Source organism: Pinus tabuliformis, chromosome 1_2 (genome assembly GCF_031772625.1).
Source record: "Pinus tabuliformis cultivar Carrire ecotype Pingquan chromosome 1_2, CPIR1, whole genome shotgun sequence".
In the NCBI taxonomy this organism is placed as follows: Eukaryota; Viridiplantae; Streptophyta; class Pinopsida; order Pinales; family Pinaceae; genus Pinus; species Pinus tabuliformis.
In genome coordinates this window covers 1250042003-1250186181 of record NC_142298.1, presented here as the reverse complement: position 1 = coordinate 1250186181, position 144179 = coordinate 1250042003, and the positions used below count along the sequence as shown (strand labels likewise).

The following is a 144179-nucleotide window of genomic DNA, read 5'->3' as shown; positions in this document are numbered from 1 at the left end:
GAAGGTATGAATTCTTTGTTTGCTTTCTATTGTCATGTTGATGATTCCGTTCATTTCGAAGAAGCAATTAAGGATAGGAAATGGATAGAAGCTATGGATGAGGAGATCAATGTCATAGAAAGAAACAAGACATGGGATTTAGTTGAACTACCAAAAGGAAAAGAAGTCATTGGAGTTAAATGGGTCTACAAGACCAAGGGTAATGTTGAAGGCAAAATAGAAAGACACAAGGCAAGACCGGTTGTCAAAGGATATAAGTAGCAGTATGGGAGAGACTATGAGGAAACTTTTGCACTACTTGCTAGAATGGAAACCGTGAGAGCAGTGCTGTCCATAGCAACACAAAACAAGTGGAAAGTTTATCAAATGGACGTGAAGTCAGCATTCCCAAATGGAGTGTTAATGGAAGAGGTTTACATTGAACAACCTCCAGGCTATGAAAAGAAAGGCAAAGAGCACAAAGTGTGTAGATTGAAGAAAGCTCTTTATGGGCTGAAACAAGCACCAAAAGGGTGGTATAGTAGGATAGATTTGAAAAATGGATTTGAAAAATGTGAGGGAGAACCCACCCTTTACATCAAAGAAAAAGATCGTAAAATACTAATTGTTGTGTTATATGTTGATGATGTTATTTTCACAGGCAACAATGATTATCTTATGAAAAATTTCAAAACAGTCATGAAAGAAGAATTTGAAATGACTGACATGGGTTTGCTGAGATACTTCTTAGGAATAGAAGTATAACAAAATGAAAATGGGATTTTTATCTCACAAGCAAAATATGTTAATGAAGTGTTGAAAAGATTTAATATGCAGGAGAGAAAAGCAGCAATCACTCCCACAATGATGGGATTAAAACTCAGCAAAGAGGACAACAACAAGGATTTTGATCCTAGTTTGTACAAGAGCATAGTTGGCAGCCTCATGTATTTGACTGAAACTAGGCCGGATATCATGTATGATGTTAGTTTAATTTCTAGATTCATGGAAAGGCCAAAAGAAGCACATTGGCAGGCAACAAAAAGGATTCTGAGGTATGTTAAATGTACTAAAAGGTTTGGCATTTCATATACTATTTTAGAATATTCAGATTTAATTGGATACACTGATAGTGATTGGGCTAGAAGTGTAGATCATCGGAAAAGCACATCTGGTTATGTTTTTCACATGGGTTTACGAGCCATTTCAGGTGCTTCTAAAAAACAACCTATTGTAGCATTGTCTACAGCAGAAGCAGAATATGTGGCAGCTACAGTAGCAGCATGTCAAGCAATTTGGATGAGAAGGATGTTAAGGAGTTTATGCCAAGAGCAAACAAATGCAACTGTGATCTTTTGTGACAATAGCTCAGATATTGCACTATCCAAGAATACTGTGTTTCATAAGAGAACGAAACACATTGACCCAGAGTTTCATTACATCAGGGAATTGGTAAACAACAGTGAAATTGTCTTATGAAACTGCAGAACTCAGGAGCAACTCGCAGACATTTTGACCAAACCATTGGGGCAGAAAAGTTTTGAATTTTTGACGAAATGTCTAGGTATGACTGATAACCAAGCAGTTGAAATTAAAGGGGAGTGTTGAAATTATAATTCCAACTGCCGCATTTATTTTAGAAAATCGCCTGTTTTTTACCTTGCGATGCAATCTAATCGCAGATCGCAAATCGCATCCATGCCCTCTGCCTCAGTCTGTTCCCTTGAATTCTTCCAATGTGATGTTGTGATGCGATTCGATTGCCATATCGCAGATCGCACCCATATGTGTCAAGCCTCCCCCCTGTTTTGCGCTGAATGCGATTTCGCGATGCAATCAAATCGCAAATCGCAAATCGCATAATTCAACGGTTGATGTAAAGGCATGCACCATGGACTTGACGTCAAGTGAAAGCTTTTAATTGACGGACAATTTTTTTTTGGTAAAGTAATTAATGTAATTTACCACGGTTGGTAAACGTTGGTAAAATTTTTAATTTTTTTTTATTTTTTTTTTCACAGGTGTAGTTTTGTTTTAATGTAACCCATTGACTATGTAATAGGTGGTGATGATGGTGATGAGAAAAATAAATTCGCCGCAACAAATGTAAGAAAATTTTTACAGCAGTGGGAATATGTAATGCAATAGGTCAAGACGTAGCAGCGTGAAAGAATGAAGAAAATTTTACACACAGCAGTGTAAATCTTTGCAGTAAAAGACAGTGTTAATTTTTTTAAGCAAAGACAAAGTATTTTTTTTACACAGCAGTGTAAGAAATTTGCAAGGAGAGACAGAGTGAAATTTCTTTTTGAAACTGAAGCGTTCTTGTGTAATCCCTCTGGAATAGGAAGACATCTTTGTAACAACAATATTTTTAATGAATACAAGTCTTTTTATGTGTGTTCTAAAACTCTATCTTCAGCAAACAAATTTTTAGTTTTCCTGGGTTAAAACAGAGCACTACTCTCTGTTCTATTCTGTTTCATCTTTGTTTGGAATCAGCAGTAAATTCCCAACAAATCATATCAAATAATTTTTCAAAAGAGTGGAGATTTACTTCATGATCATTATTTTTCATAATGCCTCTACACTTAGCTTCCATTGTGAGTTGTGTAGAGAAAGCTCTCATTATATTTTCTCTGCAATCCACACAATGAGAGCCTTTACAAAAAAAATCACCTCACCTCCCACTTTGCACAATAAGTGGCAATACAATAGCCTCCCCATCTCTGCACTCTAGACCATAAATGAAAATAAAATTGATTAATTATTACATATAAGTTATTCAGGTATTAGATAAGTTTGATTGACTTATAAGTCAATCAAGTTTGAATAACTTGTGACGATTGAGTAAAAGAGAAATCAGAGCTTCAAGATGCACTTACTTTTAGAAGATGTTTTCTACCCAAAATGTAAACAGACTTACAGGAAAATGCGATTTTCACACTCCCCACTTTTAATAAAATGCCACTTTCACACTCTCATTGATTATCTGACTGGATCCAATACAATTTTAAAGTGTGCGACCAATTATTGTTGTTGGCAGCCTTTTCATTCTCAGACAGACATGTAAGTCAAAATGTGAATTTAATACATATGGAGTTTATAAGATGCACTTAAAACTTGCCATTTAAATCTCCCAAATTGTTCTTCTTAGGTGCCATAGGGCTCCAGGAAACTAAAACCTACCGGGAACTTCTTTGTTAAATATAAATTTCTTGCGCCCATTCAGGCAAGGAGAATTGTTGCAGAGTTCGGTATGTTGCAAAGGTAGCTTGAGGCATTTGAACAGTGCATAAATGTTAACAATGTTACGTTTAGCAGAGACTCAATCATTAACGAGGAGAGAAATGTTGCCAGAAAAGAGTCTGAGATCAAGGATCAAAATACTAAGAAGTTGCAAGCTTTTCTAACGGATTATTGCAGTAGCCTTATGTGACAGAACTTTTACTCTGCACACATCATTTCTTTTATACACTCATCATTGCTTTTATACACCTTTTTTTCCAAGAAACTATTAATATTTTATTTGTTAAGCACCCATCATACAATAACAATATCACGCATAACAATATCAATTTATATTAGAATATTCAATGATAAAATAACCAGTTAGAAAATGCATCACCCTCCACCATAAGCACCCATCATACAATAACAATATCTCGCATAACAATATCAATTTATATTAGAATATTCAATGATAAAATAACCACTTAGAAAATGCATCACCCTCCACCAAAAAATTATATCACATAAAAACTTGCTAAGCCAATAGAAAATCAAAACCTAAAAAAAACTAAATAAACTAACCCTAATAGTCCCTATGGAACGGGGACTCATAATAAACACAAAAGACTTATAAAATAAAAGAGATAACATACATTGATCAAAGACATATTTTAATTATTATTAAAATCCACAATACAGTTATCTCAAATAAGAATAATCACCTAAATGATTATATGGGTTCTTTTAAGGCCACCACAGATTGGTAGTTTCGAACGCTGATCCAGATCCTCGAATGGGTCGTTGAGCTGTACGAAGCCCTGGCAATTTCATTTTAGGGACAATCAATTTCCCCTTGAAATTAAATATTGAGAGATTTAATTCTGAATCAACTATCGCTATCAGCTCACTGCTATTTAATGACACTGAAGGAAGTGATGGAATGATATCTCTTGTCAAAGGACTTGTACAAATCTCACACCATATTTCGTAATTTCCTGCTTCATTCAATTTCCACATCCGAACACGGTCAATTTCAGTGTGCTCCACTAAAACAAGTTGCCCACAGTATTCACCTAAATTTTCACTAAAAATTCTTCTACATTCCCCTCGTATCCTTCTACATCCCTCTGGGTGTGGGATTTGTGTCCAAACTCTGTCAACAAGATTAAAGGCTGTGATCAGATTGCAAAAATCAGAAGCAAGTGATCCCCAGTAAAATTTTCCTTTAGAATAAACCGCGTTTCCAAAAGGCCGAATATGGTAAGAAGTTGTCATTGAAAGTAAAGTCCAGGAGTTGGAGTCTGAATCATAAATAGACATCACAATTCTCTTATTATCACCACCTTGTTGCACCCTCCGATCGATATAATAGAAACCAAGCAGAAGGATGCAACGCCTCGTGGAAGAATCAAAAGCCAATCCATTGAAAAAGAAGGAATGTATAGGGGGACGTGGCAGCTGTATCCAATTACTGGTGCCAGGAATGCCAATGGAAAGATCCAACATGTCCCCTTTTCTATGACAACAGAAGATGCCCTTGCAGGTATTCACAACCACGTGATTCGGCAAAGGAAGTTTGTAGATTTCTGAACCGCGTCCTTCTATGACCCAAGATTCCACGTCATCTTTCGGATCCCAATGGATCTGAATCAGAAACGCAGGGGTAGAATGCAACGACCAATTTGGAGCAATGCTTTGGAGGGTATCGCGGGAAGAGAGATAATACCTCCACTGTTTACAGACACTCCTCATTTTGCCAAGGACCCTCATCGGTAGCTTTGCTAAAATCATAAACAACAAATCTTCTGGGAGTCTTTGCCAGATTTCTGTATCCATTACCAAAATATTTCTTTCGGATGCAAAATATATGAAATATCACTGCTGTCTTTAGTCTGCCGTTCCGCCTCCTCTGTTATCAAATTGCAGTCACTCTCTTTGAGGCGCTCGGCTCTCAGGCTCGAGCCTTCGCGAGTTACTTGAGATAAGAGCGTCTTAACAGAACCACGTTTTTAACAATGAAGGTACGCTTCGATGTCTCGCAGCTTATTTATAGTTTAACTGTAAAAACCAACTAATTCAACTTCCTTTGCCACATAGAAAAGTATCTCCATTATTTATGCCATAAAGTTAGGAAACGTATCTTTTTTATTTTAAATGATAATAATAATATAAGATTTTTTTTTTTTTTTTTTTAAATGATAATAATAATATAAGTTTTTTTTGTTTTTGTTTTTTAAATGATAATAATAATATAAGATTTTTTTGTTTATGTGATAAGGGATGGCAACGATTTGACTACTAAAGTCTATGAAGACATACATACTCTACTTTCTTGTATTGAACATGTAATTTTTTAGGAGGAAATACATGGTCTTAATAATTAGGCCCATTCAAGATACCCAACATAAATCCATCTTTACTCCGGATCTAACAAGCCCCTAAAGGGATCAAAACTTTCTTTGCTTTATGTTGGTTTAATTTCACCATTTAAATAGGCTACATTTCACTTGAATATCATTGGTTCTCAATACCACGGGTCAATATCATGTGCCATCTTTATTTTTATTAATATTAATATTAGGGTTGGTAATTTTTTTTGCATGGTATTAATAATAATTTAACCCATGGTATCCTCTTTTTTGAGTGTTAGTAAATATAAAATGAATTATAGAGTAAATAATAATAAAAAAAATTATTACCGTACCTCTAGTTTATTTATATATTTTTTTAATTTACCATAGCTCTTTTATAAATATGGTATTTGGCCCATAGGCATCACCTAAATAAAACCTTTTCTTAGTAGTTTTAAATAAAAAGAGGTTTATGGAGTAAATATAAAAAGAGGTTCCTCTAGTTTATTTATATTTTTATTTATTTACCATACCTCCAATTTATTTATATTTTTATTTATTTACCATACCTATTTTTTGAGCATTTATAAACCTCTTTATATTTTAAATATATATTGTAAACATAAACATTTAACATGTAATGTTTAACATTTAACATTTTTACATTATGGTTCTTCAAACTTCCCCAAGTAAACATTTAACATGTAATGTTTAACAAACAATAATGTAAACATAAACATTTAACATGTCATGTTTAACATTTAACATTTTTAGTCTAATGTCCACCCTATTTAGAAATCAATCTAGTTTTTATTATGTATAAACATTAGATTAAAAATGTTCAGGGCATTAAAATTCCAAATGATAATTTATCAAGAATTTGGTCCATGGTAATTAGATTATTATGTATAGGGCCGACATTAGATTAAAAATGTTAAATGTTAAACATTACATGTTAAATGTTTACGTTTGCATTTACAATTTAAGTTTTACTTGAGATCTACCCCCTCTCCGAGCAATTAATAATAATTATTAATATTTAGCAAAATTAGATGTGGTAATTCAAACTTTAGAAAGAAAAATATTTCTTGGAATTCTTTATAGGTTTATTTTTATGCTAAAAAAATATTAATTGTTCCAAAATCACCATGATTTTGTTAAGCTAAAGGTTAAGAAGGGTGGTACTCTTGAAACTTAGAGTTAATAAAATTTAAGAGAAGCTTCTTTTCATCTTCAACCCTCTCTTAGTGTCACCAATGTAAGACTTTCAATGGATTTTGGGAATTGACCAATGCCAAATTTCACTATGGATCTCATAAGAATTTGTTCTTACCTTAACAATGTAGACAGATATACTTTCAATTTTTTTATATTTGGGTTAGTCACCTCCTTATAATATCTTAATTTTCCTTTTCCCTCTAACTCCATATCGTACCACAATTTCTCCTTAGGATGTGAGGTGACGATATTTTTAATGTTATCCTTATTCCACAAAATAGTCTTTTCCTTTATCCCCCTTATGGTCTATCCAAGGCCAAGCATCTCAAAGACACCTATGTTTGAGTTGAACGTGGTTTTCATTACAGTTTGAAGCAATTTCAGGAAGCTTATTTTCTTCCATATTGTTTAACCTCTTCATATGCATTACATACCTAGTCATAGTGATGTTGTCAATTGGAAAAAGACTTACTTCAACTAGAAGGATAGAATATGGTGCATGTCCTTTAATTTTGAGATTCTAGATTCTAGATTGTTTTTATCGTTGTATTGCATTTCCCCACAACTCTTTGTAGATAATACATGCTCAAACCCCACCAATGTGTAAAATAGCATGAGCAATGTTAGGTCCCTATACTACTAGTGTAACCCCTTATTATTATTAGTACAACCCCCTTATTATATTGTTGTGCCCATGTCATCCCCATATTGTTATTATTGTGCCCTATAGAAGCTCACTATTGTTATTATTGTGCCTTTACATTATTATTGTTATGTCGGCTTTGATTATATTATGACCCCTTAGACTCCTATATATAGAAATGAGGTTTTGTCATTTGTATCATCGAAGAATTATTCATTTGTGTAATATAAAGGAGGTTGCCCCCTCGAAGAGGCTTATTTTTAAGGTGTTTATCTATAATTTCTATCTTTTTGTGAGCTGGTTTCATAACATCTGGTATCAGAGCTTTGGATTCTAGGGTTTCACTGCTCTAAACAGGCCATCGTGGAATTTTGGCTATCACTTTTTTTTGTTGCGATGCTTTAGAAGCTAACAAAAAAACCTATTTGAGAAGAAATCTCGTTGAACCTTGAGTTCAAATTTCAGATCTTGTCTCACTATATTTTCAGAGATATGATCTAAGTAAGTTAGGGTTTTTCCAAGCTCCATAATTTCATCTAAAACAGGTCATCGTGGAAGTCTTGCTATAACTTGTTCGCTACGAAGTTTCAGAAGCTAAAAAAAACCCATTTGAGAAGAAAGTGGTCTGAACCTCGGTTCCAAATTTTAGATCTTGTCTCATTATATTTTCAGATATATGATCTGAGGAATTTAGGGTAGTTGCAGAGTCCCGAATTACATCTTAAACAGGTGACCGTGGGAAAATCGTCATAACTTTCTCTCTGAGCATCAGATTGAAATTTCATAAAAAGTTATAGAAAGCAGATGGATTGTAGTATTTTGTGTATATTTTTTAGATCTGAAGTTCAAAACAGTGACACGTGGCACTTCATACAATTTCACTCTTTTGAAAGTGTATATAATCAGGTCATCTTGGGAGATTGTGCATAACTCTTTCTTGGAGAATCCAATTTCAATCAGACTAGTGGTATTGGAAAGAGGAGGTATAGGGCTACTACAGGTCATGATTTTAGAATTGGAAAATCTGAAAGTGCAGAGTTACATTTGTTTCAATATTGAGCTCTTAAAATCAAGAAAAGGAAATATGAGGAAGTTTGATGGCAAGGATCCGGTAAATTGGATACTATAGATGGAACAATATTTTTATCTACATGAGGTGCAACTGTTACAAAAGGTACGTATTGCATCTTCATATTTAGAACCAGATCAATTTTTATGGTATAACGGGCTTTGTTCTCGCAAACCACTTGTTACGTGGTCAATTTTCACGGAGGAAATGATAGGACATTATGAGGATACAAAGAGAAACACCTTCTTTAGCCAATTGATAAATCTCAAACAAAAGTGTTCAATGGTAGAGCACATTGAGGACTTTCAAAAATCAAATATAAGGGAAAATGATATTCCATAGAAGTAGAGGATTGATGTCTCCATGGGGACTTTAAAGGATAACATTCAACATGAAGTTCATCTTTGGGAACCTGATCAATTGGAGAAGGCATTCAAGTTGGCAAGCAACGTGGAAAGAAAAATTATGCCAACAAGGAAGTCTACCCTTCACAACTATAAATATGGAAGTGTTGTTTCTCCTAGCCTTCCACAACCTACAAGGTTGACACCACAACAATTGGAAGAAAAAAGAGCAAATTGAATTTGTTACAATTGTGATAACAAATACATTAAAGGTCATAAGTGTGCTGAGAAGAAATTATTTTACATTGATTGTAAAGAGGAGGAAGAAAATGATCAAGAAACATCAAAAGGAGAGGATATACACTAGGAACCAACCCCAGAGAAAGAAGAAATGAATCCAACCATATCTTGTAAACCATTGGCAAGAATTACCAGTCCTCAAGCTCTCAAGATAGAAGGAAATATCAAGAAGAAAAAGGTTCAAGTAGTGAAAGATCACATTGAGAAAGAAGAAATGAATCTGACAATATCTTGTAATGCATTGGCCAGAATTACCACTCCTCAAACTATCAAGATAGAAGGACATATCAAGAAGAAAAATGTTCAAGAAGTGAAAGATCACATCGAACATCAAGAAATGAATCCGACCATATCTTGTAACACATTGGAAGAAATTAACACTCCTCAAACTCTCAAGATAGAAGGACATATCAAGAAGAAAAAGATTCAAGAAGTGAAAGATGACATCGAGTATCAACAACAAGTTCTCCAACTTTTAAAGGATAACGAAACTTTGGTGCAGAATCGAATGAAACAACAGGCATATCAACATCATAGTGAAATAAGTTTTGATGTAGGCAATTAGGTATTTTTACGACTACATCTCAAGCAAGCTATATATGAGAAGGAAATGTTGGCAATACTACATGCACTTAAGAAATGGCGACCTTACCTCATGGGAAGACACTTCAAGGTAAAAATGGATCATGATAGTTTAAAATACTTTTTAGAACAAATATTATCTTTAGAAGAATAGAAAAAATGGGTCACAAATATTTTGGGTTATGACTTTGAAATCATCTACAAAAAAAGGAAAAATATGTTGTTGCAGATGCACTCTCAAGAAAGGATGAGGATGTGGAAGCATTGTTTTGTGCCATTTCTATTATCCAGCCAGATTAGATAAACGAAGAAAGGGATGAATGGAAGAAGGACGAAGAAGTGTGGCCACTCATTCAAAAGTTGCAGAAGATCCGAGTTCAAACAATATTGCCATAACTTGACAAGGAAGGAAAATTCATATTGGAACCTGGAGCAGTCACAAAAAAAAGAACCTGAAAGCTATGAAATCGATCAATTTCAGAGTATCTTATCAAGTGGAAGAACTTACCTGTTGAAGATTCACATGGGAGGACAAGAACTTTATACAGAAGCATTAAGAAGTACTCAAGCGTTGAGGACAACACTTTTTTAAGGAGAGGGGCATGTTAGGTCCCTATACTACTAGTGTAACCCCTTATTGTTATTAGTACAACCCCCTTATTATATTGTTGTGCTCATGTGGTCACCATATTGTTATTATTGTGCCCCATAGAAGCCCACTATTGTTATTATTGTGCCCTTACATTATTATTGTTATGTCGGCTTTGATTGTATTATGACCCCTTAGACTCCTATATATAGAAAGGAGGTCTTGTCATTTGTATTATTGAAGAATTGTTCATTTGTGTAATGTAAAGGAGGTTTTCCCCTCGAAGAGGCTTATTTTGAAGGCGTATATCTATATTTTCTATCTTTTTGTGAGTTGGTTTCATAACAAGCAACAAGAGTGTCAAAGACTAGGTCTTTCTTTTGTTTTTCTCATGTCCAAAGATATGTTAATATATAATTGTTTTCAATTTCATAATAAGCATCCCACCCTCCATTAATCCTTTTGTAATGCTTCAATTCAAATTGATCTTGTCATGGATATTGATTCCAAGACATTCATATGAAGGAACTTTCTCTAAGTTAATGTTTTAATATACAAAAGCATCATATATGAAATTTTTGTGTATAATTATCATGACTTTCATTTCTTGAATATTGATAGTCATATCCATATTGGAATGGAAATATTGGAGGATTATTAGTTACCTACTAAGATTAAAAGGACTAGTTGTCAAAAGAACAATATAATCAACATAAAGAAGGGTCATGACTATACTAATGAGGATTGGGCGAATACAACCTGCTTCCTCCAAACACCTTTCTAGCTTAGCAAAATATATGTCAAAAACATAGGAGTCAAAGGACATCATTGCTTGACTCCGATATCACATTTAATTTCTTCAGACTAGCCCAAAGTGGTCCTAAACTTGGTAATAAAATTCTCATACAGCCTTGTCATAATAAGCTTGAACTCGAAAGAAACAAAACTTTATTTTATAACTATTTGTTTTATTTATATTTACATATGTCACAATTAAACTCTGGCTATTCTTCATTTTAAGGAAATATACATTAAAGAAATAAGCATCTCATTTTTAAAAGGGAATATACTATATTGTTACAAATGTGAGTAGGTTTAGAAACACCTAAACTAATATAAATTTATGAAAATTCTAAACATTGTATAATTTTTATGTTTTCGAAGTTGTTATCATCACAATCTAGCTATGGTATGTTTTGTTGTTGCTTTGACCTATTGATAATTTGAAGCTTCAATTTCATGGTTTACAAAATATTTCATAATATGATGATCACTAATTGAGTTTTCCCTCTTGGATGGTATCTTGATTGAAAATGGAATTTTAGATTTGAAAAAGGATTTTTAAACATAATTAGATCCAACACCATTAAATACCTTTACTACAATTATATTATACAATGTAATAATTCAGATAAAAAATTAACTAGTCAATTTTTTTTTTTCAACGTTTGGAACCTAAAATTATCACTTTTTCTTTAAGTTATTTGTGCATCGAAAAAAGACCCATTTCATAATGTTTAGACTATTACACAATAAAAAATTTCATGTCTAAAACTAAATATTATACCCATCTTCTCAATATGTATTGAACCCTAAACTTAAACCATGAGCCAAGGAGAGAAAGTATTTTCTTTCCATCTTAATCTTGAATAATGACAAACTAGAGAAAATATTATATATTATCAGTCTCAAACACCATATCTACCCATGTTAGTATTGTTCCACATGTCGGTGAAGATGTGTTCAGTAAATGTATAGAAAAAGTAACTTTCGTGGGGTAGGATTTGAACAAGCCAACAATAAGGTATTTATCAATGTATATTTTTCTAATCTTTGTAAGAAAGTTTGAGAACACACTCGTAGGATCATAATGTGAGGTTACATATCCACTACAACATTTTCAAAATTATATATAAGAAACAATAAACAAGATCAAAGGGCGTGGTTAGTCACTTTATTTCCACCATGTTGTCATCAAAAATTGAACAGAAAGGTTTTATAAGTGAAATGTATAACCCAATGTGAATTGTAAGATGAGTTTAATAGGTTCTATAACAAAACCGGAGAAGCCACCACAAAGTATTTATAATTTCATCTTGAAAAATGCGAGAGGAGGAGAAATACCAACTTCTTCCAGAGAAAATATGTAATGTTCTATTTCTCATTTTAATATGGTAAACAAAAAAGTGATTTGGCCTTGGTCGTTAAAGGAGTGTTTTAACCATAAAATATTATGAAAATTTGAATTAGAGATAAAGGGAGGATTAAACATTACGAAAATGTGCATGAACACCTTGATATGTATTAATTTAAAAGGAGTGTTTAAACCATAGAAAAAGGATGAGCCAAAACGACCCTAGTTTTACACTCGCAAATAAGCCTCAAGTGTTGCAATCAGAAATAAATATTTTATATCAAATATTAAATTTAGCAAGGGATTTTCACCCATGATATAATGGGATGAGATTCGTGAGTAATACGAAAACATTAAGAGGATCCAACATAAATATGGCATTGTAAATTAAAGAGAAATATAAACTAGCACTAAGGTAATGGAGAGCTTAAGAGAAATCAACAAAGATAAACGTAAACCATACCAAAACAAAATCCAAGGACAAATGTGTTAGACCAAGAAATAAAATTTTAGGTTGCGGGTAAAAGGTATATCGTGGATAAAAGTAAAACTTGTGAAATCTAAAAATATAATTATGATACATAATTCAAGACGAAATGTGAAACACACACCATTTTCAACTGTTTTTTTGTTTTTTTTCTCATTATGCTAACTCACATCTCCTCATCAACATAACAATAAGATTTTATCATTTTGATATATTTAATAATAAATTTTATTAGTTATGATGGTTAATATTATGAAAGTGAAGTAAAAACAACATAGCTAAGCATAGTTATTTATATTAAGAAAATGTAATCATAACCAATAAGATTTTATCATTTTGATATATTTAATAATAAATTTTATTAGTTACGATTGTTAATATTATGAAAGTGAATTAAAAACAACATAGTTAAGAATAGTTATTTATATTAAGAAAATGTAATCATAACCAAACACTAAATACATATTTGAGACATATCTCATGAATCTACAATACGTTTATTTAAACTAACTAATTAGTAAGCTTTGTCTATAAGAAAAAATATAGTTAAGCCAATCTTCTGTTCATTCAATTAGTAAACTATTATTACTTTAATGTACTCTTTAACCCTGATTATAACCCTAGGGAGGATCTCACCATTACATCTCCCTTGGACGTGTATAACCATAAACTAGAGCCATATGTATAGGTGTTTACCATGATATTGAGGTAGTTCAAGAAAATGAGGTGTAAAGTATAAATATCATCCTTAATGCTAAAGTATTCTAAGAAGCTCATCTAGAAATCCAAATTGATGTTCTTGATTTACACGTTGAAACTTATAACTCCCTAGGTTTTAATCCCCGGGTTAGTGATGCATATGGTAAATATTATGCATAGCCATGGACAAAGCAATGTAATATATAAATTGTGTGAACTGAAATAATAATAAAAAATACATCTCTAGATATAAGTTTATAGGGGCAAAAATATGGAGACTAAGTTGCCACAAGAGAGGTGTATAAAAAAGTGTTAAGCCAAATGACACATTCCTATTAATTCAAGCCAAATTTCTAAATTGATTTGGTAAGAACCTTCTATGTTCGTTTTTAAATATCACAAAAATGTAATTATTTAATGTGTGTGGAAGGTTTGGCGAGAAATGTCACCTCACATAATTATTGAGATCATGGGTTTTGAGTATAATCAACTTTGGGATTAATGAGAGTTGCACTTGCTTGAGACAAGGGGGAATTCAAATGATGTTAGGGGAAAACATTTACAACTTGAGGAAATAAGATAAAGAAATTTCTAACTCGTTTTGAAAGCATCGATGCTAGAGAAAGAAGATAGCTTGTTGAAGATTTAATTTCATGGAGAGTTGGGCTCTAGACCTATGAAAATATTTATGTGTATGAATTTCCCAAGTGAGTAGTGATATTTCTTGTGATAATTCCTATTGTAGTTATAAATTCCGAGAGCCCCTAGAAAAGAAATTTCCTCACCAACTTGTTCCACACTAGCATTACATGGAAGTGGGATAACTTGAAGGAATGTGCCATGGAGAAGGAGACCCAATTCATGTGGTTGTGGAGGCTAAGACAAAAGTGAGTTGGTGCATTGGGAGGAATATAAGATTTAAATTCATTTTGGGTAATAGAAAACACCATTAGTGTAGACCTTTACTTTTGGGTCCATAGCTCTAACTTCTGGTTATCTAGTACTAAGAGAAATGGAGAAACATGTATAAAGTTGGGTGGAACACTCTATGTGTAATAGACCCAATTAACCAAAATATAATATTTTAAATTATAACCAAATATATTACAAGAAATGGTAATATAAAGTTACTTGATATTTAATTCATTGTTATGGTATCATTTTTTTATTTAATTCTCCACCATTTCATTGTTCTTAAGAAGATCTAGTTATCAAACTTTCACTTCACTCAATCACCTTAAATTCAAATTTTGAGATCACCAACATCTTGTAATCATCAAAGAGCTTTCAAATTATATAAATCTCATCCAAAATTGAGTTCTAGATATAGAGTGATGGCCCTTTAAAGTTTAATTATCTTATGCCATGTCAATAGATGAAATGTGGTTGACATTTCGTAGTCTATCCATTGTGCCAACTAGATCTAGATCAAGAAAAATTATTAAAAGGTCTATGTCCAAAAAGTATGGATTTCTAGATTAATAGATTTTGGATCAAATTATTACATAATGGGAATAATTTGATAAACCCATTATTTAAGAGATCCAAATAGGATAAAAACCTAAATTCTAGTGTGAACTCATAGGTTCTGATTGATTATGGTGTGAACTCTTAGGTTCTGTAACAGGTTGCAGATAGAGTCCTATAAAAGGCGCAGGGAGAGCAGAGTGACTCAGAGGAATCATAAAAGCATCTTAGAATCCAATTGAGGAGGCAGAGTGAAACTCTGGATAGAGAGAACGAAGTGGGAATTCGCTGAAGAGCTTAATCTCAGAGATAGTGCACAGCAAAAGAAGGAAGACTAGAACCTTTTGAAGAATCGACCCACAAAGGAAAATTGAAGAAAACACATAAAAACCCAAGTAAGAAGAGTCGAGCGAAGAAGTAAAGGATGGTTGCTCAACAATCGTTGGATCATTAAGATCAGCAACCAAGATCCAATCCCCGAGGAGATGGAGTATATCGATGACCATCGCATGTGAAAGAGTGCAGGAGTTAAATAAGTGAAAGGGTGGTTTAACAAGCCTTAGGTGGTATTTTGGGCGGCGAAGAAACGGTAAGTGGTATTGAGGTTTGAGCTCTAATCCCATTGAGAGGAGGACACATAGCACAGGGGAGGAAGGGAAAACCGCCTATTGAGTGGTTAAATCCCATGTGTGTTATCAATCCGAAAATAATGTAAATCGTTGGATCAGGTAAGGAAATAGACGACGGTGATTGATTTAATCAGAGATTGACGGAAGGAAGGAAGAGCACTTCTGCAATCGTTGAAGTCACAGACCCGATAGGTTATAGAGGCAGACTCAATATTATTTGAGTTTTGGTCTTAAGCTTTGGGAGCAGAGTTTCATGTATTTCCTTTGTAAAGCGGAATTCAAAGGAAATGCGATAACATGGACCCGATAAAGTATTGAGGCACAACTATATAAATATTTGAGTTCAGGAAGGTTATCGCATATCGGGAATGTGGGAAGATGTGTGATAATGTGACCACAGGAAGCTCCGATTGTGATCAGCGATAAAGAGAACACCTCGAGAACTATGCAGAAGATTTAAAAAGGCGGAAAAGGGTAAGTTTATATGTGTTTGGGTATATTTATATGAACAATGGAAATAAAGCACCTATAAAGGGTTTCAAGTGTTAATTCGGTATAACCAAGGTTTATAAAGTGAAGGTTTAATGTGCAGGTTACGAGTCAATGAAGGTTTTATAAAGGTTAGGAAAGGGTTTAAAGTCCCGATAGGAAGGATTTAACAAATTACTTTAATAGAGTCATAAACAAAGGTTTGAGGGTTGTTGAAAAGTACCGATAGGAGGTTTTGGTGGGGTGATTGAGTTCTAATAAAAGTAACTATTGCTAAAAGAGGGCCTTAACCATTAGAGGTTGTAGATTTGACTCCTTTGTGAGTCAAATACCTGGGACTAATAAGTGGATGCATTTTTATATGCTTACTGTGGGTGTAAGGGGGGGTAACCCTGCATCATTAGTGGTATCAAAGCAGATTTGTAATCAGAGCAGAATTGAAGTTGAAATAATTGGTTAAAACAAAACAAAGAAATTCTATGAGAAAGAATTGAGAGCAGAATATGTGTTAAGGTGTTTATGTAGGCAAGGAAGGATAAGATTCTAATCTGATAGAAGAAGGCATGCAGAGTTGATGTGTAGCAGAACTTGCAGATGCAACAAATAGATGACAATCCATACAAAGTACAGGTGGAATGGTGAAACAAGATCATGCTAAGATCTTGAAGGTGAGGTAATATGTTCTATTTTAAATTAAGAATGTGTGTTTATATACTAATGCATAGGTGACAGAAAGAGAAGCTGTGAGAGGAGAACCAGATGTGTTCTTGAAGACAGAGTAAGGAAAACACTCTAATGCAGAATTGGAAGTGAACCTGAAGAATCCAACAAGGAAGTAGACAGAGAGGACAACTCAAGTGTTCTCAAGAGAGAGTGAGAGATTGCAGAAGCCTAGAAGGAGAAAAGGTGTTGCTTGGGAGGAGGTTCCAGATAGAGGACCAATGCTTACCAAAAGACTGAGTGAGGGAGAGCTTAGTGAGGTAAGATTGCAGCGAGGAGGACTAGCTGTTGTAGAGGCTTGTTGCAAATGAGTGAGGAGCTCATGAAGAAAGAGGAGAAAAAGATGACTACTAATAGTCATAGCATAGGTTCAGAGAGAAGCCACAACAGAAGAAAAATGAAGAAATAGGATGCCAAGGCAAATGGCAAGGGGATGAGTCAAGAGGAAATTGACCAAGAGATTATAGAGTTAAAAGAACAACTTGATGTATTAAGGAGGATATTAGAGGAAAGCCAAAGACTAGGTTGGGTCCTAAGGAAGAAGCCAGTGGAGTGGCATGAGATACTGAGAAGGCTATAACAAAATTAATTAAAGTGGCTGAGGGGAAAACTCAAGGAAGCTGAGTTGGAAATGGAAGAGTACATTTGTGAACCAGAACAGGGAGAAATTCTGGGAGAAAGTTAAGATGAAGACTTGAAGACTGAAATTTCAAGTGAGGCCAAAGGGTCACATGGTTTTAAATCTGAAAATTTGTATATGTTTGCAGGTGAAACATGTGAAGGAAAATTTGTTGATATTGTCATAAAGGAGAAAGAAGACATCTAAATTTTGTTTTGGAAGAAGATGAGATAGATAGGTCTCATATGCTGTTGGAGAAATATATCAAGCAACCAAGTGAAGGGCCGGAGGAGATTGAAGAGGAGACCATCGAAGAATTTCTGAATCATATGAAGGATTTAGAACAAGAAGGAGATATGATGGCTGAACCGTCAAGTGAGACCACAAAGACTTATATTTTTAAAATTGATAGTTTGTGTATGATGGTAGATATTGCAGGAGAAAAGAAACCTTTTGAAGATATCTTCAAAGTATATGAAGATCTAGAAGTAAAAGGTGACAAAGAAAACTTCTCAGAAGAAGAAGAATTTGATTGCATACAAAAGAAAAAGTCTATGGATGAGTCTAAAGAAGCTGTCATAGAGATGAAGAATCAGGATTTTATTCTGATGAAGAATGAAGGAATATTGTCTCAAAAAGGTAATCAAATGAGTTTGATTAATGTTATTGATGAAAATCAAATGCAGGAGAATGTTAATGCAGATGGCGAGACAAGGATAACCCTGGGATAAGAGTTACAGAGGGACAAAAAGGCAATACGTACCGAAGAAGAAGAGACTATGTTAGTTGAAAACATAGTAAATGATCGCCACTTCACTATGATGATAAGCACAGTGGAAATAGCCATGGAAGCTGTTGAGACAGTCAAGGAAATAGAAGGACATTTACTGAAAGATGTTAAGAAGGAAGAAGTTTATGCAAAAGGCTTAGTAAAGGGAAAAATGACATCTGAAGATTTATTAGTAACAAAGGAAGGTATGGAAAATTGTGTGAAATTTACAAAATCTACTCCAAGTGAAATTATTGAGTTATATAGAAAATTAGATTTTCAAAGAAGGGAGTTGGAAAGATAGATGATAGATGTTCAAGATAGATTGCTGAAAAGGGAAGACAAAAACATTGTCATGAATGACAATCATAAGAAAAAGGAGATGAATATGAAAGTTCAGCATATTGACACTGCAAAGGAAGGAATTCACTACGGTGGACAAGAGCAAGAAGACATCATTAGAGCAGATGACGTAGAAGAGGGACCAGTTGACAATCTCAAGAGTTCTTATGAGAATTCAAATAAGTATATTGATGTGTTGACAAAGGATAAAGAAATAGAGCAACAAACTGAATTGTTTCCAAAGGAAGATAGGGCACAAAAGCCTTATGTTTTAATTTTAACAAGTGTTTTGTGAGTGCAGGTTTTGTTGCAGATGCTGAAGGATATTTGGCACAACTGAACAACCAAATAAAAATGGAAGAAGAATATTCTATCGAAGAATTCAATCCATGGAACAAAGATATTAAATTGCTAGAGAGAGTGCTGGATAGTCATGATTCAATACAGAAAGAGGTAATCATGAAAGAGGGTAAGGATGATAGGGAGGTAGTCACCATAGGAGTCACAACAAAAGTTGAAATCAGCATAGCAAGAAACACAAAATTTGGGGTAAACAAAGCAAAAGTTGGAGAAAGAATAAAAGAACAAGAAGAAGAACAATAGATTGAAGAACTAGTGGATAGAAGTAGCAACCTGAAACAAAGAAAAGGAGATAGAAATATGAAACAGAACATGGACCAGTCCAAAGATGTACTGGAGACAGAGATTGAAGAAATGTGGCAATTGATGATGAAGCAGTCCAAATGGAAGTAAATGGTAGTAGTAGGTAGAAAGATCAACCAGAACTTGAACCTGATTGACAAGAAGAAGAAGATGGAGCAAATGATAGTAGAAGTCCAACAACAGCAAAGGTACAAGGCATTTGGGAAATTACAAAACAAAGTATTGGATCCAGAAAGACAAAGACCAGAATACACATGATCAGGAGATCATGAATATTTTCTACTTTGGGAGTCTAATGCAAGAGCATTCAACCCAAGAGAAAATCATTGTAATTAAGTAGACGTAGGGGGTCATGCATTTTTAGGAAGTTGGATTCCTAAGTAATGAATAAATGTAATATTAGGCTTTTGAGTGCATAGAATAGGAATAAATTAGATGTGTGAGATATCTTGTAAATACTCTCGAATAAGAGGGACATGAGTGGACAATAATGAAAAAAGAGTCTAAAGTCAATTAGGACTCTTTAAGCATTCCATGATTCGAGGAACTAAGGAGAGCTTTTAGGAATTAATTGAAGTAGAAGTGGACAAAGGATTTAGGAGTCAGTTCAATAGATTTAGGAGTCGAACCAAGAAGAGTTCAACAAAACTCACTGGCATATATGTAAGTCTATGGGCAGAGCTAGAGGGAGGAGGCCACTGATAGTAGAAGATCAGGCCTATGCGAGACAGAGAAGTCTCGAATGTAATCTTTGTTTTTACATATATATATATATATATATATATATATATATATATATATATACACACACAAAGTTTTATTCCTTATTGTGTCAGAGTGTGTGAATCGAGTGTTTTATGATTGATTATGGTGTGAACTCATAGGTTCTGTAACAGGTTCTAGAAAGAGTCCTATAAAAGGCACAGGGAGAGAAGAATGATTCAGAGGAATCGTAAAAGGATCTTAGAATCCAATTGGGGAGGCAGAGTGAAAGTTTGGCTATAGAGAATGAAGTGGGAATTCGCTAAAGAGCTTAACTCAAAGATAGTGCGCAATGGAAGAAGGAAGACCATAACCTTTTGAAGAATAGACCTACAGAGGAAAATTGAAGATGTGTGTTAAGATGTGGGAAGATGTGTGTCAATGTGATTGCAAGAAGCTCCGATTATGAACGACGATAAAGAGAACGTCTCGAGAATTGTGCAAAAGCATTAATAAAGTGGAAAAGGGTAAGTTTATACATGTTTAGGTATATTTCTATGAACAATTGAAATAAATCGTCGATAAAGGGTTTCAAGTGTTAAGCCAATATAACCAAGGTTTATAAAGTGAAGGCTTAATGTGCGGGTTACGAGTCAATAAAGGTTTTATAAAGGTTAGCAAAGGGTTTAAAGTCCCGATAGGAAGGATTTAATGAATGACTTTAATAGAGTCATAAACAAAGGCTTGAGGGTTGTTGAAAAGTCCTGATAGGAGGTTTTGGAGGGGTGATTGAGTTCTGATAAAAGGAACTGTTGCTAAAAGAGGGCCTTAACCATTAGAGGTTGTAGATTTGACTTCTTTGTGAGTCAAGTACCTGGGACTAATAAGCGGATGCATTTTTATATGCTTACTATGGGTGTAAGAGGGGGTAACCCTGCATCATTGGTGGTATCAGAGCAGAATTGAAGTTGAAACAATTAGTTAAACTACAACAAAGAAATTCTATGAGAAATAATTGAGAACAGAATATGTGTTAAGGTGTTTATGCAGGCAACGAAGGATCGAATTCTAATCTGACAAAAGAAGGCACGCAGAGGTGATGTGTAGTAGAACTTGAAAATGCAAGAGACAGAGGAAAATCCATACAAATTACAGGTGGAATGGTGTGTTAGGGCCTAAATCTATGTCAGGATGAGAAAGGTAGGATCTAGGGTAACATCAAACCACACTTAACCTAATAGCTAGCCCTACGAGGTCAGGAGAGGGCTCTCTCCTTGTCAATCTCAGAAAAAATGGCCAATGAAAGCTTGAGATGACTAATGTGATGATTGATTTTAGGCTAGGTATGTGTATAGAGGTGTTTGATTGAATTTAATGATGTTTTGTTGGTTCAAATGTGAAAGGAAAATTTAGGTCTTGGGAATGAGACTCAATTTTGCAGAGATCTTTATGGGGCAAGGTAGGCAAGTGATTTGGTACTTCAAATTCAGTGAGATGGAGAGCTTTTAGACAGGTGAGGAGTTGGAGAGGGCATGAAAAACTCAAGGATCCTCTTCAAACAACTGCAAACATAGATAACTAAACAAACCCTAGGTAGAGCACTACACTTTCAATGTATTCTACCTTTATCCTTGTTTGATTTAGCTAAGATGAAATAAAGAGAGATAATGGCATACACAAAACACATGTACACTTACAATTACATAAGAGAACACAATATTAAAGAAAGATGCCACATGAATCCCATAAAGTGATGCAAACCACTAGTCTATTCCTTAGCCAAACTGTTGAAATGAGTATACAATAAGCTCCAAGCTTTCCCAAAAGTCCAACCATGTTAATGACTGAAAAATTACAAGATATAGGCAACCAAAAAATCATCCTAGCCTCTAGGGGTCGAGATCATAAGATTAGGAGTTGTTCCAAAAAAATCTAAACTGAGAACTAAAAAGTAGGCAGTGGAACAACTTGCCTCTAAAAACTAGGAAACTGATTCATTCAGTTGCAAACTATCCTTTGATGGATGAATCTACCTCTGTGAGTGAAAATTTAGCATAATTACTTCAAAATCCATCATGTCACATTAAATTACATCATGAGTTGACAATTAGAAGGAAAAAATTCAAACTATGAAAAAACTAGGCGAAAAACATAATTTTGACCAAAAATGAACAAAATTCCTCCAATGCACCGCGCTGATTTCCCTATGTGTAGCGCCTCTTTGCAACTGATTTTGGAAGCCTTCTCGGTGTTCAAATTTGCTCCAAGTAGGCTTGTTGGAAAGGTCTACGTGTCTCCTTTCTAGAACAAGTGGAATGCTTTCATTTGGCCACCATTTTCCTCTCCAAAACTGAGTTTTCCCAAGACTGCTTCCTGTGCGTCAAAAAAGGGGTAGAAAGGTCATTTTTGATTTTCTTTTGACATTTTTGGAAGCTCAAAACCTATCAAAATTTCTTGGCCATTTGTGAGCATGCATATTTTTCCATTAAAAATCCAAAAATGCTAATTTTTCCTCAAAAGGAGGTCCCCATCAAAAGCGAGTGCCAGGTGGCACAACGCATTGGGCAGAAAACCCTGTCTTTTAAGCCAAAATTTTCAAAATTGCAAAAAGTGTCCCAAATTTCTTGAAATTTGGGCTGAGTGTCCTTCATTAAGTGTTATTTTGGGTCAAGGAAGCCTCAGCCAAGATCTAAAGTCTATCTTGCTCTTTTCGCTTCCTTGATGCCTTCTTCAAGTTGGCCTTCAAGTTCCTGATTCTTGCCTTGCACACTTTGTTTCTTGCCAAGTAGTGGTATGCCGTGTTCCTCAACATATTTTTCTCATTGTTGGCCTTCTCCAACTTTCTCTACAAGTGCAAGTTTGTCCTTTCAAGCTAAGATTCATGATCAACTTGAATTTCTTGTTCAAGTGTTGTCAACTTGGTTTTCCTCTTCTTGGCAGCGTACCGTTTTGTCTTCATGTTTTGGAGCTCCATGATGATTTGTTGATCTTCTAGTTGTTTGTTCCTCTACTCCAAAGAGTTAATTATCCACTTCGCTCTTTCCAGATTGAGAGACAAATGATGAATGCCATCTTGCTACTCTCGAATGACTTCTTTGAGCTTTGAGCTTTGTGAGCCCAAACCTGTGTCATCATCCTGAATGAGGATGGATGAAATTTGCCTCTTGACCTCCTGAAAATCCCTCATCATGCAAGGAATTCTTACCCTTGTCCTGTACCTGCTCTACTGATGGAAAAAACGAGACCCCTTCCACCCCCGGTGGAGATAGTACTCGTTTTGCTACTGCTGCAACTCGGCAAGTGAAGTGGGCTCCTCCCGGTTATGTTTTCCACTTTTGCGAGGCCTCCTTGTTGCATGCATTTATCTAGAAGAATCACTAACTATCTCCTCATCTCTATCATAGGAAGAATCTGACTCCATGTTTGCCAATTTTTGAGTTTTCTTAGATGAGTATGAAGAGATTTTATGGTGTCTTTATGTTTTTGTTGCCAAAGATATGAATGTATGAGGGATTGTGGAGGGAGTGTGTATGAGGGGTTTAGGAATGTTGCTGATAGGTTTTTGGGAAATAGAAGGGTTTAGGGGATGATATTTAGAGTTTGGGATTATAAATTAGGGTTTTGGGATATTTGACTAGGGTTTGGGATAACAATTAGGGTTTTAGGATTAGTAGTTTTGGGGATATGGGAAATGTGGAATGGGTAGATGAGAATGTAAAGAGAGGGAGAAAATGATTGAGGAAATGAAGGAGTGAGGGAGTGAGAAATGGCTAGGAGTGGAATTAGTAGCAAGAAATACAGCTCATAAACCCTATGCAATTATTTTTTGACAAAAAATGCAAGGAGGTAGGGTTTTAATTTTTATCCATTAAATCACCATAAGCACCAAGAGAAATTCATTCACTGGTCATGGAGGGATGTTAAATTACTTGGGAAATGAAGAATTTAGAAATTTGCGAGTCTGTGGAAGAAGATTTGAATGTATTTCAGGCTTTTTAGCCCAAAGCGCCACGCCATTTCAACGCGTAGCGCTAGTTATAAAATTACACTGCAGAATGCTGCCCAATGCACCCTGCCATATCAATTCATAGTTCCTTTTTGTAGACAAGCTTTGGAGGCCTTTCCAGTGTCAAAATTGGGCACGAGATAGCTCATTGGAAAGCTTATTGAGTCTACTTTTCAAGCCAACTTAAAATTTTCAATTTGGAGTTCATTTTCCCTATCAAAAGTCAAATCTTCCAAGACTTGTCAAAATGTGCAAAATGAGGCTGCCTAAAGGAGAGTGTTGTTGCAGTCAACATTTGAAGGTCTTCTTCAACTCCAAATTGAGCTTATGATAGCTCATTGGAAAGCTCTTAACATCTAGTTATAATTTGACTCGTCAAGCAAGTCATTTTGACAACCAATATGGAAGAAATATTGATATTCCCAAGGTCACTTCCGAGGTGCATCAATTCTCCTTAGGAAACTATATTTTTGACATTTCTCTAAAACCATGACACCTATGTAAAAAGTGAAGGTTTTTTATTCCTTGGCCTATTATGGACAAAAAATTCTCTCATTTTTCCAAAATTCATCTTTTCTTGCTTAGAAACATCATTGGAGTAAAACCTATCCTGATGTGTGGAACAAGGGATTTGTCGAAATGAATTGAAATGAAGGGGGTAAGGGGCTTCTAAATTCTTGAGAGAATTTTAGGAAGTAGGGAGGGATGTTAGGAAGCAAGGGAAAGTGGAATTTCAAATATTGAGTGAGGGGAAGGGGTCCAAAAGGGAAAAACACAGGCCTAGCCTAGAAAATTGTCAAATTGTAGCAAGAAACTAGGGTTTGTGTGAAAATGAGAAATTTGAGGGACATCAATGGTGGGAAGTGTTTAATAAGGTACATTAAGGATAGGGGAAGATGTGTGAACATCAAGATACAATTTTTGCTGATGATTTGACCATCCAAGAGAAATTACCTTCAAAACCCTAGAAGAGGGAAATGAACCTTACCTAGGCACACCTGAAGCGTGAACAAGGTGTAAAATGACCCATTGGAACCTAACATGATGATGAAAACCCTCTGAATGATGGTACACTCAGCTGAATAGTGACATGGACCAACATTTCGACAATTTTGACATGAGTAAAAGCAAATCCTAGACCTAATACCTAGTGACCAAATTTTTCTTGAAGACTCATTGAAATGACAAAATTTGACCTCGACACCTTAAAATCACTTTGTAAGAGCATGTTTGATCACTGGAGGAAGGCTGCAAGATTGACACTAACATTGGCTCCAATGGGGATGGTAGCTCCTTGGAGGTACTAAGAATGACAGATCTTTGGGAGAGCAAACCAATGCCTTATCCATTGGGCAATGGAGTCAAAAACTTAAGCTAAAATGCATGACTGAAAACTGATGAATTGATGACACAAATTGACTCTCACTCAACTAAAAACTAACTCGATACTTAAACACAACCGACAAACTGGAAATGATTCTCAAAGTAGAGCTTATTCATCAAAACCTACTCTAACAGTTTCATTCATCACCTAATCAAGTGAAATGAAACAACCAATGCAACCAAGTAAGTATTCCAACTACTGTTTGAATTCTCTGCAAGTGCTTGCTTATGAACAACAAGAGAGAACTACTGAAAGGAAACTCCCATGAAAACTTGTGAACAGATTTGTTGAATACTATGGATTTTCTATCTGCCTACAAAAACACTGCATAAGGATCTTGAAGTCCATGCACACTGGGACTTAGCTCATCCAATGGATTACTTTTCTTCTCCTCATACCATGGATGCAAACTTTCATCTGAGCTTTGTGACGAGACTCCTGCTGAAAATGAAAAAGAAACCGACTGCTGGATCAAGTTTATATCAGTACATGTTTCAAGTGCACATGTAGTCAATGAAGAAGGAATTTGACTGCAGACCTCATCCAAAACATTAGCTATTAGATCGTGAAAAATTTGAAAAGATTTATGCAACCCATTTTGTATTGGTTCCGATGAGATTGCATGACTTTCTACAGGCTTCTCATTTGAAGATATACTATGCAGTTTTCCCTTCAGAAACTGAAATGATTCAAAATAGAAAGGTATGGAATCATCCTGTATCATTTGATAATATGTGCCATCTTCCCAGTCTTCATCTGCAACTTGACAATCAATGGGATTCGGGGGCTGCAAATCTGGATATGAGAAGTCTTGAACAAGGTTTTCATTGCCCTCAAAAAGGTTCAGATCAAGACTTGTCGACAGTTGATTTCTGATTGCATGAATGTTGTCTCTAATGAACTGAAACGAAGCAAAACAAAAAGGCAAATATCCTTCACTTACTTCAAAATTTGTTTCACTTTCCTTATCATTTCCATAGCTGATATGTGATGGTTGAACATTGTATTCGAGCTGCTGAAAGTGAACTTCTTCCTCCCACAAACTAGCTGCTGGTTTGTCTGCAAGATTAGCTTCTGTTTGGAGAACATAATCATCATCATACTGATCAAACTAAGGCAAATCATCAGTATAAAAGACATCATCAAGCATAAATGTCATATCAACAGATCTCTCTTCTCCAAGATGATCTATAAAATGATCATTATCAGATCTATGACAACTGGGATAAGAAAGAAGATGTTTTGGATCAGCAACTTGTTCTTCTTCAATCAACGAGCCATGGGCTTGAACATTATACTCATTCCTTGTGGTGATCCTTTGCATCATCTCTTCTGCTGCACTTACCAAAATGTCAAGCTTTACCTTTAGAGATGTCGATTCCTCTGGATCTATGTCTTTCATCTCTTCTTCCTTCAACTTTGCCCTTCAGATAAGCAAATGAGCCTCTACATCTACTGCACTATTCTACATCTCTTCAAATTTTGCAAGATTCCTTTCTCTTAGCTGGAACTCCATCGTTGTAGAGGTAAATCCTCTCTGCGGACAGAGACGATCCCTACTAGCCTAGACCGGGTCTAGCAACAATCACACAATGCTATCACGCAAGTTCCTAATTGCAAATAAAAAGTAGATGGTGAGAACCTACTTGGATTCCAACGCTAGCGTTCATCAAAGAAATGTCGCCTTCGTTCCTTTGCTTTGGCCGGTCACGATCCGCACGATCTCCATGATTAGACACCTGCACATGCAAAGAACAACACGAAAACAAGCGTAAAATCTAGTGGATGCAATTATATATCAGTTAGAAAAGATATAAATCAACATCAAACATGAAACAATGAGAGTGGAACCATAATGATAGTCATCTATTATTAATAAATAATAGAGAAGAGTACAACCAAAGTTCTGACGTCGAATCCTTCTCAAGAGGGTCCAGCCAGCAAGTCTCTTAAGCATTCACCCTTGGAGGTAGATCTCCCAAGACCAAAACTCTCTCTCACACAAGTTTACACAAGAAAGAGGCACTTAAAAACCTTCCTTAAGCTCTCTAGCAATCCCACACTTGTCACACCAACTACCTATCAAATTCACACACTAGTAGCAGCACTCTAAGCACTATCAATTCCAAACTATCCAAACTAGCTGCTCATGGCAATGGTAGAGGCATAAATAGGAGAAGGAGTCTCCATGAATGGTGGGAGGATGAGCTTATCTCCAAGGAAGGTGGCTCAAATGAAGAAACAGACATCCCAGAGAAGGGAGGGCGACATTTACAAGGCCAACAACCAGGTCTGGAGTCATCTGGAAGGCCGGTTGTTAGAACAAACTTGCCCAAACTGGATCAGCGCGGGTCCATAACTGCACTGGAGCGCTGACATCGCAGCTGAATAACAGGGAAGGTCACGTCAGTGCGATTATATATGAATAACAAACGCGTTGGCTCATGAAATTCGACCAGCGTGGAAAACACGTGTGCTTCCACGCTGGCAGTGCATTCCATCTGTTATGAAGCGTTCGTTAGCGCGGTTATTTTAACAACATTCGCGATGATAGTAAAACTTTGGCAAAGTGGGTCATTTGGCAACATTAGAGAGCATGAGCATGATTAATTTGAACTCATGACATAGTAAGAAGACTGACAGGGAGACAGTGATAAATTACTGTGTAACAGATGCCCCCTAAAGCATGAAGCCCGAGAGAGTGGGAGGGGTGAAATGCTTTAGAAAACTCGCTGAACTGGAACACCACCAGGAGGAATCTGCACGTATGTACAACTGATATCTCTGATAATCAATTACATGTAGTCCAGGCATGGGCGCAGCCATCCAAAAGACATACGAAGGAGGTCTGTGGTATGGACGCAGCCACCCAGCTAAAGAGGCCATGATAATAAAGGTATGGTCGCACCATCCATGAAGACTCAGGTACGGGTGCAGCCATCCATCAATGAGTCATGTAATGATCATAACAATCCACAAAATCGCAACTTGGATTGCAACAGACAAAATCCAGGGTCTTGCGCTCCATCCCGACCTGAACAAAGTACAAGTTCAAGCATGTGAATACATGAGCTGAAGTCGAACATGCAAGAACATCGTCTGATTACCAGTCAATGATGAAAACTGTTAACAGACGCGAGAGGAACCACCAATAATGACAATGGTCCTCAAGGTACTATAGGTACAATCCATGGCGTGTGAATCAATGAGCTGGCATCGAACACCCACAGAATCATTCGATCGGAGGCCAATGATGAAAACCTCGCGTCGAACACGAAGAACCTGCCATTGAGGCATGCAGGCTCTAAGGCACCTAAAGGGAGTCTCTAAGTCACCTGCCTGGACAATGAGTTGAAGTCGACAGGAAGTGACCGTGATCGAAGGTGGGCCATAATGCTTCCCACATCATCGACACGAGACAGAGAAGGATAAGATATTTTGTGTGATGTATCAGAGGGAGATTGTAATTCTGCAGAGGTCAACTTCTATTGAACATATCGACGACACGACAGTGGACTTGGCAGTATTTGACATCAAATGAGAAGAGTTCATGGTGACAAGGCAATGAGCAGATGAGAGGTCAAATAGGATAACCCAAACCCACTAGTGTGAAGCAAGATGAGAGGTCCCCACCCAGACATGAATGCAGACTAGTTCCATGCTCAAGAGCGACATACTGCCGACACGACAATAATTATGGATCCATTTTCCCCACCATTGCTGGCGAGTACCCCAGTTATTTTTAACAAGCTTGATAGGGATAGCATGTGCTTGTGATCGTCATTACAACAGAATCCGATGTCATTAAGTTTTAACGAGTCTGACAAAGGAGGAACTCGACATCTTTTCCTGTTTAGAGAGTCTAAAAAGACAACAAAAAAGAAAACTCCAGGGGGGTCCTTTTTCGTAAAGTTGTGTCTCTCGAGCCCGAAAAAGTATAAAACAATGCTTGAAAGAACCATCCGACCAATATGATCGAGGAGTACTTTTCGTAAGTAGTGACTTCGACCCGAAAAAGTAGAAAAGCGATCAGAAGTACGTCATTTTGGAGCCAATAACGAGTTCGAAATGACAAACACCCGGCAATCTTTTTAGTTTAAACGGTCGAAAAAAGAGCTTTAAAAGCAACCGCCTCTCATTCCTTTTAACGAGCTGAGAGGGGGACTCGGCTATCTTTTCTTATTTCACGTCGAAAAAGAGCCTAAAGACGACGTTCCGGGACCAAGTGTATATTGAACCGTCATAATTCCACCATCATGAGAATCTGCACAAGAAACACTGCACGCATAAACCTGTTCGAGATAATACGAGCCACATGCATAAGCACATGGTAAAAACATCACAAAAAACCATTTTTATGAAAAATAATACTTAATTATAAATTTTTACCATAAATAGGGGGGTAAAAAGGTTTTTTACCATTGTTACCATTTTGAGCCGTGGAGGACGTTGTGGAGCTGCGAGGTTGACGAACCAAATTCCACTCCGTGCGCACATCAACCATCCTGCAATCTGTTCCAGGTAGGTTCACCCTCCTCTGCGCTCCATTTTGAAGTATTTTAGCCGCATTTTCACGGTGGGAAGTGTTGGTTTGGGCGAATTTTTTGAATTCCAATTCACTCTCGGTCAGCGCGGATTTCCTTATCGGGTCCGCGCTGATCGAAAAATATTTACACAGACCACCCCCGGATCAGCGCGGAAGAGTGATGTACTTCCGCGCTGACCCAAGAAAAATATCAAAGGGCGCCATTATCAGCGCGACTGTTTTTAAAACAGTCGCGCTGACGCCGCGAAACAAGTTTTTTAACAAATTGAACGTATAAAATTTCATGGACAGGGCCCTAATGAATTTTTGTGACCATGCAGGATAAAATGGCATTCGTTTGGCAAGAGCGAGCTCATGATAATGAGGATATAGCGGCATTCGCCGATGCTGGGTGCCGTAATGCAATGCGGGCGTGCGGGTTGCTCAAATTCTTCCTAACTCCGCGCCTGCGAGCACAGCCTGACCTTCTCGAGTTCCTAATCAGAGCCTGGAATCCCGTTGATGGGAAGTTTCTGGTTTGAGGCCGAGATATTGAGTTTGACTATACAGATATCTATTTTTTGACCGGGTTATCACGTCGAGGTGAGATGCCCATTCTGGAGGGGTAGCGACCTAGTGGTGAAACTCTGGATATGCTGATGGCCCGGGTGTGCCCACAGGCATGCAAGACGCGGAGTGGGAAAGTCGCTATTCCTACGGTGGAGGACATCGTCCTTCGAACCATACTCTTCATGGTGACTCGGGCAGCGGGCTCCTTGGCCAATCACGAGGCTTCGAAGACCCATCTTCTATTGGCTCTCGAATGTTTAAATCCCACTATATTCAACTGGGCAGCAGCAGTAACAACCAGTATGAAGAGACAGCTGAGCAACTGCCGACGTGGTGAGTCGAAGCAGTTTGGCTATGGGTCGATTTTAGTCTCGCTCATGCTGGAGCGGGTACCGACATTACAGCTACAGGACATGGTCGTGGATCCATCCAGAGGTCCCTGAGAGACGAGGGCTAGTCGATGGGGCCATGTCATGCCACAAGGAGGTGGCGGCTGACCAGTGGCATGGGGAGTATACTTCCGAGAGTGGCTGGATCGAAAGACTATTTTTGTGGAGGATTGTCCATATGCTGGCATAGACTTCCGTGGAGACCCCGACATGCCATTGCCTGCCGGAGAGCATTGGGACGATGGTGGTAAGCCACTTGATCTCTTTTTAATTTTTTATTTTTGTAATGTTTTTTATTTTTCATGTACATGTCTTAACGATAAATACTATGGTATGCAGATGTAGGACCAGCGAGACCCCTTGGTTTGGCTCCAGAGGCACGGAGAGATGCACAGGGCATTGGAGCTCTGGCCCTGGCTCCTCCAGGAGTCGATACGATGGAGACTGTGATACAGAACCTCGAGGGCTTACTGGCAGGGATTCCAGATTACCAAGGGATAGAGGAGGTCCCCATAGCATCTCAGATCCATACAGTGGGGGTAGAACCCAGGATGCACCACCTTTTGAGGCGGGTGGCACGGGCGGCTGCAGATTATAGAGAGCATAACCCACCACAGTAGACATCTAGGTCTTTATTTCCTACTGATGGTTTTTTGAGAGACATGTGTCTCAGATGTACCAAGAACACAGGCCTTATCTAGACATATACACTTATTTTTTGAGCGCCTTGGTGCGCCACACGATATATATATATATATATATATATATATATATATATATATACATATTCCTATGGTTTACTATTGTGTTTTTATGTGCTTGCTTGTATAATATTTTGATTATAAATTACGCAAATGTCTATCTAATACACGATTAGCCAATGCATCAGATAATTTGTTTAATCGTCGTGGAATATGCTGATATGTGATAAAGTCAAAATTCCTTTCTAACAATTTAACACGTAAGTACAGCCTTAAAATGCGACGGTCTCTGACAGAATATCGCCCATTGAGCTGATGGACAACAAGCTGAGAGTCTAGGTTAACAACCAATGCATGAATATTGAGATTAATCGCCTCGGCTAATAATTCAATAACAACACTATATTCAGCAACATTGTTTGTAGTACAACCTAAACACACACCTTGAAGATCTATCAACTCACTGTGAGGATCGTAGATCACCCACGCCGCAAAGGACAAATTACGAGTGCTGCGGCAGGCACCATCAGTGAAACCAATATAAGGTGCACCTGACATCTGCACAAGAAGCAAAAACACAATAAGAAGAAATCACACTTTTCACACCAAGCCAAAAACATGAAAACATAGACACACACACACACTCGCTAAGACACACACATGTATGAATTGAAGTACATGAATCAGGCATAGTACTTTTTCAAGTACAACCTATTGTATGGCTTATCAAGAGGATTACCTTCGTAGTCAACTAGATCGTATGCCCCTTTTTGCAAAACCCTCTTTACAATATAAGGGCCTAGCCACATGGGCTCGAGTTTGCCTGCCCCCAGCTTGTCATTTGCTTGGTCGTATAGTAGGACAAGATCTCCCTCAACAAAGGAATGAGGATGAATGGTATGGTCAAAATGAGTTTTGACTCTCTTCTTTTGAGCTTCGATGGCTAGAGAGGCTAAGCGACGGGTCTCGTCTAACTGTTCTAGATAAAGAAGTCGTTCCTCTACCGGAGTAGTGTTGGGAAGCAACTCGACGGCTATTTTCAACGAAGGAATTTCACATTCTATGGGAAGGGTAGCCTCCAGTCCGTAAACTAGTTGAAATGGAGTGAAATCGGTGGCATCCTTCACAAAGGTTTGGTAGGCCCACAAGGCGGGAAACAACATCAGATGCCAATTAGACTTATGCATGTCAACAGTGCGCTGAAGCATCGTAACCAAAATCTTGTTAACGGCTTCAACCTGGCTGTTGGACTGAGGATAGTACGGGGTTGAACTATCGTGCCGTAAGCCTAGTTGGGTTGTCAACTCAGTCATCATGTGATTACGGAAATGTTTTCCGTGATCTGTGACGATGGCCTGTGGAACTCCGAACCGCGTAATAACATGATTGAACAGAAACTGCGCTGCTGTATGACCGTCTTCGTTTAATGTGGGCATCGCCTCGGCCCATTTTGTAAAGTAGTCGACGGCAACGATAATAAACCCATGCCCCCCGGCCGAGCGAGGCTTACAGGTTGTATAATCAATGCCCCATTTTGCAAAAGGACCTACGGTCACTACAGGGTGCAACAGGGCCAGTGGCGCACGCATCTTCCGCTGGTATATCTGGCATGCATGACATGAGCGGACAGCAAGAATGCAATCCTTGAAAATGGAGGGCCAGAAATAACTAGCGCGAAGGATTTTTTGAGCTGTGGCATATCCGGACATGTGACCACCACAGGCGCCGGAGTGGCAGTCATTCAAGACTCTCTCAGCTTCCTCGAGGGTAAGACATCGGTGGAGAATGGAGTCCACGCCGAGATGATACAGGGTGTCCCCTATGATACGATAGGGTTGAGATTGATGGCAGATCCACCGCCGAGCATCTTTGGATACAGCGGGGCGGAATGAGGACGTTTGCAAATAAACAATAATATCTCCATACCAGGGATCGAGGGTGCTGATCAGAAAAAGAGTTTCGGCCGGGATATGATCCTCTGAAAGAGAGGGTGCAGAAGGAGATGGCAAAGAACAGAGCAATTCAACAAAGACCAGAGACTTCTTAGACTTGGCAGCAGTAAATTCCAAGCCAAACTCTTGGAGGATTACGATCCACTTTGAGTATTTGCCCCCCACCAACTGATGTGACAAAATGTACGTCATCGGGTTGCAGTCAGAAATCACGGTCGTGGTGCGCAACAAGATATAGTGCCGGAAACGTTGGACGGCGCACACAGCGGCCAATGCCAACTTCTCAACGTAAGCGTAGCGAGTTTCCGTATCCAGGAGGTTGCGGCTGAGGTAATAGATAACGTGCTCATTTCCGTCATCATCATCCTGCACTAGAACCATGCCGATAGTGGTATCGGTGGTGGCCAGATAGAGAGTGTAATCACGATGGTAGTTCGGAGGTCTCAATAATGGAGCGGAAACAAGGAGACCCTTGAGACGCTCGAAAGACTCCTGAGCGGTAGCATCCCAATGAAAGGGTGTGTCTCGCTTCAATAATCATGTAAAACCCTTAGCCACCTCGGCATAATTCGGAATGAATCGTCTGAGGAAATTTGCTTTGCCCTGCAAGCTCTGCAACTGCTGCAAAGAAGCAGGGGGAGGAAGGTTCAAAATAGCTTCGACTTTGAGGGGGTCCAAACGGATGCCCTCTCGGGAGACGATAAACCCGAGCAGTTGGCCTGATTCCACGCAGAAGACACACTTATGAGGATTGAGCCTGATACGGTAGTGTCGACAATGGAGAAAAATTTTGCGAAGATGGGAGGGATGGTCATGACAGTTAGCTGAATGAGCTGGAAGGTCATCCAGATATGGCTGCACAATGTGCTGAATGTCATGAAAGGCATAGGACATTACACGTTGGAAGGTAGCGCCGACATTTTTTAAACCGAAAGGGAGCTTATTATAGGCAAAAGTGCCCCAAGGACAGATAAAAGTGGTCTTATGTTGATCAACGGGCGCGATATTGATCTGGTTATATCCAGAAAAACCGTCCATAAACGAGTAGATCTCGCTTCCCGCACACTCATCAATAAGTTGATCGATGAAAGGTGTGGGGAAGTTATCCTTAGGATAGGCACGGTTGATATCACGGTAATCAACATAGGCTCAAATAGTGCCCTGCTTTTTGTTCACAGGAACTATATTAGAAACCCAATCCGTCAGTGGAATGGGGTAAATGAAACCAGCCTTGAGAAGCTTTCCGACTTTTGCTTTGATGGCTGTGGCCTTTCGGGGGTGCACAGGGCGTAGGCGCTGACCAACAGGCTTAGCACCTGGATACGTAGGTATCTCATGCACCACTATATTAGGATCGATGCCAGGCATCTCTTCATAGGACCAAGCAAAGACATCACGAAATTCGCGGAATAAATCGGTGTAAAGTTGAAATTCCTCTGGAGTGCAAGTGACTCCAATATGAATATGCTCGACAATCCTTGGCGTCTCAGAGATGTCGATGGGTTGGGTTTGTGTGATGTTTCCCATATTTCCCTCAGAAGATACTTGGTAGATTTGAATAGGTGTTTGAAGGGGTGAGGATGGGATACACGAAGCAAACCGTTCGAGACATGCGATCATTTCCTGATGGGCAGGGAGAAACGAAGAGCGGTGGTGATGATCTGACCAAGGGGGCTCTTCAAGAGACATGGTCTCTATGATGGCTTCATCGGAAGGAAATATTTCCTTTAATGGATCCGAAGTAGCATCATCTCCAAGCCAAGGGAAATGAACATACGAATCAGGAACACCGCTTGAAAGAGCAGGTTCGGGGGAAGGAGCCGATACAGCAACGATTTCGATGTAGTTGAGCTCGGCAGGACTCAACGGCATCATATCGCCCCAGGATTCTTCCTGATTAGCGGGAGGAAGGACCCATGGATCAGAATGCATGGAAATCATATTAATAGGGGCGAGATTCGGAGGTGGAAGGGGAAAGACACCCATTAGAGCGGGATCCTTAAAGAGTCCGACTCCCACACTCTCGAATGATTTAGAGGTATGCTCCACGAATGGCACATTACCTTCGGAAGAGGAGGCGAAGAAGAAGAGCTGGTCCACCGTGACAGTCTTCCATTGATGAGGGAAACGAATGACACGAAAAAGGGAGGAAGCCACGGCTTGCATGGCGTATGTCCAACTATGTCCAAGGAGGAGGTTGTAGGTAAGATTAGCGTCGACAACTTCGACCTCCACTTCTACAGTCTTTCCTTCCAATGATATGGGCAAGCGTTGGAGGATACCGTAAGGACGAGACTCTCTTCCATCAAAGGCTTCTAACGTCGTAGGATACTGGCTTAATGTAGGAGAACCAATAGCTTTCTAGCAAGCAACAGACATGATGCAAGTTGAGGCACCTTTATCAATGACTGTACGATGAATTATTTTGCCATTGATGATGACCTGTATAAGGAAAGTGATTTGGTGGGGCAGTCTCGGCGTATAGCCCTCAAGATCAAAAGAAATTAGATCTGAGTCAGCCGGGTCTATGCCACCGATGGCCGATAGCAAGGACTTCCTCTAAGAGGGGCAGCTCTGGAGGACTTCTAGAGCGGACATAGCAGACAGAGCCTGAGCTAAGTCCTCAATGATGCTGTAGTGCTGGGCAGCAGGAGCATTAGGGTTGTAAGAAGACTTCCGTAGTACACCTTCCGGAGGGGGTTGGATAATCGTTAGTGCTAGGTCTTTCGATGTGGAGAGGACCAGAACTGGATGGAGGAGGGCTGGAGGGGACCTCCAGTGCTTTCCCGGTGGGATATGGATATTCTTTTGCTCGAGTAGTGACATGGATGGGAATTGTCCCAGCCATAAATACTTGAGAGCCAAATGAAGAAGAGGGTTGCGATGGATCCGCCACCATTTGAGTTTGCTGAGAAGGGAAAGGTTCTTTAAGCACAGCAGGAGTCCCAGGAGCACCTTTCAATAATCGACTAACTTCAGACCGCCTAGGGCAGTCTTTAGTGTAGTGATCCTCATCACAGATAAGACAAGGATACTTAGGTTTTCGCTTGACTCCTTCCTCGGGTGGATTTTTAGGGGAGTCCTGTTTGGGCTGTTTAGTCTTATTCTTAGATTTCCCTTTCTTTTTCCCTTTCGAGGATTTATCCACCGTGGTGGACTGAATGGCGTTAACCTCGGAGGTACTTCCAGGATTAGACTGACCCTGAGAAGTATTTCCATTAGAAGCATTCTATTTTTGCTTCCCAGGGTTCGCGGATGATTTCCTTGATGACGTGTTTACGGAGCCAATAACTCCGTCAACAGATGGTTTTGGCGGAGCTTTGGATGTTCTGGGTCTCGGGGCATCTGTAAAATAATCATATAAAGTACCTGACTGAGAGTATACTAAGTCGAGGTACTGAGCACGCGCGATAGCTTTCTCTTCAGTTACACAAGCTCCCATAGCGATGTCTCGCGCGATCGCAGGGACAAAGGAAGTCATGAACCAATCGGTCAGGAGCTGATCAGGAATCCAAAATTTGATCAAGCGACGACACCGTCTGCATTCATGTATATGATCGGATATATGCGTGGTCGTGTCCTATTTGAGATATGTAAGGAGATGTGTCCCTGTCTCATACCGAATGGGTAACTGAAAATGAGTTAGGAATGCCATAGCCAGCAAGTTGAAATCTTGAAATGTTCCGCGATTCAACTCAATATACCACTTAGCGGCTGAGCCGGTGAGAGTTCTTTGGAAGAGGCGAAGCCAGATGGAGTCATCAAGCCACGAATTGGATGAGCACCAAAGGTGATAGGTCATGACATGGGCTTGAGGGTCCTCACCAGCTTTGCCATCGAATTTTGGGCAATCACCGGGTATCTTAGTTGGAACTGGTGGCCAGTATGGATTATGAAGAATGGGATCATTCGTTAACTTGGACACATCTGGAAGTTCCAACGTCGCTAAGAAAGGCAACTGAGGATTAAAGGACATTTGTGGCTGTGGAAGAGAGGTAGTACCAGGGTTCCAACCAGGTGGTGGTTGCCCCCATGGACTTTGTCCGGATGGGCCCGGCCCGTAAGGGTTCTGCCCATAGGGATTTTTCCCATAGGGGTTCTGTCCATATGGATTCTTCCCATAAGGATTCTGTCCATAAGCAGACAGTTGACCCTGGGTCTGCCCCCCAGCACCCCATGGATTAGCAACTTGACCTGCAGGCGCAACGTACTGTTGCTGATAATTCTGGTAAGGAGTGGCCTGCATTTGTTGATAATTTTGATAAGGGGTAAATTGAGCTTGCCCCTGGGGTTGCTGGTAGCCATACGTTTGCTGAGCTCCATACTGAGCCTGGTAAGAAGGCTGCGCTTGGTAAGAAGGTTGGGGTCGTGGCCCACCTTGCATTTGATAACCAAGTTGAGTCTGGAGCCCAGAAGGATGTCCTTAAACAAGTTGAGCTTGGATCATCTGGCCAGAAGGTTGGCCTGGTTGGGTTTGGGACGGACCTGTTTGCCCAGAAGGATGTGTCTGCTGGGTACCCTGAAGCTGTGCAGGCATTGCTCGGCCCCAATGGAAAGAGGTGGTACCAGGGTTCCAAGCAATGGATAATGGTACTAAAACCTCAAAAACAGGTTGAGTAGGCAAGGGTTGAGAGAGTTGAAGGTATTGACTGGTAGAATCATAGTAAAAAAATGGACCATGCGCATTCGGATCCTGAACAGCTTGTCCAGAGGCATCATATGGCCCCCCTCCTGGAATGGGACCAGAAGAGGGTGGAGCACTTTGTGCAGGGTGGACAACTCTAGGCGAGAGTGTCAGCTGGCCACTACTCACTTGACCGTGAGGGGGACCAGCACCAGTGTTCAAGGCTAAGGACGCCGTTACGGCACTAACAACAGGAGTTGAATGTGCTACACAAACAGTTGGATTCATCGGAACTGAAGTGACAGGTGTAGTGTGGACTTGTGAAACAAAACATCCCGTGGTGGGAGTGATATGGGGATCCCACATGGTCGAAGTAGGGGTCCTGGCACTTACCCTATCCCTCAACGACTGATAGCGTGGGGGGAGCGGAGAAGTAGCTAGGATGGGAGTGTCGATATTCGACACCACAAGTGTCTCACTCACTCTAGGAGATGTCTCATCCATGTGAGAGGTAGACATTGGAGACGAAACACCAGGGGGGGTAACAGGAATATCGTCCTCGTCAGGCTCCCAAATGGGGTTCCAATCGACTTCGTAATCTTCGTCGCCCGGGGCACGGGAGTTGATCGGTTGGATACTCGGGATAACAGGAAGAGTATCACTTACAACCGGTACCTCAGGGGCAGCGGAAGACAGAGAGCCTTGATCACTTGGAACTGGAGTTGACGGTTCAGCCAGGATGACAAACTTCAAACAAACCTAAGGGAATCTAACGATAAAGGACCCTACTCAAACTAACACACAGAAGATCTAGCCAGGTAATGTTTATTGTGGCCAAATGAATTTTAATACGCAAAGACACAACTTGACCTTTTCATGTTTTAAGAGTCGAGAAAAGGACAAAAAGGTGACTCTAGTCGCCTTCAAATGTTTTATGAGCCTGAAGTGACAAACTGCTCAAGTGAGCCTTTTCTTTTAAGGAGTCTGAAAAGGATCAAAAGCGACTACTCTGGAGAGACTATGCAAAGGGTTTACCAAACAAATCTGTAAAACTGCATATACACCTTGGCAGTCATATGAAAACCAAGGACTTCCCGTACAACAGTCAATCTTCCTAAATGTTGTGTTCGGTGCGTTACGACTTGTAAGGTGGCAAACATGGCTTCCTGTGGATAAAGGATGATAACATAGTGGGGTCTCCCCTATATACGCGACGGTACGTGGGAGCTCAAATCCTTGCTAGACCACTATCGAGTCACAAAAGGAGGAATCACCCAACCGTAGTGTGAAACAATAGTGACTAGGTTTAACGACGCCGGAGCACGTCTCTAGCCTAGACCTCTAATCAGTGAGCGTTATGTTCCAATGCGTTTTTAAGTTCATTCGGTTCATTTTATGGTTGATCTTTGATTAAGTTTCAATTTCCAGGTCCTACCGTATGTAATCTCTCATAATTTCCTGAATGCAAACTATATGCCAAAGAATATCATTTCGTTCGATGAATACTAACTACGAGAGAGTTAAGGATTTTTCAAACAAAATGACCACAAACAAACAAGAACTACTCTAATGCAGCTAATGACAAATAAACGAAACTTTTTCTTTGTTTTAAATCGCTTAATCAATGAAAAGCTTCTAATTTCAATTAACTAATTCAACGCAAAAGAGATTGTTTGTTTTCTTTTCAATGGCAAAGTGCACTAAACAAACTTTTGAGAAATAATAACAAACAAATGTGAAAAGAACCGGTTAACCCCAAACAACCGTAATCCGTGTCCGGGTGGTGAGAAGTAATCGAAACAATGCAAAGACTGGTTCAATAACAATCACCTAAACAACCAGGCAAAAGCAAGCAAAGAGGAAGGTTTTCACAAAACCAAAAGCAAGCAGCAAACGAATCTTTGTAAGCGAGTAACCAAGCAAAGCCGATCCAACGAAATTGGAATGATAACACCAGGTCACAAGACACAAAAACAAGATCCGCCCAACAAGACTTCCCAAGAAAGTGCTTCAATCTTCAGACAATAGAAATCAAGTCATAAACCAAGTGAAAAGAGCAGGGGATAGCCAAACCAACAGGCTCAGGAGGCAGAATTGAAGAAATCCAATTCTACAGGTATCAACGCGGGTGATACACAGCAACAATGCACTGATCAGAAACCATGCGTAGCAACAAAGCGCTGTCAGCGTGGAAATACATGGCTTAACCGCGCTGGTTCGATTTTCAAAACCGTCGCGACTGTTCAGTGTATAAACGCGATGATCGCGAAGTCAAAGAAACAGCTATGCGATGTCAGCGCGACTGTTTTATTATAAACCGCGCTGAAGCTAAAAAACAGGCACAATCAAGCCAAAAGCTCCCAAACCAAGGTAATCACTCTTTAGACAATCAAGGCACCTCCCAGACTGAACCAAGAAATCCAAAAACAGAGAACTAATCCCCAATATTTGAAAAGAGAGAAAAAATCAAACTCAAGGACAAAAAATGAACACAAAAAGACAAAAGCCAGCTCCAAGTTGTTCAGTTTGTAAACCAAACCAGAGATGGACTGAAGTGGCTTTGATCTACTTCGCTAATGCAGAGCAATAACATTTCGAAGGCTACCTGGTCGTGCTTCAGGCTCCGTCCAAAGTTTACAAATCAAACAACAAGGTAAAGAATCTCCCCAGTGGAGTCACCAAATTGTTGTAGAGGTAAATCCTCTCTGCGAACAGAGACGATCCCTACTAGCCCAGACCGGGTCTAGCAACAATCACACAATGCTATCACGCAAGTTCCTAATTGCAAATAAAAAGTAGATGATGAGAACCTACTTGGATTCCAACGCTAACGTTCGTCGAAGAAATGTCGCCTTCGTTCCTTTGCTTTGGCCGGTCACGATCCCCACGATCTCCGTGATTGGACACCTGCACATGCAAAGAACAACACGAAAACAAGCGTAAAATCTAGTTGATGCAATTATATATCAGTCAGAAAAGATATAACTCAACATCAAACATGAAACAATGAGAGTGGAACCATAATGATAGTCATCTATTATTAATAAATAACAGAGAAGAGTACAACCAAAGTTCTGACGTCGAATCCTTCTCAAGAGGGTCCAACCAGTAAGTCTCTTAAGCATTCACCCTTGGAGGTAGATCTCCCAAGACCAAAACTCTCTCTCACACAAGTTTACACAAGAAAGAGGCACTTCACAACCTTCCTTAAGCTCTCTAGCAATCCCACACTTGTCACACCAACTACCTATCAAATTCACACACTAGCAGTAGCACTCTAAGCACTATCAATTCCAAACTATCCAAACTAGCTGCTCATGGCAATGGTAGAGGCATAAATAGGAGAAGGAGTCTCCATGAATGGTGGGAGGATGAGTTTATCTCCAAGGAAGGTGGCTCAAATGACAAAACAGACATGCCAGAGAAGGGAGGGCGACATTTACAAGGCCAACAACCAGGTCTGGAGTCATATGGAAGGCCGGCTGTTATAACAAACTCGCCCAAACTGGATCAGCGCGGGTCCATAACTGCACTGGAGTGCTGACATCACAGCAGAATAACAGGGAAGGTCACATTAGTGCAATCAGATATGAATAACAAACGCGCTGGCTCATGAAATTCGACCAGTGCAGAAAACACGCGTGCTTCCGCGCTGGCAACGCATTCCGTCTGTTATGAAGCGCCCGTCAGCGCGGTTATTTTAACAACAGTCGCGATGATAGTAAAACTTTGGCAAAGTGGGTCATTTGGCAACATTGGAGAGCATGAGCATGATTAATTTGAACTCATGACACAGTAGGAAGACTGACAGGGAGACAATGAAAAATTACTGTGTAACACCATTTCTGGATCAAGGGCACCCAGGTAGCGCAAGAGAGCGGATCCAAGAGGAGGTCTTATGTTAACTAGCATCGAAAAATAAACTTGGTTAAGTCTGGCAGAAAACTATTGTACTGTCTCCCCTGACAATCTTTTCAGTTGGTTATACTCTTCTATAATCAAGAAAGCGTTTTTTCTGATCATCCACCTGTCGAGGAAAACTTTCACAAACTGCTGGAAATCTGCGATTCTCACATCAGGCAGGGTTTTGAACCAACTCTTGACTTTTCCTTGCAAAGAAAGAGCAAAAAGCCTAATTCTGACATCCTCTTCATCAACTTCAAAAAGGTCGAGAAAAGATTCAAAATTCAATACATGTCTCTCAGTAGTGATGTTGTCGCATTCACCATCAAATCTTGGTAGATATAGGTCATGATTTTTAGGGAAAGCATGGGATATATGAGGTAAAATAAAAGGCTTGTATTAACCTAGAATTTTACAAGGTGTAGGAGTATGTACAGAAGGTGTAGAATTAATCTTGGTCTCTTGAGGCTCATCAGTTTGAAGACAGTCATCACAAGATTCAGAAAGAGGGTCTTGATCAAGCTCAAAGGCATGCAAATCTTTGGTATTAACAATCCTCAAAGGGAAGGAATCAAATTCAAGCTGAGGATCTTTTCTCAAATACAATATACTTTGCCAAGCCTTCTTGACATTCTCAGGAAAAGAGAAGAAATAATTTATGACAAAGAACAAAATTTCTTGGATGAAATTCCAACTTGAATACCTGATCTTTCCATATTGTCATTTCATGTTTCTGCTGGTCAAGTTTATCCTCCAGTGGAGTCCTTGGATCTGATCTCGAGATTGATTTAGAGTTGCCAGGTGAATGATTTCAGCCTTGCGGTGTCTGATCGTTGTCCACCATCAACAATTAGATCTAAACTTGATTATATTTTGCTGACGAAACCAGATGTTCAGTTCATAAACTTCATCTACTTTCGCTAATGCAAAGAAAGAGCATTTTGAAGGCTACCTGGCTAACTTCAAGCTCTGTCTATAGTCTACAAAGAAAAACAATGATAATAGTTTCTTCCCTGGTATGGTTGCCACTATGTTAAGGCCTAAATCTACCTCAGGTTAAGAAAGGTAGGATCTAGGGTAACATCAAACCATGCTTAACCTGGTAGCTAGCCCTACCAGGTCAGGAGAGGGATGTCTCCTTGTCAATCTTAGAAAAGATGGCCAATGAAAGCTTGATATAACTAATGTGATGATTGATTTTAGGCTAGGTATGTGTAAAAAGGTGTTTGATTGAATTTAATGATGTTTTGTTGGTTCAAATGTGAAAGGCAGATTTAGGTCCCGGGAATGAGACTCAGTTTTGCAGATATCTCTATGGGGGAAGGTAGGCAAGTGATTTGGTACTTAAAATTGAGTGAGATGGAGAGATTTTAGATAGGTGAGGAGTTGGAGAGGGCATGAAAAACTCAAGGATCCTCTTCAAACAACTGAAAATATAGATAACTAAACAAACCCTAGGTAGAGCATTACACTTTCAATGTATTTTACCTTTCTCCTTGTTTGATTTAGTTAAGATGAAATAAAAAGAGATAATGGCATACATAAAACACATGTAGACTTACAATTATAGAAGATAACACAATATCAAAGCAAGATTCCACATGAATCCCATAAAGTGCTGCAAACCACTGGTCTATTCCTTAGCCAAACTATTGAAATGAGTATACAATAAGCTCCAAGCTTTCCCAAAAGTCCAACCATGCTAATGACTGAAAAATTACAAGATATAGGCAACCAACAACTCATACTGGCCTCTGGGGGTTGAGCTCATAAGGTTAGGAGCTGTTCCAACAAAATATAAACTGAGAACTAAAAAGTAGGCAATGGAACAGCTTGCCTCTAAAAACTAGGAAACTGATTCATTCAGTTGCAAACTACCCTTTAATGGATGAATCTACCTCTATGAGTGAAAATTTAGCATAATTATATCAAAATCCATCATGTCATATTAAATTACATCATTAGCTTGACAATTAGGAGGAAAAAAGTCAAACTGTGAAAAAACTAGGTGAAAAATAGAGTTTTTGACCAAAAATGAGCAAAATTCCTCCAATGCACCATGTTGATTTCCCTATGCATATCACCTTTGTGCAGCTCATTTTGGAAGCCTTCCCTATGTCCAAATTTTCTCAAAGTGAGCTTGTTGGAAAGGGCTACCTGTCTACATTCCAACAAAAGTAGAATTTTTGAATTTGGCCTCCATTTTCCCCTCAAAACCCGAGTTCTCCCAAGACTGCTTCTTGTGTGTCAAAAAAGGGGCAGAAAGGTCATTTTTGAGGTGCTTTTGACCTTTTTGGAAGCTCAAAACCTGTCAAAATTTCTTGGCCATTTTGTTAGCATGCATATTTTTCCATGAAAAATCCAAAAATTCTGAGTTTTCCTCAAAAGGAGGTCCCCATCAAAAGCGAGCGCCAGGTGGCACGGCACATTGGGCAGAAAACCTGTTTTTTAAACCAAAAATTTCAAAATTGCAAAAAGTGTCCGAAATTTCTTGAAATTTGAGCTGAGTGTCCTTCATTAATTGTTGTATTGGGCCAAGGAAGCTTTAGCCAAGATTTGAAGTCCATCTTGCTCTTTTCGCTTCCTCGATGCCTTCTTCAAGTTGGCCTTCAAGTTCCTGATTCTTTCCTTGCACACTTTGTTTCTTGCCAAGTAGTGGTATGCCATGTTTATCAACATATTTTTCTCATTGTTAACCTTCTCCAGCATCCTCTCCAAGTGCAAGTTTGTCCTTTTAAGACAAGATTCACAATCATCTTGAATTTATTGTTCAAGTGTTGTCAACTTGGTTTTCCTCTTCTTGGCAGCTTATTGTTTTGCCTTCATGTTTTGGAGCTCCATGATGATTTTCTGATCTTCTAGTTGTTTGTTACTCTACTCCAAATAGTTAATTATCCACTTGGCTCTTTCCAGATTGAGAGACAAATGATGAATGTCATCTTGCTGCTCTCGAATGACTTCTTTGAGCTTTGAGCTTTGTGAGCCCAAATCTGTGTCATCATCTTGAATGGGTATGGATGAAATCTACCTCTTGACCTCCTAATGGTCCATCATCATGCAAGGAATTATACCCTTGTCATGTACCTGTTCTATTGATGGTGAAAACGAGAACCCTTCCACCCCGGGTGGAGATAGTACTCGTTTTGCTGTTGCTGCAACTCGGAAAGTGAAGTGGGCTCCTCCCAGTTATGTTTTCCACTTTTGTGAGGCCTCCTTGGTGCATGTATTTCTCTAGAAGAATCACTTATTGTCTCCTCATCTCTGTCATAGGAAGAATCTGACTCCATGTTTGCTAATGTTTGAGTTTTCTTAGATGAGTATGAAGAGATTATATGAGGGACTGTGGAGGGAGTGTGTATGAGGGGTTTAGGAATGTTGCTGATAGGTTTTTGGGAAATAGAAGGGTTTAGGGGATGATATTTAGAGTTTGGGAATAACAATTAGGGTTTTGGGATATTTGACTAGTGTTTGGGATAGCAATTAGGGTTTTAGGATTAGTAGTTTTAGGGATATGGGAAATGTGGAATGGGTAGATGAGAATGTAAAGAGAGGGAGAAAATGATTGAGGGAATGAAGGAGTGAGGGAGTGAGAAATGGCTAGGATTGGAATTAGTAGTAGGAAATACAACTCATAAACCCTATGCAATTATTTTTTGACAAAAAATGCAAGGAGGTAGGGTTTTAATTTTCATCCATTAAATCACCATAAGCACCAAGAGAAATTCATTCACTGGTCATGGAGGGATGTTAACTTACTTGGGAAATGAAGAATTTATCAATTTGAGAGTCTTTGGAATAATATTTGAATGGATTTCAGGCTTTTTAGCCCAATGCGCCGCGCCATTTCAATGCGTAGCGCCAGTTATAAAATTACACTGCAGAACGTTGCCCAATGCGCTGTGCCATCTCAATGCGTAGCGCATTTTTGCAGACAAGTTTTGTAGGCCTTTCTAGTGTCCAAATTGTGGGGGGTAGTTCATTGGAAATCTTATTGAGTCTAATTTCCAACCCAACTTGAATTTTTCAAATTTGGATTTCATTTGTCTTGTCAAAGGTCAAATCTTCCAAGACTGGTCAAAATGTGCAAAATGAGGCTGCCTAAAGGCAAAGTGCTATTGCAGTAAACTTTTGAAGGTCTTCCTCAACTCAAAATTGAGCTCATGATAGCTCATTGGAAATCTCTTTGTGTCTAAGTATCTTGTGACCCATCAAGAAAATCATTTGGCCAACCAAGCTAAAATAAATTTTGATTTTCCCAAGGTCACTTCAGAGGTGAATCAGTTCTCCTAAGGCAACTGTATTTTTGACATTTCTCTAAAACCATGAAACCTGTGTAAAAAGTGTAGGAAGTGTTTCTTCCTTGGCCTATTGTGGACAAAAACCTTTCTCGGTTTTCCCAAATTCATCTTTTCTTGCTCAGAAACATCATTGGAGTAAAACCTATCCTGATGTGTGGAATAGGGGATTTGTCGAAATGAAGTGAAATGAAGGGGATAAGGGGCTTCTAAATTCTTGAGAAACTTTTTGGAACTAGGGAGGGATGTTAGGAAGTAGGGGGAAGTGAAATTTCAAAGATTGAGTGAGGGAAAGGGGTCCAAAAGGGAAAAACACAGGCCTAGCCTAGAAAATTGTCAAATTGTAGCAAGAAACTAGGGTTTGTGTGAAAATGAGGAACTTGAGGGACATCAATGATGGGAAGTGTTTAATAAGGTGCATTAAGGATAGGGGAAGGTGTATGAACATCAGGATACAAGTTTTGTTGATGATTTTACCATCCAAGAGAAATTACCTTCAAAACCCTAGGAGAGGGAAATGAACCTTACCTAGGAACTACTGAAGAATGAACAAGGTGTAAAATGACCCATTGGAACCTAACATGATGACGAAAACCCTTTGAATGATGGTACACTCAGCTGAATAGTGACATGGACCAACATTTCAACAACTTTGATAGGAGTAAAGCAAACCCTAGACCTAATACCTAGTGACCAAATTTTGCTTGAAGACTCACTGAAATGACAAAATTTGACATCGACACCTTAAAATCACTTTGTAAGAGCATGTTTGATCAATGGAGGAAGGCTGCAAAGACTGACACTAACATGGTGAAACAAGATCATGCTGAGATCTTGAAGGTGAGGTAAGATGTTCTGTTTTAAATTAAGAATGTGTGTTTATATACTAATGCTCAGGTAACAGCAAGAGAAGCTGTGAGAGGAGAACCAGATTTGTTCTTGAAGAGAAAGTAACGAAAACACTCTGATGAGAACTGGCAGTAAACTTGAAGAATCCAACAAGGAGGAGGCCACTGATAGTAGAAGATTAGGCCTATGCGAGACAGAGAAGTCTCGAACGTAATTTTTGTTTTTACATATGTATACAGAGTTTTATTCCTGACTATGTCAGAGTGTGTGAATCGAGTGTTTTATGATTAATTATGGTGTGAAATCATAGGTTCTTTAACAGGTTGCAGACAGAGTCCTATACAAGGTGCAAGGAGAACAGAGTGATTCAGAGGAATCGTAAACTCATCTTAGAATCTAATTGAGGAGGAAGAGTGAAACTCTGGATAAGGAGAATGAAGTGGGAATTTGCTGAAGAGCTTAAGCTCAGAGATAGTGTGTAGCAGAAAAAGGAAGACTAGAACCTTTTGAAGAATCGAACTACAGAGGAAAATTGAATAAAACACATAAAAACCCAAGTAAAAAGAGTCGAGCGGAGAAGTAAAGGATGGTTGTTGAGCAGTCTTTGGATCATGAAGATCAACGGCCAGGCTCCAATCACCAAGGAGATGGAGTAGATCGACGACCATTGCATGTGAAAGAGCACATGAGTTAAGTAAGCGAAAGGGTGGTTTCACAAGCCTTAGGTGGTATTTCAGGTGGAAAAGAAACAGTAAGTGGTATTGAGGTTCGAGCTTCGATCCCATTCAGAGGAGAACACGTAGCACAAGGGAGGAAGGGAAAACCACCTGTCAGGCGGTTAAATCCCATGCGTGTTATCAATCCAAAAACAAGGTAAACCGTTGGGTCCGGTAAGGAAATAGATGACAGCGATTGATTTAATCAGAGATTGGCGGAAGGAAGGAGGAGCGCTTCGGCAGTGGTTGAAGTCACGTTCCTGATAGCTTATAGAGGCAGACTCAATACTATTTGAGTTCCGGTCTTAAGCTTTGGTAGCAGCGTTTCATGTATTTCCTTTGTAAAGCAGAATTCAGAGGAAATGCGATAAGGTGGGCCTGGTAAAGTATTGAGGTGCAACTATATAAATATTTGAGTTCCAGAAGGCTATCGTATATTGGGAATAGATTTGTGTTAATGTGACCGCAAGAAGCTCCAATTGCGATCAACGATAAAGAGAATGCCTCGAGAACTGTGCAAAAGCTTTAATAAAGCAGAAAAGGGTAATTTTATACATGTTTGGGTATATTTCTATGAATAATTGAAATAAAGTGCCGATAAACGGTTTCAAGTGTTAAGCATATATAAACAAGGTTTATAAAGTGAAATTTTAATGTGTGGGTTACGAGTCAATGAAGGTTTTATAAAGGTTAGGAAAGGGTTTAAAGTCCCGATAAGAAGGATTTAACGAATGACTTTAATAGAGTCATAAACAAAGGCTTGAGGGTTGTTGAAAAGTCCCAATAGGAGGTTTTGGTAGGGTGAGTGACTTCCGATAAAAGGAACTATTGCTAAAAGAGGGCCTTAACCATTAGAGGTTGTAGATTTGACTCCTTTGTGAGTCAAATACATAGGACTAATAAGTGGATGCATTTTTATATGCTTACTGTGGGCGTAAGTGGGGGTAACCCTGGATCAGGAAGAACCAAGAAACAAACTTTTTATGTTCAACTGGTCTAGTTGAAAAATGTCAACTGGAAGACACATGTCCATCAATTAACATTCTTTTAACTGGGCACATTAGATAACAACTCCAAAACATCATGCCTCTAAAATAAATAAGAAATGGTCCTTTTATATTTACCTTATTAATTGAAAATATTCAACTAATGGAAATGGAAAAAGATTGTATTAATTAATAGTTATTTTAGCCCTAAGAGTTAGCTAAATTTGTCAAGTTCTTGTGTTTAAGTAACCATGCTAATGGGAGGTCACGAGGTAAATTTGCATTGACGCACTTGGGGTTAGGCTCTACTAATGAGATGGTGGGAAGTGATCCCTTGGGATTAATATTCCTAGATAAGTTTTTTGGGCATACTTTCCACCAATCTTCGGTGTTTGTGAAACACACATTAAAAAATTAATTATGTTAACTAGCCAATGGAAAAAGTAGTGACTACCTTCGATGAATAAAGGATAGTATGGTTAAGGAACTCTAAACCTATCCCCTTTTATTATTAAGGTATTGGTTACAATACCCTCTAGCCAATGTGACCAGGGGCTCAAGCTAAGAACCTACAATCGACCAATTTTCTAAATCATTAAAAAAACTAATGTTAATTGAAGGTGTGAAAAGAAAAACTTATATGAATTGAAAAGTGTGAGGTCATATAATGCCCATATGCTACCCGTATTTATGTTGATAATGATTTTGGTTGTAATGCCAACATGGGAGGATCATGACTGGTTAGGCCTATGATTTAACATATTATTATTATTTAATTAACAACTAAAGGTTGGTCATCCTTACAGATCCTTGGCTTGAGGAGGAAACTTTCTTCCTCACCTATCTTTATCGAAAGCTTGTTTGGTTCCTAAATTCTGTCTATCATCTTGTCTTGTGTGAATAACCACAAACCATTCCAGGTGATAGAATGTTGAGGTTGCTTAAACACGTGAGGGTTAGCTATTTGATAGGTGATTATTGGATATCATTGGGAATAAGAAAGGGTTAGCATATCTCATCATTGACAATTACATAAGTGAACGAGTAGGTAAGATCTTGTGGTAACATGCCCCACCATCAAACAATTAAGAAGTGAAATGATGAGAAGAAGAGGCACAAAAATGTTCACTAATCATTCCACTATGTGGAGAGAAACATTAGACAATAGAAAAATAGAGTTGAGCAGGAGATGAGGAGAGGAGGAGAACTCAACGAGTAGAGGAGCACAAAAGTGTAGGAAAAGAAGAGAGCACAAGAGAAAATTACATCAAGAAGAATAGAATGTTGGATGTTGAGAGGTAGGAAATGGCTAACTTGGGCTAGGTCACATTCCCCTATTCCTAATTCATTGTCAATGACCTAGTACCTAGTTTCATGTGATATGGTGAATCATTTGTTTGATTGTGCCTTATATCCAATATCTTTCTTTGAGTATGTGAGGCGTGTGCATACTTCAGTGGGAAAATGAGCCATTGAGCATTTGATGTTGAGCTGGTAAAGCACTAGATGATGGACTCCATCTCCTATGTAATATTCTCTTTTCTTGATGTGGTCAAAATTGGCAGAAACTGCCCATGGTATTTTCCCATAGTATTTGCTTTCATTTTTCGAGGGAAAGTAATAAAATATGGTTTCTAGAGTCCCTTAATCGTATTGAAGGGGATAGCAATGAGGCATTTGGATCATCATGAGTTTGTCTATCTTATTGTGTGTTTGTTGATAACTTGTAGTGGCCAATTCTAGCTTGATCCCGGGACGAAAACCCTGCATTGTCATTTATGTGGTGGTTCCATCGAGGATTCACGAGTGGGCTTCAATGTCTTTGTTTTCTTGTGCATTGAGCAACCTTGAATGCCATTGGAAAGGGTTTCTATGTTAATCTCGCATATATTATTTGTAGTTATTAATTAAATAAAGTGGCTACATTTTTAGATCCCTTTATGTCATTGTTCCAGTTGAAAATTTAATTTTAATCAGAAAACTAAATGTGCTATATTTGTTAAAAAAATTAAGGTTTGAGATCTTACAATAGTATGAGAGTTGCACATCGATGGGAATTATTCTCACCCTAATGGCCATTTACATTTCTGAGTATCACGCTAGTTGGTTTTGTTTTTCAGCTCATTGAAAGGAAAAAGAAAATTAGTTTTGTTTTTCAGCTAATTGAAAGGAAAAAGAAAATTGCATTGGTTCGAGGGTTATTATTTTGTATCCAGTAGAAAGGGATAACATTTTTTTTTTTCCAAATTATTTATTGAAGTGTTTTAAGATTGGGTCTGGGTCTGTTGTACAAAATTTGTCCCTTCAAGTTTAAGAGGCCGAGATCTAAATCTTCATCATAAGTTGAGCCCTTAACAGCTCTAGGGTGATCTCATTTCATTAATATATTAATGAGCGCCAGTCTTGGTTGTCATGGGTATCAAATCAGAAGTCAGGATTCTCTGCTATTTGGTATCCTACATATCACTATTGTAGGGCATTATATAAGCATAAAATTTGGAAGTTGACCCCCTAATCGATATCACATTCTTGTTTCAAGGTGTGGTTCGCAACCATGGGACCAGTTAAGCGTCCATTGCCCAGTCTTGAGGAACAAGCAGATGGGAAGGATTGTGAAATCAAAAATAATAATTGTAAGTCGTGGGGAGACTTTGTGCAGGCATCAGAAATCAAGAAGTTGTGGGGGACTTCGTGTAGGCCTCAAAGGGCCAAGAAACCAGTCAGAACAAAATGCCAGGATCAGGGAGCTTCAGACAAAGGGAATGCACACCATATGCATGACGATACATTAGTTCAAGTGCATGGTCCGAGCAACCATACAACAATTAGGTTGAAGCTGAAAGGCGGTGAGACCAAACGACTAGAGGTGATTGAGGCCAAATTAAGGTTGATCCCTTTACTTGATGTAAGCGGACTAGATGCAGCATAGAACTGAGCCGTTCGATCTGGTGTGCTTGATAATTATATTGGTTGATTATAGTAGTGAGCCGTTGTAAGTCAAAGAAAGTGTATGCATTGGGTTATCTATATGTGCTCAAAGAATTTCTGAATCTTATCGAAGGTCGTGAAGCCATAGGAAATACAAAAGGCTGTGAAACTACAGATTACTCTGAGTCACGGTTGGAGGATCCTATGTTGGACAACCCATTATTTTGAGCACGCTCTGTCGGATATTCTATATCAAACATGTTTCCAATATGTGGGTTGGAAAATCGGTGTTGAGCAGTGAAAAATCGGTATTGAAGAAGTATGTCTGTGAACAAGCTACATGTAGAGGAGACTATCAGTGTGTATAGTTGCCTGGACCAACATGGAAAGGCGTGAGAGAATCATAAATTGACCTATCGATAGAACTTCAATCCATTTTAAATTCTCTCCTACAATCTCAACTCTTTGAGATGGTGATATCTTGTTGGAAACTTTTGTTATAGTTGTATTCGTTGAATTCAATTCTATCTGTCAAAATTATTCATTTCCATGTTTTATTTTTAGTCAGGAAATCAGATTCGTGGTTTTGGTTTTATCACTCAAACAAACATTATGTTGATCAGGTTAGATTAGTTTCTAATGTTTCTCACTTGCGTTCCATTTCTTTTATTAGTTCTATTGCTTTAATATTACAATGCAATGATGTGAGGAAAAGGTCATTCCAAACGTACAAATGATGGAAGGTTCATATTAGTTCATCTAGATTTCTCATCAAAATTGAATTTGAGGAGGAATCAAATGTGGAATGTGGAAGCAGTAGAGTGTGATGCAAAGAATTTTGTGCATGAATATGGAAGAGTACAAAGTAATTTGTTTTTTTCAACGTTTAGTGTGTTTGGGGTGGCGTTCTTTTGGAAACCTGGAATCCAATATGATGTTGTAATTTTGACTGAGCTGGTTGCACTAACAATTGATGGAAAATGCGACAGAGCTTGTTCCCAGTCTGTGATGGCTTCCAAAACAAAATCATGGAGAGTTTTGCTATGGCTGATATGAAATTTTATGGAGAGTTTTGCTAGGGTTGATATGAAATTTTTGGTCTCGAGTTTGAGGCTAGCAAGAAGGGAGTTTAAAGGTGGGAGTAATATGGTCTCGAGTCTGGGGCTAGCGAGAAGGCAATTTAAAGGTGGAAGTAATTTGGTTTCGAGTCTGGGGCTAGCCAAAAGGCGGTTTAAAGGTGGAAGTAATTTGGTCCATGTTGATGACATAGCTTAATAAGTCATGGCACTAGATTTTTGGAGCTATGATAATATGTGAACAAGATGGTGATAATTTTGTTGTCTTTGGAATCTTGTATGTATAGAGTCGTATATAGTATAACTAATTTAATATAGGTATAGTTATTTTGTAAAAAGATAAATACAAAAACATTTTTTTTTAATTTTTCGAGTGAAGATTTAGCAAGGCCGAAATTTGAGAAGGCAGAGTATATTCCTATATATTTCCTTGCCTTGCTATGTGAAGATGGGTCATCTTGAATAAACCTTGGAAACATCCAAAAACGTCTTGATGAACTAGTGAGAATATATGGTCCTTTACATAGAAATACCACGTTATACCAAAATAATGGTCAAATGAGCAAACCATTCTTGGAAAGAGTCCATGTCATTCTACAGTGAAAGCACTCATGGGAAGTGAAGGATGGGGAAGAGGAGCTAAGCTCTTCACTCTTGTTTCTGAATTGCAACGAGAAAATTCTGTCATAGACCTTCATAAACGAGAGGAATTATACACGTCTCTTCAAGGTAAGGCAACCCGAAGGGAAGAAACTTGGTGGGGCTCTCAAGCCGTCCATGCTTGTGTTGATAAAACCTAGACTTTTGGAACATCCTTTTGTGGAGGTAAGGCTCAAAGTTGCTTCTCGTCTCACCATGATCATAGCTTTAACATCACTACTATTACCTTACATAATGATATCATGAGGGAGATATTTCAGCTGATAGTAGAATCCCTTCAAGGGTTGAACAAAAACATGCTTCCTACTCTTCAAGAGAAGCGCATTATTAGAACTCATGGAAGAGTTTAGTTTTGGCACATTTGCGTTGAATCTGGAATCTGATGACTTAATATTTCAGGTATTTCAAAACTTTTACATTGACATTACATCACTTGATTTAGACTGTGTCAAAACAAGTATGCAAAAGATTGTGTCCTTGAGCTTAGAAGGAGATGTCGACTTCTGCGAGATACTAAGATCCAAACTTTTGAACATTTGGAGGAAGGAACTAATTGTATCATGAGATGCATATGATCTAGTGGAGAGGTTGGTCAGGAAAAACATAAAATTTCTCAAAACGATGTTGATGAAGAAGGATCTTAAAATGATGGATGGAGGAAGCAAGAACAAAGGTAGCAAAACCTCTAGCAAAAATGATCTAAGAAGGAGATGACTTTGTTTTATCTACAATGGACCTTGGGAACTTAACCATTCATGTCTAGGTGATAAGGAGGCAACAAGGGTAGAACAGTTGGAGACTCCTTCAGATCATGGGGATTCATCTATAGTTGGGTTCATAATTTTTCAGAAGAGCACTCATGAAGGATCTGAGTAGTCAAGTATAGATGGTGAGAAGCAACACAATGTTTTTCAAAGATACTTGTAGGACAAACGGATGATAATTAGTTAGCTTGAAAAACTACATTGGGAAGGAAGGAGGTAATTACTCGTAACGATGTGGTAAACTCTTACACAATTGAGTCCATAAATATCTAGGAGGAAATCCATAAAAATTATAGGGAATTAGTTGTAGATAACAATCTACCTATACATCCATGTTTGACAACCAAAGAGGGTGAACAACAGATTGTCCCCACAAGTGGAGAAGGATGGTGTCATTTCTGGAGAGTCGGTCAAAGGTTGAATTTGGATCTATGATAGTTGGGCATGTGGTGCAGACAGATACAGAGGAATTGAGCAGGACACCATAATTTCCAATAGACGACTTTCGGGAAAAGATCATGTATTTCAAGGCAGATTTTATCATGTTGAAGGAGAGTGTCTGGATAGTCTGAGACAATGTCTTATAGGAGAATAGGAAAATTGAGAAGCTCATAGGTGTAAGTGTCGAATAAATGGCCATGTTGTCTAGCATTGAGGAATGAATCAAGTCCCTCAAAAGGAAGCACAAGGAGTATGGTTGAGAGTTCCAGAGCAACCCTCTACAAGAGTACATATATAAGGCTTGCAGTACTACCAACCCGCCTTTATACATTGGGGAGAGTAGGGCATATTTCTCCAAATGGATCATGTTGGGTGACCGTGTGGAGCAACATGACTTGAGCATAAAGAAACATTAGCATAGTAGACTTATTCCATGTGCAGGAATTACTGCATTAGATCCTTCCCACAGGATGGATTGGTGAGAGATTATGAGTTGGAACTCTATCTATGGGACAATTCCTAGGAGGATACCCTTAGACAAGGGCATATTGTAGCTTGGGCCATTAGGTGCGAGTAGTGATGGAGGGATGAGATGGTATGATAACCCACAGGTCCCACGACTTAGGAGGCATTGGGATCTAGGTGAATCTATTGATGGAAAGATAGGCCGAAGGATTGTTTGGGATCCATGTATCAAAAGACCCAATCAGGTTCATTTAGCATGGAGGCATGGAATAACACACTAGTTTGTATGGGATCTAGGTATCATTATACAAATTCTTTTGTTGTCGATAGAAGTGGATTGCTTGAAGGTAAGCAATATTTGGGTGGGAGGACTTGTAATATTCCCTTTTGTTAGTGTGGTTAAAATGGATGGAATCTACCCATGGTATTTACCATGATATTTTCCCATGGGATATGCCCATAGTATTTTCTTTCATTTTTTGAGGGAAAATAATAAGATAAGGTTTCTAGAGAGTTCCTCAAGCCTATTAAAGGGGATAGGAGCTAGGTATTTGGATCATCCTGAGTTTGTCTATGTTATTGTGAGTTTGTTGAGAACTCATTGTAGCCACTTCTAGCTTGATCCCGAGACAAAAACCCTACAATGTCATTTGTGTGGTGGATCCATCTAGGATTCACATGTGGGCTTCAATGTCTTTATTTTCTTTTGCATTGAGGAGCCATGTATGCCATTAGCAAGGGTTTATATGTTAATCATTAAGGCATATATATATATATATATATATATATATATATATATATATATATATATATATATATATATATATATATATATATATATATATATATATATATATATACAGATATATGTTCAGTCAAAAACATAACTGTCAAAAAAATAACCACCACTACAAAAAAATACAGTGTCATGGGATTCAGAACTAGCACAAGCCTTGCTTTGAACAGTAAGAAGCTTGAAGAGAAGCAAAGATAGCTGGTGTCTTTGGTTATTGCTGGCAAAAAAAGAGAAAAATTACATGTCTCTGAATTACACATTAAGGAGGGGGATTGGGAGGAGACACAGGAGGTACAACAAAGAGAGAAACACGTTCATGCATATGGTAATCATTGTGTTCTACCCAAATCTGCAGGACATGAAGATGGTCATTTGTGCGTTGTTGCTAACTCCAAATACCTTCCACAGATTTTAGGGTCTTATTCTCCATATGTTGGAGGTCATTGATGCAAGCAAGCAAGTCATTTATATCCTCGTACCTCTGCTCCCTCAATGTATCAATGTTGAGTTGCATGTTATTTAGTTGGGTCGTGATGGACTACAAGGAGACTGAAGCTTCTATGTGTCCAAGGGAGCGGGCTTGAAATGAATCCATATTTGTAGCAGAGTGGTGGATCTCAACCAACCCAAAGTCTGAGCTAGGCTCTCCATGCTGCTGGTGTTCATCCATATGTGGGCTGTGTTATGAAACCAGCTCAAGAAAAGATAGAAAAGATAGATCAACGCCTTAGAATTCAGCCTCCTCAAGGGGGCAACCTCCTTTACATTACATAAATGAACAATTCTTGAATGATTCAAATGAGAAAACCTCCTTTCTATATATAGGAGTCTAAGGAGTCACAATATAACCCAGCCGACCTAAAAATAATAATATAAAGCCACAAAAATAACAATAGAGGGGTTCTATGGGGCATAATAATAAAAATATGGGGACAATAGGGGCACAACAATATTGATAAGGGATACAACTACAATAGTAATGGGGTAATCACTAGTATTATAGGGACCCAACATGCCCCTCTCCTTCAAAAAAGTGTTGGCCTCAATGCTTGAGTAGTTCTGGATGCTTCTATATAAAATTCTCATCCTCCCATGTGGAATCTTCAGCGGATAAGTTCTTCCACTTGATAAGATACTCTGAAATTGATCGATTTCATAACTGTCAAGTTCTTGTTTTTGTGACTGCTTCTGGTTTCAATATAATTTTTCCTTCCTCGTCAAGTTCTAGAAATATTGTTTGAACTGGGAGCTTATCGCCTATAACCTTCTATAAACATGAGACATGGAAAACTGGGTGCAATTGAGAAGCTGTAGGAAGCTCCAATTTGTATGCCATAGTACCAATCTTTTGCAACACCTTGTACGGACCATAATACTTTGGTGATAATTTATTATCCTTCTTAGCTTGCTTGAGGGACATTTGCTTATATGGTTATAGCCGTAGGAATACCTAATCACCTACATCAAAACTTCTTTCGTTGTGATGTTGATCTGCCTGTTGTTTCATTCTATTCTGTGCCAACACGAAGTTATCCTTTAAGAGTTGGAAGACTTGTTGTTGATGTTCGATGTGATGTTCCACTGCTTGAACCTTAGAATTTTCTCTTAAATATGATGTGATGGATGGTGGCTGATATCCATAAAGTGCCATAAATGGGGTCATTTTTGTTGCTGTATGGAAGGAATTTTTATACCACCATTCAGCCAGAGGCAACCATTTGACCCATTGTGTCTATTTATCAGATACAAATCAATGAAGATATCCTTCCAAACATTTGTTTACTATCTCAGTTTTCCCATCATATTGGGGATGATAAGATGAGCTATGAGCTAACTGAGTACCAAGACAAGAAAATAATTCTGTCCAAAAATTTCCATTGAAAATGGGATCTCTGTCACTTACAATAATCTTTGGGTTTCCAAGTAGCTTTTGAATTGTTTCCATAATTGCAGTAGAAATTGTACTAGCTTTAAATGGATGTGATAATGCACAAAAGTGTGCATTCTTGGTAAGTCTGTCAACTACCACCATGATGACACTCTTTCCCTCAGACTTTGGTAAACCTGTGATAAAATCCATTGAAACCTCCTCCCAACGTCGGCTTGGAATGGATAAAGGTTGTAATAGACCCGGTGTATTAACTATTTCATCTTTATTTTGTTGGCAAACCAAACATTCTGCCACAAACTTTTGAATATCTGATTTAAGGCCCTCCCAAAAAAATTCCTTCTTAACCCTGTGGTAAGTTTTTAAAAATCCTGAGTGCCCTCCTAAGGGAGAAGTGTGCAATTCCATAAGAATCTTTTGTTTTAGTTGGGAATTGTGAGGTATAAGCGATCTTTGTACCATAACGAATCATTTTTCTACCTAAATGTATCAAACGTACTGGAGTCTTGTTGTAACTTTCGAATAAGTGCCCACACTTCTTCGTCATTCTTCCATTCCTCCCTTGCTTCGTTTATCCAATCTGGTTGGTGTTGGGTCCCTATAATACTAGTGATTACCCCATTACTATTGTAGTTATACCCCTTAGTAATATTTTTGTGCCCCTATTTCCCCCATATTGTTATTACTGTGCCCCATAGAATCCCTCTATTGTTATTTTTGTGGCTTTATATTATTATTGTTAGGTCGGTTGGATTATATTGTGACTCCTTAGACTCCTATATATAGAAAGGAGGTTTTGTCATTTGAATCATCCAAGAATTATTCATTTATGTAATGTAAAGGAGGTTTCCCCCTTGGAAAGGCTGAATTCTAAGGCGTTGATCTATGTTTTCTATCTTTTCTTGAGCTAGTTTCATAACATTTGGTATCAGAGCTTTGGATTCTAGGGTTTCGCTGCTCCAAACAAGTCATCATGGAATTTTCACTATAAAAATTTTTCTGCGATGTTTCAGAAGCTACAAAAAAAAACCATTTGAGAAAAAATCTTGCTGAACCTCAGGTCCGAATTTTGGAGGTTTTCGCGCTATATTTGCGGAGATATGATCTGCGGAAGTCGATCTTTTTGCAGACTTCTGAATTACATTCCAAACAGGTGACCTGGGGAGAATCGTCATAACTTTCTCTCTAGGGATTGGATTGAAATTTCATAAGAAGGTGTAGAAAGAGGACGGAATGTAGTTTGTTGTATGAATTTTGCAGATCCAAAGGTCGAAACAGTGACTTGTGGCACGTCGTATAAGTTTGCTCTACTGAACTAGTCTATAATCAAGTCACTGTGGGAGATTTCGCATAACTCTTCCTTGGAGAATCCAATTTGGGTCAGACTTGTAGCATTGGAAAGAGGACACAGAAGGCTACTACAAGTCGCAATTTCAGAATTGGAGGATATGAAATTACATAGATACATCATATTCAATATCAGACTTCTACAAAGTGAAAAAAGGTGTGTAGTTTTTTTTAAATTTTTGCGTAAGATTGGTTTGAAGGAATTCAAAGGGCATAGTAAAGAATTATTATTGGTGACTGATGCCTCAAGGAAAGAAAATGAAAACATCTAGTAAGGAACCTGAAAGCTCTAGCATGACTCATGAAGAAGAGGAAGAAATGCTACATGATATATCAAAATTACAAGAACAAGTGCAACAAATGTCACGCTCACAGAAGCTAACAGAAGCTAAGATAAATGGCGTGGAATCTAAGATAAAGGGCATGGAAGCTAAGATGGATGATTCAAAGACAGATTTGATGAGAGACATGGTAGATTTGAGGACAGACATGACAGATTTGAAGACAAATTTGACACATTTTCTACAAGAAATACTTACTAATGGTGAAAAGGTTGTAAAGGAAACTCATGATGTGAACGAAAGAAATGCTAATCATGATTCCATACACTCTAATGTTTGATCGAAGACCCACCATATTCCAAAAATCGATATGAGGAAGTTTGATGGCAAGGATCCTGCCACATGGATATTACAGATGGAGCAATTCTTCGATCTCAATAATGTGAAAAACACACAAAAGGTACGTATGGCAACTTTATATTTGGAACCAAATCAGTTTGTATGGTATCAATGACTTTGATCTCATAAACAATTTATCACTTGGGTAATTTTTACGGAAGAATTGATAGCACATTATGAGGATACAAAAAGCAACACTTTTTTTAGCCAATTGATAAGTCTCAAACAAAAGGGTTCAATAATGGAGCACATTGAGGAATTCCAAAAATAGAACATAAGGGTAAAAGATATTCCAGAGGAGCATAGGATTGATGTGTTCATAGGGTCTTTAAAGGATAATATCCAACATGATGTTCGCCTTTGGGAACCTGATTTATTAGAGAAGGCATTCAGGTTAGCAAGAAAAATGGAAAGAAAAATTATTGCAACCAGGAAGCATACCACTCAAAACTATAAAGACAGAAGTGTTGTTGCCCCTAGTCTTCCACAACCTATAAGGTTGACACCACAAAAATTGGAAGAAAAAAGAGCAAAAGGGCTTTGTTACAGTTGTGATAGAAAATACACTAAAGGTCATAAGTGTGCTGAGAAGAAATTATTCTACATAGCTTGTGAAGAGGAAGAAGAAAAGGAGCAAGAAAGGTCAAAAGAAGAGGATATACTCCAGGAACAAAGCCTAGATGAAGAACAAATAAATCCGACCATATCTTGTAATACATTGGTGGGAATTACCACTCAAACCATCAAGATAAAAGGACAAATCAAGAAGAAAAAGGTAATAGTGTTGATTGATTCAGGAAGCACCCACAATTTTATTCATTGTAAGGTAGCAAAAGAATTGAATTGCTTCCTATATCCAGCACCAGAGTGTCAAGTGATGATTGCAAATGGAGGAACAATAAATTGCTTTGGAAAGTGCCATAATATCAAGCTATCCATGGGAGAATATGTATTTACTAGCCAAATGCTTTCCATTCCAATTGGAGGTGCTGATGTTGTACTAGGAGTCCAATGGCTACAATCCTTGGGTACAATAGCTTTTAATTTTCAAGAACTTTTCATCAAATTTTCTACGGAAGGAAAGGAAGTTGAATTAAGGGGTATTGCAGGGAAACCAAGAAAGATAATCATCTCTAATGGTATGACAAAGGTTCCAAAAAAGGAGCAAAGAGATGTAATTGCACAATTATGTTCACTAGATGTTTCCACATCGGAATCATCTATTTCTCTAGATCTCCAAAAAGTCCTGGAAAATCATTCCAATGTATTTGAGACTCCCAAATGTCTCCCACCTATGCGTGATCATGATCATGCTATTCATCTGATTCCAGGAAGTGTTCCTCCAAACATCAGGCCATACAGATATCCCTATGTCCAAAAGAGTGAAATTGAATGTATGGTTGCAGAAATGCTAGAGGCTGGTATAATTCAACCGAGTCAAAGTTCTTTCTGTGCTCCAGTATTATTGGGGCACAAGAAGGATGGATCATGGTGCATGTGTCTGGATTATAGGGAGCTCAACAAGCTCACTATTAAAGATAAGTTCCCCATTCCTGTCATTGATGAATTACTGGAGGAATTGCATGGATCAATTTACCTCACCAATTTGGATCTTTGTTCGGGATATCATAAAATCAGAATGAAGACTGAAGACATTCCGAAAACAACATTTAGAACTCATGAGGGTCATTATGAATTTTTGGTCATGCCTTTTGGCCTTACCAATGCACCTTCAACATTTCAAGGTTTGATGAATTCAATTTTCAAACCATTCCTTAGAAAATTTGTGTTAGTATTTTTTGATGATATACTAATCTACAGCAAGTCTTGGAAGGATCATGTTGAACATGTTGACAGGGTGCTACAACTATTGGAGGAGAAACAATTATATGCCAAAAGATCCAAATGTTTCTTTGGAGTCCAAGAGGTGGAATATCTAGGTCATATTGTATCTCATGAAGGAGTTAAGGTAGACCCTAGCAAAATTAAAGCCATTAAGGAATGGAAAATCCCCACATCCATAAAGCATCTGCGAGGATTTCTCAGGTTGACAGGGTATTATCGCAAGTTTGTTAAGAATTATGGGAGAATAGCAGCACCTCTAACAACATTATTGAAGAAAGATGCATTTTCATGGACTCTAGAAGCAACAAAGGTCTTTGAACATCTTAAAGAGGCAATGTGCCAAGCACCGGTCTTAACTACACCGCACTTCACAAAAACCTTTATTGTTGAATGTGATGCTTCAGGAAATGGAATTGGTGTTGTTATAATGCAAGATGAAAGACCCATTTCTTTTGAAATTCGTCCAATCAAGGGAAAGTTTTGAAGCAAAGCTATTTATGAGAAGGAAATGTTGGCAATACTCCATGCACTTAAGAAATGGCGACCCTACCTCATGGGAAGACACTTCAAGGTAAAAACAGATCATGATAGCCTTAAATACTTTTTAGAACAAATATTATCCTCTGAAGAGCAACAAAAGTGGGTCACAAATATGTTGGGTTATGACTTTGAAATCATCTACAAGAAAGGGAAGCAAAATGTGGTGGCAGATGCACTCTCAAGAAAGGATGAGGATGTGGAAGCATTGTTGTGCGCCATTTCTATGTAGGAATTTACAGGGTAAGTTCCTTAGACAGAACACCAAAGGACACCACTCACAAACAGATTACAGATCAATACACCAGTATTTTGACGTGGTTAAAACCCTCAAAGAGGGAAACAATCCACGGCCTGAGCCAACGCGGCCACTTCAGGAAATTTATTAATAAAAGAATGAAAATTTACATATGCTTCTCTCATAGACGGATTACCCTACAAATGACCCTCCATGCTCTTTAAATAGAGATCATGGACCAATCGGGTGTTAAGCCACGGATCAAGTGTCGGTAATACCAAGGAGAGAATAAACCGTCGGATCGCTACATATCGTGACCGTTGGATTGTAAGTTACAAAATGTACATAGTAAAGAAACACACTTTACTTAACTCTATACCTAACTCTATACTAGACCAAGTTGTACTTAACTATTTCCTATGTGTCGGAATATCCTAACATCCCCCCTTAAGAACAACTTGGGATAGGATTGAAGGATTTACAAATATGACACAATAGGAGAAGGAAGGAGGCACTAGAGCCTATCCCCCCTTAGTTACAACTTCCTGAACTCCAACCATAAATCGAAGTTTAGTGAACTTCGCCTCTGTGAGATCCTTTGTAAAGATGTCTGCAACTTGATCATCTATTGAACAATATTGCACTTCAAGTACATGGTCATGAATGAGATTTCTGATGAAGTGCATGTGCAGTTCAATGTGTTTGTTGCGCTGATGTTGGACTGGATCTTTGCATAGCTGAATGGCACTTTGATTATCACACCAAAGTGTAGTCGGATGTTGCTGTTGAAAGCCAAACTCTGATAGGATTTGATGAAGCCATAAGGCTTCCTTACTAGCTTCTACGGAACCACGATACTTTGCTTTTGCTGAAGAAAGAGAAATGGCACCTTGTTTCTTGCAAGCCCATGTAATAGGTCCTGAACCAAGAGTGAACACATAACCTGCAGTAGACTTCCGATCATCAGGGTCACCAGCCCAATCGGAATCAGTGAAACCAACCAATAGAGGAGATGCTTCGGCACTGTAATGAATCCCAAACTGAACTGTACCTCGAACATAACGAAGTATTCTTTTAGCAACTTTCCAATGACTTTCACGTGGGTTTTGCATAAACCGAGCAACAAGGCCAACAACAAAGGAAAGGTTAGGACGAGTATGGGTTAGATACAAAATTTTTTCCTACAAGTTGACGGTATAAGGTAGTATCAACTTCAGGAGAAGTACAAGTGACTGAAATTTTGACTCCAGACTGAAAGGGAGAAGGGGCTGGCTTACAGTCTTCCATGTGAAAATGGCGTAGAATATCACAAGCATACTTGGATTGGGAAAGAGAAATACCTTCCTTGGATTGCAAGACTTGAAGACCAAGAAAATAATGTAAGTGTCCTAAGTCTATTATTTCAAACTTCCTTTTAAGGCTAGACTTCACATGGTTTATAGGGTTGGGATCACTACCAGTCAGGATAAGATCATCAACACAAAGAACAAGAATGATAAGAGATTTGCCCACTTTCTTGGTGTAGACAGTATAATGACACCTAGAAAAGCCATTTTCTAAAAGAAAGTTATCCATTTTGGCATACCAAGATCGAGGAGCTTGCTTGAGACCATAAAGGGATTTCTTAAGCCGACATACAAGGCTAGAGTCTGTTTGTATAAAGCCAATAGGTTGTTCCATATAGATTTATTCATGCAAGTCCCCATGCAAGAAGGTGGATTTAACATCCATCTGATGGACTTCCCATTTGAAAGAGGCAACAAGGGAAAGAACAAGGTGGATAGAGTTAATTTTGGTAATAGGGGAGAAGGTCTCAGTGTATTCAATGCCTTCAACTTGTGAAAAACCCTTAGCAACAAGACGAGCTTTATGTTTATCAACTTTCCCATCTGGTCCATACTTGGTTCTGTAAACCCATTTGCATCTAACAAGTTTTCGTCCCTTTGGTAGAGGAACAAGATCCCATGTATCATTAGCCAATAATGAATGCTATTCTTCATTCATAGCTGCTTCCCAATCTCGATGGCCTGAAGCTTCTGCAAAGGTGTCAGGACCATAAATTCACTGAAGCTTGAGCCAGTAAAGAAGAGGCTCTCTCGAACTGAGAACGTGTACATCACTGATCTGTAGGATCACCGGTAAGATCACCTGTTGCATCTCGAGTAGCACGGACCCATTTTGGAAGCTGAGGAGCTGAAGGAGGATCCTGAGAAGGTGGGGGAGGAGTTTCATCCTCGCTTTCATCATTTGAAGAAGAAATATTTTCAAAATTACAAGAGATAGGGAGAGGTGGCACATCCGTCGAACTAGGCTCGTAGGCCGATATATTTTCAGCAAACTTTACATCTCTTCTAATGATAACATTTTTGGACTTAAGTGGAATAAATATATATCCTTTGACATCTTCAGAATATCCAACAAAAATACATTTTTCACTCTTAGGTTCTAAAGCTTTATGTTTCTCATCTGGAATATGTGCCCATGCTTCACTTCCAAAAACACGAAAGTGACTTACATCTGGTTTGATTGAGCTCCATGCTTCTTCTGGAGTGATATTATTTAAAACCTTAGTAGGAGTGCGATTTATTATGTAATTTGCACAGTTAATTGCTTATGCCCAATAATTAAGACTAAGTCCTTTAGGTTGAAGCATACAATTAGCCATTTCCTTTAAAGTGCGATTCTTCCTTTCAGCGACACCATTTTGTTGTGGAGTATATGGAACAGTATGTTTCATTTGAATTCCATTCTCAGTGAAAAAGTTGATGAAAGTGTTTTTAACATATTCTCCGCCATTATCAGATCTTAGCTTAAGAATTTGATGTCCAGATTGTTTTTCAAAAAAGGCCTTAAAGGCCAAGAACATGTTAAATACTTCACTCTTGAGTTTTAAGAAGTATACCCAAGTGCGTATGGAGAAATCATAAATGAAAGTTAAGAAATACTTGTAGCCAGAGAATGAAGCAATTGGAAGTGGACCACATAAATCACTATGCACGAGCTGCAAAGGGGCTTAGGCGTGCCAAGAGGCACGTTTTTCAAAACTGTCCCGATGATGTTTTCCGAGTACACATCCGGAACAAACACCATCTCTGCAAGATACCATTGGAAGACCTGTCATCATATTTTCTTTACATAGATTCTGAAGAGAGCGATAGTTTAAGTGACCAAATCGCTCATGCCAAAGTTTGCTCGCTTCATCATTATGAGCAACAAATACTGAGGGAAGATTTGATGACCCAAAGTTGTGAAACTTATACAACCTTGTAGAATCATCAGTAATGCCAGTAGCTAAAATCTGTCTAGGATCTCTTAGGTCCTTAATTACAACATCGTGAGGTGAAAATTCAATGATTTTACCTTCACCTGAATGGGTTATCTGATATACAGATAGAAGGTTATAAGATAAGGTTGGAATACATAATACATCATTAAACTGACCATTGTCTAGATGAACAGTTCCAATCCCTACAACACTAAGAGATCTATTATCACCAACATATATATTTTTGGTGTTACAATCATTTAAAGAAGAAAACATGGCTTTGTTTTTGGCCATGTGATAAGAAGCTCTAGAATCAATGAGCCACTGATGAGAATGAGAAGAAGAAGATACATTTAGTGCATAGCCAGACCGAGATTCTTGACAACCACATGCAGAAAGTGCCATTCCTGAAGATGAAGTTGAAGTTGAAGATTGCTCCAAATGGATGTTATGCTTCTTCATTGCTGCTTCCAAGGCTTCCATCTTCTTAAAGCATTTGGATTCTAAGTGGCCATCTCGATTACAAAAGTTGCAATGTTTATCAGTCTTCTTCCATTTGTGTTTATTTTTCTTATCATTTTGTTGAAATGATTTTTCATTTTGAGGCGGAAATTGCTTAGGACCCTTGTTTGGTTTAGGACCATTCCTTTTAGGATACGAATTCTTAGGATTATTTGAATTTGGTTTCTGCTGGGCGGCTAACGCTTTCTTAGAAGAGTTTCCAAGATGAAGAAGACCAAGGTGTAAGAGTTTTTCTTGTTCTCTTATTAAAGAATCACGAAAGGAACCAAAGGAAGGGGACTTGTAGGCTTGTCCTTGAAAAATGAAGGCTTCTCTTGTAGAATGGAAGGTGGAAACAAACACATAATAGGCTGGTCCCAACTTAGTAAGAATGGAGTAGATAAGGCTACTATCTTATTTCTTAACCTTAACACCTTCCAAGAGAAGTCTAAGGGTCTTGAACTTGGACAAAAAATCTTCAATGCAAGAAAAATTATTGGGGTCCAATGTAAGAAATTCATTTTCAAGTTGATGGGCTTTAAGTTCATTTTTAATTCCAAAGACTTTAGTAATCTGTTTCATTGCTTCATCAGGAGTATCAAGTTCTGCAATATGGAATCTAAGATCTGGAGAAATAGACATCCCTATCAACCCACGTTCTTGGTCTTGCCTATTTCCCCATTTAGGTGCATTGTCTTCATCTTTCGGTTTGGTCTCTTGGCCTGTGCCTATTCTGTAAATACCTTTACTTCTAAGTAAATCCACAATGTAGGACCACCATTGGAAGTAGTTGGTGCTGTCAAGAATAACTTGGCATGGACTTTCCATTTTTTTTTAAAAACTGAAGCTATAGATTTTGAAACTAAGTGTTTCAATGGAAAGATCTCGAAAAATTAGGCTGTTTAAAAAAAAACGGTTCCGAAAACAGCTTCCAGATGAAAAAGTTATGGCTTTTTGAAGAAAATTTGATGAAGTCGCCGACGAAGTGCAGGAATGTGCGAAAATGAAAAAATCTGCCCCCACAAAATGGAGACTTGAACCCAAGACCTCTACTCTCATAAATTAGCTTTGCACCAAGTGAGCTATACAAAAAGTTTGAGAGAGAGAGAGAGAGCGGGGGGTTGATGCTTTGGGTTGCGTGCTTGCTTTGAGAAAGCTCTTTTTCCCTACAAAACAAAAAACACAAAACCCAACATGGACACACAAAAAAAATGAACCTTGCGGCTCGAAGTTAGCTTTAGCCGGAAACTAAATATTTTCCTCAATGTTTCTGATTTTCCGAGATCACACTAAGGCGCAGTGGAAAAGAGCATACGCATGAGAAAAATCCTTCCTTTCTGTTTCTGATTTGCCCAGATCACACAGAGTCGTAGGGCAAAGAGCATAAGAAGAAATGAAAGGTATAGATCCGGTAATAAAAAAAGCTAAATAAACCAAAAACCAAAATAAACAGAGAGAAAATAACTGTAAAATGCAAATAAACACTGTATACCTCCAGATCTTAAAAATGATGCAGCTAGGGGTACCAGAAACCTTTTCGCATGAAACGCAAGGGGTTCCTCACTAGAACAGATGCTCTAAACACAATAGTGCAGTCCTCTCAGCCCGAAAGCAGTCAGAAATAGTAGATCTAGGAAATGGTAGTTGGATGCAGTTCTATCGGCTTCAGCTTTGGATCACCAACAGACGCGGCCCTCAAATAGCTTTGATACCATGTAGGAATTTACAGGGTAAGTTCCTCAAATAGAACACCAAAGGACACCGCTCACAAACAGATCACAGATCAATACACCAGTATTTTGACATGGTTAAAACCCTCAAAGAGGGAAACAGTCCACGGCTTGAGCCAACACGGCCACTTCAAGCAATTTATTAATAAAAGAATGAAAATTTACATATGCTTCTCTCATAGATGGGTTACCCTACAAATGACCCTCCATGCTCTTTAAATAGAGATCATGGACCAATCGGGTGTTAAGCCATGGATCAAGTGTTGGTAATACCGAGGAGAGAATAGACATTCGGATCACTACATATCGTGACTGTTGGATTGTAAGTTACAAAATGTACATAGCAAAGAAACACACTTTACCTAACTCTATACCTAACTCTATACTAGACCAAGTTGTACTTAGCTATTTCCTATGTGTCGGAATATCCTAACATTCTATTATCCAACTAGATTGGATAAACGAAGCAAGGGAGGAATGGAAGAATGACGAAGAAGTGTGGGAACTTATTCGAAAGTTACAACAATATTCCAGTACATCTGATACATTTAACTGGAAAAATGATTCCTTATGGTACAAAGATCGCTTATACCTCTGTAAGAATTCCCAGCTAAAACAAAAAATTCTTATGGAATTGCACACTTCTCCCTTAGGAGGGCACTCAGGAATTTTAAAAACTTACCACAGGGTTAAGAAGGAATTTTTTTGGGATGGCCTTAATTCAGGTATTCAAAAGTTTGTGGCGGAATGTTTGGTTTTCCAACAAAATAAAGTTGAAACAATTAAGACACTGGGTCTATTACAACCTTTATCCATTTCAAGCCAACGTTGGGAGGAGGTTTCAATGGATTTTATCACAGGTTTACCCAAGTATGAGGGAAAGAGTGTCATCATGGTGGTAGTTGACAGACTTACCAAGTATGCACACTTTTGTGCATTATCACATCCATTTAAAGCCAATACAGTTTCTACTGCATTTATGGAAACAATTCAAAAGCTACATGGAAACCTAAAGATTATTGTAAGTGATAGAGATCCCATTTTCACTGTAAATTTTTGGACAAAATTATTTTCTTGTCTTGGTACTCAGTTAGCTCATAGCTCATCTTATCATCCTCAATCTGATGGGAAAACTGAGATAGTAAACAAATGTTTGGGAGGATATCTTCGTTGCTTTGTATATGATAAACAGACACAATGGGTCAAATGATTGCCTCTGGCTGAATGGTGGTATAACACTTCCTTCCATACAACAACAAAAATGACCCCATTTATGGCACTTTATGGGTATCAACCACCATCCATCACATCATATTTAAGAGAAAATTCTAAGGTTCAGGTAGTGGAACATCACATCGAACATCAAAAACAAGTCCTCCAACTCTTAAAGGATAACCTCGTGTTGGCACAGAATAGAATGAAACAACAAGCAAATCAACATCGCAGTGAAAGAAGTTTTTATGTAGGTGATTGGGTATTCCTACGGCTACAACCATATAAGCAAATGTCCCTCAAGCAAGCTAAGAAGGATAATAAATTATCACCAAAGTATTATGGTCCGTGCAAGGTGTTGCAAAAGATTGGTACTACGACATACAAATTGGAGCTTCCTGCAGCTTCTCGATTGCACCGAGTTTTCCATGTTTCATGTTTAAAGAAGGTTATAGGCGACAAGCTCCCAGTTCAAACAATATTGCCAGAACTTGACGAGGAAGGAAAAATTATATTGGAACCAGAAGTAGTCACAAAAACAAGAACTCGGAAGCTACGAAATCGATCAATTTCAGAGTATCTTATCAAGTGGAAGAACTTATTCGCTAAAGATTCCACATGGGAGGATGAGAATTTTATGCAAAAGTATCCAGAACTACTCAAGCGTTGAGGACAACACTTTTTTGAAGGAGAGGGGCCTGTTGGGTCCCTATAATACTAGTGATTACCCCATTACTATTGTAGTTATACCCCTTATTAATATTGTTGTGCCCCTATTGCCCCCATATTGTTATTATTGTGCCCCATAGAATCCCTCTATTGTTATTTTTGTGGCTTTATATTATTATTGTTAGGTTAGCTGGATTATATTGTGACTCCTTAGACTCCTATATATAGAAAGGAGGTTTTGTCATTTGAATCATCTAAGAATTGTTCATTTATGTAATGTAAAGGAGGTTTCCCCCTCGAAGAGGCTGAATTCTAAGGCGTTGATCTATCTTTTCTATCTTTTCTTGAGTTGGTTTCATAACAGTTGGATAATAGAAATGGCGCACAACAATGCCTCCACATCCTCATCCTTTCTTGAGAGTGCATCTGTGACCACGTTTTGCTTCCCGTTTTTGTAGATTATTTCAAAGTCATAACCCAACATCTTTGTGACCCACTTTTGATGCTCTTCAGAGGATAATCTTTGTTCTAAAAAGTATTTAAGGCTATCATGATCCGTTTTTACCTTGAAGTGTCTTCCCATTAGGTAGGGTCGCCATTTCTTAAGTGCATGGAGTATTTCCAACATTTCCTTCTCATAAATAGCTTTGTGTAAAAACTTTCCCTTGATTGGATGACTTTCAAAACAAATGGGTCTTTCATCTTGCATTAAAACAACACCAATTCCATTTCTTGAAGCATCACATTCCACAATAAAGGTTTTTGTGAAGTCTGGTGTAGCTAAGACCGGTGCTTGGCACATTGCCCCTTTAAGATGCTTGAAGGCCTTTGTTGCTTCTAGAGTCCATGAAAATGCATCTTTCTTCAATAATTTTGTTAGAGGTGCTGCTATTCTCCCATAATTCTTAACAAACTTGCGATAATACCCTGTCAACCCATGAAATCCTCGCAAATGCTTTATGGATGTGGGGATTTTCCATTCCTTAATGTCTTTAATTTTGCTAGGGTCTACCTTAACTCCTTCATGAGATACAATATGACCCAGATATTCCACCTCTTGTACTCCAAAGAAACATTTGGATCTTTTTGCATATAATTGTTTCTCCTCCAATAGTTGTAGCACCCTGTCAACATATTCAACATGATCCTTCCAAGACTTGTTGTATATTAGTATATCATCAAAAAGTACTAACACAAATTTTCTAAGGGATGGTTTGAAAATGGAATTCATCAAACCTTGAAATGTTGAAGGTGCATTGGTAAGGCCAAAAGGCATGACCAAAAATTCATAATGACCCTCATGAGTCCTAAATGTTGTTTTCAGAATGTCTTCAGTCTTCATTCTGATTTGATGATATCCTGAATGAAGATCCAACTTGGTGAAGTAAATTGATCCATGCAATTCATCCAGTAATTCATCAATGACAAGAATGGGAAACTTATCTTTAATAGTGAGCTTGTTGAGCTCCCTATAATCCAGACACATGCGCCATGATCCATCCTTCTTATGCACCAATACTACTGGAGCAGAGAAAGAACTTTGACTTGGTTGAATTATACCAACCTCTAGCATTTCTGCAACAATGCGTTCAATTTGACTCTTTTGGGCATAGGGATATCTGTACGACCTGATGTTTGGAGGAACACTTCCTAGAATCAGATGAATAGCACGATCATGATCACGAATAGGTGGGAGACCTTTGGGAGTCTCAAATACCTTGGAATGATTGTCCAAGACTTTTTGGAGATCTGGAGAAATGGATGATTCCAATGTGGAAACATCTAGCGAACATAATTGTGAAATTACACCTCTTTGTTCCTTTTTTAGAAGCTTTGTCATACCGTTAGAGCTAATTATCTTTCCTGGTTTCCCTGTAATACCCCTTAATTCAACTTCCTTTCCTTCCATAGAGAATTTCATGAAAAGTTCTTGAAAATTAAAAGCTATTGTACCCAAGGATTGTAGCCATTGGACTCCTAGTACAACATCAACACCTCCCATTGGAATGGAAAGCATTGGGCTAGTCAATACATATTCTACCATGGATAGCTTGATATTATGGCACTTTCCAGAACAATTTATTGTTCCTCCATTTGCAACCATCACTTGACACTCTGGTGTTGGATATAAGAAGAAATTCAATTCTTTTGCTACCTTACAATGAATAAAATTGTGGGTACTTCCTGAATCAATCAACACTATTACCTTTTTCTTCTCGATTTGTCCTTCTATCTTGATGGTTTGAGGAGTGGTAATTCCCACCAATGCATTACAAGATATGGTCGGATTCATTTCTTCTTTATCTAGGCTTTGTTCCTAGAGTATATCCTCTTCTTTTGACCTTTCTTGCTCCTTTTCTTCTTCCTCTTCACAATCTATGTAGAATAATTTCTTCTCAGCACACTTATGACCTTTAGTGTATTTGCTATCACAACTGTAACAAATCCCTTTTGCTCTTTTTTCTTCCAATTGTTGTGGTGTCAACCTTATAGGTTGTGGAAGACTAGGGGCAACAACACTTCCATCTTTATAGTTGTGAGTGGTATGCTTCCTGGTTGCCATAATTTTGCTTTCCATTTTTCTTGCTAACCTGAATGCCTTCTCTAATGAATCAACTTCCCAAAGGCGAACATCATGTTGGATATTATCCTTTATTGTCCCTATGAACACATCAATCCTATGCTCCTCTGGAATATTTTTTACCCTTATGTTCAATTTTTGGAACTCCTCAATGTGCTCTATTCTTGAACCCTTTTGTTTGAGACTTATCAATTGGATAAAAAAAGTGTTGCATTTTGTATCCTCATAATGTGCTGTCAATTCTTCCGTAAAAATTTCCCAAGTGATAATTTGTTTACGAGAGCAAAGCCGTTGATACCATATAAACTAATTTGGTCCCAAATATAAAGTTGCAATATGTACCTTTTGTGTGTTTTGCACATTATTGAGATCGAAAAATTGCTCCATTTGTAATATCCATGTTGCGGGATCCTTGCCATCAAACTTCCTCATATTGATTTTTGGAATATGGAGGGTCTCTGATCCCACATTAAAGTCTATGGAATCATGATTAATATTTCTTTTGTTCTCATCATGAGCTTCCTTTACTACCCTTTCACCATTAGTGACCATTTCTTGTAGCAACTTATCCATATTTATCTTCAATTCTTCCATCTTATCATCCATGCCATCAATTTTAGCGTCCATGCCATTCATCTTAGCTTCAATGCCATCCATCATAGCTTCTATGCCTCTCTTTAAATAATCCATCTTAGCTTCTACACCTTTCTTTAAACCATCCATCTTAGCTTCTACATCTTTCCTTAAACCATCCATCTTAGATTCTGTTGCTTTTTGTGCAAGTGACAATTGTTGCACTTGGTCTCGTAATTTTGATATATCATGTTGCATCTATTCCTCTTCTTCATGATTCACGTTAGATCTTTCAAGTTGCTTACTAGGTGTTTGCATTTTTTTTCCTTGGGGAATCAATTACCAATTCAAACTAATTTTTCAAACCAAGCTTATGCAAAATTTAAAAAGAAACTACACACCTATTTTCACTTTGTAGAAGCTTGATATTGAATCTGATGTATCTTTGCAATTTCGGATCATCCAGTTCTGAAATCACGATCTGTAGTAGCCCTCTCTGTCCTCTTTCCAATGCCACCAGTCTGATTCAAATTGGATTCTCCAAGGAAGAGTTATGCACAATCTCCCAAGATGACCTGATTATAGACTAGTTCAGTTGAGCGAACTTGTATGACGTGCCACGAGTCACTGTTTCTACCTTTGGCTCTTAAAAATATACACAAGAAGCTAAAGTCTGTCCTCCTTCTATACCTTCTTATGAAATTTCAATCCGATGCTCAGAGAGAAAGTTATGAAAATTTTCCCCAGGTCACCTGTTTGGAATGTAATTCAGGAGTCTGCAAAAAGACCAACTTCCTCAGATCATATCTCCGCAAATGTAGCGTGAAAAGCTCTGAAAATAAGATCCAAGATTCAACGTGATTTCTTATCAAATGGGTTTTTTTTTAGCTTCTAAAATGTTGCAGAAAATAATTTATAGCGAAAATTCCACGATGACCTGTTTGGAGCAGCGAAACCCTAGAATCCAAAGCTCTGATACCAAATGTTATGAAACCAGTTCAAGAAAAGATAGAAAGGATAGATCAACACCTTAGAATTCTGCCTCTTCGAGGGGGAAGCCTCCTTTACATTACATAAATGAACAATTCTTGAATGATTCAAATGACAAAACCTCCTTTCTATATATAGGAGTCTAAGGAGTCATAATATAACCCAGCCAACCTAAAAATAATAATATAAAGCCACAAAAATAACAATAGAGGGGTTCTATGGGGCATAACAATAAAAATATGGGGACAATAGGGGCACAAAAATATTAATAAGGGATACAAATACAATAGTAATGGGGTAATCACTAGTGTTATAGCGACCCAACAGGCTGACACCCCACTTGCGGGAACACCCTTGTTGTTCAGGCATAAAACCAACACCACCACCACTGGTCAAACTGCCTCGGGAAGCATACTTCGTGACTAGAGAAACACACCATGAAATGATGAATTGATAATACTAAAATGAAACTCCACTTACTATACCAAAGTCGTTGGAAAACATTATCCAATTAGGAAAGAGCCTGAAGTCTTGAGCACTGGTGCCATAACCATGGGCAACAAAGAAGTAGGAAGGCATGCCACAAGTTCCAAGGTCCGCAGAGCCCATATAACCCTAGATATGTCACTTTAAATTTCTCTCCCCAATAAACGGACGATCTAGTGAAGCTTCCTCGAACCAAAGATAGAGTCGGACTAAGGAAAACTTTGTGTCTTCTCCCGACCCATCCAATCTAGGCCCAAAACCAAATAATTCATCATGCAACACAAAGAAATCTTCTCTCAGATCCCATGTGCATGCTTGACGCAGGTGTCAATTCCCCTCCCAGTTGCATTTGGTGGCCTCATCCTCTTTTTCTTCCCCAAGACAGAGTCTGAGCCAAGACGCAAAAAAACCACACCTCGTTCTCTCCTGGCACTCTCTTCTGATTTCCCAATGCCTGCAAATGACCTCCTACATGTCCCTGTGCAATATTAAAAATAGCTCGTAGGGAGTAGGGTACAGGTTCTAAAGGCCATTCGTTGTGTACGAGTGGTGCATGGAGGTCCCTCTAGCTTTGTTGTACCTCCTAGAGATAGCCTTAGATTACTTCAAGACTAATGCCTGGGCACATCTAAAATGGTGTGTCTCAAATGATTCACCGGAAACTGGAGACAACACTTATGATCTATGGATACATATGTACATAGGAAATATGTTGGTTCATTAATCCAAAGAAACGAAACATAGATCTGTGATACTTGTTCACTAGTTCAAATCTCATAAATAAGCATAAAAAGAGTGGAGGCCAAGAACTTCATGGTCTTACAACTTAATATTCTTTTGCAGAGTGGGTGAGAGAGGATAAGAGAGAAGAGTAACACATCACAAAGAGCATAAGGCTTCAAGACTTGTATATTCAACACATAGAGCTTTGGGCAGTAAGGATTTTTGTGATTACTTGGGTTACAAGTAGAAATAATGAATGAAGGGAGAACTAAAAGCTATGATTCATGTGCTACAGATTTAAAGATCTAATCTCAATAGTCCTCACAGGCATATACATAAGCAATGTTCATACAAATGAATCTGTTGAAGAGCTATAAGCATTTGCATTAACATACAGATATTAATGAATCTATGGGGGAGCTTGAAAGACATCTAGCAACAATAATTACATAAATTCGAGGAATAAGAATGAACATAAAATGAGTTAGACATAGGGGAACACATACTGTAATCCTTTGAAGAGGGAATCACCACTATTTCCTTGATATTCTGAAAAGATCTGTATTGCAAAGGGAATACAGTCTGAAATTATAACATGCAGTGTTTCCTCTAGAATTTTATAACCTTTTCTAAGTCTTTCTTTCCCCTATTTGTCTGGAAGGGGAGCAAGAAGCTACATTAAAACAAAAATATCTTTCTCCTTTATTCAGTTGTCAGCTCGACTAGTTGTATCAGTCGGGAATGGCTCTGTGGCCCAAAATGATATTACAGAAATAAATGCCTTATTAAAGGGAGGCAGGTTACAGGACATTGAAAATGAATATTAGTAAAAAAGAAGCATTAATTGTCTTAGTGCCCATCCCTATCATAAATACTGTTATAGACTATAGTTGGCTTGCTATATGGGCCTTTGCATGCTTCTCAATCAGCTCCCATTGCTTTTGTTTTTATTTCTTGAAGGTGTTCCTTTGTGGAGTAGGGGTTGGGTCACCTGTAAGTGTTGATATTTGCAGTCCTTTGCTATGTAGAGGGATGAGGATCCATACTGACCCATTAATCCTTCTGAGTCCCTTGTACTACTCCATCACTGCGCTATGCTCTATTAAAGTCTTCTAGCTTCTGTACCATCTGCCCATTAAACCTTTGTACTACACCCTTGGTGTCTTGAAGTAGTAGGTGATATGCATTCGAGTGTAACAACAAGGACTCGTAGGCACGGTATTTTTCTTCTCAAATATGCGAAACAGGCATTTTGGATTTCCCCCTTAGCCCCTTATGTGACTTGCCTCATATGACTGGGAACTCGAACCAGGGGTTGAGCCCTTAGGTGCTAAGGCTTTTGACAGCTGCGCGAGGGAGTTATTTCCTTTGTTAATCAGAATCTCACATCCCATAGGATTGGGCCCACCTAGGACATCACAATCACAACATGGGGAGGGTGGCTCTTTACCCTTTTTCCATCGCACATGCCAAATGGTCCAAACGAAAAACATTATCAAATGGATCACAATACATTATCACATCTGGGGGCATCTTTCCTTATCACAATCGGAGTCGGGAAGGAATTTCAGAGGAAGAGAAAGCTTTGTATTGTGCGATTGCCAATCACCAATTGCGATGGGTGACATCATTACTAACACGTGTCACCTTGTGAGAGGTGACACATGTCACCCGGAAAGGGCCCCATTTGACCTTGAAAATGCTAAAACTGAGTGACACGTGTCCACCCGCCACGTCAGCATCCATAATTACCATGTCATTGTTGATGCCAGCTGCCATGTCAGCTCGATGGACCAATTAGAGGCCGCCACATGGCCCCCCTGTAGGAGAGAGAAAGAGGCTCACCAAGATCTGTTATTCCATGCTTTCCTTTGTATTTAAAAATCGGTCCTCCTCGACGATTTTGGTCCATATTGCAATATTGGCGACGTTTTATAGTTTCAGACCTGTGACCCTGCCAATCCCCAATGCCATGTGGAGGAGAGAGAAAAGGGAGGCTCGACCATTGTTTTGCAAAGAATTTCCTTCGTATTTGGTATTGTCAACCCTCCCAATGATTTATCACTAAATCGCAATATCAACCCCCACACGGTCTTTCAGGTTAGGAACGTGCCGATACACCTATCTATGGGATTGTTGTGATGCACGATACGGGATTGCGCCACATGGAGGAGAGAGGAGTGAGGTGACTGCTCTTGCTTTATTCACCTTTTCTGTGTTAAACTTTTTTGGCCCTCCCCTGATGATTTCTAATTATATCACAAATTGACCCTTGTAAAGTCTTTGAAGTTAGAACCCCGTCGATCCATAGATATTGCGGGCTTGCATGATGCGGGGTCGCTCGGGTTCAGGAACCCGACACGTAGAAGAGAGAGAAGGGGGGGCATCCCCGCTCTGTTTTTCCCACCTTCCCCTGTTGAACTCTTTCGACCCTCCCCCGGTGGTGTAGGAATTTGTTTCAGATCGGCACCCACATGGTCTTTGGGGTTTGTTGTGACTGTAGGCCTGAGGTGACAGCCGATTTGTGATATTTTTCTCATACTTAACCATTTTTCTTCATTTGGTGGGTTTTTTCATGGTAATCTTCAAAGTGCTTTAACTACTACTCTAGGAGCCTATTTTTAGACTTCTATATACCATTCAAAATCATTTTGTGAGCACTAGGCATTGAAGGGGGGCTGATCGAGCTCTGAGATCTTCTGTGGCTTGGGACAATGGCTCCAAATTTCACTTCTCTTGGGCAACCTTGACCAATTGAAATCCACAATGCGATGAGTGTCAACATTGGCTCCAACTGGGGACTTAGCTTTGCTAGCAAGGTGCTGAGGACTTGCAGACCAGTAGCCTTTCCTTCCATTGGACATGGAATTATTCTTAAACAAAATATAATAATGTGAAAAAGACTTTTTTATAATAAACTGAAGAACTCAAATAATAATTTGAACACACATTGGATATTTACAATGAACAAGAGACAGATATCTTTAATTTTGAAAATAAAATTTTAGGAACTGACCATTTACAGGCAGTTCCAACATTTCACCATCCATGTTTTCAAGCATGTAAGTGTTGTTTCCCCTCTCTTATGTAATCTTGAAGGGGCCCAACCATAGTGGATCAAATTTCCCATGCTTTCCTTTGTTTTCTCGTCTAACATCCCATCTGAGCACTAAATCTCCTCACAGAAGAGGTTTGTCCTTAGCCTTCTTGTCAAACAAAGATTTCATCCTTTGTTGATAGTTTTACAGTTTGGTCCCCACCTGCTCTCTATTCTCGTGAAGCTCCACCAACTGATTTATTCTTCTAGTCAAGGTGCTAGGCTCTTCCTCGATTTCTTGCAGAAACTTAGCTACTGGCATTGCTAATTGGATATGGAAGACAACAGCCTTGCCATATACTAGCTCAAAAGGGGATTTCTAAGTGGATCTTTTGGATGTTACACAGTTATCCCATTGAGTAAACATTAGTTGAGGGTCCTAGTTCTTTTGATTTTCAGTGAACGTCTTCTTTAGAACTCTCACCACAGTTTTATTAGAAGACTGGACCAAGTCATTCCTTTGAGGGTAGTATGTAGTGGAGTGTCTAATAATGATGTTGAATTTGTGGTAGAAGTTGGTGAACCTGGAAGATTTGAACACTTGTGCATTATCGGTGATGAATTTAAAAGGACATTGAAGGCGAGACATTATGTTCTCCTCCATGAATTTTATCACCACCAAATCAGTAGCATTCCTAGCTAGGATAGGCTCTACCCACTTGGTAAAATAGTTAGTGGCTATTAAAATCCACTTGTTTTGGCCGCTAGAAGGTGTGTTGATTTCTCCAATGAAGTTTAATTCCCACTGTCTAAAGGGTTCCTCTACATGCACAAGAATTAGTGGGAAAGGAGCAAACTTTTGTCTTTCAGCAAACAACTGGAATTTTTGGCATGATCTAACTTGAGAATAAACATATCCAAACAATGTGGACCAGTAAAATCCTACCTTGAGGATTTTGTGTATTATTTCCTTCCAACTGTAGTGTCCTCCATAGACTCCCCCATGGAAAACCTCAGTCACTTCACGGGTTTCTCCCTCAACCACACATAGCAGCAATACCCCCACAGGGTCCTTCTAATAGAGCTATGAAGAGGCTGACTGACTACTGGAACTGTGCAATGCACATTCCAGCGTAGGTGCTGACTATTGGAATTGCACAATGCATAATCTCAACTAGCAATGGTTGCAGGCGCAGTAACTACATTGCGCAATTTTTTGGGCCAACAATCACTGTCCCTCAAAATTGTGTAATGCAAGACCGGAGGATAGTCACTGGGCTGAAACGCGCATTTCCTAAGAGGAGGACAGAGCCTTCCCTTTCAGATTTTCGCAATTCCATCTTGGAGACAAAGTTCAAGCTAAGGTTTCCTAGACCCGCCGACGGGCAACTAAAAGTGAATGTGAATGTGAATGCATGGCGATACTAAGTGTGAGCATAAGGGATTGATCATGCATGCAAACGGTGAATGACAGACTTAGAAAATAGAACAACGTGCATGTGGGTGAGGCAAGTTGCCGAATCAACGACAATTTGTGAAAAACAGTTTCATGCATGTTCCATTAGTGAGATGTTAACAAAAACTGAAACGACGCAAGTACAAGCTAGTATGTAAGAAAACAATGGCAAGCACTCACTGAAATAAAGTAAAAAACATTCATATGGATTGAAACACAAAAAACACCAGAAATGCAACACAAGACATGGAAGGCAGGTTTACCCCAAAACAACTGAGCTAAATTGCCGACAACTCCTAGATGCGATGTGAGATGTTAGAGCTGCAAGGCTGGTATGAGGAATGAGCTTTGCAATGTCCAGGTCATGAGTTTTGATAAAATCGAAGATGTGACGCACATGCCAAAAATCAAGGAAGATCGACACTTGGTGGGAGGTTTCTAAAACGATATTTGCATGTAACCTCCAGTTGCTAAGAGTAGATCCCTGAATCAAGGGATGCCTTTGCATGTTGCCTTGGGAGAAGCATCCCATGCATGAAAATCATTTTTTCTTCGTCCTGGAGGGAACCAGTCAACTCAACTGCACATGGAGGAGGATGCTCAACAGATAGGAGAAAATCTGCATTTCTGGATGGGAGATGGGCTGACTACCCAGGAGATTTGCATAATTTCTGGGCAGAGTAGCTAACTGTTGCCCAGGATGTTGGAATTATGGCACAGGTGTTGTCCTTGATGGCAACTCTCTTTGGTAACAGATCTCAGTTCAGGCTTTCAGAATGAAGAAAAAGACATATACGCAGGTTCATTTAGAAGAATACGTGTATACACGCAGGTTAGACGTTACAAAGGCGCGTATGCGTATACATGCGGGTTAGACGTTACAAAGGCGCGTATGCGTATACACGCACTTTCATGCAAAGGAAAAGCATGTATATGTTGGAGAACTTACTTTTGGTCCGTGGTAGTTAGTCCTTGGTATTTGAACCTATGGTTTTGGACCATGATATCTCGTCAAAAGTGTTGACCCCAGGTATTGGGTCCTTGGTATTGTTTATTATGGTTTTGGACCATGGTATTGTGAAAGGCCCAAGACTATAAAAGAGGAAGGAGATCAGTTGGCAAAGGATCATCGGAATTATTATTGAATATCTGATAAAGTGTGAGATCTGAAATATTGGTGATTGGGGTTATGGTGCAGATCTGGATCTAAATGGAGGAGGAACCTTAGCGCAAAGAAGGATAAGTTCTATTGATGGGTCATAATCTTTTGACTTGAATGATAATATCTTTGCATGATTTTGATCTGTTATATATGGCACATGCTTGATCTATAAATCTGATAATCTGGGTTAATTAGTGTCTGAATATTTGAAAGAGTGAATTATCTTTTATAGATCTGTACGCAGGTTCAGTGAAGCGAAGGCGTGTATACACGCTGGTTCAGTGAATGCAAACAACGTATACGCAGGTTGTTCCATATGCAAAAGCGTATGCACGCAGGTTTCAGGCTACTAAAGTAGCGTATATATTTTGAGTTGTGATCTTGTTGCTTCTATTTATTGCTGCAGTGTTCTGGGTTCAGAATTTGGTGTGTGGTTATTGTTACTGTGTTTTGGGTACAGCTGTCAGAGAAGTATCTACTTGATTCAGTTCTAATTGGTGAAAAGGAGATTGTTTGATGTAGAAATTGTTTATGATTTATTGATGTTCATTGATCCAGTCTGAAAATTTATGAAGCGTGGTCCCTGGAAGAAAGAGAAGGTTGTATCCTTCTGTAGGCCAGCACCTACGTACTAGTATCTTGGCTAGTGCAAGAGCTAAGGGGGTTGTAGCTCCCTTCCAAGAGAAGCTGGAGAACGAGAGAGGGTTGTAGCTCTCTGCAAGTTGTAGCCTGTGTACTGGTAAAGGACTGCACCAGTACATTGTAAAAGGAAGTTTCTAATTAAAATAAGATAGAGACGAATTGCAGCAGGTGGTTTTCACCCACATTGGGTTTCCACCTTATATCTTGTGTTCTTGTGTGTGATTGTCTTCTGCTCTGTTTTTACTGTTCTCGGTTACTGGTTAATTGATTCTGATACACAGATTAACAATCAACATCTGACAAATAAAGTAAATTATAAGTTTGCATTGTATACGTGGTTTTCTTTCGACATAGTTGTGTATATACGCGGGTCTAATTAACTGAAGTAGCGTATATCTTCTGAATTTGAAAAAGGGAATATTTGACTTGATAATACTGATTCACCCCCCCCCCCCCCTCTCAGTATATTTCCAACAATTGGTATCAGAGCAGGTCCTTTTGAAGAAGCTTGATCGCTTGGAGGAAGATCCATCATCATGAGAAACTATGAGAGAGAAGCATCTATCAGGCCACCTATTTTTTATGGGACAAACTTAGTATATTGGTAGGTAAGAGTTACTGCCTATCTTCAATCTCTAGGTACAAAAGTCTGGGATATCATCGATACAAGGTACACTTTTCCTTCGGCAACTCTTACAGATCTGGCTGAGAAGAAGAAATATGAAACAAATGCAAAGGCAGTCAATACCCTATTAGGATGTCTATCTCAATTAGAATTCGTCAAGGTTATGCAGTATAAATCCGCAAAGGAAATATGGAACAAGATTGTTCTGAGCTATGAAGGAGATGAATAGGTAAAACAAGCAAAACTTCAAACCCTTAGAATTTAGTATGAAAATCTCAGAATTCACAATGATGAAAGTGTGGCTAACTATTTCCTTCGTGTAGATGAGATTGTTAATTGTATGAAAAATTTGGGTGAATAAATAAAAGAGGTTGTTGTGGTTGAAAAAGTTCTAAGATCTTTGTCCCCTAGGTTTGAATCTAAATTTTCTGCAATAGAAGAAAAAGAGAATCTACGAAACCTTACCATGTCACAGCTGCACGGGATTCTAATTGCTTATGAACTGAGGAAAGGAGGACCATTAGACAGGAGAGAAGCTACTTTCAAGGCTTCAGGCAAAGGAAACTACTATGAGTCAGGACACGTGTCAGAAGAAGAAGAAGAATAAAATTTTGTCAAGAATCTTCAACAGGGTGTTGGAAGATTTCAAGGTAAGTTACCTTTCAAATGCTTTTCTTGTGGAAGAGTCGGTCACTATGTTGCCAAGTGTCCTCATAAGGATAAGATTGACAAAGGGAAGGAACATGTTAGATGGAACAAGAAACAGAATGCAACTAAGAAAATTTACTACACTCATGAAGACAGTGATGGCCTATCAAATAGTGACGAAGATGAACGAGGTAATGATTATAACCTTTTAATGGCTTTTGAAGATGATGATTACATGGATGCTATAGATGTAGATGGTTTTTATGAAGAGATTTCTAGACTCAAAACATGTTTAGAAGAAAAGAATATGATCATTGATACTCTGCAATTCCAACTTGAAGAAAAGGAAAACTTTCTTGAGAAGTTAGAATGTGAAATTGTTGGCCTTAGAAAAGAAATTGAGAAAACTAAGGCTCTTAATCTTAAATCTGTTAAAGGATCTAAAACTCTGGATGAGATTATCAATGTACAACATTCTCCGCTAATCAAGACAGGTCTGGGGTATAATGGAGAAGCATCTCAAGCATCCACCTCAAAGAGTTATCTTGATGCAACAAGGAGGAATGAGCAAAAGCCCAATGGATATCACCAGGTAAAACAGGGATGAATTACATGAAGAATAAACAAAGAATACCAGGTAAATTAGGGGCAATCCATCTTAAGGCTGAAAAAAAGCTACAACCAGCCACAAGTAAAAACTTCTCAATTTGCTTCAAGAATGGATGACAATAGAAACTACAATCATTTGGCGGGTAGATTTGATAATTGCAGAAGTTTCTTCAATGGCCAATGTTTCTCTTGCCATAACTTTGGCCACAAAGCAGCTCAATGTGTTGCCTATAAGACAATCATGACTAGAGAAGCTCAAAAACAAAGAAGTATGACTGGGATTACTAAAAGGACCTCTAACAACTTTTCGGCCCTTGAAAATGAATTGAATGTTCTATTTGTAATAACTTCGGTCATGAAGATTTTGAATGCAGGAGCAGGTTTCGGCAGACAAAGGAACAAGCCTCAAGCAATAGAACATGGAGACTAAAGGAACCACAACCAGAAAGATGTGGGATAGCCTTTTATGCAGAAGGACAAGAAAATCTAGGGTACATCGACAGTGGATGTTTGAAGCATATGACAGGTGATAAAGAAAAACTTGAATCATGTAGTGTTTTAGAAAAAGGAAAGAAAGTTTCCTTTGGAAATGATACCTCGACAGTCATAAAAGGAAGAGGTACTGCTCAGTTCAAAGAAAAGGTCAAAGCTGGATAAGTTTTGTATGTTGATGGCTTGAAGCATAATCTATTGAGTGTTAGTCAGATGTGCGATCAAGGAACCAAGGTAATATTTCGATCAAATGGATGTAATGTTCGTGATCTTGATACAGAAAAAACAGTGATCAAAGGTAGAAGAACTCCAAATAATTTATACATATTTGAAGAAGGACAACAACAATGCTATTTGAGCAAGGATGATGAACACTGGTTATGGCACCAGAGGTTGGGGCATCTAAGCTTCTCACAAATAAGGAAAGCATGCAAATACCAGGCAGTTCGTGGTCTTCCAGATATCAAAATTCCAGACAACACAATATGCAAATCATGTCAGTTTGGTAAGCAAACTAGAACTAACTTCCCTGAGAAGGAAGGATCAGCTAGCAGGCCTCTTGAGCTAGTCCATACAGATGTATGTGGTCCATTTAGGACAAGGTCACCTCAAGGAGAAGAATACTTTATATTATTCATATATAATTATAATCATATATATAATTTCCATCCTTTCCTTTACTTCACTTCACTTTAAAACACTAGCATAACTGTCCCATGTCGAGAGAGTAGTAACTGTCCCGTGTCTAGAGAGGCTGTTGTTTTGTCATAGCTTTTTTGTTAAGGCGACTTTTAGTTCTATTTATTTTTGCCATAACTTTTGACAACTTCTGTTCTATTTATAACCAGTTTTAATTTTGACAAGTTCTATTAGTTTTAATTCTTTTAATGGTAAAATTCTGACAAGTTCTACTAGTTTAAATTCTTTTAATGGTAAAAACGTGCTCCGTACTACGTAGTGTCCTTCTTTAGACATAAAAAACACCGAAAGAATCGGGGGTGCTCAAATATTTCACCACAGATCAGCATTCAAATTCCCTATATATTGATGGGTGTATTGGTGTGAGTTCTTCATAGATTTCAGGTGGGCATTAACTTAGATTTCATCTTCCATTGTAAGAAGCTTAAGAACGTGGTAAGTTTATATGCACCACTCTTCCACAACATCCATTTTGACTAAACCATTTTTTTCACTCACTGTCTTATCCTCTTCCACATCATTATGACTAAACCATTTTCTTCGCTCACTGTCTCACCCTCTTCCACATCATTATTTGGGATGCAATCCCAAGTCCCTTTTTTCCCACTTTCTTTAATGCTATCACGTGCTTTACTAAAAACCCATTAGACTCTTCGAGGGATTTAAGCTTCCCTATGAATGCAACAAAGGACACCCCTTCGAAAAGATAGTCGCATAAAAAAATGTGTACTTGTTCTCATTAAATAGATCATAGTTACATCACAACTCTCTCGCATATGATCTCGACTTTGTATACTCATTATGTAGCTAAAAGTGATTTTATTCCACTACTCTATTTTACTCTACATTTTGCTGGTTTTACACTTCCAAGGTACAATGTATGGCAATGTTTGTAATGCACCCGAACAGTCTTCCCTTAATAAAATTTCCTTTATTCAACCTATCATATTTCTAACGATGATTCCAGTTCATATTTTAACAACAATGATAACAGAGCTTGCATGCAAATACAATTGTATAATTCATATCACTTGTGCTTGGAAAGGATTTAAATGTGAATATTCGAGTCCTTTATACAATTAATTAATCCAGTTACAAAATTGGATGTTATGGACTGCATTCATATAATTGAATATAATAATATAATAAAAACATAACACAAATAGAATCACAAATGTTTATCTCTGTTCAAGTGAATGTCCTCATTGAGTAGCGATTCACTGCCAAATTGTATGATTCAGCAGTCAATTTTTCCTCCGAGTAAAGCCATGATACCCTAGGGTGAAGGAACTCCTATGGGTTTTTAATCTGGCTTTCTTAGCCCAACCCACAATGCCCTCAAAACTTATATCAGCTAGCTAGATAATATCAAACTCAACAAGGTAACTACTCCAACAATCACACTGTCCCACAAATGTTTATATTTTCTTGTCTACATCTCAACGCAACACTAGGAAAGGAATCCCCTTCTGTGTAATGTAGTGCGTGGAAAATTTCCCTTCCCCTCCAGTTTTCTAGTGTAGGCAAGAAAATTTTGGTATCCTATTTGTTCTGTAGCAATTCTTAGAGTGGAATACCCTTGGCTTAATACATGGCACAAGAATATACCCTTGGCTTAATACATGGCACAAGAATATGGTGTTAGATTTACAACTTGCTCTAGTCAATGTTAAAAACCAGCCAACCATGGTTCACCCTGATAACCATCCCGGTTATCCTTTCGTAAGATCAACAATTTCCCACTTCACCATAGGCTCACACTAGCCTTTCATCATGTAATTCTATGGTATGTTTTATAATGATGGCAATGGTAGCTTCATACATAGATTCCAATAACCAAGGCCCAAAATAACCACATAGATGAAATCACTTTGGATGGAAGAGCAGGAAGATAATGGAAGGGCTCTCTCAAGAAAATGCACAAAATATACTCTCTTGCAGGGACAACAACTGCCTTTCAAAAAGTCTCATCAATTTAGATCAAGCACTAAGTTGATAGGTTAGGGAGATCAATTTAAATCAAGCACTGAGTTGATAGGTTAGGAAGAACTTAGGAAAAGAGACAGCAAAATTAACAACACAATGATTTCCCGTGAACCTCACTTTCCTTCCCCTCTTGTAGTATCACGATCCTTGTAGCAACCTTCTTTTGGAATATTCTTTACCATGGTAACATCCATCCTAGCTCATTGTATGAACTTGAAACCATGCATTACAATGGCTTGACACTGATCAATTCCATCGTCATTTCATCTTATTCCTGATTTAGTATCATATATCTCTCCCCCTTGGAATACCATCATCCTCAGTTCTATTTCCTACCAGTATGTAGTACAACAATGATTCCTTATTGTCTCATCATTCTCTTTTGTCATCCACAGCGGTACCATCTCCATTGGTAGCTTGTATTGGTTGGTAGATTGTATTAATTGGATTTCTCAAACAAGTAGTCTCTCAATGATTATGTATTGTTTCACCATTATTTATTGTCATCTACACTGGTACCAATGTTACCATCTCCATTGGAAGTTTATATTGGTTGGCTTTCTCAAACAGCTACAAGTCTTTTACTGATTCCGTATTGTTTCAGCATTCTTTGTTGTCATCTAAAGTGGTACCATTTCCATTGGTAGTTTGTATTGATTGGCTTTCTCAAACAACGAGCCTTTCAGTAACTTGAGATACTTACACAACCATCACAATCGTGCTAATTACCCAGTACAACCATCAAAGAAAAGCATACTTGTCACTGTGTCAAATCTATTCACTTGCAATATCACTCAAATGCATAACGGAATCACATATAACAGTTGTACAAGATACAATATGTTCTCGTGGACCGGTACCTATATGTATGAATGTATGTCCGTTATTATTGGCTGCCACAAGGTTGGTTCTACATACTGTCCTTCTTGGGCACATTCAATCGTTGCTAGATACCCATACGTGTATTTCTTATTGTGGGATTTTTTTTTAGTGTAGTCTAATTACTACAACTTTTTGCCTTTTTCTGGTCAATTTTGTTTGAAATTTGCCAGGGAATTTTTGGGATGGTAAGTTTCAACTATGTAATCTACGGTGTTTTGGGATTTTTATAAATACTGAATCTATTTATGCATTCAAAAATACATTTTAAACTATTAAACTTCATGACTTTTACTGAAATTTATATTGTCAAATTTCAACCCAGAAAAAATATGTATGATTTTTACTAAAATTTATAGTGCCAACTTTCACCAAAAAAAATCTGTAGCTTAAGCTTTTTGAGCCCAAAAATCTATAGCTTAAGTTTTTTGGGCCCAACATCCTCTATTAGGTTGTAACAAGAAGCCTCTACATAGACTTGCAACCAACATATTGGACTTATTCAACATTCAATCCAAATTGTTAGAGGTTCGTCATTCATTCTCCAGTCTCATATGATTTAAAAATCTCATACTCCATATTTTCTGCTTGCTCATTATTTTATATTCATTATGTACTGTTTCACAGAGTCATTTCAATGTGCTTTAGTTTAAAACATGTTTTTTTTAGAGAAATATTCATTTTCATTTTGTTGTGTAGTGCTAATAGTATATGTATGCATTTGATTGGTAGATAAGATAAGATAATTATATTTATGTCCAACTAATGATCATAAAGTAGGTCACAGGGATTGTTGAGTACAATGATGTCCATAAAATGTGGGAGAACCAACGGTCTCCTATAAAAAATACAATGCATGAATATAAAAGGTACAATGCAGGAACATAAAAGATACAATGTATGAAATGCCCTGACGAAGAGGTTCAGACCCATCTCTCCTAACATCCAAGACTAAGTGAAGAGCACTGAAAAAAATCCGCAAAGTTTGTTGGCATGATGAAGGGTCAATGGGAGGTGCAGACTGTCCGCTAACTCGTTCTCTGGGGGGGTTTGTGCACTGTTGAGGTCTAGAGGACCTAGTCCGTCTCCCAGGGATGGATCTGAGATGGTTTAGCTATTGAGGTCTCGTGTGGTGGGGTGAGGTTCCACGGATCCTCATTGGTCTATAGTCTAAATATGAAACGGTATCAATCGTTCTCTTTGTGCCCCTATCTGAAGGTAATACCCTGAAAAATGTCGTGTTACTCTGTGTGGGGTTTGGTCTGATGGGACGCTAAAGAATATGCGCTCGGAACCTAAGAGTCTCCTGCATATATAGGGCCAAACATTTCTGATCAGGGTACCTGAAAAAGTCTGTAAGGGTCTTAGAGTCTCTGAACAAGCAATGGAACTTTCCTCTAATCTCGTAGTAGATAGGGCATCCAAAAATAAAGTGCACCTCGTTCTCTACTTCCTGTAAATGATATACCTGACAGATTCTGTCTGGTTTATCATTCTAGTGGTCTGTCTCTACCCAAAGTCTATGAGAACCTACTTTGAATTTGCCTAGAGGAATACGAAGAGCATGCATCTAGTGGTGAAAAGTATACTAGGGTAGAATAATGAGCCCGTCTCTCAACTCCAAGAAGTGATCAGCATAGAATGCCATCTTTGGGTGCAACCCTCCTAGAGGATTGACCCAGGTGACCTAGATGAATTGCCTGTAGATGTCCTCCCTGATGATCTTGTTCAACTCTTGTCTAGTAGGTAGAAGGTGACCAGGAGCATCCAAGGAATATTAGAAAGGAGGGAGACGATCCAACTGAATGCCCACTAACTCTAAGAGATCTAAAACTCCTGTAAACCAACATATATCCTAACCCAAGGGAGTAGAACGAGCAATAGTCTCAAAAGAGCAATATGCCAAGTAAGGGTAACGGTCCCTACTCATTATCGAGTCTGCAAATCAACATGATGCAAGAATGAGACCACACTGAAAACTGTCTCAAGCCAAAAGGGTTGAGCTCCAAACTCTGCAAGGATGATGTGTCGAGGTAATGTCTATTTCCATCTAATGATGCAGCGGAGAAGAAGAGTTTGGACCCTCTCAACTAAGGTCTAATCCAACTCAAGTAAATACAGGCCCCAAATCTTTGAGCCATATAGAATAGTGGGACGAATTAAGGTGTCGATGAGGCTCATCTTGGACGAGATGTCCTAGAAGTGATGTCGAAAGCACCCTCTCTCGAGAAGGGCTAAGGATCCATATCCTTTGTTGATCTGAGGCTAAAGAGTTGATTGAAAACTGAAGTGGGGACCTGAGAATTGCACCCCCAAGTACGTATATGTGCTGGTGATCTCAACCTCCTCCCCTCTAAATAGGAAGTGAAGGTCCAAAGTTTTCTTCACCCCATTGAAGATCATAACCTTGGTTTTACCCAGATTGACTGTCAACTGTCGAATATCGCAAAATAGAGCTAAGGCATCCCACTACCTCTGTAATCCTTCTGGAGATGAGGAGAAGAGGACCACGTCATCAGGAAAGAGTAGAATAGATATCATGACCTGGTGAAGAACACAACCATCAACGTCTTTGATATTCTCGTGTAGAAAAGCCTCCAACTGATCAATATAGATCCAAAATAGGGTAGGGTACAATGGGCAACCTTGTTTAGCCCTAATCATGCTTCAGATGAAATTAGACATCCCATGAACCATGTGAATACAAATAAGGACGGACTCATATAGGCGTGTAATTGTTGTCAATAGGGTCACCAAGATGCCAATATCTCTAAGTCTATGGAGTAAGGCTTCCCTCGGAATAGAGTCAAAAGCTTTCCGAAAATCTACAGCACGGAGGGTGAAGATGTGGTCAATGGTCTGATGAGTTGGTCGAAAACCTGCCTGTCCCCTAGCTCTAAGTTGTCTTTGCTCAAGGTCAATGGAGAGCTTCCTATGTAGAACAATAGCATAAAACTTCGGAACATGTGGCCCACCATGATCGGTTTGTAGTTATTAGGATTTGATCTGGAGCTTGATTTGTAGATCGGATGGATGATGTGGTGTGACCATGCCGGTGGAAAACCTTCACAGGCTACATGGTTAAAGAGATCAACCAAATAGCTAACCAAAGCACGGAAACCGTGTTTAAAGAACTCTATTTGGTAGCCTTCCTCATCGGTTGCTTTGTTGTTGTTCATCACCCAAATGGCCTCTCTAATATCTTTGTCTGAGAATAGGTAACAGGAAGGGGGTGGGGAGGTAACATGAACTTGGCCCTGCCCCGGAATATCATAAAGGTTGGAAGTGTGAGAGAACATGGATGTAGGGTCGAGGTTAGATGGAAGAGGGGAGCGTTAGGGAAGGATGGTATGCCAGAATTGTTTAGGGGAGTGGGCAAGGAGAGCAAAAAGTTCTCATCTTCTATGAGAGACAAAGAGTTGTTTCTTGCAATGAAGGAGACGATGGGAAGAAGGTTTGAGGTTAGGGTAGAAGGGTTGAGACTGAGTGAAGGCATATCGAAGTTCTTGATGTAGAGTCTTGCATTCGTCATTGTACCATTTGTTCATGGGGCAAGATCCAACTTTTCGGGAGGTGAAAGTGGAACGAGTGGAGCGAGGGAAGGATTTGAGTGTTGCTTCCCAAATGGCAGATGAAAGATGGGTGTATTTAGTGGAAGCAGAATCAAGCAAAGAGAACTGGGTTTCTGATGGGAGCATCTTGCGTAAAGTAGAGGAGAAGATGTCAAGGTTGCCTTTGTCAAATTGAAAGGTGGTTCGGGGTGGGCCCCGAGGGGAAGGATGGGGTGGAAGAGGAGGGTCAAATCGGAGAGAGAAGAAAAGAAGTTCATGATCAGCAAGCAGGATGGGGGAGACCAAGAGATGGCGAATAAAAGGGAGCAAGTTCTGGCTAGCGAGGACATAATCAACTACACTCGCACCCTGGCCATATGGCCAACACATGAAAAAGCGAGAGTCTGGGAAACAGGGAAGACAATTTAAAAATGACAGCTCTTGTGATTCCCCCAACTGCAATAGATGCTTACCATAAATTATTGTGGGCCCCAAAGCATCATTTGATATCTGGTGAAGCCCAACTGAATCTGGATCTATCCCCTGGGTACAAAACACATCCTCTGATCAATGGTGGAGAGGGATCTGGAGATCTCTAGTACGAACATTTAAGTCACCTAGTAGTATGACTTCCCTAACAGCAGAGTATTGGTTGATGCTAGTGTACAAATCTATAAAGGGGTCCCCATTTGAGCCATTATGGATAGCAAATGGTGAAGAGGTCGGGGAAAAGTAACAAACTGCAATGTAGATGTCTCTCAGACTAGAAGCTCCAACGCTAACCTGAATCCACATAAACCTGGCAAACTCGTCTTCGACTGCAAAAAATACCCTGTTCCGAAGTGAGTCACTAGTGAAACAAGCAACTCCACTTGATCCTCTTACCCCTCCCAAGCTCCTCGTCTCCTGCCTACAAACTGAGAACTAATGGTAACCGGTGATATCTGGGAGAGGTCGAACAGGGCTTGCATAAGTCTCGGCCACGAAGAGGATGTCCACTGATTCGTGAGCATCATACAAAAGTCCCGGCAATGACCAGAAAGATCCATTTCCATTCCAACAGCGGGTGGAGAAGATAATGAACACTAGATAGTTGTAATCTTCTAACTTTACTTTCCAGCACTCTATAATCATCATCGGGTTTGCCTGCTAGGTAGAGTCCATTAATAAGCAAACCAAAGTTTTTTTTCTTCACAAGCCCTAAAATCCCATCGATAGCACCAGTGATTTCGAAGAAAAAATAGAGAGATGGGATCAACTCAAACACAGAAGAAGCCATCCCCACATGATTGGACTTGAACAAAATATCAAGAATGAGAATCTCGGCAACAGTGTGCGGCATACAACAATAAATAGATATTATATTGAAGGTCTCAGGGGTTTCTTAAATCATACCTGCATGCGTGTGGATTCTGCGAATCACACTAACGTGGTGTATTAATGATGCAACCAATGTCTTGTAATGTCCGAGGACCCCACTGTCAGCTCACGTCTAGCAATGTAAGTTGACAGTCAGGGTGACTTGTGGATGAAATACTAACTAAAAATTTCCATGCTTGTCATTTTTTTTGTTAACATGATCAAAATAGACACTAGAGTTACAACCTATCAAATTTGAAGGGTATTTCAAATTTGAAATTCCTACCGTGCGCGCGTCTGTTGATGGGTTTGTTGAGCGTTTTAATAAGCATGAGACATATGATTGTAGTTAGGGTAGTTTTTTAAATAGATAAACAAGTTTAATGCCATTATGTTTTATTGTAAAGTTGGGAGTTTTTAGTAGGGATTTGGGGAAATCTTTTGCAGTGAAATTTTGATTTTTATTGTTTAAAATCAATTTTTGATTATATATATGGATTTAGTATCTAAAAATTTTTGGGCATTTAAATGGTAGAAAAGTTACAACTTAAACTTGTCAGATTCTAAACAAATTAGACTAGAAATAAAAATTCTCTCACATATGATGTTGGCTTGGTACACTCATTATGTGGCTAAAATGTGATTTTATTCCTTTATTCTATTCTACTCTACATTTTGTGAGTTTTACACTACCAAGGTACAAGGCATGGTGTTTGTAATGCACCCACATTGGCCTCCCTTAATAAAATTCCCCTCATTCAACCTATCAGATTTCTAGCGATGATTCCAATTCATCTTTTAGCAGCCATGATAGCAGGGCCCTCATGCAAATACAATTGTATAATTCATATCACTTGTAATTGGAGGGGATTTAAATGTGAATATTCCAGTCATTTATACAATTAATTAATCCAGTTACAAAATTCATATATTATGGACTGCATTCATGTAATTGAATATAATAATATAATAAAACATTCAACACAAATAGAATCACAAATGCTTACCTGTGTTCAAGTGAATGTCCTCATTGAGTATTCAACTTATCAGATTTCTAACGATGCTTCAAGTTCATGTTTTAACAACCATGATAGTAGGGCCTGCATGCAAATACAATTGTATAATTCATATCACTTTTGATTGGAGAGGATTTAAATGTGTTGGAAATAATACTGAGAGAGGGAGTGAATCAGTATTATCAGATCAATAATTTAATTTCCTAAACATATTTTTATACACTACTTCATATAAGTGAACTAGCGTGTATACGTGACTGTACTTAAAGCAACCAGCGTATATGCAGAGAACTTTTGATTTACCCAATTTATCATGCATTGAACTTTAACTAATTTATTAAACAGTGCAGTAAAAGCAGAATAAAGAATCACACATAAGCAACACACATGAACACCAAGATATAAGGTGGAAACCCAATGTGGGGGAAAACCACCTACTGTTGTCATCTCTATCTTCTTTTAATAATAAGAAAATCTGTTTACAATTTTGTACTAGTGCAGACTTATATCAGTACACAGGCTTCTACCTGCAGAAGGTTACAACTTTCTCTTGTTCTGCAGCTTCTACTGGAAGGGAGCTACAACCCCCTAACTCTTGTACTAGCCGATATGTTTACTAGTACGTAGGCTGCGACCTACATAAGGCTACGACCTTCTTTCTTCCTCCTTGGACCACGTTTCATAAGTTTTCAGACTGGATCCATCGACAACATTATCACTACAATTCAATCATCAAATACATCTGCATCAACCAATCACTGAAACTCAAACATCACTTTCTGAATCACCCATAACTGAATCAATCAATCACTTTGACAGTCAATCTGATCAGTCAGAATACTGTCACTAGAACCCAAACCAGAACCCAGAATTCTGCAACAACAAACAGAGACAACTGAAACATACTTTATGAGGTATATGCTACTTCCATGTGTCGAACCTGCATGTATACGCGCTTTTATCAAAGCCAACCAATGTACACATCTGCAAATATTAATTCATAATTTTGTAGCTATTCCAGACTTAAGTTATACCCAAATCATAACATTTACAGAACAACACATGCATCAATATTCAAATCTAGACTATACATGATCAAACCACATAATGATAATTCATTTCAGGCCTTAAGATCCCGATCCATCATTAAATCTTATCCTTCAGCAACTGCTGAGGTTCCTCCTTGGTTTAGATCAAGAACAGTGCCATAAGCCAATAACCTTCATATTAGATTTCACACTTTATCAAATATTTGATACTTGCACACTTGGCCTAATGATCCTCTCCTCCTTTTATAGTTTTCGGTCTTTCTCAATACCATGGACCAAAACCACTTAGGACCAATACCTTGGACAACCTAGGGTCAATACCTCGACCAGATACCTTGGACCAATACCATGGATCAAAATACCATGGACCAAATACCTTGGACCAAATACCTTGGACCAAAATCTTAGTTTTCCATGATATACGTGCTTTTTCTTCTGTGAAAGTGTGTGTGTACGTATACGCTACTTGTGTTTAGTGAACCTGCGAGTATACGCACCTTGGTCAAGGTGAGTCTATGTATACCTTTCTTTCTTCATTCGTTGTAGTCTGATCTGTAATTCTTTGTTGTTATCCTATTGTATTGTGATCTTTCATCTGAGTGAGTTGCCATCAAGGACAACATCTGTATCATAATGCCAACAATCTCTCCCTTTGGACTTGATGGCAACAACAGCACTAAGTCACTCTCCCCCTTTGACATTAAGGGAAAAGGGTCATTCTCCCCCTGAGTACATGCTAAATTCTTTGATATGCTAGAATGTACTGATTTAGCTCTCATGATTGAGTCCATGCTCCCCCTGAGCACTAGCAAAGTCTACATGAAGATTTTCTAAAAGAATAACATGACTCTATAAACCAACTATGTGGGGATGACCTTCCTATCACCAATGACTCATACATCCATGTCCCAACCAAGTGGGGATATACCAATTGTTTATACATGACAAAAACAAGAAATATTACATCATCCATCCATGCATAGTGGGGTTACAAATTAGGTCTTTTCATGACCTTTACATTAAATGATATACATGACATTTATAATAAGGACAACCGATCTAAACAAGACCATGATAGTCATCAGCAACTATCATACACCATATATGATCTGCACCATCAAGATCAACAGGTTGTATATTTCCATCATCAAAAGAGTCACCTGAATCAAAACAATTATGCCAATCTGTACCAAGATCTTCTAAGATAATGCCAAAAATGCATTATTAGAAGCATATGCTCCCCCTAAACCTATGCCAGATGTTCACTGTCAGATATGATTATTGCATATATCAGTAAGAAATATTAAGGCATCATCATCAATTAGATATACATCAAGTTATCAACAACTTATGAGGACCAACATATTTCCACATGTTATCAGCAGATTGTAACCATCATTAAACAGAGCAAATAATTGATTGAACCATATCAGACTCCTTTTTCCTGAGTCTGGCCCACTGCTTTTCCTCAAACCAACATATACGCGACTGTGCCCACAGAAACCTGCATATGTACGTGACTACGCTTCATGAAACTTGCGTATAACAACCTTTTTCTGAAAAATAGGATTTAACAGCAGGATGATGCAACAACTACTCCCAGTTTTTGTCTGAGATATTCAAATGTCTCTCTGGGTAGTGGTTTAGTGAATATATCAGCAACCTGTTCTTTGGAGGGAACATACTCCAATTTGACCTTTTGTTCAAGCACTTGTTCATGTAGAAAATGATATTTGATGGGTATGTGCTTGGTCTTGGAGTGCATGACTGGATTCTTTGAAATATTGATGGCACTTGTATTATCACATAGAATGGAGATGGGTGGAGTACATGTGATTTGAATGTCTTGCAAGGTTTGCATCATCAAAAGTAGTTGTGTGCAGCAAGATGCAATAGCCAAATATTCTGCTTCAGCTATAGATAATGCAATTGAACTTTGTTTCTTGCTAAACCAAGACACTAACCTAGAACCCATATAGAATGCACCACCACTAGTGCTTTTTCTGCCATCAACACTTCCTGCCCAATCTGCATCTGTATATGTGTGAAGAGTAAGATCTGTATCTCTAGGATACCATAAACCAAAGTTTTGTGTTCCTTGAAGATATTTGAAAATCCTTTTGACTGCCTGAAGGTGTGATTCCTTTGGATTTGCTTGGAATCTTCCAACTATTCCAATTGCATGCATGATGTCAGGTCGGGTACGTGTTAAATAAAACAGACTGCCAATCATGGATCTGTAAGTTGGTTGATGTACTGCTGTTGATTCATCATTTGAGCTAAGATTGCATCTTATTACCATTGGGGTACAAACTGGTTTAGAATCTTCCATGTCATACTTTTTCAAGATTTGTTTGACATATTTGGTTTGTGAAAGAAAAATACCATCTTTATTTTGTTGAACTTGTAGACCAAGAAAATAAGTAAGCTAACCAAGCAATGACATTTCAAATTCTTACTGCATTACTAAAGCAAAATTATCACTCGTGGATTCTTCATTGCTACCAAAAATGATATCATCAACATAAACAACAATTATTAGCAATTTATCAGTGTCAATCTTTGTATATAGATTGCTAATTGCTGACCCCTTTGAAAAATGCTGTTGGTGGAGATATTTGTCAAGACGGTAATACCAAGCCCTTAGTGCCTGTTTTAGACCATATAGAGCCTTTCTGAGTCTCCATACAAGTTCATTTCCAAGAATGAATCCTTCTGGTTGTTCAATATAGACTTCTTCTTCTAAGTCTCCATTAAGGAAGACAAATTTTACATCCATTTGGTATACTTTGAATTTCTAAAAACTAGAAAGAGTAAAAAAAATCTTTATGGCTTCAAGTCTAGCAACAGGAGAAAAAGTTTCTTCAAAATCTATACCTTCTTGTTGAGCATATCCTTTACAAACAAGTATGGCCTTGTTTCTAATAACTTCTCCATTTTCATTTAGATTGTTTTTTAATATCCATTTAGTTCCTATGATATTCTTATCATGAGGTCTAGGAACTGATTCCCAAGTATTATTCTTTTCAATTTGCTCAATTTCTTCATTCATGGCCTTGACCCAACATTCATATTTGCAAGCTCCATATACATTTTGAGGTTTGGAAGAGGATAGTAATGCTAGATAGATTGAGGTTTCTGTAATAGTTCTTTTTGTCTGTACACCTGCCTCTTTTTCGCCTAAAATTTGAGTTTCTGGATGATTTTTCTGAACATACCTGGAGGGATTCTTTTCTTCTACCATTATCTCTTCTTCTGGTGTTTCACTGGTTTCTTCTTAAGAATCATTGTGATTTGATGTGGGAAAATAATCCCCATCTTCTTCATTATCATAATCTTCGGTTTTTATCTGTTTAGGATTTTTTCATGCTTCATAAACTACAACATCAATACTTTCAACAATTTTTCCAAGTCTTTTATTATAACATTTATATCCTTTACTTCGGGAAGAGTAACCAAGAAGAATACTTTCATCTGTTCTAGGCTCAAACTTACCAAGTTTTTCATCAGTCCTTTTGATATAACATTTGCTTCCAAAAACTTTAATGTATTTTACCGTAGGAGTCTTACCATACCAAAGTTCATGTGGAGTTTGAGTGTTGTTTACCCGAACATTTGTTTGGTTGGGTATAGTTATGGCGGCGAATGCAGCTTCACCCCGAAAGGTTGTAGGAGTTCCAGATTCATCTAACACAGCTCGAGCCATTTGTTGAATAGTTCTGTTCATTCTTTCTACCACTCCATTTTGCTGAGGAGTCCTTGCGGTGGAGAACTGCCTTTTTATTCCATGTTGTTCACAAAAGTCAAAGAATTCATTCGAGGTAAATTCCCCTCCTCGATTAGATCTGAGGCATTTGATTTTGCGATCTGATTCATTTTCAACCAAAGCTTTGAAGACTTTTAACTTTTCAAATGATTCATCTTTATGCTTTAGAAGACCTATCCAACACATTCTGGGAAAATCATCAATGAACAAAATAAAGTATTCTTCTCCACGAGGTGACTTTTTCCTTGATAGTCCACATAAAGCAGTATGAACAAGTTTAAGAGGCTTACTAGCCGACCCTTCTTTTTCAATGAAGTGAGATATGGTTTGCTTACCGAATTGACATGGTTTGCATATTGTATTTTCAGGAATGCTGATATCTGGAAGATCACGAACAGCCTGGAATCTGCATGCTTTTATTATTTGATAAAAGCTTAGATGTCCCAATCTTCTATGCCATAGCCAGTTTTCATCATTTTTTCTTAGATAACACTGTTGTTGTCCTCCGTTGAATATGTATAATTTGTATGGAGTTCTTGTACCTTTGATCATGGTTTCTCGTGAATCAAGCTCACAAACAACACATCCGTTTGATCGAAACACCACTTCATTTCCTTGATCACACATTTGACTGCCACTCAACAGGTTATGCTTTAGACCGTCTACATACATAACATTCCCAACTTTAACTTTTTCTCTTAAGAAAATAGAGCCTTTACCTTTTATGACAGCAGGAGTGTCGTTTCCAAATGAGACATTCTTTTCCTTTTCTAAGACATTATATGACTGAAGTTTTTCTTTGTCCCCTATCATGTGTTTTGAGAATCCACTATAAATGTACCACTAATTTTCTTGTCCTTTTGCATACAAGGCTATACCGCATTTTTCTATTTGAGGTTCTTTCCTTCTCCATATCTTTGGATTTAATGGAGTTTGTTCCTTTCGAGATGTTGGCCGAAATTTTCTCCTGCATTCAGATTCTTCATGGCCAAAATTGTTACAGATTGAGCATTCTATTTCATTTTCAAGAAGAGAAAAGTTATTATAGGAACTTTTCTTGATCCCTGTCACATTCCTTTGATTTCGTGCTTCTCTAGTCATGATGGTTTTTTAAGCAACACATTGAGCAGCTTTGCGTCCAAAAGTATGACATGAGAAACATTGACCGTTAAAGAAGTTCCTGCAATTATTGAATCTATTGATCTAGTGATTGTAGTTTCTATTGATATTCATCTTTGAAGCAAATTGAGTATGAATTCCCAGAGGTTGATTGTGGCTTCTGTTCATCCTTGAAGAAAATTGAGCCTGATTTACCTGGTGATCTGCATTATGCCTTTGCTGACGATTGTCATATTGTCCACTGTTCTTTGTTGCATCAAGATAGCTTTTAGTGGAGGTTGATGGCTTCTGTGATTGAGATGCTTCTTCAGTATATCCAAGACCTGTCTTTATCAAAGGAGAACATTTCACTTTGATAATTTCATTTAAGGTTTCTGATCCTTTAGCAAATCTAAGATTGAGAGATTTTGTTTTCTTAAGATCCTTTCTTAGACCCACAATTTGATATTTTAGTTTTTCATTGTTTTTTTCTCTTTCAGCAAGTTGGTATGTCAAGGTATCTATAATCATATTCTTTTCTTCTAAACAGATTTTGAGTTTAGAGATTTATTCATGAAGGTCATCTTCTTCTAAAGCATCCCAAAATTATCATCGTCATAAGCCATTAGAATTTTATAGTCATTACTATTTTCATCTTCATCACTATTTGATAAACCATCACTATCTTCATTAGTATATTAACTCTTTTTACTTACATTTTGTTTTCTATTCCATTTTTCAGATTCCTTCCCTTTATCATATTTATCTTTATGAGGACATTTGGCAGCATAATGACCGACTCTACCACAAGAAAAACATTTGAAAGGTAGTTTACCTCTAAATATTTCGAAACCATGTTGAAGCTTCTTAACAAAGTTTACTTCAACTTCTTCTTCTTAAATATATCCTGATTCATTGAGTTCTTCCTTTCCTTTTGCTGAAGTTTTAAATGCGTCTCATATTTGATGGGCCTCCTTTTTTCATCTCAAAGGTATTTAAGATTTCGTGAAGTTGTGTCATAGTAACAGTCTGTAAATCCTGTTTTTCTTCTATGGCAGATACTTTTGATTCAAATTTAGCAGACAAGGGTCTTAAAACTTTCTCAACTAAGGTAACTACCTTTATTTCTTCACCCAGATTCTTCATACAATTAACAACCTCATCTATATTTTAGAAGTAACTAATTATACCTTCATCATTGTACATCTTAAGAGTTTAATATTAAATTCTGAGAGTTTTCAGTTTAGCAGGTTTTACCTTAGAGTCTCCTTCGTAGCTAAGAACGATTTTGTCCCATATTTCTTTGGCTGATTTGAGCTGCATAACTTTGACAAACTCTGATTGCGATAGACTTCCCAATAATGTATTGACAGCCCTGGCATTGGTTTCATATTGCTTTTTACCTGCCATATCTGTAGGAATTGCTGATGGAAATGTATATCCTCCTTCCACGATTTCCCAGACATCCATTCCAAGTGATTGTAGATAGGTTGTGGTTCTTATCTTCCAATAAACAAAGTTGCTCCCATCAAAGATTGGCGGTCTGATGGATCCCACACTTTCTTGATTACTCATGATGATGGATCTCCCTTCAAGCGATCAAGCTTCTTCTGAAGGACCTACCAATTGTTGGAAATAATACTGAGGGGGGAGGGGGTGAATCAGTATTATCAGATCAATAATTTAATTTCCCAAACATATTTGTATACGCTACTTCATCTAAGTGAACTAGCGTGTATACACGACTGTACTTAAAGCAACCAACGTATATGCAGAGAACTTTTGATTTACCCAATTTATCATGCATTGAAATTTAACCAGTATGTCAGAGATTTATTAGACAGTGCATTAAAAGCATAATAAAGCATCACACATAAGAAACACACATGAACATCAGGATATAAGGTGTAAACCCAATGTGGGTGAAAACCACCTATTGCTATCGTCTCTGTCTTCTTTTAATAATAAGAAAATTTGTTTACAATTTTGTACTGGTGCAAACTTATACCAGTACGTAGGCTTCTACTTGCAGAAGGTTATAACTTTCTCTCATTCTCCAGCTTCTACTGGAAGGGAGCTACAACTCCCTAAATTTTGTACTAGTTGATATGTTTACTAGTACGTAGGTTGCGACCTACATAAGGCTACGACCTTCTTTTTTCCTCCTTGGACCACGTTTCATAAATTTTCATACTGGATCCATCAACAACATTATAACTGCAATTCAATCATCAAATAAATCTACATCAACCAATCACTGAAACTCAAACATCACTTTCTGAATCACCCATAACTGAATCAATCAATCACTTTGGCAGTCAATCTGATCATTCAGAATACTATCACCAGAATACAGTCACTAGAATCCAAACCAGAACCCAGAATTCCACAACAGAAAACAGAGACAATTAAAACATACTTTATGAGGTATACACTACTTCCATGTGTCGAACTTGCGTGTATACGCGCTTTTATCAAAGCCAACCAACGTACACATCTGCAAATATTAATTCATAATTTTGCAACTATTCCAGACTTAAGTTATACCCAAATCATAATATTTATAGAACAACACATGCGTCAGTATTCAGGTCTAGACTATACATGATCAAACCACATAATGCTAATTCATTTCAGGCCTTAAGATCCCGATCCATCATTAGATCTTATCCTTCACCAACCATTGAGGTTCCTCCTTGGTTCAGATCAAGCACAATACCATAAGCCAATAACCTGCATACTAGATCTCACACTTCATCAGATATTCGATACTTGCACACCTGGCTTAATGATCTTCTCCTCCTTTTATAGTTTTAGGCCTTTCTTAATACCATGGACCAAAACCACTTAGGACCAAATACCTAAGGTCAATACCTCGGACCAAATACCTTGGACCAATACCATCGATCAAAATACCATGGACCAAATACCTTGGACCAAAAACTTAGTTTTTCAAGATATACGCGATTTTCCTTCTGTGAAAGTGCACGTTTACGTATATGCTAATTGTGTTCAGTGAATCTGCGAGTATACACACCTTGGTCAAAGTGAACCTGTGTATACCTTTCTTTCGTCATTATTTGTAATCTGATATGTAATTCTTTGTTGTTAACCTGTTGTACTGTGATCATTCATTTGAGTGAGTTGCCATCAAGGACAACACCTGTATCATAATGCCAACAAAATGTGCATATTCCAGTCATTTATATAATTAATTAATCCAGTTACAAAATTCATATATTGTGGATTGCATTTATGTAATTGATAATAAAAGCATTCAACATAAATAGAATCATAAGTGCTTATTTGTGTTCAAGTGAATGTCCTCATTGGGTAGCGACTCAATGCTATTATAGACATTTTTAGGCACTGCAAACCCAATCATACATGTCCATAAACCAAGGGCTCCTAAGTCCCTAAAAGTGTTGCTTCACACCCTAAAGGAACAAGGTCAGCTGATTACATCATCTCCCAGAAGTTCTCCACAGAAAATTTCTCAGAACTAGTCAAAGCTGGGCCATACAGACTGCCCAGTGCAAAGGGTGTGATGCATCTCACCTACCCAGTGTAAAGGGTGCGATGCATACCGGAAAGCCCTTTTGTAGGGTGCGATGGGCGAGAGTAGACAAATGGCAGAGACAATTTGCAAGGTGGATTGTCATGGAATCTTCCAGAAACTTCTCCTGTGACACTTGCCTCTCTGAATTCGCCCAGGGATGAGTAAGAGATCATCAATCTCCAATTGGAATCAAGAACTACCAAAGAGAGGACACTAATCAAAATCCCAGAAGCTGACTCGCCCCCCTGCAATCATTTATATATGGATCCCTCATCCCAGAGGTCCAGAGGCTGGAATTTTGTATCTTGTAAGGAAGTGCTGTTGGTTTCTTGGTGGAATATCATAGTGTTGGGTGATCTAAGCTTTTCATGAGGTGAAGAAGGGATTTCATGCTGGGAGGATGACGCTGGGTCAGAACAATTGGTTGTAATCCTCTTTGCTATTCTTGATATTAATAAAGCTATTCAAGTTTTCCTCCACTTTCTTGTATGTTTGATGATATATGCATTTGTGTGGTCAATATATATCTAGTCCTATATTGTTTATGATTGTAGATCTCCATTCTTCGATAGTATTATGTTGCTTTGATTCCACAGGTGCTCTTTGAAGCTCGGTAGATGAAGGAAAAGCGGCAAGGATCTGTTGGAAGGGAGAGGAACCAAGCAAGGAACCAAGCGCAAGACTGAGGTTGGTGTCCTTTGTTCCCCTCTTATCTGCTTCTCATAAAGGAAAGCGAAAGTAGTTTTAGTTTATTTGTTTCTAAGATAGCTACTAGTCTTAGTGGGACTAGCAGCTCCGAGTCAACACTAGATTTCCCGATAAAAAAATGGCAACTCCACTGGGGAGCGAATAGGTTGTTTGCTTGTCTATATTTGTTTGTTTTATAAACTTACAGACGGAGCCTGAAGTTAAGCCAGCTAGCCTTCGAACTACATTTGCTATGCAAGTCCAAAGTAGATCAATGCTGCTTCAGTCTATCTCTGGGTTTTGTTTATAAATTGAACAATCGATTTGCAAACATCCTAATTTCCCTAGTGGTGGCTCTAGTAACCTCATTAGATCAGCCCCTGTGATTTCTATTTACTGACTATCATTAGCTCGGCCTAAATCCCTGAACTAAGCTGCAAACTGTGACCCGGAACCAAGTTGAAGTTTCGTCCCTGGACCATCGCACTTTCTCCTCTTGGGAATCAGACAAGACCTCTACTGCTCTCAGATTTTGGTTTCTATGTTCAGTCTCTTTAGCTTTATTCAAGATTTTTGCTGTCTGTGATTAGTATACCACTGTAGAAACTCCCTTCTTTTGCATGATTCTGCCTCCATAGTACAAATAATTGTGAACGTTTTTATGTATTGTGCACCATTTTCAGTTCTCTTTTACAAAGAAGTAGCATAATCAAGTTGTCGTCTTTTGATTTGGAAGTGTCGCAAGTGTCGTTTTTAGTCAAAGAAAAGAATTCTATTGTTCTTGATGTTCGATTATACAGTTACTCTTGTATTTGATTTGAATTAGTAGTTTTTCAAGTGTCGAAAGCAATTTTCAATTCAAAATAGCAAAGTGTCGTCATTATCTTCCTTTCGTTTTTGAAGAGAAACTTGTTAGTACTGTCGCTTTGAAAAGATAATTCAGAGTTGTACTTAGCATTCTTCTTGTCATTCACACATTAAGAAAGCTGAAAAAAAATACATGCATGTGCATTTTCATTTAGACTGCTTGTTGGTTTGATTTAGGACAGTGCATCTAGTGTGTGCTCTCTGCTCTATGTTGAAAGAATTCCATCCCTCTTTCTTTAGTAGCTAGGATTTTCATTACAGAAAGAATATTAAACTATTGTTTATCATCTTAGATTGCATTTTAGGAATTGTATATCTACATCACGCGGTGAACCTGAAAGGAAAATTTCTTAAGAAATATCAACTGTAAAATATATTTAGTGAACATAAAAACGCTTTGGAACCTAACGCACAACATTTAGAAGTCTAGGATAGAGACACATTCCGGCGTCATAAATCCTAGTAACTATTGCGTTTATTGTTGGTTGGGTGATTCCTCCTCTTTGAGACGACAAGTGCCAGTACGGAATTGTGCTCCCACGTACCGTTGAGTATATATTGGGATTCCACAATAGGCTATATCCTTTATCCATAGGAAGCCATGTCTGCCGCCCTATCGATCGCAATGCACTGAACACAACATTCGGGAAGATTGACTGTCGTACTGTAAAAAGCATTTTGCAGTTTTGCGATTGGTTTGGTAATCCCTCTGTCTAGATTTCCAGAGTAGTATCTTTCATTCCTTTTCAGACACCTTAAAGGAAAAGGTCCATCTGAGCACTTGTCACTTCAGGCTCATTAAAAATCGAAGGCGACTAGAGTCATCTTTTGTTTTTTCTCAACTCTTAAAAATTGAAAAAACAAGTTGTGTCAAAGCGTCTAAAATTTATTTTAAACGGAATAATATCACCATTCCCGCGTTGGTCTTAGGTTGAGAAAAATGGAGTCCACCAACCAAGGATTTCCCCTTGGAGGAAATTCTAGTCCTTTCTCCTCTTGCGGAGATGTGGTGCACCTCATATGGCCACATTATCACTTCCAGGATTGACGATTGGCTTGCCAATATGGCTCTTCTCGACCTCCATCGTTCAGAACATTGTGATACCTGAACAATCGAGTTAGCAACTGGATGATACTAAAGCTACCCCCGAACCTTCTACCTCATCCAATTGTCCCTCTCCTCCTTCCTCTTCGCTTGATAAAGTTGGTAAAGCCAAAAGTCAAGTAACTAAGAAGGAGAAGAAGGGGAAGGAGAAGAAAGAGAAGAAGAAGAAGGAGCCAAAGGCGAAAAGGGGTAACCGGGAATTGTTTAGTGAAACTCCGCACACTGCACCATCCAAGCCTAAATCTCCATGTGTCATTTGCAAAGGAGACCATTATCATCGAGATTGTCCTTGCATCCCTCGAATCTTAAGGGACTGGTCTCCTCGTTTACACAATCCAGTGTCATCAACCTCTGAAGATCATGTTGAAAGTACACCATCAACTAGTGAAAGCGAAGCATTTGGACAGAAAAGGAAATGTAAATTTCCTTGTAAACTGTGTGAAGGCGATCACGTCATCCACCATTGTCCCTTCCTAGATGAAGCTAAAAGAGTCTTGGATAATTGTCCTGCTTCACCGCTACAGCTTCCTCCTGGATACAAGAAACTCTTGCCGAGTCCATCACTAGTTGAAAATCTGACTGACACGCCATTATGGTCGGTTGAAGCATCTATCATTGAAGATAAACCCGCTGAATCCATACCAGACGAAAGTCAAAAGGTTGAGGCGGTAGTCGACCTGGTCTTGTCTTCGGAAGGTCCATCTTCAGATGATACAATCACCGAAGAGAATGAGAACAACACCATTCAAATTCTTTTTGTAAACACAGACTCCGACGAACATGGGGGCAATCTACCCATTCCTTTACCGCAAGAAGGAAGTTCGTCAGAGTCATATCCGGCCGTCTATTTGGTCCCACCTCCAAGCAACCTAGTCGTTTCCTTCGATTGGAGTCTACTAGGTAGACCCCGTTTATCGGTTAGTGTACCATTTCGAATCATTGTACAAGCTTACAAAATGATCATGGTCAGTACCATCATAGATGAAGGGGCTTCTGTGAGTATCCTTTCCTCAACTGCTTGGAAAGTGCTTGGTTTGCCATCGCTTCTGCCTGAGATGAGAAATCTGACAGGCTTCGACAAGGGAACCAGCTGACTGTTAGGGATCCTTCCCAATGTGCCCATAACCTTGAGAAGGAAAACCGTTTATATGAACGTAATGGTAGTCCAGGGACCTCTAGATTATAATCTACTCCTTGGGCACGACTATATTTATATCATGGGAGCCATTGTCTCCTCACTCTTTAGAGTAATGTGTTTTCCACATGAAGGCCAAGTGGTCCAGCTCGTAGACCAGCTTTCGTTCCCCGACTCACACATAGCTAATAGTCAATTGCCATCCCTAACGGGTCTTTTCACGCAAGGAATGTCTCATCAATCTCCGATTTGTCCACCTGAAGAGCGTGAGTAATTCGGGGGGACATGACTAAAACCCAGGGGGCATGCACCCTGGTTTGTTTCGGTAGGAAAACCTTGGGTATAGGATAGGTTTCCGTGGAGGATATATGACTAGTCTGACACACCCGTCCATTTGGGAAAATGGGATTAGACTGGAATAATATTCCCTCATCAAAGTTATGTGAGTGGAGGCGACTCCGCCACTCACCTTTGTCTATTTCGATATACATTGCCAAGGAAGTGTTTTGTCAGCAACGCAGATGGAGCAATCTTGAATGCGAGAGCTTTCATATGGTAACCTGGAAACTCTACTTCGCTATCCCTGGGGGCATGCAAACCTTTTCGCATGAAGGTAAAGAGCGACCATTTATTTTCTTAGTTTGTAGTTTCTCAACCCTTTAAACTCGTAGGATTGGTCGTTCCTAACTTTCATAATGAAAGGATTCGGAGAAAAGTTTCGAACGGTGCAAGCTCCCTAAAAAATGAACCTATCGATGAGACATCCTTATTATACGACTGGCATGAGTAGTTTTTATGCGAAGTTCAAGCTTTTTAAGAATTAAACCTTAGCAATGAGAAAACGTTCCCCTAGAGTTTAAGCTCATTAAAAAATGAACCAATCCCCGGTAAATAACCATTGTGAATGCATTATCATCAGCTTTTGAGCCCTGGTCATGTTCTTACCATCACCTCCACTCTATTTTAGCTGATCATTCACCTCCGTTTGATTGTTTACCCCTTTTGAGGAACAGCTGCGAAGAGTGATCCTGTTAGCCATCCTTGTGACACTGTCGTGATTGGAAAATTCCAAACCTTACCTAGAATCAACTGCTACCTGAAATTATCACTCGTTCCTCAAAAAAACGAGTCTCCTTTAAGCTCTTTTCATTTGACTCGTAAAATATGAAAAGATTGTCGAGCAGTTGGCCTTTCCAGCTCATTAAAGCTACCGGGAGTGCTATCCCTCCACTAGATTTTAATCTTTTTGGACCTGAGGGATTATTACACAAAAAGATCGAGCGCTTGTTTTTTTTGGCTCGTTAAAATTACCAAAAATTCATCCCTTTCGTATTATTTTATTCTTTTTCAAACTTATGGGATTATATGACGAAAAAGGATTATTGGAGTTTCCTTTACGTCCCTTTCAGACTCTCTAAAATTGAAAAGGACCGAGTTATCTTTGTCGTTAAACTCGTTAAAACCAACTAGCGACAAACTTGTCCATATAGAAAAGAACAAGTTTCACTGTTGCTAGGCTAGTTAAAACATAGCGACGGGTTTGCTCGAAGGGAAAATTATAGAACAAGCATATGTTATCCTCCTCAATCTTGATAAAAATAAAGAGGTACTAGTCAGCAATGACTGGGGAAAAATTGGGAAGAAAACTTGAAGAAACTTTATTGGTAGCAAGTCGCTCTTGAACATGACACTTTCACTCCACACAAGAGTTGGGTTGGGTTATTCCATTCACCGGCCATATCACCATTGGTCCATCGCACCATCCATATTTGGGGTTAACGCTACCAATCCATGTCAGTGTCACCAATATGTTCAAGAGAAGTCGCTCAAAGAATTCACCTGTGTCTCATCTGCTGCAATACATTCACGCTCCATTCTTTCATGACCGCCACCCTGAACCCTGTATCATCAGATTGTTTTCGCCTCTAAAATCATTTACTCCGTTTTGTGTCGTAGATGTGGGATTCATTAAGGCCCTCTTACGACAGGTTGCTTCTTGTCTACATCAGTTCATTATCCAAGAAGTCGACTTAGGGACAACCCTTTCAATACTTTGAAGCTTGCATGCCTCAATGGCAAGTTTCTCACTTCCGGCGACAGGTTTACATCAATGGCCTTCGACCGAAAGATTTTGCGTGGTGTTCGACGCCAAGTCCCTTTTTCACACCACACGAATTGTACTGTAGTACCTTGAGGGTCATCATCATTATCAGTGATTCCTCTCGCACCTGTTAACAACTTACATCATTGGCTGGTAATTAGGGGATGTGTTTCCATGTTCGACTCCATAACATATTTCACATGGATCGACTTGTATTCCAAGTGAAGATTGGACGAGTTTGAAGACCCCGGATCTAGTTTCATCCATCCGGGCTGCGATATATTCAAGAAAATAAAGACATCAAATGTACATCATTGCTGCACAGATGATCATCTGAATTAAAGGATGATGGCTCTATCAGAATCATCATTCTACCACACAGACGGTTGTTTGTCTTATGTACATGAAAATGAATTTATAAAGCTGAGCATGGGAATGCCCGCCTCAGCTAGATCATGAAAAATATTATAAAGATAATGTATTGTATTGTATCTTATTACAGGTCGTCTTCCAGCTCGAGAAAAACTTCGGATCCTCATGATAAAGCATTTCACCTGACATCAAAAGATTAACGACCTCATGCTTTAAGGGGAAACTATTATAGACCTTTTTGGGCACTTCAACCCCAATCATACATGTCCATAAACCAAGGGCTCCTAAGTCCCTAAAAGTGTTGCTTCACACCCTAAAGGAACAAGGTCAGCTGATTACATCATCTCCCAGAAGTTCTCCACAGAAAACTGCTCAGAACTGGTCAAAGCTGGGCCATACAGACTACCCAGTGCAGAGGGTGCGATGCATCTCACCTGCCCAGTGTAAATGGTGCGATGCATACTATAAATCCCTTCTGTAGGGTGCGATGGGTGAGAGTAGACAAATGGCAGAGACAGTTTGCAAGGTAGATCGTCATGGAATCTTCTAGAAACTTCTCCTGTGACACTTGCCTCTCTGAATTCACCCAGGGATGAGTAAGAGATCATCAATCTCCAAGTGGAATCAAGAACTATCAGAGAGAGGACACCCAAAAGCTAACTCACCCCCCTGCAATCATCTACATATGGATCCCTCATCCTAGAGATCTAGAGGCTGGAATTTTGTATCTTGTAAGGAAGTGTTGTTGGTTTCTTGGTGGAATATCATAGTGTTGGGTGATCTAAGCTTTTCATGAGGTGAAGAAGGGCTTTCGTGCTGGGAGGATGACGTTGGGTCAGAACAATTGGTTGTAATCCTCTTTGCTATTCTTGATATTAATAAAGCTATTCAAGTTTTCCTCCACATTCTTGTATGTTTGATGATATATGCATTTGTGTGGTAAATATATATCTGGTCCTATATTGTTTATGATTATATATCTCTGTTCTTCGATAGTATTATGTTGCTTTGATTCCACAGGTGCTCTTTGAAGCTGGGTAGACGAAGGAAAAGTGGCAAGGATCTATCGAAAGGGAGAGGAACCAAGCAAGGAACCAAGCGCAAGACTAAGGTTGGTGTTCTTTGTTCCCCTCTTATCTACTTCTCATAAGGAAAGCGAAAGTAGTTTTAGTTTGTTTGTTTCTAAGATAGCTGCCAGTCTTAGTGGGACTAGCAGCTCCGAGTGGACACTAGATTTCTCGATAACGACTGCCAAATTGTATGAATCAATAGTTAATTTTTCCTCTAAGTAATGCCATGATACCCTAGGCTGAAGAACTCCTATTGGCCTTTAATATGCCTTTCTTAGCCCAACGCACAATGCCCCCAAAACGTATATCGGCTAGGAAGATAATATCAAACCAAACAAGATAACTACTCTAATGATTACATTGTCCCCGAAATAGTTTATATTTTCTTCTCCACATCTCAATGCACACTAGGAGAGGAATCCACTTCTATGTAATGTAGTGCCTCAACAATTTCCCTTTCCCTCCATTTTTCTAGTGCAGGCAAGAAAAATTTGGTCTCCTATTTGTTCTATGGCAATTCTTAGAGTGGAATACCCTTGGCTTAATACATGGCACAACAATAGGGTGTTAAGTTTACAACTTCCTCTAGTCAATGTTGAAAACTAGCCATGGTTTGCCCTGATAGTCATCTTGGTTATCCTTACATAATATCAACAATTTCGCATTTCACCATAGGCTCACACTAGCCTTTCATCATGCAATTCTATTATATGTTTTGTAATGATGGCAATGGTAACTTCATACATAGATTCCAATAACCAGGGCCCAAAATAAGCACATAGATGAAATCACCTTGGATGGAAGATCATGGAAGATAATGGAAGGGATCTCTGAGGAAAATGCACAAAATATACTTTCTCTTGCATGGACAACAAGTTTCTTTCAAAAAGTCTCATCAATTTAGATTAAGCACTAAATCGATAGGTTAGGGAGAACAACTTAGGAATTTGGTGATCCGAACTTAAACATGAACGCAACAAATTACAGGTATAATCATAAATACAAAGATGTAGCAGAAAAACACTTCATTTCATTAATAGAAAAATATTGAACTATGCTTACAAACAGAATGGAAATAAGATATCTCGGGCGATGGTAGCTTATATCTGAGAAGGGATGTGGTAGCTACATACCTCTGAAATGTGTTACAATGAGGCTCAAGGGCCTATTAATTATTGAAAAACATGAGAAACCCCAAAATAACCAAAACCCTAACCCTAGGAGATCTAACACCAAGAGTTTGTGGGCCCTGTTGGGGTTACTTGGGCAGTCAACTTCCTGAGGTCATAACTTGCTCATATTATCTCCTTTTGGTGTGTACAATACCTTGTTGGAAAGCTCTCTCCGAGTACTACAGGTTTCGCTGCAGGCCCCTGCTTATGGTAATGGGCCTGTAGTGGACCTCGAAAAAACATTGTTTAGGGGGTCAAAACTGCTCTAGAAGTTCACAACCCGAAAAACTGCTAAAAATAGTAAATGTTGAAATAGACAAGGAAACATATGAAACTGACTTGAGGGTTAGGTGAAATGAAATTTCCAGTGAAGCCACCATAGGCGTACCTGACCTACAGTCACAAAGATACGAGCGATTAAAATAGATAAAAAATAATGTGCAACAGAAAATGAAAAAACATGAAAAACTTGCACACGAGAGAGAAGGTTTTGCCTATGGGTGGAAGAATGTGTCACAACCACCCAACACACACGCTTACCTCTTCCGTGACTACCGTTTTTCAACAAACCTTGGAGGCCTCTTGCAAGTGTGTGTTGTTCTGCACCAAGTTTCTTAGCGAGTATGAGGAAGGACTGAAGTTTGTTACTTGCAACACAACTCGCCAAGTAAGATTGTTCCAACCATTCAGCGATTGGATCATAAAATTCGTGATGGACATTTTGAAAGATTCATGATCTTTGAGAAGATGGATTCCTGATTCGAGAGAGGGGATCACGATGGGAATCTGATACAGATAGATAGATTTGGTCATTCTCATTAGTCATGTCAAGAAAGTGAGGGCCTGCCATAGCCATCAATGTAGGCCGAGGTGCCTCACTTGCTTGACAGAGATCTAAAAATTACACAGTGAAAATCATAGTGTGTGAAGCAACCGTCATTGGATGTAATGTTGGGAAAATGATAAACTGCATGACAACCACCCAAGGTAGAAGAAAAACCATACCAGTCGATTGAGATGGCAGATTCCCAGTTTGACACGAACAAAGAAATTTTTTGAACAATCGTGTGAACACTCTGAATGCGGGAACCAAATTCGCTTTCTGCTAAACATGATAGAACACCCGCCTGCAACTGGTGAAAAAGTGCGTAGGCATCATGGTAATCACAGAAATGTGGAAAGGATGCCAGCACTGTGAATGTGTGAAATTGGTTGGGGTGTGGTGAAATGAGAGTAACTTGATTCGTGCAATAAGTTGTGTGCTCATCATCACACAGGGATATTGCTGATGTGATGAGTGGGAAGATTTCATGTGCGAAATTTGAAAAACGACTAAGGCGCTGATTACGAGAGAGAACATATGATAAGTATGATTCCAGATAAATATAGTCTTTGAGATGATCAACTTCGTTTTCCCATGATTGAATGAGGGATGGACACTCCCAATCGGAATTAGATGTAAGAGGGGTGCATGAAGATAGACATGTTTTAATGGACTCGTGGATTCAATCATTAGCGAAAATCTGAAATTTTGGATATCACACTCGGAATAGTAAATATTCTTTACACAGGGATCCACGTCAAGTGCAACCAATCCAAATATATAGATTTTGCATGAGAAACGAGAATTGATTTGGTTGGGCGGGCTTACCAGAGTCATGAGGTCAGGATGACAACCATCTCTGTCATAGGCTTCATCAAAATTTTCAGCAAGCTGAGTTGACGATCTGTCTTCATGCAACGCACAAGATGATGATGAGTGGGAAGAGTCCCATGTGTTGAGACTATTTTCATCGTGGACAACCTCATTGCCTTGTGTCGATCAAGGAGATAACTCATGGGATGAAGAAGTAAGAGAATGTGGAATATCTCCGACACATGTTGATGCACTGAGAATGATAGGAGACACGGGCAAGTGAGGTGTAAATGAAGCTTCATTATGGATGTCTGCTTTGACTGGTGCGATTATGGATGTCTGCTTTGACTGGTGCGCATTCCATATCTGAGTTAGAGTGTACACGAGATAAAAATAGATCATATGATGTGCTTGGGCGTTCATCGCAACATACGGAAGCGTGGGAGTGATGATAGCCCGAGATTGGAGGTTATTCGAAAGAATTGATTGTGCATGATGTTTCACCAAGATTCGCGGATCGAGAATCGATAAAGAGTGGAGGCTCAATGTTTTGAGATGAATTGATTATGTCTTCACCATCCTGCTCCTCCGTTTGTATGATGAGACTACCTTGCACATGACTGCAACTTGAGCCAGCAGCCTGAGAATCAAGAGAGTGCACGCAACTAGCTTGTGAAGCAGATCGCTCAAGCGAGTCATGGTGCAAGGAGTCATGGCTTGTAGATGATGGAGGATGGTGGAGATGCAGATTAGGCTCAAGACTTGGGTTATGAACTGTGATGTCCTCTTGTAGAATGGAGGGATGAGTTTTTGCCATAGGCTTTCTGAACCATTCTGGAATTTCCTCCATTGGGGCGGGAGACAGCCGAGCAAATTGGTTGGGAATATGTTGTGCATATTTCTCATGTTTGTATTCGCTGCGAGGGGGTACCCGCTACACAAATTTCTTAGATTTGCGGTTGCTACGAGGGGGTACCCTCTTTAAGACATGAGATGGCTCGTGATCTGCAAGAGTCGAGGAAGAAGGAAAATTAGGAGATTCACTATTTCGGGAGACATGAACCAAGCATTTCAGATCTTGGCTCATGAAGTTAAGGTCAACAAACCATTCAGGAATGTTGCGACATAGGTGAAGGAAGCGGGTAGCAAAGTCCTCAACTGATTCTCCAAGATTCATTCTTAAAAGAGAGATTCTTTCATACACATCTTGGTGGTCACACTCATCGAAGGCTTGATGGACCTCCTTGAGGAAAGTGAGAAGGGAATGGACGGAAGCAGGTGGCAGGCTATGACAACACTAATTAGCATGACCTTCAAGGGTGATGAAGAAGAGTATGCAAACAAGCTCATCACTATCGATTTCATGAGATTCACAAAAATGAAGAAAATTAGAAATGTGCTCGGTTACGGACGTATTGTCCTTACTGTCAAACTTTAGCAAGGACAAGTGATCGAGAAGCTCACCGGGGATTGATAACCGATTAAGGGAGAAATGAGAGAGACACCCCGGGAGCACGAATTTTGTATTATTCATTGGGTAAGAGATTCAACCACAATGTACAGGCTCAACTTGTCATCTGGCCCTCCTTCTAGCGCCAAAATGTTGACGGTGCCGAACCCGCCAACATTCAGGGGACCACCCCGCTATGAAGTCCCAACTAGACCTCACACCATTTGGTGTGGGAGTCCCATCAGGTATGATGGCCTGGTTGCCACTATCTTAAATATTTTCCTCAACTCTTGCTTGTCAGCATAAGAGAGTGGTCAGCATTGTCTTACGAGAAGTGAGGTTCGTGTGACTGGTGATTGTAAGTGTCTCTTGCATCTATGGTTCTTTCACTGTAGAGGGAGAGGGTGGGAGTGAGTCCCAAGTCAGTTGGGAGAAGTCCCAACTCTGTTAGGAACACATAACACAATAGGATGTGAAAAACTTTTGTCAGAACAATCCACACGGGTGCGGCAGTCACAACACACAACGGAAGATAACACGTATAACATTCAGTAGATTATTCCCCGCGAGTACAACGGTTGCTATAGAAAGTTTTATGTGAATGGTTTATCTGATGTCTGGGAGAGTAGTCTACATGGGTGAGACAATGTTAACAACATATAAAACACATTTCCATTAACATATATGTATTACAACAAGTGAATTAGTTCGAGTCTTAAACACAGGTTAAAGCAACATGCATTACAAGTGTTCAAGATTAGTCTTACAACAATTACAATACATGTGTGAAAACGTGTTGGCCTGTTAGCAGGATTTTGAATTAAGCTAAATTTCCAAGACACATCATTACACCATACATCACTAGCCCTGCGTGCGGGGCATTGGAGCCACTACTTACTCCCCAAAGAAAATATTACAGACTCTCAAGGCTATGCGGGAGGAGCTAAGGTGAAAAGTCTTTTGCATGAACAAATGAGGGGGTATTTATAGCCAAGGGTGAAACTGATCCTTGTGGCTATTCGACTACCCTCATGACTGTTTGTCCTCCGTGACTTTTCAACTTTACATGACCCTAATACAACAAGTGAGTCTCTTGGACTTCCATGTTACACTACATTGATTGACCATATTGCCACAGTAAAGATGTGGATGACATGACTTGACATGACAGTGCTAGTACATTCATGATGCTACTGGTGTGCATGTCAAGTTGCAGTGTTGCTGGGTAATGGATGTCCTCATGGCATGTCACAGCTTTACATCTCAATGGTAATATGCGCGGAGTCTTCGATGGTCGTTGGGTTCGCTTGATGTTTGATTCGCACATTGCTCCTTGCTTGTATGTTGGAAGACATGACAGGTTCATCTGTTCGCAAAAAGTGCATGTTTGTCCGTCCGTCCGTCCATGAACATATTTTGCATGTTTGCTCATCTGTCCATCCGCGAACACATCTTTGCATGATCATCTGTTCATGAGCACATCTCTTTGTATGCATTGTTTGTTCTTTCATTGGCTAACCTATCCTTCTGCATGTGCTCACTTCGTTCATCCCATCCGTCATCGTGTCATGTTTGTTTGTGTACCTATATCTGCAGTCACTCATGACGAGATGACATCAAATCTAAAAAACTCCTAGTCTACCATGATACATGATCGTTTTGAATGCAAGTGACTGGGAGAGGAGACAAGGTTGTGAGCTGGGATGGAGGCTTTGGGCACTGCTAATGAAAACTACACAAGAGTCACTAGGTGATGAAGATGGGAAATCTGGATCGACAGTGACTGTCCACGGGGTCTGGCTCAGCTAGAGGACAAAACTACACAGTTTTTGAGAGGAACGGTCTGGGTTGCAGAAACGCTGGGAAGGAAAGATATTCTGGAATAAGAAAGCAGGGGGAGCTTGGTAGCAAAAACTGCGTTATTCCTGAGGGTAACTGGCAGTCCATTTCTGGGAGCTTGGCAGCAAAAACTGCAAAATTCCTTGAGGGAACTGGCAATAAGTTGCTGGAGCTATGCAACAAAACTATGTAATTCTTGAGGGGGACTGGCAGTGTAAGCAACAAGTGCGACACTTCGTTATAGACATATTTGGGCATTGCAACCCCAATCACATATGTCGATAATCCAAGGGCTCTTAAACCCATAAAAATGTTGTTCCACACCCTAAAAGATCAAGTTCAACTAATTACATAATTTCCCAGAAGTTCTCCCTGAAAAACCACTCATAATTGGTCAGAACTGGACCATACAGACTAATTAGTGCTAAGGGTGTGATGCATACTGGTTGTTACACTAGCTAGGTGCGATGCATATTGAAAGAGCCTTCTATAGGGTGAGATGGGCGAGAGTAGACATATGGTAGAGACAGTTTGCTAAGTGGAAACCCAAAGAATCTTCTAGAAACTTCTCATATGACACTTGCCTCTCTGAATTCGCCCAAGGATGAGTAAGAGATCATGAAATCTCCAAGTGGAACCAAGAACTATCAGTGAAATGACACTAATCAAAAACCCAGAAGCTGACTCACCCCTCTATAAATATCTATAAATGGATCCCTCATCCTAGAGATCCAGAGGCTGGAATTTTGTAATTTGTAAGGAAGTGTTGTTGGTTTCTCTTTGAGACATTGCATTGTTGGGTGATCTTGCTTTTCATGAGGTGAAGAGGGCTTTCATGCTGGGAGGATGATGCTAGATCAGACAGCTGGGTTGTAATCCTCTCTTCTACTTCTACTATCAATAAAGTTATTTGAGTTTTCCTCCATATACTTGTGTACTTGTAAATATTGTAATGGTGAATGCAATTGTATGGTTAATGTACTTCTGATTCTGCATTGTTTATGGTATTATAGATCTCTATGCTTTGATGGTTTTCTATTGCTTTGTCTCTACAAGTGTTCTTTAAAGCGGGACAAGTGAGAAAGGAGTGGCAAGCTCTATCAAAGGAGAGAGGAAACAATCAAGGCGCCAAGTGAAATATTGAGGTTGGTGCTCTCTGCTTCTCTCTTATCTATCATCCATAAAGGGAAACACAAGTTACTTTGAATTGTTTGTTTCTAAGATAGCTACCTGTCTTAGTGAGACTAGCAGATCAAATAGACACTAGTTTTCCGGGAAACAAAATGGCGACTCCACTGGGGAGTGAATAGTTTGATTGTTTGTTACTGTTTTTTTCTTTATAAACTGTAGACAGAGCCTGAAGTTAAGCCAGCTAGCCTTCGAACTGCACTTGCTATGCAAGTGCAAAGTAGATCAACGCTACTTCAGCCAATCTCCGAGTTGGTTTATGAACTGAGCATCTAACTTGCAAACATCCTATGTGCCCTGGTGGTAGCTCATTAGCCTCATAAGATCATACCCCTATACTTTGTTGTTACTATCCATCATAAGCTCAACCTAAATCACTGAACTTAGCTGCAAATTGTGAGTAAAAACCAAGCTTAGTTTTGTTCCTTGGTCCATCGCACTGTCTCTAACTAGCAGTCTGGATGCATCACACCTCCCGTGTGTTGCAAGTGAGATGCATCCTTGTTTCCCTTAAGGACAGGTGTGATGATTGAACGAGACTGTTTCCCTCTCTAGAATTTGCTTTTTTCTTCATTGTTTTTAGCTCTATTCAATAGTTTTGCTGCATATGATCAGTATATCATTGTTGAAGCCTTCTTCCTTTACATTATTCAGCCTCCATTGATGAGGAATTGTGAATGTTTTTTTATGTATTTTTCATCATTTAAAGTCCTCCTTTGTCAAGAGTAGCTTAATTGAATTGTCGTATTTTGATTCAAAAGTGTCATGACTGTCGTTTTGAGTCAAGAAAAAGAGTATTGTAAAGTCTTCCTCTTTTAGATAGTTGATTGTACTTTTGTCACTGTATTTGATTTGAATTATCAATATTTGAAGTGTCGAAGCTATTAACCACTTGTGAAGCTATTTGGTTGCGGAGAATTCTTGCAGATCTTGAAGAAGCGCAAAGTGGTTCAACATGTATCAATTGTGATAATCAGAGTGCTATCAAATTAGCACATAATCCAGTTTACCATGCTAGAAAAAAACATGTTGAGTTACAGTACCACTTTGTACGTGAGAAAATTGAGTCAAATGAAATTGGATTGATATTTTGTAACACCAAGGATAATGTGGCTGATATATTTACTAAGCCCCTTGGTAAAATCAAATTTGAAGTTTTTAGAAGTCAGTTAGGTATTGTAGAAAATCCATTTCTCCATTAAGGGAGGATGTGAGAATAATGCAGAAATAGAATTAGTTGTGAGTGGTTGAACGAGAGGGTGTAATTAGGAATTGGTTGCACATATTCAGGTAGATTAGGTGAGTGAGTTTCCTATATAAGTGTGATGTAATTGAGCAAATGAATTCATTAAGTTGTGTGAGCTTTGTCTCACGTTTGTTGGTGTTTCTACCTGTGTATTTGTTGTAATTCTTCTTAGAAGTGCAAAAGCACTATTCTAGAATACAAGACTATGTACACTTCAAATAATTTAATTCCTTTTAATGCTCTCCATAGAATCAGAATCTTATTATTGAAACTTGAAATTACAATGCAATCGGTAGTGCAGATAATATATTTTAGTCCGACCTAACATCAAATTATTTCTTCAAAAAACATAACCATTTTACTCTCATGGTCACAATTTGTTCCGTCGCTCGACATGGCATATTTTGTTATAATCTATTTGTTTCTCTGCAGGTTTTTCTATGCTTCTAGTGCATGCATTTATCCCGAATTCAAACAATTGGAGACCAATGTGAGCTTGAAGGAGTCTGATGCTTGGCCAGCTAAGGTATGTAGCCATATATTGCTTTAATACTCTGGTAATGCTATTCGGTGCTATTTCCCATAGCATTTTGGGTCAAAAGGAAATGTGAGAGCTGATACTGAAATTTGTTTAAGAAGAGGCTGGAAATGTGGTAGCTGTGTACAGAAATTTGTTTAGGAAGAGGCCGGAAATGTAAGAGCTGAGTACTGAAATTTGTTTAGGAAGAGGCTGGATGTTTGATGAAAAGCGTTTACGGTAGTCTTGACTGATTTCAAGGTTACTTTTGAATGTTTAGCTAATTGAAAATTCAGAAGGTTACTGTAAGAGTACACCTCTGAAGTAGGACACTCTGATTTGCCAGTGGTACACTCTAGATATATCGGGGCCTCTGTAACTTGGAGAAGTGATGTAACTCCATAGGACCTGGTTTATCATAGGAACTGATTTGTTAGTTACTAGCTTGTGATTCATGTACTACAATTGTTAGATCCAGCCTGCTTCCCCAGATACAAGAATCGTCTTATGCTGGATTAAGCTGTTAAAGCTCATTTTCACTTAAACTGTTTAGAGACTAATGATTTGATTGCTCTGTAGCCTCAAGATGCCTATGGCTTGGAAAAGCTTGCCACGGAAGAATTGTGCACACACTACACCAAGGACTTTGGTATAGAATTCCGGATAGGACGTTTCCACAACATTTATGGTCCTTTTGGCACATGGAAGGGTAAGTTATGAAAATTGTAATGATTGTAGGATGCTCATATTTATGTTCCCTTTGTTGATAAACTCATTTGCCACTGCAGGTGGCCGTGAGAAGGCTTCTGCTGCCTTTTGTAGGAAGACAATCACGTCTACTGTTAGATTTGAAATGTGGGGAGATGGTGAGCAAACACGATCCTTTACATTCATTGACGAATGTGTGGAGGGTGTCTTAAGGTACCAAAACTTGGAATGGCTTTTGAAATTCAGTTTTGGATCTAATTCTCGCTACCTGTTTATTCAGATTCATCTTTGTTTCTTCTCAGAAATCTTTATTTTGATATGCCAGGTTGACTAAATCAGACTTCAGAGAGCCAGTGAATATTGGCAGTGATGAAATGGTCAGCATGAATGAGATGGCTGAAATGGTGTCAAGCTTTGAGAATAAAATGTTGCCAATACATCACATTCTTGGGCCAGAGGGTGTACGTGGTCAGAATTCTGACAATACATTGATTAAGGAAAAGCTAGGCTAGGCGCCAACCATGAAGTTGAAGGTAAGGTTCTAGCCATTAGATTTTCAGATTGTTAAACTCCTTGCAATGTATTTTCCCTTGTGCATCGAAAGAAAGATGCAGAGTCACATTTGTTTCCTTTTGCTTTTGGCAGGATGGCTTGAAAATTACATATTTCTGGATCAAGGAACAAATTGAGAAGGAAAAGGCTCAGGGAATTGATCTCTCCATCTATGGGTCTTCCAAGGTGGTTGGCACTCAAGCCCCTGTTCAACTAGGTTCTCTTCGTGCTGCTGATGGAAAGGAATGAAGACCAAAACCTAGATCTCTGGTTAAGGGGATAAATAATAAGTCATTTTTTTATAAGGCTCGCAAGATGGTTAGCAGTTGGAGACTGCAATTTTCAATTTTCTCTATTGTTTATCTGGGAATTTTCAATTTTCTCTATTGTTTATCTGGGAATGGTAATAGGGTTTTGAGAATTTTAATGTAATTATTAATAATTTTTAGATGGATGGTAGGGATTTAATTTAAACGGAAAGTTGAAATTTATCTAAAAGGTAGTTGTGCTATTTTTATTTTTCAATACAATAAAAAATGTCATATTTAATTTTTATTTGTGGCACTAAACTCTTATTAGTTAGTATTGCTTTACTATGTTTTTCTTGTTATATGTTTTTTTAATGTAATTATGCTTAAAATAATTTAAAATAAAGTTATGTTTTAGTTAATTTTTATGATTTTTTTGGGCAATATGAGATATATGATATCAGTATTTTCCAGTCATTTAATTTATATGGCTAAGCTAGTATAAATGACTATAAAAAATGATAAATAAAAAATTACGATAATACTAATTTTTTCCTATTATATAATTATAACCCATGTACATGAGTATCATATCTCTTTAATAAGTACTTTAATTAACTACTATATTTCCAATTCATCAACGAAAGTAACATTTAACATCTACCGCAAACCGCATTGGAAAAATCAAGGATGTACCTAGTACACCACTTTACTATTCTAAACAAAAATGCTTAAACATAATCAATATATCAGAAGTTGTAAACAAAATGAAACACTCACCATAATGATGGGAAGAAAAAACAGATAAAGAGCGTGGTAAGCTTATGTGCACCACTCTTCCACAACATCCATTTTGACTAAACCATTTTCTTCGCTCACTGTCTTATCCTCTTGCACATCATTATGACTAAACCATTTTCTTCGCTCACTGTCTCATCCTCTTCCACATCATTATTTGGGATGCAATCCCAAGTCCCCATTCCCACTTTCTTTAGTGCTATCACGTGCTTTACTAAAAACCCATTAGACTGTTCGAGGGATTTAAGCTTCCCTATGGATGCAACAAAGGACACCCCTTCGAAAACAGAGTCACATTTGCTCGTTCTCATTAAATAGATCATAATTACATCACAATTCTCTCGCATATGATCTAGGCGTTGTGTACTCATTGTGTGGCTAAAAGTGATTTTATTCCTCTACTCTATTTTACTATACATTTTGCTGGTTTTACACTTCCAAAGTACAAGGTATGGTAGTGTTTGTAATGCACCCACACAGTCTTCCCTTAATAAAATCTCCTTTATTCAACCTATCATATTTCTAACGATGATTCCAGTTCATCTTTTAACAACAATGATAACAGAGCTTGCATGCAAATACAATTGTATAATTCATATCGCTTGTACTTGGAAAAGATTTAAATGTGAATATTCGAGTACTTTATACAATTAATTAATCCAGTTACAAAATTCATATGTTATGGACTGCATTCATATAATTGAATATAATAATATAATAAAAACATAACACAAATATAATCACAAATGTTTATCTCTGTTCAAGTTAATGTCCTCATTGAGTAGCGATTCACTGCCAAATTGTATGATTCAGCAGTCAATTTTTCCTCCGAGTAAAGCCATGATACCTTAGGGTGAAGGAGCTCCTATGGGTTTTTAATCTGGCTTTCTTAGCCCAACCTACAATGCCGTCAAAACTTATATCAACTAGCTAGATAATATCAAACTCAACAAGGTAACTACTCCAACAATCACACTGTCCCACAAATGTTTATATTTTCTTCTCTACATCTCAACGCAACACTAGGAACCCCTTCTGTGTAATGTAGTGCCTGGACAATTTCCCTTTCCCTCCAGTTTTCTACTGCAGGCAAGAAAATTTTGGTCTTCCATTTGTTCTATAGCAATTCTTAGAGTGGAATACCCTTGGCTTAATACATGGCACAAGAATACGGTGTTAGATTTACAACTTGCTCTAGTCAATGTTAAAAACCAGCCAGCCATGGTTTACCCTGATAACCATCCCGGTTATCCTTTAGTAAGATCAACAATTTCCCACTTCACCATAGGCTCACACTAACCTTTCATCATGTAATTCTATGGTATGTTTTATAATGATGGAAATGGTAACTTCATACATAGATTCCAATAGCCAAGGCCTAAAATAACCACATAAACGAAATCACTTTGGATGGAAGAGCAGGAAGATGATGGAAGGGCTCTCTCAAGAAAATGCACAAAATATACTCTCTTGCAGGGACAGCAACTGCCTTTCAAAAAGTCTCGTCAATTTAGATCAAGCACTAAGTTGATAGGTTAGGGAGATCAATTTAGATCAAGCACTAAGTTGATAGCTTAGGGAGAACTTAGGAAAAGAGACAGCAAAAATAACAACAAAACGTTTTCTCGTGAACCTCACTTTCCTTCCCCTCTTGTAGTATCACGATCCTTGTAGCAACCTTCTTTTTGAATATTCTTTACCATGGTAACATCCATCCTAGCTCATTGTATGAACTTGAAACCATGCATTACAATGGCTTGACACTGATCAATTCCATCATGTCATTTCATCTTATTCCTGATTTAGTATCATATATCTCTCCCCCTTGGAATACCATCATCCTCAGTGCTCTTTCCTACCAGTATGTAGTACAATAATGATTCCTTATTGTCTCATCATTCTCTTTTGTCATCCACAGCGGTACCATCTCCATTGGTAGCTTGTATTGGTTGGTAGATTGTATTGATTGGCTTTCTCAAACAATAGTCTTTCAATGATTATGTATTGTTTCACCATTATTTATGGTCATCTACACTGGGACCAATGTTACCATCTCCATTAGAAGTTTATATTGGTTGGCTTTCTCAAACATGTACAAGTCTTTTATTGATTCCGTATTGTTTCACCATTCTTTGTTGTCATCTAAAGTGGTACCATTTCCGTTCGTAGTTTGTATTGATTGGCTTTCTCAAACAACGAGCCTTTCAGTAACTTGAGATACTTACATGACCATAAAAATCGTGCTAATTACCCAGTACAACCATCAAAGAAAAGCATACTTTTCACCGTGTCAGATCTATTCACATGCAATATCACTCAAATGCATAACGGAATCACATATAACAGTTGTACAGGATACAATATGTTCTCGTGGACCGGTACCTATATGTATGAATGTATGTCCGTTATTACTGGCTGCCACAAGGTTGGTTCTGCATACTGTCTTTCTTGGGCACATTCAATCCTTGCTAGATGCCCATCCACCTATTTCTTATTGTGGGTTTTTTTTAGTGTAGTCTAATTACTACAACTTTGTCTTTTTCTGGTCAATTTTATCTGAAATTTGCCAGGGAATTTTTGGGATGGTAAGTTTCAACTATGTAATCTACGGTGTTTTGGGATTTTTCTGAGTACTGAATCTATTTATGCATTCAAAAATACATTTTAAACAATTAAACTTCATGATTTTTACTGAAATTTATATTGTCAAATTTCAACCCAGAAAAAATATGTATGATCTTTACCAAAATTTATAGTGCCAACTTTCAACCAAAAAAATCTGTAGCTTAAGTTTTTTGAGCCCAAAAATCTGTAGCTTAAGTTTTTTGGGCCCAACATCCTCTGTTAGGTTGTAACAACTAACAAGAGGCCTCTACATAGACTTGCAACCAACATATTGGACTTATTCAACATTCAATCCAAATTGTTAGAGGTTCGTCATTCATTCTCCAGTCTCATATGATTTTAAAATCTCATACTCCATCTTTTCTGCTTGCTCATTATTTTATATTCATTATGTACCGTTTCATAGAGTCATTTCAATGTGCTTTGGTTTAAAATATATTTTTTTTTTAGAGAAATCTTCATTTTCATTTTATTGTGCAGTGCTAATAGTATATTTATGCATTTGATTGGTAGATAAGATAAGCTAATTATATTTATGTCCAACTAATGATCACAAAGTAGGTCACAGGGACTGTTGAGTACAATGATGTCCATAAAATGCGGGAGAACCAACGGTCTCCTATAAAAAATACAATGCATGAATATAAAATGTACAATGCAGGAACATAAAAGATACAATGTATGAAATGCCCTGACGAAGAGGATCAAACCCATCTCTCCTAACATCCAAGACTGACTGAAGAGCACTGAAAAAAATCCGCAAAGTTTGTTGGCCTGATGAAGGGTCAGTGGGAGGTGCAGACTGTCCACTAACTCGTTCTTTGGGGGAGTTTGTGCATTGCTGAGGTCTGGAGGACCTAGTTCGTCTCCCAGGGACGGATCTGAGCCGGTTTAGATGTTGAGGTCTCGTGTGGTGGGGTGAGGTTCCACAGATTCTCATTGGTCTATATTCTAGATATGAAACGGTATCAATCGTTCTCTTTGTGCCCTTGCCTGAAGGTAGTACCCTGAAAAATGTCGTGTTCCTCTGTGTGGGGTCTAGTCTGATGGGAGGCTGAAGAATATGCGCTCGGAACCTGAGAGTCTCCTGCATATATAGGGCCAAACATTTCTGATCAGGGTACCTGAAAAAGTCTATAAGCTTCTTAGAGTCTCTGAACAAGCAATGGAACCTTTCTCTAATCTCGTAGTAGATAGGGCATCCAAAAATAAAGTGCACCTCGATCTCTACTTCCTGTAAATGATATACCTGACAGATTCTATCTGGTCTATCATTCTGGTGGTCGGTCTCTACCCAAAGTCTATGAGAACCTACTTTGAATTGGTCTAGAGGAATGCGAAGAGCATGCATCCAGTGGTGAAACGTATACTGGGGTCGAATAATGAGCCTGTCTCTCAACTCCAAGAAGTGCTTAGCATAAAATGCCATCTTTGGGTGCAACCCTCCTAGAGGATTGACCCAGGTGACCTCGACGAATTGCATGTAGATGTCTTCCCTGATGATCTTGTTCAACTCTTGTCTAGTAGGTAGAAGGTGACCAGGAGCATCCAAGGAATATCAGAAAGGAGGGAGACGATCCAACTAAATGCTCACTAACTCTAAGAGATCTAAAACTCCTGTAAACCAACATCTAACCCAGCCCAAGGGAGTAGAACGAGCAATAGTCTCAAAAGAGCAATATGCCAAGTAAGGGTAATGGTCCCTACTCGTTATCGAGTCTGCAAATCTCCACGATGCAAGAATGAGACCAAACTGAAAACTGTCTCAAGCCGAAAGGGTTGAGCTCCAAACTCTGCAAGGATGATGTGTCGAGATAATGTCTGTTTCCATCTAATGATGCAGTGGAGAAGAAGAGTTTGGACTCTCTCAACTAAGGCCTAATCCAACTCAAGTAAATACGGTCCCCAAATCTCTGAGCCATATAGAACAGTGGGACGAATCAAAGTGTCCATGAGTTTCATCTTGGACGAGATGTCCTAGAAGTGATGTCGAAAGCACCGTCTCTCGAGAAGGGATAAGGATCCATATCCTTTATTGATCTGAGGCTGAAGCGTTGATCGCAAACTGAAGCGGGGACCTGAGAATTGCACCCCCAAGTACGTATACGTGCTAGTGATCTCAACCTCCTCCCCTCTAAATAGGAAGTGAAGGTCCAAAGTTTTCTTCACCCCATTGAAGATCATAACCTTGGTTTTACCCATATTGACCGTCAACTGTCGAAGATCGCAAAACAGAGCTAAGGCATCCCACTGCCTCTGTAATCCTTCTGGAGATGAGGAGAAGAGGACCAAGTCATCAGGAAAGAGTAGAATAGATATCATGACCTGGTGAAGAACGCAACCATCAGCGTCCTGGATATGCTCGTGTAGAAAAGCCTCCAACTCATCAATATAGATCCCAAATAGGGTAGGGTACAATGGGCAACCTTGTTTAGCCCTAATCGTGCTTCGGATGAAATTAGACATCCCATGAACCATGTGAATACAACCAAGGAGAGACTCATATAGGCGTGTAACCGTTGTCAATAGGGTCGCCAAGATGCCAATATCTCTGAGTCTCTGGAGTAAGGCTTCCCTCAGAATAGAGTCAAAAGCTTTTCGAAAATCTATGAAACAACAATAGACTTTTGAAGAGCGATGTCATGCCTCCTCAATCATGGCACAGAGGGTGAAGATGTGGTCAATGGTCTGATGAGTTGGTCGAAAACCTGCCTGTCCCCTAGCTCTGAGTTGTCTTTGCTCAAGGTCACTGGAGAGCTTCCTATGTAGAACAGTAGCATAAAACTTCGAGAACATGTGGCCCACCATGATCGTTTTGTAGTTATTAGGATTTGAGATGGAGCTAGATTTATGGATCGGATGGATGATGTGGTGTGACCATGCGAGTGGAAAACCTTCACAAACTACATGGTTAAAGAGATCAACCAAGTAACTAACCAAAGCACGGAAACCGTGTTTAAAGAACTATGTTTGCTTTGTTGTTGTTCATCACCCAAATGGCCTCTCTAATATTTTTGTCTGAGAATAGGTAACAAGAAGGGGGTGGGGAGGTAACATGAACTTGGCCCTGCCCCGGAATATCATAAAGGTTGAAAGTGTGAGAGAACATGGATGTAGGGTCGAGGTTAGATGGAAGAGGGGAGCATCGGGGAACGATGGTATGCGAGAATTGTTTAGGGGAGTGGGCAAGGAAAGCAGAAAGTTCTCGTCTTCTATGAGAGACAAAGAGTTGTTTCTTGCAACGAAGGAGACAATGGGAAGAAGCTTTGAGGTCAGGATAAAAGGGTTGAGACTGGGTGAAGGCATATCGAAGTTCTCGATGTAGAGTCTTGCATTCATCATCGTACCATTTGTTCATGGGGCAAGATCTAACTTTTCGGGAGATGAAAGTGGAACGAGTGGATCGAGGAAAAGATTTGAGTGTTTCTTCCCAAATGGCAGATGAAAGATGGGTGTATTTAGTGGAAGAAGAATCAAGCAAGTAGAGCCGGGTTTTTGATGGGAGCATCTTGTGTAAAGTAGAGGAGAAGATGTCAAGGTTGCCTTCATCAAATTGAAAGGTGGTTTAGGGTGGGCCCCAAGGGGAAGGATGGGGTGGAAGGGGAGGGTCAAACCGGAGAGAGAAGGAAAGAAGTGCATGATCAGCAAGCGGGATGGGGGAGACCAAGAGATGGTGAATAAAAGGGAGCAAGTTCTGGCTAGCGAGGACATAATCAACTACACTTGCACCCCGGCCATATGGCCAACACGTGAAAAAGCGAGAGTCTGGGAAACAGGGAATACCATTTAAAATTAACAACTCTTGTGATTCCCCCAACTGCAATAGATGCTTACCATAAATTATTGTGGGCCCCAAAGCATCATCTGATATCCGGTGAAGCCCAACTGAATCTGGATCTATCCCCTGGGTACAAAACACGTCCTCTGATCAATCGTGGAGAGGGATCTGGAGATCTCTAGTATGAACATTTAAGTCACCTAGCAGTATGACTTCCCCAACAGCAAAGTATTGGTTGATGCCGGTGTACAAATCTATAAAGGGGTCCCCATTTGAGCCATTATGGATGGCAAATGGTGAAGAGGCCGGGGAAAAGTAACAAATTGCAATGTAGATGTCTCTCGGACGAGAAGCTCCAACGCTAACCTAAATCCACATAAACCTGGAAAACTCGTCTTCAACTACCACAGATACCCTGTTTCGAAGTGAGTCACTAGTGAAACAAGCAACTCCACTTGATCCTCTTACCCCTCCCAAACTCCTCGTCTCCTGCCTACAAACTGAGAACTAATGGTAACCGGTGATATCTGGGAGAGGTCGAACAGGGCTTGCATAAGTCTCGGCCACGAAGAGGATGTCTGCTGATTCGTGAGCATCATACAAAAGTCCCGGCAATGACCAGAAAGATCCATTACCGTTCCAATAGCGGGTGGAGAAAATAATGAACACTAGATAGTTGTAATCTTCTAACTTTACTTTCCAGCACTCTATAATCATCATCGAGTTTGCCTGCTAGGTAGAGTCCATTAATAAGCAAACCAAAGTTTTTTTGCTTCACAAGCCCTAAAATCCCATCGATAGCACCAGTGATTCCGAAGAAAAAATAGAGAGATGGGATCAACTCAAACACAGAAGAAGCCGTCCCCACATGATTGGTGTAACGCCTTGCAGTTTCGTGCACGGGCGCGCGCGCCCTCCCGACGCGAAAATTGACTAAGGCAAAGAAAAACGCGATGGTGAACCAAGGCGCACATATATTATAAGGGGCGAACTTGCTAAACGAACCGACCATGGGCGAACATATGAGATGGGCGTGTTGGGTGGGGCGGTCCCGCACCATGGGCGGGCCGACCACACATAGAGCGACGACCTATGATGAACGACGCAGTGAAATGAAGAGTCGGCCAAGAGAGAAGTCGCCACCATGGGAGCGTATATACACATGGGATGTGCGCTCATTTGGGGCATCGAATTAGCACAGCTCTTCACACAACAAGGAGTGCGCACAAGAGGTGCGAAGTTTGCACTACCGCAGATCGCACTTGAACCGTAGTCGCATATGTGGATGCGCCCGCCGAGTCGGGCAAGGCAGGATGCGCTGATAAGGCGGTTGGGTGTGTGGTTGAAGTGCGGGTGGAGGGTGCGTCGGGCGCCCACCCGCCGGTCTTGATACATTGTTGGGTTGTGAACGAGCGCGGGTCGTGCACGGGTGCGCCCGCCCGTTGGGAAAACTTGTGTATGTTGTATATTATTTCGGTTGAAGGTTGAGGCAGACCGCCGTGCGCTCTTGCACGGGCGGATGCCCGCCTTGTTTATGAACGCCGGTGGAGCGCGGCTCTCGGTCATTGTAATCTTTCTCTTATATAATAAAAAAGATTACTTCTCTTATATTATTGGGTTATTATTATCGTTGTTGTATTATTAATGGATTCCGCACATTAGTAATGTTAATTCATGTTTATTATGAATTGTTGAAGGCGTAGTTCGTAAAGTTAATTAACGATGGATAAAGTTATTAACTTAGGCGGTGCCGCACCCGGCCAATTTAACGAAAAAAGAATTGGGGGCGTGACAGTTGGTATCAGAGCAGGTTCACAGGTGGTGAAGTCGTTGCTTATGACAGGTGAAGCTGATTCAAGGTTGAAGAAGCTTGATGAACAGGGAAGAGTTATGGAGAAATCGTGGATGAACAGTTTGGGTTTCGTAGACTTGATGGTTCATGGCAAGACCATTCAAGCTCTGGTGGACACGGGGGCCACTCATAACTTCATGACGACACGGTTGGCAAAAGAGGTTGGACTGATGATCTTCCCATCGAATGTGGAAGTCAAGGCAGTGAACTCTAGAGCTAAAGTGGCGGGTTTGGTACACGAAGTACCTGTGCAGATAAAAGACTGGAAGGGTCAGTTGGACTTCACAGTGATGGAGATGAACGACTTTGATATGATACTCGGACAGGATTTCTTGAAGGGCAACAAGGCTATTGTTGTCCCCTTCTGTGATGATGTGGTGCTGGTTGGACAATCACAAACTTGGAATTTACCCACTCATAGGCAAAGGAGGGAAGTCAAGGTGAAGCATGTTTCGGCATTGAGTTTGGAGAAGGCTATGAAGGAATCAGATATGGAGACATATGCGGTGATGTTCAAGGATGTCGAAGGTGATGGAGTGGGGACGCCTGTTCCAGCTGAGATTTCTGAGGTGCTTACCAAATATGCAAATTTGATGCCTGATGAGCTACCAAAGAAACTTCCACCAAGGCGTGCAGTGGACCATAGCATTGAGCTTGAGCCAGGAAAGCAACCCCCGGCTAAAGCACCTTATCGGTTGTCAGGGCCTGAGTTGGAGGAATTGAAATGACAGTTAAAGGAGTTAACTGATGCAGGTTTCATTAGACCTTCAAGGTCCCCTTATGGAGCTCCGGTATTGTTCCAGCGGAAGAAGGATTCGAATGAGCTACGGATGTGCTGTGATTACCGTGCATTGAACAAGCAGACGGTAAGGAACAGGTATCCTTTGCCATTGGCTGTTGATTGCTTTGATAAGCTTGCGAAAGCTTGAGTGTTTTCCAAGCTGGACTTGAGGCATGGGTATTATCAGGTGCGGATAGCTGAAGGAGATGAGAAGAAGACTGCGATAGTAACAAGGTATGGTAGCTTTGAGTTCCTTGTTATGCCATTTGGGTTGTGCAACGCTCCTGCTACATTTTTCACTTTGATGAATGATGTCATACGACCATACTTGGATTCGTTCGTAGTAGTATACTTGGACGATATAGTGGTGTTCAGTGACAACATGGAGGATCATAAGAAACACTTGGAGATGGTGTTCAAGGCACTGAGGGAAAATCAATTGTTCTTAACGAAGTCTAAGTGTGTGTTCACTCAGACCGAGATTCCGTTCCTTGGGACTATTGTTGGTCAAGGGTACATATGGATGGAGCCGAGCAGAGTGAAGGTGATTGAGGATTGGGTTGAACCGAAGAATGTCCATGAGATGAGGGTGTTCTTGGGCATGACCAACTACCAACGGAAGTTTGTAGAGGGGTACTCCAAGGTGACATCAGCACTGACAGACCTATTGAAGAAAGACAAGAGGTGGAGTTGGACGAGCAAATGTCAAGAGGCATTTGATGACTTGAAGAAGAGGATGGTTACAACATCGATATTGAAGTTGCCTGACTTCGAGAGACCATTTGAGGTACACACAGATGCTTCATATTTTGCCATATGAGGGGTTCTTATGCAGGATGGGTATCTGGTGGCGTATGAGAGTCGGAAGTTGTAGGATAGAGAACGAAGGTATCTGGTCCATGAGAAGGAGATGACTACCATCATCCATTGTCTTCATGTGTGGAGGCATTACCTGATTGGGAAGCCGTTTGTTGTCAAGACTGACAACATTGCAACAAGTTATTTTGCATCACAACCGAAGCTTTCTGCAAAGCAAGCTCGTTGGCAGGACTTCTTGGCAGAATTCGACATGACTATCGAGTATAGACCGGGAAGGCACAATGCGGTAGCAGATGCCCTTAGCAGGAAGGGACAACTTGCAGCATTGGAGGGAGAAGACCGGGCAGCTAGGAGTAGGAGTCGAGTTCAAATGTCAGAAGAGATGCAGAATAAGATCAAGGAAAGTGTTGAAACTGATACTTTGGCGCAGAATATAGTGAAGCAGATAAAGGAGGGGAAGACACGAAAGTTCTTTCTACGAGACGGGTTCTTGTTCTTTGGAAACCAACTCTATGTTCCAAAGTCATCTGGGCTCAGGAGGCACCTTTTGAAGGAATGCCACGACTCGCCATGGGTTGGCCACCCAGGGATGCGTCGTTCTTTAGCATTGTTGGAGAGAGGATTCTTTTGGGAGAAGATGCGAGAGGATGTAGAGGAGTATGTACATACGTGCATCATTTGTCAGCAGGACAAATTGGATACTCAGAGGCAAGGAGGACTGTTGCAGCCTTTATCGATTCCTGAGAGACCATGGATGAGTGTCTCGATGGAATTCATCACTCAGTTACCACAGGTTCAGGGGTATAATGGGATTATGGTCGTGGTTGATTGTTTTTCCAAGTATGTTGTCTTTGTTCCTACAAAGATACCTTGTGGAGCCGAGCGTACTACGGAGTTGTTCTTTAAGAACATAGTGAAGTATTGGGGGATGCCATTGAGCATTGTGTCGGATAGAGATCCACGTTTTACAGGAAGATTTTGGACCACATTGTTCAAGCTAGTTGGGACAGAGTTGTTGATGAGTTCGAGTTACCATCCACAAACAGATGGGCAGACCGAGAGGATCAACGCACTGCTGGAGGATTACTTGCGACATTATGTGATGGCTGATCCGAAGAATTGGCCTGAACTGTTGGATATTGCTCAGTTTAGCTACAATATTCAAAATAGTTCTGCGACGGGGTATAGTCCATTTGAGTTGGTGAATGGACAGATGCCAGTTGCACCGCATACCGTAGTGATGGGAGGCTTCTTGAGAAGTCCTCATGCGAAGAAATTCATGAAGGCTTGGGAGGAGACCTTGGAGCTAGCACAGCTGCGCTTGCACGATGCTGCAAGGAGGATGAAAAAGTATGCTGATCGTGGAAGACGGGAGGCACACTTCGGTGTGGGAGATATGGTGTTTCTCAAGATTACCGGGGAGCAGTTTCAGCCAGCCAAGGGGACTACGAGCAAACTGACATGGAAGTATGAGGGACCATTCCGAGTGAAGAAGAGAGTGGGAGAAGTTGCTTACGAGCTAGAGCTTTCGCGCCATATGCACATGAAGCATCCAGTTTTTCATGTGAGTCAGTTAAAGAGATGTAGACTTGATTCAGACCATCCAGAGAGAGTTGAACCGCCAAGAGGACCAGCTGGGATTGTGGACAAGCCAGGATTGGAGTTGGAGAAGATTTTGAGGCTCAGAACTACAGGAGTTGGTTGCCACATGAGAAGGGAATTTCTTTGTAGATGGAAGAATGCACTAGAGGAAGAGAGTTGGGAATCGGGGGACTCACTTTGGAGATGGAAGGACAAGATCGAGAAGTACAACAGGAAGTTGATGAGAAAAGCAGGATTGTCGAGGGCGACAATGATTTCCAGTGGGGGAGGATGTAACGCCCTGCAGTTTCGTGCATGGGCACGCGTGCCCTCCCAACGCAAAAATTGACTAAGGCAAAGAAAAATGCGATGGTGAACCAAGGTGCACATATATTATAAGGGGCGAATGGCGATCCGTCGTTTATAGGCAAGTCGGGCGAACTTGCTGAACGAACCGACCATGGGCGAACATATGAGATGGGCGCGTTGGGTGGGGCGGTCCCGCACCATGGGTGGGCCGACCACACATAGAGCGACGACATATGATGAACGACGCAATGAAATGAAGAGTCGGCCGAGAGAGAAGTCACCACCATGAGAGCGTATATACACATGGGATGTGCGCTCATTTGGGGCATCGAATTAGCACAGCTCTTCGCACAACAAGGAGTGCGCACAAGAGGTGCGAAGTTCGCACTACCGCAAATCGCACTTGAACCGTAGTCACATATGTGGATGCGCCTGCCAAGTCGGGCAAGGCAGGACGCGCTGATAAGGCGGTTGGGTGTGTGGTTGAAGTGCGGGTGGAGGGTGCGCCCGACGCCCACCCGCCGGTCTTGATAAATTGTTCGGTTGTGAACGGGCGCGGGTCGTGCACGGGTGCGCCCGCCCATTGGGCAAAATTGTGCATGTTGTATATTGTTTCGGTTGAAGGTTGAGGCAGACCGTCGTGCGCTCTTGCACGGGCTGGCGCCCGCCTTGTTTATGAACGCTAGTGGAGCGTGGATCCAGGTCATTGTAATCTTTCTATTATATAATAAAAAAGATTACTTCTCTTATATTATTGGGTTATTATTATCGTTGTTGTATTATTAATGGATTCCACACATTAGTAATGTTAATTCATGTTTATTATGAATTGTTGAAGGCGTAGTTCGTAAAGTTAATTAACGATGGATAAAGTTATTAACTTAGGCGGTGCCACACCCGGCCAATTTAATGAAAAAGAATTGGGGGCGTGATAATTAGAGTTGAACAAAATATCAAGAATGAGAATCTCGGCAAGAGTGTGCGGCATACAACAATAACTAGATATTATATTGAAGGTCTCAGGGGTTTCTTAAACCATACCTGCATGCGTGTGGATTCTGAGAATCACACTAACGTAGTGTATTAATGGTGTAGGAAATGTCTTGTAATGTCCGAGGACCCCAGTGTAAGCTCACATCTAGGATGTAAGTTGACAGTCAGGGTGATTTGTGGGTGAAATACTAACTAAAAATTTCCATGCTTGTCAATTTTTTTTGTTAACATGATAAAAAAAAACACTAGAGTTACAGCCTATCAAATTTGAAGGGTATTTCAAATTTGAAATTCGTACCGTGCGCGCGTCTGCTGATGGGTTTGTTGAGTGTTTTAATAAGCATGAGACATGATTGTAGTTCGGTTAGTTTTTAAAATAGATAAATAGGTTTAATGCCATTATGTTTTATTGTAAAGTTGGGAGTTTTTAGAAGGGATTTGGGGAAATCTTTTGTAGTGAACTTTTGATTTTTATTGTTTAAAATCAGTTTTGATTATATATATGGATTTAGTATCTGAAAAGTTTTGGGCATTTAAATGGTAGAAAAGTTACAACTTAAACTTGTTAGATTCTAAACAAATTAGACTAGAAATAAAAATTCTCTCACATATGATGTTGGCTTGGTACACTCATTATGTGGTAAAATGTGATTTTATTCCTTTATTATATTCTACTATACATTTTGCAAGTTTTACACTTCCAAGGTATAAGGCATGGTGTTTGTAATGCACCCACACTGGCCTCCCTTAATAAAATTCCGCTCATTCAACCTATCATATTTCTAGCGATGATTCCAATTCATCTTTTAGCAGCCATGATAGCTGGGCCCTCATGCAAATACAATTGTATAATTCATATCACTTGTAATTGGAGGGGATTTAAATGTGAATATTCCAGTCATTTATACAATTAATTAATACAGTTATAAAATTCATATATTATGGACTGCATTCATGTAATTGAATATAATAATATAATAAAAACATTCAACACAAATAGAATCACAAATGCTTATTTGTGTTCAAGTGAATGTCCTCATTGCGTATTCAACTTATCAGATTTCTAACGATGATTCAAGTTCATCTTTTAACAACCATGATAGTAGGGCCCGCATGCAAATACAATTGTATAATTCATATCACTTTTGATTGGAGAGGATTTATATGTGTTGGAAATAATACTGAGAGGGGGAGTGAATATGTATTATCAGATCAATAATTTAATTTCCTAAACAGATTTGTATACGCTACTTCATCTAAGTGAACTAGCATGTATACGCGACTGTACTTAAAGAAACCATCGTATATGCAGAGAAATTTTGATTTACCCAATTTATTATGCATTGAACTTTAACCAGTATATCAGAAATTTATTAGACAGTGCAGTAAAAGCAGAATAAAGCATCACACATAAGCAACACACATGAACACCAAGATATAAGGTGGAAACCCAATGTGGGTGAAAACCACCTGCTGTTGTCGTCTTTGTCTTCTTTTAATAATAAGAAAATCTGTTTACAATTTTGTACTGGTGCAAACTTATACCAATACGCAGGCTTCTACTTGCATAAGGTTACAACTTTCTCTCATTCTCCAGCTTCTACTGGAAGGGAGCTACAACTCCCTAACTTTTGTACTAGCCGATATGTTTACTAGTACGTATGCTGCGACCTACAGAAGGCTACAACCTTCTTTCTTTCTCCTTGGACCACGTTTCATAAGTTTTCAGACTGGATCCATCGACAACATTATAACTGCAATTCAATCATCAAATACATCTGCATCAACCAATCATTGAAACTCAAACATCACTTTCTGAATCACCCATAACTAAATCAATCAATCATTTTGACAGTCAATCTAATCAGTCAGAATACTGTCACTAGAACCCAGAATTCTGCAACAGCAAACAGAAACAACTGAAACATAGTTTATGAGGTATACGCTACTTCCATGTGACGAACCTGCGTGTATACGCGCTTTTATCAAAGCCAACCAGCGTACACATCTGCAAATATTAATTCATAATTTTATAGCTATTCCAGACTTAAGTTATACCCAGATCATTATATTTACAGAACAACACATGTGTGAATATTCAGATCTAGACTATACATGATCAAACCACATAATGATAATTCATTTCTGGCCTTAAGATCCCGATCCATCATTAGATCTTATCCTTCACCAACCATTGAGGTTCCTCCTTGGTTCAGATCAAGCACAGTACCATAAGCCAATAACCTGCATACTAAATCTCACACTTTATCAGATATTCGATACTTGCACACCTGGCCTAATGATCTTCTCCTCCTTTTAAAGTTTTAGGTATTTCTCAATACCATGGACCAAAACCACATAGGACCAGTACCTTGGACCAAATACCTAGGTTCAATACCTCGGACCAGATACCTTGGACCAATACCATGGATCAAAATACCATGGACCAAATACCTTGGACCAAAAACTTAGTTTTCCAAGATATACATGCTTTTTCTTCTGTGAAAGTGTGTGTGTACGTATACGCTACTTGTGTTCAGTGAACCTGCGAGTATACGCACCTTGGTCAAGGTGAACCTACGTATACCTTTCTTTCTTCATTCTTTGTAGTCTGATCTGTAATTCTTTGTTGTTATCCTGTTGTATTGTGATCTTTCATCTGAGTGACTTGCCATAAAGGACAACACCTGTATCATAATGCCAACAATCTCCCCCTTTGGACTTGATGGCAACAACAACACCAAGTCACTCTCCCCCTTTGACATCAAAGGCAAAGGGTCATTCTCCCCTTGAGTACATGTTGAATTCTCTGATATGCTAAAATGTGTTGATTTAGCTCTCATGATTGAGTCCATGCTCCCCCTGAGCACTAGCAAAGTCTGCAAGAAGATTTTCTAAAAGAATAACAAGACTCTATAAATCAACTATGTGGGGATGACCATCCTATCACCAATGAATCATACATCCATCTCCCAACCAAGTGGGGATATACCAAATTTGACTCATCCACCCAACCAAGTGGGGATATATCAATTGTTTATACATGACAAAAACAAGAAATATTACATCATCCATCCATGCACAGTGGGGTTACAAATTAGGTCTTTTCATGACCTTTACATTAAATGATATGCATGACATTTATAATAAGGACAACCGATCTAAATAAGACCATGATAGTCATCAGCAACTATCATACACCATATATGATTTGCACCATCAGGATCAACAACGTGTATATTTCCATCATCAAAAGAGTCACCTGAATCAAAACAATTATGTGAATCTGTACCAAGATCTTCTAAGATAATGCCAACAATGCATTATTAGAAGCATATGCTCCCCATGAACCTGTGCCAGATGTTCACTATCATATCTGATTATTGCATATATCAGTAAGAAATATTAAGGCATCATCATCAATTAGATATACATCAAGTTATTAACAACTTATGAGGACCAACAAATTTCCACATGTTATCCACAGATTGTAACCATTATCAAACATAGCAGATAATTGATTGAACCATATCAGACTCCTTGTTCCTCATTCTGGCCCACTACTTTTCCTCAAACCAACATATACGCGATTGTGCCCACAGAAACTTGCGTATGTACGTGACTATGCTTCATGAAACTCACGTATAACAACCTTTTTCTGAAAAATAGGATTTAACAGCAGGATGATGCGGCAACTACTCCCAGTTTTTGTCTGAGATATTCAAATGTCTCTCTGGGCAGTGGTTTAGTTAATATATCAACAACCTATTCTTTGGAGGGAACATACTCCAATTTGACCTTTTGTTCAATCACTTGTTCATGTAGAAAATGATATTTGATGGGTATGTGCTTGGTCTTGGAGTGCATGAATAGATTCTTTGAAATACTGATGGCACTTGTATTATCACATAGAATGGAGATGGGTGGAGTACATGTGATCTGAATGTCTTGCAAGGTTTGCATCATCGAAAGTAGTTGTGTGCAGCAAGATGTAGCAGCCACATATTCTGCTTCAGTTGTAGATAATGCAATTGAACTTTGTTTCTTGCTAAACCAAGACACTAACTTGGAACCCATATAGAATGCACCACCACTAGTGCTTTTTCTGCCATCAACACTTCCTGCCCAATCTGCATCTATATATGCATGAAGAGTAAGATCTGTATCTCTAGGATACCATAAACCAAAGTTTTGTGTTCCTTGAAGATATTTGAAAATCCTTTTGACTACCTAAAGGTGTGATTCATTTGGATTTGCTTGGAATCTTCCAACTATTCCAACTGCATGCATGATGTCAGGGCGGGTGCCTGTTAAATAAAACAGACTGCCAATCATGGATCTGTAAGTTGGTTGATGTACTGTTGTTGATTCATCATTTGAGCTAAGACTACATCCTGTTACCATTGGGGTACATATTGGTTTAGAATCTTCCATGTCATACTTTTTCAAGATCTGTTTGAGATATTTGGTTTGTGAAAGAAAAGACCATCTTTATTTTGTTGAACTTGTAGACCAAGAAAATAAGTAAGCTCACCAAGCAAGGACATTTCAAATTCTTGTTGCATTACTGAAGAAAAATTATGACTGATGGATTCTTTATTGCTACCCAAAATAATATCATCAACATAAATAACAATTATTAGCAATTTATCAATGTCAATCTTTGTATATAGATTGTTATCTGCTGACCCCTTTGAAAAACGCTGTTGGTGGAGATATTTTTCAAGACGGTAATACCAAGCCCTTGGAGTCTGTTTTAGACCATAGAGAGCCTTTCTGAGTCTGCATACAAGTTTTACATCATTTCCAAGAATGAATCCTTCTGGTTGTTCAATATAGACTTCTTCTTCTAAGTCTCCATTAAGGAAGACAGATTTTACATCTATTTGGTATACTTTGAATTTCTAAAAACTAGAAAGAGAAAAAAATATCTTTATGGCTTCAAGTCTAGCAACATGTGCAAAAGTTTCTTCAAAATCTATACCTTCTTATTGAGCATATCCTTTACAAACAAGTATGGCCTTGTTTCTAATAACTTCTCCATTTTCATTCAGCTTGTTTTTGAATATCCCTTTAGTTCCTATGATATTCTTATCATGAGGTCTAGGAACTAATTCCCAAGTATTATTCTTTTCAATTTGCTCAAGTTCTTCATTCATGGCCCTGACCCAACATTCATCTTTGCAAGCTTCATTTACATTTTGAGGTTCGGTAGAGGATAGTAATGCTAGATAGCTTGAGGGTTCTATAATAGTTCTTCTTGTCTGTACACCTGCCTCTTTTTCGCCTAAAATTTGAGTTTCTGGATGATTTTTCTGAACATACCTGGAGGGAGTCTTTTATTCTACCGTTATCTCTTCTTCTGGCGCTTCATTGGTTTCTTCTTAAGAATCATTATGATTTGATGTGGGAAAATAATTCCCATCTTCTTCATTGTCATAATCTTCGATTTTTATCTGTTTAGGATTTTTGCATGCTTCATAAACTACAACATCGATACTTTCAACAATTTTCCCAAGTCTTTTATTATAACATTTATATCCTTTACTTCGGGAAGAGTAACCAAGAAGAATATTTTCATCTGCTCTAGGCTCAAACTTACCAAGTTTTTCATCAGTCCTTTTGATATAGTATTTGCTTCCAAAAACTTTAAAGCATTTTACCGTAGGAGTCTTACCATACCAAAGTTCATGTGGAGTTTGAATGTTGTTTACCCGAACATTTGTTTGGTTGAGTATAGTTACGGCGACAAACACAGCTTCACCCCAGAAGGTTGCAAGAGTTCGAAATTCATCTAACATAGCTTGAGCCATTTGTTGAACAGTTTTGTTCATTCTTTCTGCCACTCCATTTTGTTGAGGACTCCTTGCGATGGAGAACTGTATTCTTATTCCATGTTGTTCACAAAAGTAAAAGAATTCATCCGAGGTAAATTCCCCTCCTCGATCAGATCCGAGGCATTTGATTTTGTGATCTGATTCATTTTCAACCAAAGCTTTGAAGGCTTTTAACTTTTCAAATGATTCATTTTTATGCTTTAGAAGACCTATCCAACAGATTCTGGAAAAATCATCAATGAACAAAATAAAGTATTCTTCTCCACTAGGTGACTTTTTCCTTGATAGTCCACATAAATGAGTATGAACAAGTTTAAGATGCTTACTAGCTGACCCTTCTTTTTCAATGAAGTGAGATCTAGTTTTCTTACCGAATTGACATGGTTTACATATTGTATTTTCAGGAATGTTGATATTTGGAAGATCACGAACAGCCTGGAATCTACATGTTTTCTTATTTGATAAAAGCTTAGATGTCCCAATCTTCTATGCCATAGCCAGTTTTCATCATTTTTACTTACATAACACTGTTGTTGTCCTCCCTTGAGTATGTATAAGTTGTTTGGAGTTTTTGTACCTTTGATCATGGTTTCTCCTGAATCAAGCTCACGAACAACACATCCATTTGATCAAAACACCACTTCATTTCCTTGATCACACATTTGACTGACACTCAACAGGTTATGCTTTAGACCGTCTACATACATAACATTCCCAGCTTTAACTTTTTCTTTTAAGAAAACAGAGCCTTTACCTTTTATGACAGCAGGAGTGTCGTTTCCAAATGAGACATTCTTTTCCTTTTCTAATACATTATATGGGTGAATTTTTTATTTGTCACCTGTCATGTGTTTTGAGCATCCACTATCGATGTACCACTAATTTTCTTGTCCTTCTGCATACAAGGCTATACCACATTTTTCTGTTTGAGGTTCTTTCCTTCTCCATATCTTGGGATTTAATGGAGTTTGTTCCTTTTGAGATGTTTTCTGAAATTTTCTCCTGCATTCAGATTCTTCATGGCCAAAGTTGTTACAGATTGAGTATTCTATTTCATTTTCAAGAAGAGAAAAGTTATTATACGAACTTTTCTTGATCCCTGTCACATTCCTTTGATTTCGTGCTTCTCTAGTCATGATGGTTTTATAAGCAACACATTGAGCAGCTTTGCATCCAAAATTATGACATGAGAAACATTGACTGTTAAAGAAGTTTCTGCAATTATCAAATCTATTGACCTAGTGATTGTAGTTTCTATTGATATTCAACAATGTAAACTTTGAAAGAGGAACTATAAACTCAAAACGGGAACTCTGACCAAAAAACACCAAAAAAACATCAAAAACATTGCTCAAAATGAAAAGTGTGTATACTGGAACGATGCTTTTTTTAGGGACAATTTTGAATATGTTTTAAAAATGGCAGTGAAAAAAAAAATTTCGTGCAAAATATAGCTTGAAAATGAAAAAGTGATTATACTAGAACGATGTTTTTTTTAGGGTCAGTCTTCAAAATTTTAAAAAAATGCTAGTAAAATTATCTAACAACATAAAAATGACTCATATTTTCTTGCACGCCATCAGAATTCACATCTTCAGATGAGTGACTGGATGCTGATGAAGATGTTCCATATTCTTCTCTTTCATCAACTAGTGCCCCATCTGAGTTGACATGCATGCCCATCATTTCAGGTTTCAAAATTCTTCTATATCTACGACTGGTTTCAACAGACTCCCATCTCAATATTGTTCCTTCTGGTAACAACCTTTTCAGAATCTCTATCGTCTTGAAGCAAAGAGTTCCCCTCTTTGTTAAATTGAAGTCATAAAAAAGTATGTCAACATCCTCCAATTTCAATATGTCTGTGTGGCGACGATTTATATTTGTACCCTTTCTTTTTCTCTTTCCGCCATTTTTTTGTCAACTACCATCTCTGGCTTATACACACCATTGAATGGGTGTGTATTTGTGACATACCAATATACTTCAACACTTATAACATCTTCATTTTTTGTAAAGACCTTTATAACTTTAGCAACCTAGAATGGATAGCCATTGAGATCTCCATCTGCTAGCACTGTGATCATGCAACCCTCCTTAATATCCTGTACTGAACCCCTGTAAAGGTCTTCCATGGCTTCACGTTGTGCATGAGATCTTCTAGAACCAATATACATCTCTCTTTCCTCTGCCTGTGAAGAATTAATGATACCTTGAGATTGTTTTTGTTCAACAATGTTTATTTCCTCATGTGCATTCGACACATTTTGTGGCCAAATAAATGGATTTTTCAAAGGTATATCTTCATTTGTTCTTGTTGAAATGATATCACTTTGATTATTGAAAAATGACTCCCACCAAATTGAATCAGCAATGTCAAATTACTCATATGTATATCTAATACATTTTTTAATTTCTTCTAGGCAATCAGAATAATTTATATCTCTGTTTTGTTTGTGTGCATTATGAACTTTACCAACTGATTGTAATAACAATATTTTCAATGCAAATATTGGATGATCTGGAATGAACTTCAAAAATTGCAAACCTGATGACGGTGCCCATTCTGTAGTAGTTGAATACTTCATGCCCCATATTAGTGTTTTCCCACCAATTTTTTTGATACGAAATTGATGTTGGAAGCTAATGTCATTAAGTTGTTCAATGCATTTCCCCTCACCGTATGATCCCATAATAAACCTTCGCATGTCAACAGTTTCTTCCAACACTTCAAAAGTATGCTCTGGCATGTATGATTTCTTAATACATTCAATTAATGATGGCAAGCTCCCGGCTTCCTTCCTCCTCAATGTGACTGAAAAATGACTGAACATCTGATCAATATGGTCATGAGTGTGCCCAACAAGAAGGAAACCAACCTTTACCTTCTAAAAAATTCTCAATTCAACAAACATGTTTAGATATCCAAAAACAACCTGATTTTTGTTTTCACGGCAAGTGTTGTCCAATTGTAGATACAAAACTTTAGGAATATTAGCAGACCAATGAAAAAGCACATCATGAATTATGGTTATGGTCAGATTTGCATCATTATGAATATTTGGAGCTGTGAAGTACGCCTTTGACAACATTTTCTGATTGAAGACCATACAACCAACCAAGTGATACTGAATAAAATTTTCCTCCTGTAAATTTTTGAGTGTGCGAACAAAATGTGGTAAAAGTGTTTTCTTCTTGTCCATACCATCAATTATCAAACCCAAATATTTATTCAGATTATCATAACACTTCTTCCGATGCTTGTACAACTTTTTCCGTTCATTTGTTTGTTGTCCGCGATGCTCTTGAAGTTCTTTGACAATTGGATCTACACAACATAAAAGAATGCCATTAAGAAATATGTTTTCATACTTGATGAATATACATTTTTAAAAGTTAAAGTTATGAATTCCTACCTCTTTCTGACCCTTCAAATTTGTCCCTTTTTTATTTAAGAGAAGCACATGTACTGCAAATCCCCATCCTTGTCTTCTTAGGAATATGGACATTGTTGAATTCGGTTTTCCATATCTTCACAAAATATTGATATGTAATAAACCGGCCATGTCCCTCAGCACCTTCTACATATTTTTTGTATAAGTTGTAGATTTTGCGTCTTGAAAAATTATCTGGAATATGTATTGGTTCTCTATTTGGCATACAATCTCCATGCTTTGAAAATAAGTCTTTCATCCATGACATTGCAGTGTTTGATAATGGCCCAAACTGTCTTTTATGACGTACTTTAGAATAAAATGTGGGATTCTTTTCCAAATTTTCTTGAATTCTCGAGAGACGAAAATTCCCAATCGAATGAAACATTTTGAAATATTTTCTACAGATAAATAAAGTCTAAATATGATAATCATAACCTAACAATGTAGATTTCATGTACCCAAGTTGCTCTTCATCACTGTTGCTTTCATAGTCCATAGAATTAGGACTAAGTGGACACCGTG

At 38.9% G+C, this 144179-nt stretch overlaps 1 protein-coding gene and 1 pseudogene across 1 annotated transcript; one reads left to right on the top strand and one right to left on the bottom strand.

Moving 5' to 3' along the window:
• Window positions 1–3954: 3954 nt before the first annotated feature.
• LOC149210786 (F-box protein At5g49610-like) lies at window positions 3955–5046 on the bottom strand. The gene has a single exon (XM_089399096.1). It carries the CDS (start codon window positions 5044–5046, stop codon window positions 3955–3957), a length of 1092 nt encoding a protein of 363 aa, XP_089255222.1.
• Window positions 5047–51480: 46434 nt separating this feature from the next.
• On the top strand, window positions 51481–121115 carry LOC149210785 (GDP-mannose 3,5-epimerase 2-like; annotated as a pseudogene).
• The last annotated feature ends 23064 nt before the right edge of the window (window positions 121116–144179 follow it).

What these genes read in the sequence shown, in the direction of transcription:
- LOC149210786 (XM_089399096.1), bottom strand. Translation starts at nt 5,046, where the DNA reads ATGGATACAGAAATCTGGCAAAGACTCCCAGAAGATTTGTTGTTTATG.